The 141,452-nt window shown below is 47.7% G+C and overlaps 1 protein-coding gene across 2 annotated transcripts; it reads left to right on the top strand.

Moving 5' to 3' along the window:
• The first annotated feature begins 37,650 nt into the window (after positions 1 to 37,650).
• LOC119971634 (plakophilin-3-like) lies at positions 37,651 to 119,939 on the top strand. 2 transcript variants are annotated; one of them, XM_038807459.1, is made up of 13 exons: positions 37,651 to 37,719; positions 72,315 to 72,394; positions 74,770 to 75,584; positions 78,984 to 79,107; positions 86,141 to 86,345; positions 96,135 to 96,303; positions 100,517 to 100,634; positions 104,582 to 104,749; positions 105,178 to 105,357; positions 108,895 to 109,048; positions 110,145 to 110,337; positions 111,242 to 111,326; positions 118,255 to 119,939. In XM_038807459.1, exons 1-13 carry the CDS (start codon positions 37,716 to 37,718, stop codon positions 118,288 to 118,290), a joined length of 2,331 nt encoding a protein of 776 aa, XP_038663387.1. In that variant the 5' UTR covers positions 37,651 to 37,715; the 3' UTR covers positions 118,291 to 119,939. The 2 variants fall into 2 exon arrangements, with proteins under 2 accessions (XP_038663387.1, XP_038663386.1); XM_038807458.1 differs by lacking the exon at positions 37,651 to 37,719 and adding an exon at positions 65,421 to 65,871.
• Positions 119,940 to 141,452: the final 21,513 nt, after the last annotated feature.

The following is a 141,452-nucleotide window of genomic DNA, read 5'->3' as shown; positions in this document are numbered from 1 at the left end:
ATGGGGAGTGCCTCGAGAGTGAATCTGTTTTCAGACTGGGGAGTTAATTTGTTTTGACCTTGGGGGGTTAATATAATTGCTTGGTGGAGAAAAGGTTTTGAGAAAGCTTTTTAGTTGATTTTGGATCGGGCTACCTTTCAGACCACAGATAAGGTATTTTGCTCTCACTGTAAGATTGTAAACAAAAAAGTTTAATAGTATTTAAAGCCATGCAGACCTGTTTGAGGTCAAGAAAGAATCTGAACTAAGTCAGTTGAAACAGGTTTTTGAAGAAATCTAACCAGAGTTAGCTGGGGTTCTAACAGGAACTAAATCTGTTTTGGAAAGAAAGTATTACCTTGTGTCATTGGAATGTCGGATGGATTAAGAGCTGTATGATTTTTTTCTTGTTGTTTAATTGCAAATAAAGATAATAATTAAGAGTATTGTATTTACTGTATTGAACAGTATTGTTTGAGGTATAATTGTAAGTTATTTCCGAGTGTGATGGTAACGTGTTTAATATTGTGTTAATAATAAAATTTTGTTTTAAAATACCAAATCCCTATTTCTTCTTGCAATCACTCCTGGAGCGAAGTATTCATTCTGCACAGTCTTACAAATAAACTAAAATATTGGGGTTTTGGTCCAGTATCCTTGTCACTGTTGGGGTCTGGTCTGGGAGCATAATATCTGTGAAGCCTTGAAGCCATCTTTAAATATTGTGGAGACCCATAACAGGAACAAGTTGCTGTGTGTTCCCCCAAACACTTCCAGGACAGAGCCTTGCTGTGCCTTCAATGCTGAAGTTGAATTTTACTCCGTTTGATTGTGAGCAGCCTTTAGCTTCATAGATGTACGCTATTGCAAATGACAAATTAAACTTGTTATTTGTGATTGCACTTCACACTCCTCAACTCTCAAGTGCCTACTCCGAGGTACACATGGTATTCCTTAGAGGATGAATAGTGTATTGCGTCTAAAGGAAACTTTGAAGTCTGAACACTGTGCCTGAACTCTAGGAGTGGCAGCACCATAGAGACAGCTGCCAACAATCTAACACTAAAGAATAAGCATCCAGCACAGGGGATCCTCTCATAGTCAAATGATAACTGTGCAGATCAGGGGAGGGCGCCTGAGCATAGTCTGTCTAATGCTCCTGGCAAAGGTCTGTGGTCTAGGGGCTCCTGATGTGGCTGGGGGTGAATGTGCCAGGCAAGGTTTGCCAGCACAACTGACTCACTGGATGGTAAGAGTGGCGAGGGGGGTGGAGGGGGGGGGAGGGGGTTTTTGTGTGGGATTTGTAGGTCCCAGGATGGAAGGCCCTCTCCAATTCCTTCCAGCTTAAAAATGATGGCTGGTGTGGATCCCGCATAGGTTGCCCTGGTGTTGCTGGTGACAGCTGTGGCAGGCAGACACCAGAGAATACAGCAACAGTGACGATACAAGCCGAAGGTGGCACCCCATGAGCAGGGGGCAGGCACACACCTTGAAGACCCTGCCACCCATCAGGTCGAGGAGGAACCCAGAGAGGAACGCTAGGGACGGCCCAAGGTGTACAGGCATCATTGGTTGTTCGATGAGATGACAGACAGTATGTGCCACAGGAAACTCCATCTCAATAAACAGACAGTAGGGAACATGTGCCACATCATTGCAGACATTGCACCTTGTGGAGGAGAAGGACACCTGCTCCCGGTGGCCGTGAAGTTCACCGCAACATTTATGTAACCAGCTCATTCCAGGGCTCAAGTGGGGACCTGTGCAGCATTTCTCAAGATACACCCCTGGGGAGTCACGGATGCCCTGTATCCTTGGACATCTAACTACATCACCTTTGAGCTGTACCAGGGCCACCAAGATGCCCAGGCTGCAAGATTCTCTGCCATCGCCAGGCTGCCGCAGGTCCAAAGGGTAATGGATGGCACGCATGTCACCTTGCGGGCACCAAGGCATCAAGGAATGTTCTTTATTAACAGGAAGGCATTAGGGCAGCACTGTGGCATGGTGGTTAGCACTGCTGCTTCACAGCGCCACAGCCCAAGGTTCGATCCTGGCCCCGGGTCACTGTCTGTGTGGAGTTTGCACATTCTCCCCATGTCTGCATGAGCCTCACCCCCACAACCCAAAAGATGTGGAGGATAAGTGAATTGGCCACACTAAATTGCCGCTGAATGGGAAACAATAAAGAATTGGGTACCCTAAATTTATTTTTAAAACCAAAAAATAAACCAAAAAAGGGTTGCACTCCCTGAATGTTTAGAATGTGTGTGACCACCGCCTCTACATCATGCACATGTGGGAGCGGGCATGACCGCTACATCCTGGGGCATTCGGAGATTCTCGACATCTTCGAGGACTACACAAGGATAACTGGTTGGCTATTGCGGGATAAGGGATATCTGCTGAAGTCCTGGCTGATGATGCTGGTGTGGAGGCTTGAGACCGAGGCAGAGACCCGATATCATGAGGCCCACGCTACCACCCGTGCTGTCCTTGAGCTGTGCATCGGACGGCTGAAAATGTGATTCCGATGCCTGAACACCATATTTGTGGTGCCCTGCAGTACACCTCCAGAGGGGTTCCCACTTTGTGATGGTCTGCTGTACCCTCCACAACCTGGCACAGCAGTGGGGCAACATGCTGGAGGAGGAGGAGGGACAGGTGGCTTCATCTGACGCAGAGGCGGACCAGGAGGGGCTGGAGGACATGCCCAAGGAGGAGTCGCAGGAGGAGCCGGAGGATGGAGGTGACGGCATGGATCCGACACGCCCTGAGGACTGGGAAGGCCAACATTCTCGCTAGATTCACATAGGGCAAGGCTATGTCTGTCAGCTCAACACCTAGCCCCATTTCTCTCCATCCCCCCAATCTGCCCCTCCCCCTGAATCCCCTCCCCCCCCAATCACCCCATCCCTATCAGACTACCCCCTCCCTATTCCACCCTCCAAAGGTCTGTGATGGGCCTGTGTCAGCCCTGTCAGCAGGTCAATACACAATGCAGGAGAGCTACTTTCCGCGCCCTGTGGCCTTTGCGGCCCTTGGTGAACGTGCTCTGAATTGCCTGGAGTGGGAGGGCCCCAGCTGACATACCTGTGTCACAGGCGTCGCCTTGCCACCCTGTTTGGCCCGCTGTTCTTGAGATGCGGTGGTATCATAGAACATAGAACATACAGTGCAGAAGGAGACCATTTGGCCCATCGAGTCTGCACCAACCCACTTAAACCCACATTTCCACCCTATCCCCGTAACCCAATATTCCCGCCTGAAACTTTTGGACATTAAGGGCAATTTAGCGTGCCACTCCACCTAACCTGCACACCTTAGGACTATGGGAGGAAACCGGAGCACCCGGAGGAAACCCATGCAGACACGGGGAGAACATGCAGACTCCGCACAGACCATGACCCAGCGGGGAATCAAACCTGGGAGCCTGGCGCTGTGGTACCTTGCTGCCCGTCAGGATGGGGGGATTTGGGAAAACTTGAAACTGCCGTTGTCTCCTTAGTGGAAGGCCCCAAGTCGGCCTCCAATACTTCCTCCTACCTGACGGTGCACGTAGGACCCTGGGGGTCTCCATGGGATGGAAGAGCAGCTGGAGTGAGCTCCAGAGGATCTCTGGGTCATCTGGCTTTGCCAGTCCTGGTGGCTCTCCATTGTCTGCACCATGGTATCAACGCCCTCAACGATGCTCCTCAGTGATTGGGTCACTCTCTGGGGTGCCTTAGCAATGTCGACTTGCACCTGGGATACGTCCCTCGGTGACTGGCACATGCTCTACAATCCCTTGGCAATGTCCACCTGCATCTGGGACACGTCCTTCAGTGACTGGGACACGTCCTTCAGTGACTGGGACATGACGTTGAGGCCCTCAGCCACGGTCGTCACAGACTGAGCCATGCCTTGGGCACCATGTAATTGAAAATATGGAAAGATATGTCATTTGAAACATGGAAGTCTGGCAATACATGATCTAAAAGTGCAGGAGAGAATGTAGGGAAAAATCCCACAAAGCGTTAACAGCAGCTGCAGGAGAGGATTGTGAAATACAGATAGCCTTAGTCAAGCAGGCTTAGCAAACAAAACAGGCAGGTCTTTCAAGTCACAATGGAGTGGATTTTAGTATACAGCTAAAAGCAATGTTTCGCTCCTTCTTAAAGTTAGCTATCTAAGTAAGCAGATGGAAAAGAATGGATAAGGTTTTCAGTTGAATTAGGTGACAAATGTTTAAATGTGAGGCAAGTCTTTTAACTCACACCGATTGAATTTTTAGTATAAAATGAAAAGCAATATTTCACACCTTCATTGAGGTTAAGTAAGCAGATGGAAAAGAATGGATGAGGTTTTCAGTTGAATTAGGTGACAAATGTATAGGTGTGAAGTTCTGCTGACATCAGGTAAATTAAAGAAAGCTGGAGACAACCTGTCTACGAGAACACAAATTAGACCCAAATCAAAGTCACAATTATGAGCTGGGGACACAATTTGATAATAAAACTGTAGAAATGACACGAACCAGAAGTCACACCACTTTGAAATTAAAGCACTTTTGAACATCACAAAGGATACAATGTAATCAGAGATCTACGAGCTGAAGTCATGCTCAATATGAACATAGTCATGTTAGAAATAATTCAGATTAAAGGTACCTTTTACAATCAGAAGTAAAATAAAGTTACTTTACAATAAAGTCATAAAAGCTTAATAACTGCTGGAAGGGGATATAAACCCTAAGAAAGGGAACAGCCAGCAGAGTCAGCTCAGAGTCAGCTCAGAGTTAACTCGGTCATGGGAAAGATAGAGCATAGCAACAGAGCAGAACAGTGAATCCATCTGAAAAAGACTAAAGAGGAAGCAGAGTCAGCTCAGAGTCAGTTCAGAGTTAGCTCGGTCATGGGAAAGATAGAGAAGAGCAACCGGGCAGAACAGTGAATCCATCTGAGAAAGATCAAAAGCTAAAGAAGAGAGAGAGCTAGCTCTCATAGCTCGGTACATGGGATGGATAGAGCATAGCAAACAAGCAGAACAGCAAATCCATCTAAGGAAGACCAAAAGCCAAAGAAAAGTGATTGTCAAGGTGGACCTGAAGGTCTCTTCAACCAACCAGGAGAATCCAGAAGCAAGATCTTTTTACTTTTCTGTAAAGACAATGATTGCATTTTTTAAAAGAAAAAATATAAAAAAATAACTTAAAAGTTTTAACCTGAAACGGTGGTTATTACAAAGTCTACTTTACTTAAATAGCAACGCAGGACCCAGGATCGTGCTACTACATAGTAAGTAGATAACATTTGTCTGTGAAGGTATGGGTTATACCGGGGGATAACTTGAAAATATAGTTTGACCTGAATAGCACCCACAGAAGCCTGCATAGGAGTCAGGGAGTGAGAATCCCTGTTCACCATTTAGAATGTCGACCCTTTTTGGTATAGGGGGAATTCTAAGAATAGTGCTGAGTTTTTAACTTCAACCACCACTCAAGATGTGGATGTGATACTCCAGGTTTACCACTGTGCTCACTAATAGCAGTGTTGGCCGGTGCCTTGCATAGTCGGCAACATCTCCTGCGACCAAAGCCTTTGGGACTCCTCCAATTGGCTCTGCAGTCGCTGAAATGTCACTGACATCGCATGCTAAATGTTATGGCTGTGTCCTAGCATGTGCATCAGCTCTTGGAGAACTTTGTCCAGAGGCTCAGCATCAGACTGGGACCCCTTTAAGTCCTGGGACCAGCAGACCTGTGACTGCTGTCTCACCTGGATGTTTCTGCCTCCACCTGATGTACATCAGCAGCTGTGTGGTGCTCACCAGAATGTGTCCCAGAAGCCTGACCACTCCCGCAGGTCCCGAAAGACATGCCGGCAGGTGAATTGGACATTCTGAATTCTCCCTCAGTGTACCCAAACAGACGCCAGAATGTGGTGACTAGGGCTTTTCACAGTGACTTCATTGCATGTTAATGTAAGCCTACTTGTGACAGTAAAGATTATTATTGAAAAGATTATTATTATTGTAACAATAATGAAGGATTAACAATTTGCTGTAACTGCATCCAACCACTAGATGGCGATTAAGTGCATACACGCGGATCACGTGATAGTCTTGATTCGGGGAAAAGGTTGTTTGGCGAGGTAGAGAATAGTTATGTTATCAGGAGCTCTGTAATTAGAATCGTAGAGTCAGTGAATTTGTAACTTTTTATACCTCAGTAAGCAAGTCAAATCTGTTCAGTTGCAGTGTAAATAAATGAGCTTTGTTCAAAACTTAGCGTGATGTTCTTGTGAGACACTACACTTCAAAGCTATCCTCATTCAGAAAGCAAAGGACATCACAGAACTCATTTCACAGGAGACAGGTCACCTGGGTGAACGGGCAGTGCATCATCAATTCTGCAGTGTTGACCCTGTTGCTCAGCCTCCGACCCTCTCGGGGGAACAGGATGTCCTGTCTCACATTGACAACATCGAGAGGCCTAGCCAGGTAGCTATCCCCAAAGAGAGAAGCAGGTCTGTGTGTTGCCATGCTTGTGTGTTGACTGGGAGTGAGCGGTGAGGGAGCGTTTAAATATAAATCGCCCTTGTTAGCAGCGAGACGCTGAGGTGTACGTCCGGCGAATCAGATGCGATACAGCCAGTGATGGCGAGAAGCTCCTGGGGGCTCATTTTCAGCAGAAAGTGTCATTGAATACAGGCTGTGATCTCACCAACGTGGCCATCAAGAAACACCCTGCCAAATGACACTTAGAAATGTTTCTGTTGAATCGCGTCCTGATTTACACATAGTAATGAGGCTCCCACCTGTTTTATGCACTGCCCGGGTGCCCACATGAATGTCCCAGTACATATGGCAGAGGGGATATTGGAGTAGACTTTGCTACTGCCCCAGTTAAATTTGGCCCTTAAATCTCTAGGTTACTGTAAAGATACTGTACTACAGCAAGAGTTGAGAGAGAAAAGAAAATTGTTCCAGATAGAAAAAAGTAAAGTGCTTCAAGTGCTTCTCACTCTTATTTAAAGCTGGTACTGTATCATGTAATCATTGCATCTGTTGCCTATTGTATAATTCTGATGTAAATGAAGTACTGTTGTTCTTGTTGTTCCTCCTATCCGTAATAAAAATAGCATCTTTTAAAGTCCCTTAAATTGAGCTGTGCAATCCTCGAAAATGCCACCTTCCTGCTGTTTACAAAATCACCAGCAGTGGGTGCAAAGTCACCATGATAGCTTCAAATTCAGGAGTTAAACCTAATTGTTCAATTCATCAAGACAATCTCCATTTTTTTTTTTTTTTTAAATTTTTTTATTGGAATTTTTTGCAGAAAATATAACAAAAAGTATAGCAAAAAGCAGTAATATGCAACTAACAGCCCCATAACACCCACAATTCCCCCCATACCGTAACATCACATGTATCACATTCCCCCACCCCCCCCCCCAAACAAGAGAACTTAACCATAAATTAAAATTAGATAAATCAAATTTAAATAAAATAAGCTAACATAATCAACGCCCCCCCCCCCCCCCCCCCCCCCGGGTTGCTGCTGCTACTGTCCCAGTACCCTATCGTTGAGCCAGAAAGTCGAGGAAAGGTTGCCACCGTTTAAAGAACCCTTGCACCGATCCTCTCAGGGCGAATTTAACCTTCTCAAGCTTAATAAAGCCCGCCATGTCATTGATCCAGGTCTCCACGCTTGGGGGCCTCGCGTCCTTCCACTGTAGCAAAATCCTTCGCCGGGCTACTAGGGATGCAAAGGCCAGCACACCGGCCTCTTTCGCCTCCTGCACTCCCGGCTCTACCCCAACCCCAAAGATCGCGAGTCCCCATCCTGGCTTGACCCTGGATCCCACCACCCTTGACACCGTCCTCGCCACCCCCTTCCAGAACTCCTCCAATGCCGGGCATGCCCAGAACATATGGGCATGGTTCGCTGGACTCCCCGAGCACCTGGCACACCTATCTTCACCCCCAAAGAACCTATTCATCCTCGTCCCAGTCATGTGGGCCCTATGCAGCACCTTGAATTGGATGAGGCTAAGCCGCGCACACGAGGAGGAAGAATTTACCCTCTCCAGGGCATCAGCCCATGTCCCGTCTTCGATCTGTTCCCCCAGTTCCCCCTCCCACTTCGTTTTCAGCTTCTCTACTGACGCCTCTTCCTTCTCCTGCATAAGCTTGTAGATATCGGATATCTTCCCCTCCCCGACCCAGACCCCCGAGAGCACCCTGTCACTCACCCCCTTCGCGGGGAGCGCAGGGAATCCCTCCACCTGCCGTCTAGCAAATGCCTTTACCTGCAGATATCTAAACATGTTTCCCGGCGGGAGCCCAAATTTCTCTTCCAACTCCCCCAGGCTCGCAAACCTTCCGTCGATAAACAGGTCCTTCAGCTGTCTAATGCCCGCTCTATACCATCCCCGAAATCCCCCATCCATGTTCCCCGGGACGAACCTATGGTTCCCCCTTAACGGTGCCTCCATCGAGCCCCCCACTTCTCCCCTATGTCGCCTCCACTGCCCCCAAATCTTGAGGGTAGCCGCCACCACCGGACTCGTGGTATACCTCGTGGGAGGGAGCGGCCACGGCGCCGTTACCAGGGCCCCCAGGCTTGTATCCCCACAGGACGCTCTCTCCATCCGTTTCCATGCTGCCCCCTCCCCCTCCATCACCCACTTACGCACCATCGACACGTTGGCCGCCCAGTAATACCCCGAGAGGTTGGGCAACGCCAGCCCCCCCCCCCATCCCTACTCCGCTCCAAGAAGACCCTCTTCACCCTCGGGGTGCCATGCGCCCAAACAAATCCCATGATGCTGCTGGTCACCCTTTTAAAAAAGGCCCTAGGGATAAAGATGGGCAAGCACTGGAAGAGGAACAAGAACCTCGGGAGAACCGTCATTTTGACGGATTGCACTCTGCCCGCCAGCGATAGCGGCACCATGTCCCACCTTTTAAATTCCTCCTCCATCTGTTCCACTAGTCTGGTGAAGTTAAGCTTATGAAGAGCCCCCCAACTCCTGGCCACCTGCACCCCCAGGTACCTGAAACTCTTCACTGCCCTCCTGAAGGGGAGCCTCCCAATTCCCTCCTCCTGATCTCCCGGGTGCACTACAAATACCTCGCTCTTTCCTAAGTTCAGCTTATAGCCCGAGAAGCCCCCAAATTCCGCTAACAGTTCCATCACCCCCGGCATTCCCCCCTCTGGGTCCGCCACATATAACAGCAGGTCGTCTGCATACAGCGATACCCGGTGCTCCTCCCCCCCCCCGCACCAGACCCCTCCACTTCCCTGACTCCCTCAACGCCATGGCCAGCGGTTCAATCGCCAGTGCAAAGAGCAAGGGGGACAGGGGACACCCCTGCCTGGTCCCACGATAAAGCCTAAAATACTCCGATCTCCTTCCATTTGTGACTACACTCGCCATCGGCGCCGCGTAAAGCAGCCTCACCCATTTGATGAATCCCTCCCCAAATCCAAACCTCTCCAGCACCTCCCATAGGTACCCCCACTCAACTCTATCAAACGCCTTCTCTGCATCCAGCGCCACCACTATCTCCGCCTCCCCCTCCACTGCCGGCATCATGATAACATTGAGCAGTCTCCGCACATTCGTGTTGAGCTGCCGCCCCTTGACAAACCCTGTCTGATCTTCATGAATTACCTCTGGCACACAATCCTCTATCCTGGTAGCCAGGATCTTCGCCAGCAACTTAGCGTCTACGTTAAGGAGTGAAATAGGCCTATATGATCCGCACTGCAAGGGGTCCTTATCCCGTTTTAGGATCAAAGAGATCAGTGCCCGCGACATCGTCGGGGGCAAAGCCCCCCTCTCCCACGCCTCATTGAAAGTTCGCACCAGCAGGGGACCCACCAGGTCCGCATATTTTTTGTAAAATTCTGCCGGGAACCCGTCCGGCCCCGGGGCCTTACCTGACTGCATTTGCCCGATCCCCCTGACTAGCTCCTCCAACTCTATCGGCGCCCCCAGCCCCTCAACCAGCCTCCCTTGAACCCTTGGGAAACATAGCCTGTTCATGAAGCTCTCCATCCCCTCTCTCCCCCTCGGAGGTTCCGACCGGTACAATCCCTCGTAAAAGTCCCTAAAGGCCCCGTTTACTTCTGTCCCCTTCTGCACTACATTTCCACCCCCATCCTTCACTCCCCCAATTTCCCTAGCCGCATCTCGCCTACGGAGCTGATGCGCCAACATCCTGCTCGCCTTCTCTCCATACTCATATACCACACCCTGCGCCCTCCTCCACTGTGTCTCCGCCTTTCTGGTGGTCAACAAGTCAAAATTGGCCTGCAACCTGCGCCGTTCTCCCAGCAACCCTTCCTCCGGTGCCTCCGCATATCTCCTGTCCACCTCCAGAAGCTCTCCCACCAGTCTCTCCCTCTCCTTCCTCTCCCTCCTTTCCCTGTGGGCCCGGATGGAGATCAGCTCCCCCCGGATCACTGCTTTCAGAGCCTCCCAGACCATCCCCACCTGGACCTCCCCCGTATCATTGGTAACCAGATACCCCTCAATGCTTCTCCGAACCCTCTTACACACCTCCTCCTCCGCCAGCATCCCCACATCCAGGCGCCAGAGCGGGCGCTGGTCCCGTGCCTCCCCCATCTCCAGATCAATCCAGTGCGGGGCATGGTCCGAAATCGCTATGGCCAAATACTCGGCATCCTGCACCCTCGGGATCAACCCCCTGCTCAGGACAAAAAAGTCAATCCGGGAATAAACCCTATGGACGTGAGAGAAAAAGGAATACTCCCGCGCTCTCGGTCTCCCAAACCTCCAGGGATCCACCCCTCCCATCTGGTCCATGTATCCCCTCAGCACTTTAGCCGCCGCCGGTCTCCTACCCGTCCTTGAACTGGACCGGTCCAGTGTGGGATCCAGCACTGTGTTAAAATCTCCCCCCATGATCAGGCCCCCTGCCTCCAGGTCCGGGACGCGGCCCAACAAGCGCCTCATGAAGCCAGCATCATCCCAATTCGGGGCATATACGTTCACCAGCACCACCTTCTCTCCCTGCAGCCTACCCCTCACCATGATATATCTGCCCTCCTTGTCCGACACCACCTCAGCCGCCTCAAACGCCACCCTCTTCCCCACTAGAATCGCCACCCCCCGGTTCTTTGCGTCCAATCCTGAATGATAAACCTGCCCCACCCACCCCTTCCTCAGACGGACCTGGTCCGCCACCTTCAGGTGGGTCTCCTGGAGCATAGCCACGTCCGCCTTCAACCCCCTTAGATGGGAGACCACCCTGGTTCTCTTAACCGGCCCGTTCAGCCCCCTCACGTTCCAGGTAATCAGCCGGATCAGAGGGCAACCCGCCCCCCCCCCCCTGCCGACTAGCCATAGCTTGGCAGATGTTCGCCCCAGGCCAGCATACCCCGCTCGACCCGTTCCCCATGGCGATAGCGCCTCTCCTCTTCCCCCCCGGCCCTCATCGGCTCCTTCCTAGTCGTTCCAGCAGCAACCCGGTATCCCCCCCCACCCCCCTCCCCCCCCCAGGCTAGGACCCCTCCTAGCCGCGACGCACCCTCCATGGTACTTTCGTGAGTCAGCTGACTTCTGCTGACCCCGGCAGCTCCCGCCAAAACCTATCCCCTCCCGGCTTGGGGTCATCCCCCTCTTGCCACACCTCCTTGGCATTATTGCAGCGCGGGAAAAAAGACCCGTAGAGGCCCTTCCCCCATCGCAAGCTCCACCCCCTGCCCCGCAGCGCGGGAAACCAGAGGAAAGCCCGCGCTTTCACAATGCCACACCCCATCCTTCTGACGCAGTTCCCCAAAATCCAGTTTCCCCTCAATCCCCAGCCCCGTACAGAAGAGAACATATAGAACACAAACCCCCAACACTCCCCACCTACCCCACAACCACACCCAACAGACAAACCCACCCGTAAACAGAGCAAAATGAAAACCAGCATACATAACACACATTTCGAAGTTGAAAAAGTTGAAACAGTTGGAACAAAACAGCCACAGCGGAAACAACGCCGGCCAAAGTATGTTCCCAGGCCCTAGTTCAAGTCCAGCTTCTCCGCCTGTACAAAGGCCCACGCCTCCTCCGGGAACTCGAAGTAATGGTGCCGGTCCTTGTATGTCACCCACAGGCGCGCAGGCTGCAGCATTCCAAACCTGACCTGCTTAGCATGAAGCACCGCCTTCGTCCGGTTGAACCTGGCCCGCCGCTTAGCCACTTCCGCACTCCAGTCCTGGTAGATCCTCACTACCGAATTCTCCCATTTACTGCTCCTCTCTTTCTTGGCCCAGCGCAGCACACACTCCCGGTCACTGAATCGGTGGAACCGCACCAGCACCGCCCTCGGGGGCTCATCTGCCTTGGGCCTCCTGGCCATCACTCTGTGCGCTCCCTCGAGCTCCAGGGCAAATGGAAGGACCCTGCTCCCATCAACGAGCTCAACAACGTGGTCACATACGCCGGGAGATCCGACCCCTCCAGCCCCTCCGCCAGGCCCAGGATCCTCAGATTCTTTCGCCTCGTGCGAACGTCCAGCTCCTCCAAGCGGTCCTGCCACTTTTTATGAAGTGCCTCGTGCAACTCCACTTTCCCAACGAGGACCACGGCCTCCTCCTCTCTTTCAACGGCTTGCCGCTGCAACTCCCGAATAGACTCCTCCTGTGCCGCCTGGGTCCCAAGCAGCTTGGTCGCAGTTGCATTCATGGAGTCCAGCAGCTCAGCCTTCAGCTCAGCAAAACAACGTAGGAGCGAGGCCTGTTGCTCCTGCGCCCACTTCCACCAGTCCTCGGGTGTTGCGCCGGCCGCCATTTTGTTTTTCTTCCCACGTTTTTTTGGGGGCGTTTCTGCAGCCTTTTTCACCATATAGTGTGGGGCAAGTTCTTCCAGGCACCTTCCCCCACCGGGATATGTAGCAACAGCACTGTTTGGGGCCCTCAAAACGGCCCAAAAGCCCTTAAATAGCGGGAGCGCCGGCCGCCATTTTGTTTTTTTTCACCCGTTTTTTGGGGGGCGTTACTGCAGCCTTTTTCACCAGATAATGTGGGGCAAGTTCTTCCAGGCACCTTCCCCCACTAGGATGTGTAGAAACAGCGCCGTGTGGGGCCCTCAAAACGGCCCAAAAGTCCCTAAATAGCAGGAGTGCCGGCCGCCATTTTGTTTTTCTTCCCCCGTTTTTTTGGGGGGAGTTACTGCAGCCTTTTTCTTCTTCCCACTCCAGGTGAGCACCATATAGTGTGGGGCAAGTTCTTCCAGGCACCTTTCCCCCACCGGGATGCGTAGAAACAGCTCCGTTTGGGGCCCTCGAAACGGCCCAAAAGTCCCTAAATAGCAGGAGCTGCCGAATGTGTGGCTTAGCTCCGCATAGCCGCAACTGGAAGTCGACAATCTCCATTTTAAATGACAAATTTGAAGAATGGAAATTGCATGAGACATTGAGATGATGGTACCCATTTTTTGAAATTAAAGCAGTACCTTTACATACATACCATCCTGTCGCCTGGAGATGAGGGCCTTAACACCCCACCCCCACCCACCCCGCCACCCAATACTGACATTTAATTTACTTTCTTCTATTAATGAAGAAGCTGGATATTCTCCTCAGCGTTCAAATACCCAGCTTATTATTAGAAAGTCCTGTGACAAACACCCAGTTGCTAAACAATGTTGTTGTACTTAAATAGACATCATATCTGCCAGCAACTATCATAAACAGTGCAACTTCAAAACTACTGAATAGCTTGGCTAGACTGATAAAAACAAGCCCATGTTCTGCCCTCACCTCCATTTGTTTTGCAACAAAGAATATTCCTGTCATTTTGCATTGTACTCGGCAACAGATTGTTTCATAGGCAGGTCATTGATTGTAATGGTTGGAGCAAGGTTTTCTCGAACTTTTCCAGGCACATAACCCTTTTGACCTTCCAAGAATACTGATAGAACTCCGAAGAAACATTCTTTTTATATTGAACAGTTCAACCACAAAACAATCAATTGCTTTAAAAGGCTTTTCTATTTCTTTTATGTATGCATTTATTATAATTTAAAAGTTTTCTTATTCAACAAATAGTTAAGTCTTACCCTCTTCTTCTCATTTTTAATGAGAGAAGTGGCAGGGTGGCACAATGGTTAGCATTGTTGCCTCACAGCCCCAGGGACCCGGGTTCAATCCGGGTCACTGTCTGTGTGGAGTTTGCTCTTTATCCCCGTGTCTGCGTGTGTTTCCTCCGAGTTCTCCGGTTTCCTCCTCCAGTCCAAAGACGTGCGGGTTAGGTGGATTGGCCATGCTAAATTGCCAATTAGTGTTCCAGAATGTGCAAGTTTGGTTGTGGGGTTACAGGGATGACAGGAGAGAGGACATGGGTAGCGTGTTCATTCGAAGGGTTGGTGTGGACTCGATGGGATGAAAGGCCTGCTTGTGTACTGAAGGGATTCTATGATTCTATGAAGCGATGTTGCTTCTTTTGCCCAACAGTCTGTTCAGTATTAGGAACATTGCTGGAAAGCTAGATTCTGATATCAGATATGCACACCCACAGGAACACATCTGAAAGAAACACACACAAACTCATTCTCTGTCTCACACACATGCACCCCCATTCTCTCACACAGGAACATACTCATACACAAACTACCAGCTCCCTCGCTCTATCACACACCCACCTCTTGCCCTTTCAATCACCTACACTCCCGCCTATATTTCTCTCACCCACCCTCCCATCTCTCACTCTCTCACACCCATTCTACCACCTCGCTTTCTTTTGTTGCCGGCTCCCCGGCATTTTCTCCCTGGCCTCGGACTCCCGGCTCCCATTTTCCCAGGCTCAGACTCCCATTCCCCCGGCCTTGGACTCCCGGCACCCTATCTTGGTCTCCCCTTCGCCCTGCAGATGTGGCATGACTAGCTCCGCTGTCCATTCGCCTTCACTCTTGCTCTGAATTTGCTGCTGTTCCAATCACCGGCTTCACGGTGCATTGGCTGCGAGAGGCTGACTAGTGCACCCATCAGTAGCCAACAAATTGAAAAAAATACCTCCAACAGGTCTCGCACCCCAAATATGGCCACTAGGGGACTGGGCTCCAAATTTATTGGTAATATCTCCAACATGGTGCTGAAGAAGGGGACCTAAAATCTCATCAGCTCAGGACAAGCCCAAAACATATACATGGTTTGCCGGGCCCCTCTCACAGCGCTCACACTTATCATCCAAGCCCTCAAACAACCAACTCAACCTCGCCCTGGTTTTTTACTCTCCTCGTTTTCCACATTTTCATCAAATACACAAGAGAAAAACACCACTAACAAATACAGTACCAATTCGCCAAACAGCATCCCCTTCAATATACAAACCCAACATTACCCATACATTCCAAGTAAAAGAACGAAAGAAAATTAACAATCATCCTGTAAACGATGTGCTCAACACCGCCATACCTCCCCCCCCCCCCCCCCCCCATCCCTAATGTTTGATGGCAATAATTCTTGAAAGTGCAGGATAAACAATGCCAATGAATTATAGAACCCTTCCTTCATCTCCCTCAGCTCAAACGTCACCTTCTCGAGAATCAAAAATTCCAGTAGGTCCTCCGCCAAGCTGAGGCACAGGGTGGAGAAGCCGACCTCCACCCCAACAGGACCCGCCTCCAGGCAATCAGCGAGCCGCAGGCTAAAACATCTGCTCCAGTACCTGCCTGCAGCCCTGGCTGGTCCGACACCTCGAAAATGGCTTCCAGGGGGGCCCTGGCTCCAAGCTCACGTTCACTACCCCTGAGAGTACACTGAAAACATCCCTCCAATACTTCTCCAACTTCGGACAGGACCAAAACATATGGACATGGTTTTCGGGGCCCCTCCCACAGCGCTCTCATGCATCCTCCACCCCTTCAAAGGGTTGGCTCATCCTCACCCTCGTGAGGTGTGCCTATACATGACCTTCAGCTGTATCAACCCATTTACCCTGAGGCGTTTACCCTGCGGAGCACCTCCCACCACAGAGCGATTTCCATAACCTTCCCCAACTCTTCCTCCCACTTTGATTTAATCCTCTCTAAGGTACCATGTCCTCCCCCAAAATCCTCGCGTAGATCACCAACACCACTCCCTTCTCCAGTCCCCCTGCCATCAATACCTCTTCCAAAAACGAGGGGGCAGGCGCTATCGGGAATCTCTGAACCTCCTTCCCAGCAAAGTCCCGGAGCTGCAGGTACCTAAACCCTTCCCCCGCCCCAGTCCATAACTCCTCAAGCCTTGCAAAACGACCTCCCAGGAACAGGTCTTTTAATCCCTGACTCCCCTCTCCTCCCATCTCTGAAACCTCCCGTCCAACTTTCCTGGCTTAAACCTATGGTTCCCCCGAATCGGCATCTCCCTTGACCCTGCCCACAGCTTGAAGTGCTGCCTCAACTGCCTCCAAATCTTCAGCATTGTAACGACCACCAGACTCCTAGAGTATTTACCTGGCGCCATTGAGAGCATCGCTGTTGCCAATGCCCTCAGCCCTGGCTCCCTGCACAGACTCTCCTCCAGTATAACCCACTGGGACTCCTCCACCTCGAATCCAACTCCTCAACTTTTCGGCATTCGCTGCCCAATAATAGTATAATACATTCGGGAGGCACAACCCCTCTGCCTGCCGCCGTCTCTGCAGAACCACCTTCCTAACCCTGGCTACCATCCTCCCCAAAGAAACAACGTGATCAACTTATCCACCTCCTTGAAAAACAACCTAGCCCTAGTTAAGTGTGCCCAGTGTGCAACCTTCAACTGTATCACCTCAGTCTTGCGTACAATGAAATGGCGTTCACCCAACGCAAGGCCTCACATCGTACCTCCACTTCTAATGCCATCTTCAACTCCTCCTCCTTGAGGCAGCACAGTAGCATAGTGGTTAGCACGATGGCTTCACAGCGCCAGGGTCCTAGGTTCGATTCCCAGCTTGGGTCACTATCTGGGCCGAGTCTGCACGTTCTCCCTGCGTCTGCATGGCTTGTCTCCGGGTGCTCAGGTTTCCTCCCACAGTCCAAAGATGTGCAGGGTTAGGTGGATTGGCTATGCTAAATTGCCCTTGGTATCCAAAAAAGTTTAGGTGGGGTTACAGGGATAGGGTGGCGCTGCGGATAGTGGGTGGACGTGTGTGGATAGTATGGAGGTGTGGGCTTGGGAGGGTGCTCTTTCCGGGGGCCGGTGCAGACTCGATGGGCTGAGTGGCCTCCTCCTGCATTGTAAATGCTATGATTCGATGAATCATACCAAACCTACAATATTATCACCTTACCAAACCTACAATACTCCCACTGGGCAGCAATGGCAGAAACAGTGAGGGGATGGGTACAAGAACCCGACACAGATTGGGTATAAATGGAGGAGGCATCCTGTAAAGGAATGACGCTCCGGGCCCTGGCTACAACAGCACTCACATCCTCCTCAATAAGATACACAGTAAGCCCAGTGGTAGCGGCCACGCTGAGAACGTGGACCCAGTTGAGACAGCACTTCGGAATAACTACAATGTCCCCCATGGCCCCCATCTACGGCAATCACAGATTCCCCCCAGCCATGCTAGACTCCACCTTCAAACGATGGAGGCGGGACGGGGGCATACTGATGGTCGGGGACTTTGCATACGTTGCAGACTGGCAACACTGGACGAACTGAAGAGGAAGTGGAAACTAGCAAAAGGACAGGAATTTAGACACCTCCAAATAAAGCACTTCCTCCGCAAAGAGACAGTAGGGTATCCCGGGGCCCCAGAAAGCACGCTACTAGAGGACCTGATAGGCACAAGCAGCAAGAAGGGGGTCTATGTGGGGAAATATACGGACAACTACTGGACAGAGTTCGAACACCACTGGACGGGACCAGACAAAAATGGCAGGACCAACTGGGGACAGAGGTGGGATGGGAACACTGAAACGCAGCACTGAGCAGGGCGAACTCCACCTCCTGCTGCACAAGGCTAAGCCTAATGCAGCTCAAAGTGGTGCACAGAGCGCACCTGACCAGAACCCGAATGAGCAGGTTCTTCCCGGAGGTGGAGGACAAATATGAACGTTGCCAGAGGGACCCGGCCAATCACACCCACATGTTTTGGGCATGCTCAAAATTTGCTGGGTTGTGGACAGCCTTCTCCGAGGCAATGTCCAAGGTTGTGGGGGTGAGGGTGAAGCCATGCCCAATAGTGGCAATCTTTGGGGTATCGGAGCAGCTAGAGTTACACATTGGGAAAGGGGCCAATGCCCTTGCTTTCGCTTCCCTAATCGCACGGCGGAGAATCCTGCTCGGCTGGCGATCGGCAGCACCACCCAGAGCTGCAGACTGGCTCGCTGACGTCTCGGAATTTCTCCACCTGGAGAATATTAAGTACGCCATCCAAGGGTCAAAGGAAGGCTTCCTGGATACTTAGGGTCAGTTTGTCGGCCTGATCCAAAACCTGTTCGAGGCCAGCAACGAGGAGTAAGCTAAGAATATAAAAAGGTAGTTAAATGAAGGACAAAATTAACCTTTCTGTAAAATAAAGTAAATTAGCACGGGCAAGAAAAATTTAATGTATATACACAGTAACTGTTTATATATGTGAGAAAGGCCAATAAAAAGATTTTAAAAAAATATTATCACAAATTGGTGCCCACTTCGACATTCTCCTAATTTAAAATGCTGCTGAAATTGACGCCAGATTTTCAACGTCGTAACCACCAACGGATTATCTGAACACTTCCCTGGAGAGACGACTTTGAGGTCATCGCCAGCGCCCACAGCCCCATCCCTTTACATGATTCCGACTCCATCCTCACTCACACTGCCTCCTGATCCCCACACCAACCCAACACCTTCTCCATGTTCGCCGCCCAATAGCAGTGCTCAGCAACGCCAAACCCCCTGACTGCTGGTCTCTTTACAGGACCATTCGGCGAATCGTAGCAACCTAGGATTATTAGTCCAGTGACAATTTTGTTTTTCAAAAAATATACTTTATTCATAAAATTTATAATAAACATTACAGAATATTTTGAATTGTCTTGACTGTACATTCCCTTGTCTTTCTTCCATTCAATTGGGATGACATTACACACATATCCTTCTTCATGTTACAGTTCTTTCTTAAATATTTACATTGTCTTATTTCTTTTATACATCGGAGTGTTGATGACCTATACCAAGGGGTTTTACACTGTTACCCATCCCTCGGTGTACATTTGCTGGTGAGACCTTACACAGTGGTCCTTCCCCATTGCGCCTTGGCGGCAGCTGCCCCAAGCTTGAGTGCGTCCCTCAGCACATAGAACATAGAACATTACAGCGCAGTTCAGGCCCTTCGGCCCTCGATGTTGAGCCGTCCTGTGAAACGCCTCTAAAGTCCCTCTACACTATTCCCTTATCGTCCATATGCCTATCCACTGACCATTTGAATGCGTTTAGTGTTGGTGAGTCCACTACTGTTGCACGCAGGGCATTCCACGCCCTTACTACTCTCTGGGTAAAGAACCTACCTCTGCCATCTGTCCTATATCTATCTCCCTCAATTTAAAGCTATGTCCCCTCATGCTGGACATCACCATCCGAGGAAAAAGGCTGTCAATGTCCACCCTATCTAATCCTCTGATCATCTTGTATGTCTTCTATCAGCTAGCCTGAGGGGGGGTTTAAACTAATTTGGCAGGGGAATGGGAACCGGATCTGTAGTCCAGCAACTAAGGTAGACGATAGTCAGGACGCCAAAGCACGTAGTGATGCAGTGGGGAAGGTAACAATGACAAAGGAGAGTACTTGCAGGCAAGGAGATGGGTTGAAGTGTGTATACTTTAATGCAAGAAGCATCAGGAATAAGGTGGGTGAACTTAATGCATGGATCGGTACTTGGGACTACGATGTGGTGGCCATCACGGAAACTTGGATAGAAGAGGGGCAGAAATGGTTGTTGGAGGTCCCTGGTTATAGATGTTTCAACAAGATTAGGGAGGATGGTAAAAGAGGTGGGGGGGGTGGCATTGTTAATTAGAGATAGTATAACGGCTGCAGAAAGTCAGTTCGAGGGGGATCTGCCTACTGAGGTAATATGGGTTGAAGTTAGAAATAGGAAAGGAGCAGTCACCTTGTTGGGAGTGTTCTATAGGCCCCCCAATAGCAGCAGAGATGTGGAGGAACAGATTGGGAAACAGATTCTGGAAAGGTGCAGAAGTCACAGGGTAGTAGTCATGGGCGACTTCAACTTCCCAAACATTGAGTGGAACTCTTTAGATCAAATAGTTTGGATGGGGTAGTGTTTGTGCAGTGTGTCCAGGAAGCTTTTCTAACACAGTATGTAGATTGTCCGACCAGAGGGGAGGCCATATTGGATTTAGTACTTGGTAATGAACCAGGGCAGGTGATAGATTTGTTAGTGGGGGAGCATTTTGGAGGTAGTGACCACAATTCTGTGACTTTCACTTTAGTAATGGAGAGGGATAGGTGCGAGCAACAGGGCAAGGTTTATAATTGGGGGAAGGGTAAATACAATGCTGTCAGACAAGAATTGAAGTGCAGAAGTTGGGAACATAGGCTGTCAGGGAAGGACACAAGTGAAATGTGGAACTTGTTCAAGGATCAGGTACTGCGTGTCTTTGATATGTATGTCCCTGTCAGGCAGGGAAGAGATGGTCGAGTGAGGGAACCATGGTTGACAAGAGAGGTTGAATGTCTTGTTAAGAGGAAGAAGGAGGCTTATGTAAGGCTGAAGAAACAAGGTTCAGACAGGGCGCTGGAGGGATACAAGATAGCCAGGAGGGAACTGAAGAAAGGGATTAGGAGAGCTAAGAGAGGGCATGAAAAATCTTTGGCGGGTAGGATCAAGGAAAACCCCAAGGCCTTTTACACATACGTGAGAAATATGAGAATGACTAGAGTGAGAGTAGGTCCGATTAAGGACAGTAGCGGGAGATTGTGTATTGAGTCTGAAGAGATAGGAGAGGTCTTGAACAAGTATTTTTCTTCAGTATTTACAAATGAGAGGGGCCATATTGTTGGAGAGGACAGCGTGAAGCAGACTGATAAGCTTGAGGAGATACTTGTCAGGAAGGAAGATGTGTTGCGCGTTTTGAAAAACTTGAGGATAGACAAGTCCCCCGGGCCTGACGGGATATATCCAAGGATTCTATGGGAAGCAAGAAATGAAATTGCAGAGCCGTTGGCAATGATCTTTTCGTCCTCGCTGTCAACAGGGGTGGTACCAGAGGATTGGAGAGTGGCGAATGTCGTGCCCCTGTTCAAAAAAGGGAATAGGGATAACCCTGGGAATTACAGGCCAGTTAGTCTTACTTCGGTGGTAGGCAAAGTAATGGAAAGGGTACTGAGGGATAGGATTTCTGAGCATCTGGAAAGGCATTGCTTGATTAGGGATAGTCAGCACGGATTTGTGAGGGGTAGGTCTTGCCTTACAAGTCTTATTGAATTCTTTGAGGAGGTGACCAAGCATGTGGATGAAGGTAAAGCAGTGGATGTAGTGTACATGGATTTTAGTAAGGCATTTGATAAGGTTCCCCATGGTAGGCTTATGCAGAAAGTAAGGAGGCATGGGATAGTGGGAAATTTGGCCAGTTGGATAACAAACTGGCTAACCGATAGAAGACAGAGAGTTGTGGTGGATGGCAAATATTCAGCCTGGAGCCCAGTTATCAGTGGCGTACCGCAGGGATCAGTTCTGGGTCCTCTGCTGTTTGTGATTTTCATTAACGACTTGGATGAGGGAGTTGAAGGGTGGGTCAGTAAATTTGCAGATGATACGAAGATTGGTGGAGTTGTGGATAGTGAGGAGGGCTGTTGTCGGCTTCAAAGAGACATAGATAGAATGCAGAGCTGGGCTGAGAAGTGGCAGATGGAGTTTAACCCTGACAAGTGTGAGGTTGTCCATTTTGGAAGGACAAATCTGAATGCGGAATACAGGGTTAATGGTAGGGTTCTTGGCAATGTGGAGGAGCAGAGAGATCTTGGGGTCTATGTTCATTGTTCTTTGAAAGTTGCCACTCAAGTGGATAGAGCTGTGAAGAAGGCCTATGGTGTGCTAGCGTTCATTAGCAGAGGGATTGAATTTAAGAGCCGTGAGGTGATGATGCAGCTGTACAAAACCTTGGTCAGGCCACATTTGGAGTACTGTGTGCAGTTCTGGTCACCTCATTTTAGGAAGGATGTGGAAGCTTTGGAAAAGGTGCAGAGGAGATTTACCAGGATGTTGCCTGGAATGGAGAGTAGGTCATACGAGGAAAGATTGAGGGTGCTGGGCCTTTTCTCATTGGAACGGAGAAGGATGAGGGGCGACTTGATAGAGGTTTATAAGATGATCAGGGGAATAGATAGAGTAGATAGTCAGAGACTTTTTCCCCGGGTGGAACACACCATTACAAGGGGACATAAATTTAAGATAAATGGTGGAAGATATAGAGGGGATGTCAGAGGTAGGTTCTTTACCCAGAGAGTAGTGGGGGCATGGAATGCACTGCCTGTGGTAGTAGTTGAGTCGGAAAATTTATGGACCTTCAAACGGCTATTGGATAGGTACTTGGATTAGGGTAGAATAAGGGAGTGTAGGTTAACTTCTTAAGGGCAGCACGGTAGCATTGTGGATAGCACAATTGCTTCACAGCTCCAGGGTCCCAAGTTCGATTTCGACTTGGGTCACTGTCTGTGTGGAGTCTGCACATCCTCCCCGTGACTGCGTGGGTTTCCTCCGGGTACTCCGGTTTCCTCCCACAGTCCAAAGATATGCAGGTTGGGTGGATTGGCCATGACAAATTGTCCAAAATTCTATGATTAACCTAGGACAAAAGTTCGGCGCAACATCGTGGGCCGAAGGGCCTGTTCTGTGCTGTATTTCTCTATCTCTATCTCTAGCCAATTTCTGATCCAAACTGCTAAATCACCCTGAATACCATGCCTCTGTATTCTCTGCAATAGCCTACTGTGGGGAACCTTATCAAACCCTTTACTGAAATCCATGTACACCACATCAACTGCTTTACCCTCATCCACCTGTTTGGTCACCTTCTCGAAGAACTCAATGAGGTTTACGAGGCACGACCCACCCTTCACAAAACCATGTTGACTATCTCTAATCAAATTATTCCTTTCCAGATGATTATACATCCTATCTCTTATAAACCTTTCCAAGACTTTTCCCACAACAGAAGTAAAGCTCACTGGTCTATAGTTACCGGGGTTATCTCTACTCCCCTTCTTGAACAAGGGGACAACATTTGCTATCCTCTGAACAAGGGGACAACATTTGCTATTCTCATAGTCCTGGACCTTGGAATGTGCCAGTCTGCAACACTCGGTCGAGGACAATTCTTTGCACTGGAAGATCAGCAAGTTTCGGGCAGACCAAAGAGCGTTTTTCACCGAGTTGATGACCTTCCAGCAGCAGTTGATGTTTGTCTCGGTGTGTCCCTGGACAATACCATCCATACCATACATGGTACCTTAGTGCCAGATCACAAATTGCAACCTCACTTAACCAGAGTGCATGTGAAGGATCAATCCTTTAAGTGCTGCTTAAAGAGGATGAAGAGCGTGCCCTGGAAATAAAACGGGGAAGTGTGCTACCATGCATGCCCTGCAGAGGCTGTTAGAACACCTTGCTCGTCATTATTCCAGCAATCACAATGGCCCACATGCTACAATTCACTTAAGTATTGTATTTGTCTGGGAAACTCCATGGCCAGGAAAGTGATGATTTGATACCAAAGGGGTTAAACATTTGCTGGAGTACTGGACGTTTTGAAAAAGCTGGTGCTTAAACTGAGGGCAAACGCTCAGGCAAACATAAACCATGACAGAAACAAATCTTGACAAGATGTGACTGTATTAATCTTGTTGGAATAAGAGCATTGTTCGTGTTTCAATTAAACTGGAAAGTTGTTATTAGACAGGATAATTGATTCAATATAGGCTACTATCTCATTGGAAATGTGCTTATATTTTTATACTAATAGAGTATTTGCTGTTGATTTTTAATATTTGAAATAAGGATGATTATTTTTTGCCTTACATTGCATTTAGCAACACAGAAGCAGACCATTCGGCCCAACACCTCAATGCTATTGTTAATGTTCCAAGAAGCCCCCTCCCACCTTGCTTTATCTCACCCTACCAACATATCCTACTTTCCTTTCTCCTTCATGTACTTATCTAATGTTCCTTTAAATATACCTTATTTGCCTCAACCACTCCGTGTAATAGCGAGTTCTATACACTTGAATAAAGAAGTTTATTCTCAGTTACTTATTGGATTTAGTAGGGACTGTGTTATATTGATGGCCCCCGAGTTTTGGGATTCCCGCAGATGGAAACATCTGCACTACGGCCACCCTCTCAAATGTTTCAATAATTTTGATTTTCTTGACAGTTGTGTGCTCAGTTATGGCATTGTCTATGTCAACATTTTTGTATTTTTTCTGGTTTGAAGTATCCACCATTTTAAAACACATTATGTTAAAATCAGTGGGCAGACTGTTGTAAATGGGACAATTATTAGCACCTCTGGTCTTAATTTCTGCAAGAACAGTATTAAGCTGGTCCACTTGGAGCAATGTATTTCAAATCTTTTTTTCCCGGGATTCACTTTTGCCCATCAGCCAACCTTCACAACACACGCAGCATTTGCTTACCTTTAATGCGAAAGGGGAGTCTGCTTTGTCTCACGATCTTACTCTCGTCAAATTCACAGGAGGAGAGGGCAATGCACATATCAGGTTGAGAATTCAGCCAATTCCTTTGTGCCTTTGTCATCTGTGTGAGAACAGGAAATCTAACATTGCACATGTACGTCGTGAAGGACAATAGCAACAAAATGCTTGTTTTACTCAGCATCTGGGAAATGCTACCCCAGAATGCTATCAGCCTCATAGGACTTTGGTTTGTTTTTAATGTGCTGTCACAGGTCAGATACAGCAGTGCAGTCTTTTAATTTGGAGTCAGCTGTAAGTAATAATTGACTCAGGGGTCCCAACCTCAAAAGTAATTTTTCACCCACTGCTTCTCTTTGAAAATCTGAAACTTCTCTCATTTCCCAGTAGTTCCCTGCATATAACATACATGGACTTTGCATCCTTATTTGCATTGGTACAATTGACAAAATCATACCTCATGAAATCACCTTTGTATTGCTTTGTTCCCGAGTTAAGTTTTTTCTTTGTAGGCTGTTAACCAGAGGCCCTGAAGCTCTCTACAGAGCTAACACAAGCATTGCTCTGTCCTGTCATGGATACTCCTGAGCAGCTCTCTCTGGCAGATTCAGATGTGATATTCTCTGGCCAAGAAGTGCACTGCCTATTTTGTGTCTCTGACCATCTCTTACTTGTAAGAAACTGTTTTCTCTTCACAGTACCCTTGCGTTGCTTGCCTGCAACTAGAAAATGGAAGGGACTCTCCTCAGTGACTTAATGCCAAAGGACGTACATATGGGGTGCTTGACATCAAGTGTATGTGCGGAGCCCATGACCTGCTCACTGCTGTCGCTCATGGTTGAATAACTGCACATAGCCTCAATTCCTTCTCATTTAAAAGGCCACCATTCTCAAAAAGAATGCCGGTAGCGACTGTTGGGCGCTTCTCTTATGATCGGGACCACTGCGGGAACGCCACGCTCCTCCTGACACTCACCTGCGACCCACCCGCAGGTCATGACCCACACTTGGAAAACCCTGACTTCGAGGATGTAACATGAGACATCAAAGGCAGTAGACAGAAGAAAGACTTGCAATTATACAGCACTTTTCATATCGACTGGGTAGCCCAAAGCACTTTACTGCCAATTAAGTATTATTGAAGAGCAGCCATTGTTGTAATGAAATGAACCTCTCAGCCAATTTGCACTCAGTGAGCTCCCACAGACAACTCTGTGATAATGACCAAATACTATGTTTGAGTGACGTTGATTGAGATATAAATATTGACACTGAAAATGAAAAAATGAAAATCGCTTATTGTCACGAGTAGGATACAATGAAGTTTCTGTGAAAAGCCCTTAGTCGCCACATTCCGGCACCTGTTCAGGTAGGCTGGTATGGGAATTGAACCGTGCTGCTGACCTACCTTGGTCTGCTTTAAAAGCCAGCGATTTAGCCCAGTGTGCTAAACCAACCCCTCACTGGGAATAACTCCCCAGCTAATCTTTAAAGAAGTGCCATGGGATGTCTTACATTCACCTGAGTGCACCTCAGGTTCAAAAGATGGTACATCCAATCGTGCAGCACCTCCTCTTTTCTGTCCCTGATATGCACTCACTTTCGATGCACTGTTATAATGTAAAAACGGTGGCCAATATGCATGCAGCAAATTCAAACAAACAGCAATGTGATAATCACCAGATAATCTGTTTTGATTTTAAAAATGTATTTTATTCCAAATATGTGTAGAAAAACAGCAGCATAAACAAAAACACACTCCACAAACTCACAGTCTCCTTCCGACCCCCTACCTTTCCTCCTCCCTCTTCCTACCCGCTGTGACAAACAGTTCCTCAAACCTGTCATGGACAACCCCCACCGTGTCGTGAAGCTCTCCGCTGACCCCCTCAACTCAAATTTAATATTTTCCAACTGGAGAAAGTTGTACAAGTCCCCCAGCCAGGCCACTATTCCTGGTGGCGTATCCGACCTTCAATTTAACAAGATCCTTCACCGGGCAATTAGAGAGGTGAAGGCCACAACATCGGACCCCTTTCCCCTCCAGCAGCTCTGGCATTTCCCATACCCCACAGATCGCCACCATGGGTCCGGCCTGACCTCCACCCCTAGAATCTCAGATAACATCTCAACCACCGCTTCCCAGTAACTCTCCAACTTCTCGCAACCCCAGAACATGTGCGCATGATTCTCCGGCCCTCGCCCACACTTCCTGCACTCATCAACCACCCTTTGGAAGAACCCACCCATCTTCGCACAGAGTGAATTTAGACATATGCAGGTGAGGGACTTTTCAAGGAAAGAGTTGCCGGAGTACACCTTATTGGAGTAACTGCTGCTCCCAGATGAGTTGGGAAAGGGTAGGATTGGAGATATACATGGTTTGTTGGGGGAGCATGGGGAGGGGAGTGCCAACTTGAACTGAATCAAGCTCATCCTCACTCAAGTGTAGGTTGAATTCACCCTATGCATCGCCTTACACTTCAGTCCCCAGCCTATTTCCCACCAAACTCCTCCTCCCATTTGTTTTTGATTCTCACCACTTGCGATCCTCACCCGCCCACACCCCCCCTCATCCGCTAACAGTCCTACATCCAGTCTCCGTTGCGGGTGCTGACCCCCCTCCTTAGTCACCCGTAGATCCATCCAGTGTGGGGCATGATCCGACACAACAATCACCGAATACTCGGTATCCACCACCCCCGCCAGTAAAGCCTTGTTTAAAATGAAAAAATCAATCCGAAAGTCCACTCTGTGCACGTGGGAAAAAAAGAAAACTCCTTCGCTCTTGGTCGTCCAAACCTCCACGGGTCTACCCCCCCCATCTGCTCCATGAACCCCATTAGTACTTTCGCCGTGGCTGGCACCCTCCCTGTCCTTGAACTCGACTGATCCAACCTCGGATCAATGACCGTATTGAAGATCCCCCCTCCCAACCCATGATCAGCTTATGCAAGTCCAGGTCCGGGATCTTCCCTAACACCTGCCTCATAAACTCCGTGTCGTCCCAATTTGATGCGCAAATATTCACTAATACCACCAGCCTCCCCTCCAGCTTCCCGCTCACCATGATATCCCTACCCCCTGAGTCCGCCAATATATTCCTTACCTCAAATGACACCCGCTTATTGATCAGGATCGCAACCCCCTAGTTTTAAAGTCTAGCCTCGAGTGAAATACCTGCCCGGCCCACCCTTTCCTCAGTCGAGTCTCATCCACTACCCTTAGGTATGTGTCTTATAGCATTGCCAGGTTCGCCTTCAACCTCCTTAAGAGCGCGAACACGCGAGCCCTCTTGACTGGCCCATTCAGCCCTCTCACATTCCATGTGATCAGCCTGGTCAGGGGGGCACCCATCCCCTCCTCTCCCCGTCGAACAACCATCACCTTTCTTAGGCCTACCTCCAGCTCACGTCTCTTCAGGCCCACCCTCGGGCGCCCACCGTCCTAGATCTCCAATTTGCCTCCCAACGCCAATCCCTCCTCTGTCAGCAGAACAATTTCCCCTCTCCCACCCCCTCCTCCCCACTAACAAATGAACATACCCAACCCCCCATATCAAAATAGTCACCTGCTCGCCCCCCCATTGTGCTTCCCCCCAGCTAGCCTGGTAGCCCCCACCCATGGCGCCAAGTATCCTACCCCCTATTATTCTCCCTCCCCCCCCCCCCACTCGAACATACATATGCAAAACATCACAATCCCCAACAAACACAAAGACGAAAATACCACCCACCATCCCCCCACAGGAACAAAGTTAACCCGCACACAAAACTGAGCAACTGCCCAAAAAATTGGAACAAAAAACATGTCTGCACAGCTTAAAAAGAAAATAAATTTACCAGCAAAGGCATAGAATTACTTGCCCCTAGGTTCAATGTCCTCAATCAGCTGCCAGTCTCCTGTCCTTGGCAAAGTTCATCCCTTCATCCGGCGATCCAAAATAAGGTTCTTGGCCCTCGTAAGTGACCCACAAACGTGCTGGGTACAACATGCTGAACTTCAACCCCTTCTTGAAGAGAGCTGATTCAACTTTGTTAAAGCTCGCTCTTCTTTTGGCCAGTTCCGCACCCAAGTCCTGGTAAATGCCCAGCTCGGTGTCTTCCCATTTGCAGCTCCTCATCTGACTGGCTCACCTCAAGATCTGTTCCTTATTCAGGAACCGGTGCATTCGCACCACCATGGTCCTCGGCAGCTTATTCACCTGCGGCTTCCTCACAAGTGCTTTATGCGCCCTGTCCACTTCCAAGGGTTGAGCAAATGCACTTTCATCAAGCAGCTTCTCAAACGTACGCGCCACATATGCCCCTGCGTCCGATCCCTCGATGCCCTCCGAGAGGCCAACGATCCCCAAATTATGCCTGCACGACCTGTTCTCCAAATCCTCCACCTTCTCCTGCAGCCTTTTCTGATGGTCCCTCATCAGATCCATCTCCATTGCCATCACGGTTAGCTGGTCCTCGTGCTCAGCCACCTTCTCTTCCATTTCTGGATGTCCAATCCCTGGGCTTCCAACGTTTGCTCCACCCGATCACTCCCCACCTTAATCGGGTCCAGGTATTCCAATCTTTGCTTGGCGAAACTCACCTGGAGGAATTTCACCAAATGCTCCGTTGACTCCTCAATCCCAGCTCCTGAACCTCCTCTGCTGCAGGCTCCACTCTCTTCTTTGCCCAATATTCTCTTCTTTACAGATCACTTCTGGTCCATGACTCCATAAACTGGTGGGGGTTCCTCATCTCTGCCTTACCAGTCTCCAATTTTACTGGTCAAATCCCTCATAAATCGGGGGAAAAGGTCCCAAAAGTCCACCACGAGCGGAGCTACCAAATAAGTGATCTCTCACTCCATGGCTGCCACCGGAAAACCCCAGCACCCCACTCATTGGCATATATTTACCTCCTAGGTTCCACATTTCACTGGCTCCCACAAACCCCATCCTTTTGTTCAACAAAATGGCCACCCCCCACAACTTTGAATCAAAGCCTGAGTGAAATACTTGTCTCACCCATCCTTTCCTCAACCTAACCTGATCCTTCACCTGGAGGTGAGTCTCCGATAAAAAGATCACCTCTGCCTTCAAGCTCCTCAGGTGTGCAAAAACCCAAGACCTCTTAATCAACCCATTTAACCCACGAACATTCCACATTACAATTTACATCTTTTTTCCTCCCTACTGTAATGTTCCTGGCATGATTTATATTACAAGAATACTTGTAGCTAAAGTTATAAACAACTTATTAACATTAACTGGGGTCAAATCTATACAAAACAACAGATAAATAACAGCATGCACATACACAAGCAACCTCTCTCCCCAGCTCCATCGTCAGTCTGAAGTCACCTGACTCTAACATTCACTTAATTTTTAAAATGTGTTTTATTGGGTTTTTTGCACACAGTATATTTACAGGTGTACTCAAAGATGAGAATAAAAAAAGAGAAGATAATAAAAAGAAAAACACTATATAATTAGAAAAATCACGTGATTAAAAAAAAACAAGGGGTGGGTAAGTAAAAACTGGGCAAGTGTATATACGTCGAAACACTGGAGAGACAATTACATTATACATGTATACATGTCTTTGCAGGGGGGGGGGGTTGAAGACACCCCTTCATTTCCTTTGTTTTTTTTAACAAAGACAATACATACAACACCAGTGATACAAAAATAGAGCTGGGTGGGGGAGGTGCCTGTGCAGCGCCCCCGATGTTGCTTGCTTCCCTTGGTCGGTTTTTCGTTATTGTTGTGCGTTTGGCACTGCTTTGGCCATCCGTCGTTCCTTCCTCCTGTACTTTCTTACTCTCTATTGCTCTGCTGTGTTCGCCATGGTCATTGTCATTTTCCGTGCTCTCCTTCCAGTTTGTGTTCCCTCGTCTTTTCCCCCTCTGGCTCCTCTCTATTGTTCTTTGCCCCCTGTCCTTCCTTCTTCTCTCCCCGCCTTCCTTTCCCCCCCCTTCCCCCTCTCCCTCCCTGCAGCTCCCCTTTCTTTTCTGTTGTGTTTGGCTACCCCCTCTTACACTGTGTCTCTAGGGTGGTGCTGCTGACCACCAGCCGAGCAGGGTTCTGTGGCAGGCGATCAGGGAGGCAAGGGCGTCTGCCCTCCTCCCAAGGAATAGATCTGGCTGGTCTGATACCCCGAAGACCGCCACTTTCGGGTACGGCTCCACCCTCGCCCCCACCACTTTGGACATTGCCTTGAAGAAGGCTGTCCAAAGTCTGGGGCAAGACCAGAACATGTGGTCGTGGTTGGCTGGGCCTCCTTGGTGCTGTTAACATCTGTCCTCCACCTCCGGGAAGAACCCACTCATTCGGGTTCTTGTTAAGTGGGCTCTATGTACCAACTTTAGTTGTGTTAGGTTCAGTCTTGCGCACGTTGGATGTGGAATTGACCCTATGGAGAGCTTCACTCCAGAGTCCACACCCTATTTCGAGTCCCAGGTCTTATTCCCATTTCTTCCTCGTCGTGTCCAGTACAGTGTCGGTCCTCTCTACCAGTTGTTCGTACATGTTGCTACAGTTTCCTTTATCTAGAATATTTGCGTCCAGTAACCCCTCTAGCAATGTCTGTCGTGGTGGTCGTGGGTACGTCCTTCTCTCCTTCCGCAGGAAGTTTTTATGCTGCAGGTACTGGTGTTTGTTGGCTTTAGCTAGCTGAAATCTCTCCGTCAGTTCATCCAGTGTTGTGACCCTGCCGTCAGTGTGTAGGTCCCTGACTGCCAGTGTCCCCCCCTCCCTTGTTTCCACCTTTTAAAGGTGGTGTCGGTGAGCTCTGGTACAAACCTATAGTTGTTGCAGATGGGGGCTTTGTCGAACATTTTGGTCAGGCCAAATTGTTGCCGTAATTGGTTCCAGGTCTGGGGGGTGGCAACCAACACTGGGCTGCTGGAGTATTTTTTGGTGGGGATGGGAGTACCGCCATGGTGAGAGCCTGGAGCGAGGCCCCCCTGCAGGAGGCCTCCTCCGCAAGCACCCACTCGGCTTCTGGCTCCTTAATCCATCCCATTACTTGTTCTACTGTCACCACCCAGTGGTAGTATTGTAGGTTTGGGAGGAATAGCCCTCCATTGGACTTTGTTTGTTTGTAGGACATTCTTTGGGATCCTAGCATTCTTCCCCCCACCCCCATCCAAACCCATGATTAGTTTGTCCAGTGAGTTGAAAAAGGCCTTGAGGACATAGATCGGGATGGATCTAAGTAGGAAGTCGTAAATCTCGCCGCAAGGGAGAGTGGGAGTGTGTTCCATCTATGCAGGTCCTTTTTTACTTCCTCTGTCTGACTGGTGAGGTTCCACTTGTGAACCCCCGGCCAGTCATGAGCGATTTGGATCCCCAGAAAGTGGAATTTCTGTCGGGATTGTTTAAACTGCATTCCCCTCAACACTGCCCCTCTCCCTTGCGGGTTAACCGGGAAGATCTCGCTTTTGCTTACATTGAGTTTGCAGCTCAAGAAGGAGCATTCACTGATATACTAATGAGACTCCTAGTGGTCAGTCAGTGAATTACAACACAACCATGATATCACTACACATTCCATCCACCATCATCCCTCTCATGCCACCCTAAACCGGGCCCATCCAAGATGACCCCTCCTCTCTGCCCATGACAACGCTCAGTCTCCAACTCTGCCACTTCATGATGCCCCCTCCCTCCTCCCTTCCTCCCTCCTCCCTCCACCTGGCAACCTCTCACAGCCTCTTCCCCCACCTGACCTCCATTCACCAGCATTACCAGCCAGCGTGGCAGCTCCCGCCCGAAGGCCCCCCCACGCATACCTCTCGCCTCCCCCCGTCCAGTTCCTCCTTAGCCTGCGCAAACAGCTCCCTTCCCATCTGAGTGCCCCTCCGCTGGCAACCCCACCCAACGGGCCCCATCATACACACCCTTACCCGTAAAGAAAGAACACCCAAAAACGTAAATTGCCCCCTCTGAAAAATAAAATACCACAAACAGCAGGAGGGGGGATTATCCCCTTATGAACTTATAACTCCCCAAAGATAAGAAAAACCATCTTCCAGCCACACACAATAGCCATAACATCCAACCTTTCAGATATAGCTCCTCCATCTCACACCAACTCTCAGTTCACCCCCAATTTATGGTCTCTAAAAAGGTCATTAGCCTCTTCTGGCGTTTCAAACTAATATTCCTGGCCTTCAAATGTGACCCAAGTGTTGCTGGGTACAGCACCCCAAACTGAATCTTCCTTCGGTACAACACTGTCTTGGCCCTGTTGAACCTAAGAACCAAGATGGCGGCGGAGCGTGGCAACTTTCTGCGAGCTCTCTCACACAGATCCTCTTTTTACATCTCCTATTGGGTGGCACAGTAGCACAGTGGTTAGCAATGTTGCTTCACAGCGCCAGGGTCCCAGGTTCAATTCCCGGCTTGGATCACTGTCTGTGCGGAGTCTGCACGTTCTCCCTGTGACTGCGTGGGTTTCCTCCCGGTGCTCCGGTTTCTTCCCACAAGTCCCGAAAGACGTGCTGTTAGGTGAATTGGACATTCTGAATTCTCCCTCTCTCTGTGGGCGCGATTCTCCCATATGGGGAGAAATCGTAAGGCTGGCGTCAAATCCGGGCGGGTTTGACACCAGCCCCCCCTTCCCGACCGGGAACCGATTCTGGTCCCCGGTCGGGGCTAGCATCCCGACGCCGTAAACTCCGGCATCGCGGGCTTAACAAATTTCGTTAAGCCCGTTTGCCAGAGTTAGCGCCGGCTGACGCGTCATATGACGTCAGCCGCACATGCGCGGATTGGAAGACTCCAACCCGCGCATGCGCGGTTGACGTCATCGCGCATGCGCGGGCCGGGATGCCCCTCAGCCGCCCTGCGAATGGATACTGTGGGGCGGCGGAAGGACAAAGAGTGCGCGGGCATCGGGCCCGCTGCCCGCGATCGGTGCCCACCGATAGCGGGCCCATGGCACCCTTGGCACGGCCGTGGTACTGCCGTGCCAATCGGTGCCATGGTTTTAAAAATCGACAGTTTACGGCCGTTTTTACGAACGGCCAGACCAGGTGTGTTTGCCGTTCGTAAAAACAGCCGTAAAGGGCTGGGAACTCGGCACCATCCGTCAGCTGAGAATCGCTGCCGGCCGTAAAAAAACGGCGGCAGCGATTCGTATCGGGAGTCGGGCGTGGGGGGGGGGGGGGGGGGGGGGAGAATAGCGGGAGGGCGTCAGAACAGCGTGGCCGTAAAATTTTACGAGCCACGCTATTCTCCGCACCGTCGGGAGTGCGGAGAATCGCGCCCTGTGTACCCGAACAGGCACTGGAATGTAGCGACTAGGGGATTTTCACAGTAACTTCATTGCAGTGTTAATGTAAGCCTACATGTGACAATAAAGATTATTATTATTATTATTAACTGACTAATCGCTTAAAACTTAATTCTAACACTAACACTTTCACTAATCGTTCACTTTTATCTTCTCTTGCTGGTTTGAAGATCGCTGGGTGGGTCTCCGGGTCGGGTGGTTGGGCGGGTGCTCCGGCGGCTGGATCGGGCGCTCCGAGGTACAGGTCGGGTTGAAATCAAGGACGGGGCTGCACTTCCAGTTCAGACCTCTTGAACTTCAGGGTCGGATCGTTCGAGGAGTTCTGCTGGGTCGGGTCGAGTAATGTCATCAGATCCACTCCACGGGCCTTGGAGGAAGATCCCCAAGTGCGTACTGAAATTTCTTGGAATGGGGGATGATAATCATGCTGATGCCTGCCCAGAGACAAGCCCATGTCATTTTGTTGCCACGAGGACAAAGAACCAATAAAACCCATCGGAAACTCAAGTGCTAGATTTCACACCTTGATACAAAAGAGGAGCTTGTTGGTTTTGTTGAAGTTAAGCTTGCAGTCTCAGTCAGACAAAGATACCTGGAGGGATGATCGAAAGCAGCAGCTGCTATGTCAAACAGAGGGAGAGGCTTTCTTTGTGTTCATCACCAAGCACAATGCTAGTGAGAACAGCTTCCCTGTTGGAAGATATGAGACTTATGGAAATTTAAATACCCACGAGTCACCAGAAGACGTCCTGTTGTGGAACTCAATTTGATCATACCGAGGTAGATTGAGTGAAAGGATAATTAGAAGAATCATAGAATAGAATCATAGAATCACAACAGTGCAGAAATAAGCCATTCGTCTGATGGAGTCTGCACCGACCCTCTGAAAGAGCATCCTACCTAGGCTTCTGCCCTATCCCCATATCCCAGTATCTCCACATAACCTTTCAGCAATAAGGTGCAATTTAGCATGGCCAATGCATCTAAACTGCACATCTTTGGACTGTGGAAGGAAACCGGAGCACCCGGAGGAAACCCACGCATACACAGGGAGAACATACAAACTCCACACAGACAGTGACTCATGGCTGGAATTGAACCCGGGTCCCTTGCACTGTGAGGCAACAGTGCTAACCACAGTGCCACCATACCGGCGGGCATTAGAAGATTCTTCCTGATGGGGCAGGGGTAATTGAGTCTGTTGAATAACCTGGAAGCATTTGGGACTTTCTCAGAAGGCAACATACCTGTTGAGAATGTGACATAAAAGGTGGGATTCTCCGACCCCCCCCCCCCCCCCCCCCCCACCACCCCGGGTCGGAGAATCCCCGGGGGGGGTGGCGCGAATCCTGCCCTGCTGCTCCGATGCCGGCTGCCGTATTCTCCAGGGCCGGTTTTCGGGCGGGGGCGGGGATCACGCTGGTCAGCGGCCGTTGACAATGGCCACTCCGGCAATTCTCCGGGCCGCGATGGGTCGAGCGGCCATCGGTTTCTGGCCAGTCTCACCGGTGTGGATTGGACATGGTCCCACATGGCGGGACCTGGCTGGTAGGTTGGCTGGTGCGGTCCTTAGGGGGCACGGGGGATCCAACCCAGGGGGGTCCCCCATGGTGGCCTGGCCCACGATCGGGGCCCACCGATATGCGGATAGGCCTGTGCCGTGGGGGCACTCCTTCCTTCTGTGCCGGTCCCTGTAGGGCTCCGCCGTGCTGGTGCAGAGAAGACAGCCCTATGCACATGCACCAGAATACGCTGCCTGGTCTGCGCATGCGCTGAACCATGCCAGCGGTTCTGCACATGCGCTAGCTCACGCAGTCCCTTCGGCAGCGGTTGGCGCGGCGCCAGAGGGGATCCCCGGAAGTGCGAAGAATTCCGGTTGGCCCAACGCCATTCTTGGCGCCGTTCTTGGCGCCGGCGTTGGGCCAATTGGCCGATTGTGGTGAATCCCGCCCAAAGTGATAAGCACAAATATGGTATGGGGTTTTTAGTTGTGCGAATTAATGAGGAAAATACCTTTACTGTAGTTTAGTGTATTGGTTACTGACTAAGTAATGTTTAGTCCATGTTTATTTGAGTTTTAAAAATTGGGAATTGTGTCTAATTCTGGGTATCACATCTTAGGAATTATATGAATGCATTGGAGAGAGTGCAGAAAAGATTTATGAAATTAGTTTCAGAGATGAGAAACATCGGTCACGTAGATAGATTGGAGAGGTTGGGACTGTTTCTCTTGGGGAAGGTCGAAGGTAGATTTGAAAGAGGTATTCAAAATCACAAGGGTCCTGGACAGAAATAAACTGCTACCATTGGCAGAATGATTGAGAACACAATGGTACAGGTTTAAGGTAATTGGCAAAAGAAGCAATGGAGACATGAGGATAAACATTTTTTTCCTTTTTTATAAATTTAAAGTACCCAATTCATTTTTTCCAATTAAGGGGCAAGTTAGCATGGCCAATCCATCTAGCCTGCACACCATTAGGTTGTGGGCGTGAAACCCACACAAACACGGTGGAGAATGTGCATACTCCACACAGACAATGACCAGGGCCAGGATTGAACCTGGGTCCGCAGCAGCGTGAGGCAGCAGAGCTAACCACTGCGCCACCGTGCTGTCCCCAAATTCAGCATTATTCTGACAGGGTTTCAGGCCTCTTTCTTTCAAGCAGTCTCAAAAGATTAGAACCCAAGATAGTTTTGTTCTTTGAATGGAAATAAAAATTGCTGTTAGGGTTGTTGTGTCATTGTATTGATTAGCATTGTTTAAGGGGTAATTGTTGTTTATTTTCTTGTGCAAAGTTAAAGATATTTTCATGCTATTTTCATTAGTAATACCGTTTGTTTTAAAATACAATATCCCTATTTCTTTGTTAAATCACTCCCTTTCCTCACAGTTTTACAAAGTAAAATAAAATATTGGGGTTTCTTTTTTTAAATTTAAAGTACCTAATTCTTTTTTATCCAATTAAGCGGCAAATTGGCATGGCCAATCTATCTACCCTGCACATCTTTGGGTCATGGGGGTGAGACCCATGCAGACATGGGAAGAATGTGAAAACTTCACACAGACAGTGACCCGGGATAGAACCCGGTTCCTCAGCGCCGCGAGGTAGCAGTGCTAACCACTGCATCACCGTGCTGCCTTGAAACCATTGGGGTTTCTGTCCAGCATCCTAGCCCTGTTGTGATCTGGTCCAGGATCGTAATAGTACTGCTGCCTAACTTACTCCCCTCTCATGGTGAAGCCACTCAACAGAACACTGAGCACTGGCGGCACATTACAGTCATTGAAATTAGCAGATCGAATAAAGTTGGCACTGCCTGCATCAGGAATGACCACCTTAACCCCTTCTACCCTGCACCATTGTTTGTGGGGGTTATCGAGATTTGTTGAGATGCCTCAGTGCATCTCCCTTCTGTGCCTCAAGACATGAAGGGATCAATCACTCAACTTTTTGATGAGCTTTTCATTGAGTTTCGTCAATGCACACGTCAGAACATAAACTGCTCCCACTCCCTGCCACTCCAGTGTCCCACCCTCTGCCTTTGGATTTGGTACACTATGGATTGGCATCATTCCAATCTGTTACAATGGCCAGGTCTCGATACACTACACAAATATATTTCACCGATGCTGTGTTCTCTCCCCTGTTATTATACATTATGACAGGTTTGTTAAATTAAACACACACCCATGATATCACCGAAAAACTCCACACCTATAAAAGCTATAAAATGCATTGACTCAATCAATGCAGTGTGCTGTTCTTTAAAAGCATAAAGAGTAGCAAGAAAAAGCAGAAAGATCTTCAACGGCGACATGAGTAAGTAAAGCAGATGTATTTTTTAGATGACAGTATTATGAGATTTGTCTGTTAAAACCTTGCCTCAGAAAAAGGTAGAACGGAACTTCAGAAGTCATTTGTAGTGTGAACTGCTTTCAGGTGGGAAGGTGCTAAGTAATTACACGATAACTACGCAACATTTTTTGACCATAAGAAATCTTTGTTGACATGTATGACCCTGTGGCAGCCATATGTTTAAATGCAAATAAATACAGGTATTTTGCTGTTGTGGGTGGGCGAGTGTGGGTGAGATTTGGGTAAGGGTATTTTATTGGGGACAGGATGTGTTCAATACCAACATGTCTGCAACAGAGAAGAGTTTCATCCCTGGTAACAACATCCCTTACCTCGGTGAGCACAAAACCTCCAAGCACCAAATGCTGTACTGTATCTTGAAAGCAGGTTTTATGTGTCACACCTAATATGTGCAGTCATACAGATTCAGTGCAGTTCAATTGATGTGTTTTGCTTTGCGTTACCGACCGGCAGTCCAGCACATGTTTGGGCGTCACGTTAGTACAGTGGACGGCATCACGGCAGCCAAATGGATAGCGCAGTTGCTTCACAGCTCCAGGGTCCCAGGTTCGATTCCCGGCTTGGGTCACTGTCTGTGCGGAGTCTGCACATTCTCCCTGTGTCTGTGTGGGTTTCCTCCGGGTGCTCCAGTTTCCTCCCACAGTCCAGAGATGTGCAGGTTAGGCGAATTGGCCATGCTAAATTGCCCTTAGTGTCCAAAAATGTTAGATGGGGTTACTGGGTTACGGGGATAGGGTGGAGGCGTGGGCTTAGGGAGGATGATCTTTCCATGGGCCGCTGCAGACTCAATGGGCCGAATGGCCTCTTTCGGCACTGTAAATTCTATGTCTATGTCAACTTAGCTGTTCTCTCTAAGGGCATCTGTTTTGAGTTTTGCAATGAGTCAGGTTGTGGAAAACATCAACGTGCCCTATGACCCTCCAATAGATAATGTGTGATTTGATGTCAGATGAGACAGGGATGGGAATATTGGAGGAAAGCTCACACTTGCAAAATTGTACTCCAGCAAGAAAGGAAGAAAATTGCAAGGCGGGGAAGGGGAAAGAGGAAGAAATGGAAATGGGCAGAACAAAACCAAAGCACAATAAAGATGGTTATAATTCTTTAGTTATTGTTTTGATTATTGATAGTGAGCCTCCCTCGAGGGGCTGGTTTAGCTCACTGAGCTAAATCGCTGGCTTTTAAAGCAGACCAAGCAGGCCAGCAGCACGGTTCGATTCCCGTACCAGCCTCCCCGAACAGGTTTGGCAATCCCAATGACAACTCTGCTGGCAGATACATCAAAAACAGGCGCCGGAATGTGGCGACTAGGGGCTTTTCACAGTAACTTCACTGAAGCCTACTCGTGACAATAAGCGATTTTCATTTTTTCATTTAATCAAAAGCAATACATTTAAAGTTTTAAAACATGATACCTTGCCTTCTCATCATAAAGTGGAAAAGGGTGAAGTTTGTAACAACAGGGTGTGTCCGACTCATCATGTTGGAGCAAAGGCACCTCCTGCAAATGACACTCATCTATCGAGAGCCCATCCCTCCCATCTCTGTCACACGCAAGGGGTGGATTCACCCTCATAATAAGGAGATATGAGCTCAGCCTCGAGTAAGACTGATACCTTCCCCTGATAGAAAATTGCCATCAGTAGATTGCCCTGTTGTGAAAGCTCTGGGAGTGACCTCCAACCTGCAATGAGGGAGGCACCCGGAGGAAACCCACACAGACACAGGGAGAATGTGCAGACTCCGCACAGACTCAAGACTGAAATTATCACCAAAGTGGGCTGAGTTTTCCTGAATTTCCTCACTGGACTACTGTTGACCGCTCATGCAGGCCAAGTGCTGCTTTAGGTTTGCGGATACAAAAATTGCCACCAGAGGTACAACCAACAGACTCGTGGCCCCCAATCCTGTTGTTACTGGTCCCAGTGAGTTAGTGCGGTTGCACGCAACACCAAAGGAGGGGGTTCCCTTTGATGTATCTGCCAGCAGAGTTGTCATTGGGATTGCCAACCCTCATGAATTGTCCTTGAGTCTCCAGAAATCTCCTGCACACTGCTGCATCCAAAAATCAACGGGCAATAAGTTGTGTATTTTAATTTACTTTGGATATATTCATAAGTGGGGAAAAGTTGTTTGATTGACTGCTAAGGATCATATAATCAACCAATGAACATTCATTTTGCTTTCAAAAACCATGTGCAGTGAGGACTGATGTGTTCAGCAAGTAATGGTATAAGCATGAGGGTGGGGTAGTGGAATTCATGTTTGGGCACTGTTGGACAGAGTAACTTAACCTGCTGAAACAGGCCCGGGAAGCAGTTTTAAACTCACTGCTCCACAGGTTTGTTCCTGCTATTCAAACTGTCACTTGAAACATTTGCGAAAATGTATATTCATTGTTTTATATTAGAATCAGCTTACTGGATAAACCGCTGCCACAATATAAATAGGAAGGCTCCTCATTAATCGTAGTTGGACTCACAGACTCCACTTCTGAAAGGGTTCTGCAGCATGATAAAGAGGATAAAAGGGTCTTTTTCAGGATGGCAGCCGGTGACTAGTGGTGTGCCTCAGGGGTCGGTGCTGGGACCATAAGTTTTTGCAATATACGTTAATGATCTGGAAGAAGGAACTGAAAGCACTGTTGCTAAGTTTGCAGATGATACAAAGATCTTTAGAGGAACAGGTAGTATTGAGGAAACAGGCGGGCTGCAGAAGGACTTGGACAGGCTAGGAGAGTGGGCAAAGAAGTGGCAGATGGAATACAATGTGGAAAAGTGTGAGATTATGCACTTTAGAAGGAGAAATGGAGGCATAGACTGTTTTCTAAATGGGGAGCTGCTTAGGACATCAGAAGCACAAAGGGACTTGGTCTATGTTCACGATTCTCTTCAGCTTAACGTGCAGGTTCAGTCAAGAGTTAGGAAGGCAAATGCAATGTTAGCATTCATGTTGAGAGGGCTAGAATACAAGGCCAGGGATGTAATTTTGAGGCTATATCAGGCTCTGGTCAGACCTCATTTAGAGTATTGTGAGCAATTTTGGGCCCCGTATCTAAGGAAGGATGTGCTTGGAAAGGGTCCAGAGGAGGTTCACAAGAATGACCACTGGAATGATGAGCTTGTCGTATGAGGAACAGTTGAGGACTCTGGGTCTGTACTCATTGGAGTTTAGAAGGATGAGGGGGATCTTATTGAAATTTACAGGATACTGCGAGGCCTGGATAGAGTGGATGTGGAGAGAATGTATCCACTTGTAGGAAAAATTAGAGGCAGAGGACACAATCTCAGACTAAAGGACGATCATTTAAAACAAGGTGAGGTAGAATTTCTTCAGCCAGAGGGTGGTGAATCTGTGGAACTCTTTGTTGCAGAAGGCTGTGGAGGCCAAATCACTGAGTGTCTTTAAAACAGAGATCGATAGGTTCGTGATCAATAAGGGGATCAGGAGTTATGGGGAGAAGGCAGGAGAATGGGGATGAGAAAAGTATCAGCCACGATTGAATGGTGGAACAGACCCAATGGGCCGAGTGGCCTAATTCTGCTCCTATGTCTTGTGGTCTTATGGTCTTATGATCATATGGACTTGATGGGAAAGTAATTATTTTGCAAAAATATACTTTATTCATAAAATATTTGAAAGAAACATTGCAAAACATTTCAAATTGTCATAACAGGAAAGTGCAAATATTTTCACATTCTCTACAGAGATGGAGAAGTGTTCTGAGGTGCTTCAATACAGTAATGGGAACATTACAAACATTTCAATATTTTTGTTACAGAGGGAACAATGCTGTTCAAAGTATATACATCGGCCATGCTGCACTCTGAGGTGCTTCAAAACAGTCACATATTATTTACTGATGCCTCATTCTTTAAACTCCTTCAAAAGAAACTGTTCATAAAGAACTACAATCATATCTCCGAATGCCCTGAACTTTAGGAACTTTGCAGATTTTGTGCTATCTGAACTAGTCTGAAATTTGATTTATTGCATTTTTTCATTCATTCACAGGATGTAGATGTCCTTGGCAAGGCCAGCATTTATTTCCCTTCCATAATTCTCCTTGAGAAATGAGTGGACCTTCTCTTGAACTGCTGCATCCGTGAGGTGTAGATATACCCACAGTACTGTCAGGGAGGGAGTACTTTAGGGTGGCACGGGGGCACAGTGGTTAGCACTGCTGGCTCACAGCGCCAAGGACCTAGGTTCTATCCTGGCCCCAGGTCATTGTCCGTGTGGAGCTTGCACATTCTCCCCGTGTCTGCATGTGTCTCGCCTCCACAACAAAGATGTGCAGAGTTGGTGGATTGGCCGTGATAAATTGCTCCTGAATAAAAAAATGAGGAAGTACTCCAAAGCAACAGAGAAGAAACAGCAATATATTTCCAAGTCAGTGACTTGGGAGGATAACTTGTCGATGATGGTCTCTGCATGTGTTTGTTGCCATTGTTTTTCTCGACAGTATAGATTACAGGTTTGGAAGATACTGTAAAAGTAGCCTTGGCAAGATGCTACAAAGCATCTTGTAGGTGGTACACAACCCTGCCACGGTTGTTGTGTTTGCTCTTCTAAACCTTACGAAGGAATCCACCGAACACCTCGACTTGTCCAAACCAGAATCTTTTATTGAGTCTCATGTGGTAAGATAGCAATCTATTACAGAACACTTTATCATGGCGTCTCCTTATTACTCCTCTGGAATCTGCACCTAGCACTGATCATTCACTTGTATGTCTTATTACTCTCTCAATCTTCTTCTGAAGATGGGGCCTCACGGTAGCATGGTGGTTAGCATCAATGCTTCACAGCTCCAGGGTCCCAGGTTCGATTCCCGGCTGGGTCACTGTCTGTGTGGAGTCTGCACGTCCTCCCCGTGTGTGCGTGGGTTTCCTCCGGGTGCTCCGGTTTCCTCCCACAGTCCAAAGATGTGCGGGTTAGGTGGATTGGCCATGCTAAAAAATTGCCCGTAGTGTAAGGTTAATGGGGGGATTGTTGGGTTACGGGTATACGGGTTACGTGGGTTTAAGTGGGGTGATCATTGCTCGGCACAACATCGAGGGCCAAAGGGCCTGTTCTGTGCTGTACTGTTCTATGTTCTATGTTCTATGGCCAGATGTGTCTTCCCTATATGTGAGTCACTGATCACATGACCTTGGTCTTAAGACTGCATGGTGTGTCTTCACCACCACCTGCTGGTTGGAGGTCACACACCATCCATCTATGATATAGCCCATAGGCATATCACCACACCAGTATGCCAGTAATGGAGGGAGCGAATGTTTAAGTTGGTGTTTAATCAACTGTGCTGCTTTGTCCCTGATGTGGCAAGTTTCTTGAGAATTGTTGGGGTTGCACTCACCCAGGCAAATCAAAATCACTGTTGCCGACAATTGAACGATTAGCAACATTTTATGAGTAGCAGATTAATCTCTCAATTCACAAATAATGCAATAACAAAAAAATATTCAAACAGCCCTTGGAGAAAATTACTGAACATCAATTTCTTTGTTATTAACAAGATATTTTTGATTGAATAAAAATCAAATTACAACTCAGCATATGGACAGCATGGGTGCACAGTAGTTAGCATTGCTGCTGCACAGTGCCAGGGACCCAGGTTCAATTCCAGCCTTGGGTGACTGTGTGGAGTTTGCACCTTCTCACTGTGTCTACGTGGTTTCCTCCGGGTGCTCTGGTTTCCTCCCACAGTACAAAAATGTGCAGGTTGGGTTGATTGGCCATGATAAATTGCCCCTTAATGTCCAAAGATGTGCAGGTTAGGTGGGGTTATGGTGACAGAGTAGGAGAGTCGGCCTGGATAGGGTTCTCTTTCAGAGGGTCAGTGCAGACCAGATGGGTCAAATGGCCTCCTTCTGCACTGTAGGGATTCTATGATTTTAGGTAGGAGTGAAACAAGAGGAGGAAAATCCACAGAGCTGCACACCAGCAAAGCAATGGAGGAAGATGGGATGATCAACAATATCAAACACTGGAGAGATTGAGGAGGGCGAGGATAGATCATGCATGGATGGCCGCTGTGCTGTGAACAAGGGAAAAGTTAAGCTTTCAGAGTTGCCAGTGCCTGAACTGCATCCTGTTGACTTCCATGATGCGCCTTTCTACATTATGGTGAGATGGTAACCAAACTGGCCATGAAAGTACTCAATAGAGTCATGCAAAACCTGACACTGAATGACTCAGCTACTCAACACCCCTAATTTCTTTTTGTCACACCCTTAACATAGAAAATGTCCCAAGGCGCTTCACAGAGGTGTACAGGAAATTATGCAGGAACTGGCAACCATCCAGTTTCTTATACAGTAGCCATTCATTATGCGTGATCCTGAGCTGGAAACCTGAACAGGTGTAACTGAGCAAGCATTTATGGATTGTAAGTGTCTGAAATGCATCACATGCCCATGATACTAAGACTTCCAAGTGACCTAGTTGTGCGGTTTTCTGACTACTTTTGAATAACTGTTTAGGTTCATACATGCCCAGGGTTAGAGGTTAAAATGGCTGCTGCTTAAAGAGCCATTTCCCTTGTAAAAACATACTTGGTAGACTCTGTTTTTCAATTTTGGGTGTGAGTAGGGTTGCATTATATTTTTATATTGGATTAGATAGGAGATGTGGCACTGAAACACGCCATCAGGCCCAACCAGTCCATGCTAGTGTTTGTGCTCCACTCAAACATCGTCCCATTGTTCTTCATCTGGAATTGTCCATTCACTTCTCTCTTTTATGCTTGTCTAACTTCCTTTTAAATGCATCTATGCTATTTGCTCCCACTATTCCCTCTGGTAGCAAGTTCCGCGATCTCACCTGTACACACTTAGGGGTGAGTAGTTGATTTGTTTCCTCACCAGACATAGATGTAGTCTGACTCTTCTCATAATCTCTGCGCCTATGTCGAAGCCTCAAAAGAAATTCAAAGATTTTTAGAAGTTAAGCTATAACTGTGGTGCCCCAGCGGATGTGAAGCATGAATACAAATTTTTAATCTGTACTGGATTCTGCAATACCTGTCAGAGAGATAGTTCCCATTATCTTACAGGAGACTTGCATACGTCAACTAGGATATTAAACTTTGTTAAAACATTTGAAGTAATCACTGAGGATTGTAAGGATGAATGTTACATCAGGGAGACTCTTTAAACAGTGCAGCTTAAAAGATATTGCAAAATCCCAAAGTACGTTCACTCTAAATCAGCTGGGAGGACAGTCTTCCTAACATTAGCGCCTGAAAAGGAGTCAATAGCACGAGTATCGAGGCCATGATCATCCAAAACCAACTCTGTTGCGCTACCCATATGCTTAGGATGCCAGAGTCCCGACAGCCAAAGCAAATCATCTTCACCCAGCTCAAGGAAGGATCCTGAACAAGAGGAGGACAAAGAAAGCTCTTCAAAGGCACCTTGAAGGATTACCTCAAAAAATGGAACATAGACGTCAATGCCTGGAAGACCCTTGCTCAGAAGAGACCTATTTGGAGGAACCTCCTGATTGAAGGGACACAATTCTTTGAGAACACCCGAGGATAAGAGCAGGCCCAGAAAAGAAGCATGAGAAAGGAACACCTGCAACCCAGAGTCCAAGGACCAATCCCATGTTTTGGAAACTACTGTCAAACTCCTGCCTTTTGGTAGATCATTACCACATAGGTATGCTGTACATATCTATACACAAAATATACACACACACATGTATCTATATACACAGCACATATCTATATACACACAATATACATATTCTGTACATATCTATTGCCACAAAATATTACACACTGCATATATTTATATACACAAAATATACACACACTGTCCATATCTGTATGCACAAAATATACACACACAGCACATATCTAGACACACAAAATATACACACACAGCACATATCTATATACACAAAATATACACACCAGCACATATCTACATACACAAAATACACACACATTTATAAGATAAATACACTGGGTTTATTGATATGCACATTATATGTCTACAAAATACAAGACCAGCATACTGTAGATAGTTAATTTTGATCTCGAGTGATCACTAAAAGTCTCAATACCTGAAAGCTTTTGGGCTGGATTTTGAGGTCAGTTGAGCAATGGTGATTGCCACTTCAATGGTAGTCCTTGAAGCTACCTACAAAATACTGTGCTCTATGACGTGGAATTCCCCTCCCTCTATGTCAGTTTGAATCTGTTAAGTCATCCAGCAGCAGTGATGTCATCAAGCGACTAATCACAGCCAAGTATTCTCACTGACAGCAAACTAGGAAGTAGAAATCACCGAATCCCTTTGTTTTTATGTTAAAAACATATAGATAATAAAATCAATGATTGGGACATTCCCATGGGATTAAAATAGAAGCTAAAATATCATAAACAAACTTTAAAAATCAATTTTTGAGTGGCATGGTAGCACAGTGGCTACTGACTGGCTATTGACTCCCTGGTTGCTTCACAGTACCAGGGATCCGGATTCGATTCCCAGCTTGGGTCACTTATCTGTGCAAAGTCCTCACATTCTCCCCGTGTTTGTGTGGATTTCCTCCAGGCACTCTGGTTTCCTCCCACAAGTCCCGAAAGATGTGCTTGTTAGGTGAATTGGACATTCTGAATTCTCCCTCAAGTGTACCCGAACATGCGCTGGAGTGTGCAAAAAGGGGATTTTCACAATAGCTTGATTGCAGTGTTAATGTAGGCCTATTTGTTACACTAATAAAGATTATTATTATAATTTATTCAATTATTTCATAAGAAGAAAAACCTGACTATCAACAAATATAAGATTACTCTTTCACAGCCAGTTACAGCTCATTCAACAAGGTGTAACTTTTCAGGGTTTTTTTACAGGGAGATTCTAAAGTATAAGAGAAGTTCTCGCCTGGTCAATGATCTTGCATTGACTGTGCTCATTGGGGAACCTTTACAGCACATCCTCTGGAAAAGCATAGAATTAGTGAAAGTAACCTCTGGATCTTTGTGCCTAACTGTGCATTTGTGGATACCAGAAGTTGCTATCAATTTCAGAGGAGGAATGACAGCGAGTGTCAAATTTTCCTGCCAGAACTACTGCAAATCAGTGGGCCAGTATCTTGAGTTCCTTTGAATGTGATGAATGTACATTGCAGTATATGTATTTGGTGCAGTAATGGCTAAAAGCCTGGGTTAGTGTGTGTATGCCTGCTGTAGTAATGCATTTATAAAATCCTGGTTTACAAGACAAGCAGACTACAAGCGACAATTGAAGCATCGTAAAAGTTGGGCAAATGGAATTTGGTTCATATGAAGAAGGTGTCCTGGGGAGTAGAGATTTGGAGATTTGTTTAGCTTTAGTAAGATGATGTAGTATTCTTTTAGAAAATACTTTATTCAAGCGTTTATAATTTTAACCATTAGGTATCAACAAAAACAAAACAAGAACCCCAGCCAACATGGCTTACACAAACAGGACACCCTTCCCCAGCCTCCATTTCCACTGATTTTCCGGACCTTACTCGACCCCCCATGCCTCCCCCTCCCATTCCCCCCCCCCTGCTGCTGACAGCTTAATTTTTCTCGAGGAAGTCGATGAACAGCTGCCACCTCCGGGCAAACCCCTGCAGTGATCCATTCAAGGCGAATTTGATTTTCTTGAGTCTGAGAAACCCCGCCATGTCGTTAACCCATGCTCCCGACTTCGGGGGTTCTGAGTCCCTCCATCCTAGTAAGATCTGTCTCCGGGCCACCAGGGAGTCAATAGCCAGGACATCGGCCTTTCTCACCCCCTGGGCTCCCGGGTCTTCTGCTACACTCTGGACTCAGAAACACTCTCACTTTTAATATTTTTGACATGGCATCGGCAAACCCCTGCCAGAAATCCCTCAGCCTCGGACATGCCCAAAACATCTGGACATGGTTCGCAGGACCCATCCCCCCCCCCCCCGCACAGCGCCCACACCTCCCCTCCGCACCCTCAAAGAACCTACACATCCGGGCTACCGTCATGTGTGCCCTGTGGACCACCTTGAATTGTATCAGACTGAGCCTGACACACAATGAGGATGCATTGACACCCCTCAGGGCCTCCTCCCATAATCTGGCCTCCAACTCCCCATCCAGCTCGTCTTCCCACTTTCCCTTCACCTCCCCGATCGGGGCTCCCTCCCACTCCATTAGTTCCTTGTAGATCTCTGAAAGCTTCTCCTCCCCTACTCCTACTCTTGACCCACCTTATCCTGTAGCCCCTGCGGCGGCAGGTGCAGGAAGGTCGAAACCTGCCTCTGCACAAATCCCTTTTTTGCAGATAACGGAACCCATTCCTACCTGGCAACTCAAACTCCTCCTCCAAATCTTCCAAGCTCAGGAAGCCCTCATCAATAAAGAGATCTCCAAATCTCTCAATCCCTGCCGCTGCCACCTCCGGAATCCCCCATCTAGCCCACCCCAGAGCGAACCGGTGGTTACCACATGTCGGTGCCCATACCAATAGCCCTTCCAGTCTCATGTGCTGCCACCACTGTCCCCACACCCTCAGGGCTGCCACTACTACCGGGCTTGTGCAGTATCTGGCCGACGAGAACGGCAGAGGTGCGGTTAACTGTGCCCACAAACACATGTCTTTACATGAGGCTGCCTCCACCCACTCCCAAACCAACCTTCCACCACTACCCACTTCCTGGCCATTGCTATATTTGCCATTAAATAATAATTTATAAAATATGCATGGGTGGAATTCTCCCTCCCAAGACGACTGGGATGTTTCCCCGTTGGGATGGAGAATTGGACGTCGGGGAAAAATTGGGATTGGTGCCCAGCGCCAAACTGAACACGATGCTTTGACTCCCCATTGACAGCGTGAACAAGGACCATGATGAGTGCTGGCGGGGGATATAAATCAGGTCACCCCAGTCCTTGGGGGGAGGCGGGCTGCTGTGCAGAGGGTAGGAGGGCGTAGCCGATTTGCGGTGCGGGGTGGGGTGGCTGGCCGTGGGTCCTTGCTGTCAGGCCACCTGCTCAAGATGGCGGCCCAATAGCGGGAATCCCTCGTATTCCATTTAAAAATTTTTTTTAGAATACCCAATACATTTGTTTCCAATTAAGGGGCAATTTAGTGTGGCCAATTCACCTACCCTGCACATCTTTGGGTTGTGGGGGCGAAACCCACACAACACGGGGAGAATGTGCAAACTCCACATGAACAGTGACCCACAGCCGGGATCGAATCTGGGACCTCGGCACCGTGAGGCTGCAGGGCTAACCCACTGTGCCACCGTGCTGCCCCTATCCCTCGTATTCCATGCCATGCATAAATGTACGTGGCATGGAACACTGAATTGCATCCCAAGGGGATCATAAAATTGGTACAATTCAGCTCCAGTGTGAGAACATGTCTCCCAAATGGAGAATTCCGTCCCATATTCTTAGCTGTGCATGGAATCATTCCTGGAGTGAAGTATCCTGTCTCACAGTCTTATAAGTTTCTGTCCGGTTTCCTAGCAACTGTTGGGGTCTGGTCTGGGATCATAATAGGAGTGAGCTACAACTGCATTTACAGGAGGAAAGGCTGATGCTCGAACATGATGTTCTTTCCCAAGGTGACACTTCAGACTCATGTTAACCCCCTTCAGTGGGGTTGTACACAACAGTGTTCCTACTTTATTTCCCATCACCCCAATCACTTTCTTCATTTATCACGTCAACACTGCTTTCCCTTAACATCGATTTCTCAAGGAGTAGTCAACAGCATCCTACTTACCAGGTACAAATTGCAAAATCAGGGGGTGAGATCAGCTATGACAGAATACTGATGAGATTCCTGCGCTACAATTCAGAGGCATGCCAGGAATGAAAACACACTGCTTTCCATGCAGGCGTTGTTTGTGAGAATGCCACTGGTCAGTAGAGGGAGTTTGTAGGCAATTTATTTACTGGAGTAAAAGGGGTATTTTTAATTACAGACTCCCTTCCACCTGATGAATTTACAACACAGGTAGGTTTAGTGTATCGATGTATTTTGTAAAGTGCTATTTGATTTCTGATCATTTAACTGTTTCTCAGCTCTGGCACTCTTCATAAAGATGCCTTGTTTCCTTGTGGCACTGCTTCTTTAACATAATGGAGACAGAGGTGCAATGCCATAAGAATTCAATAAGATTTATTTCCATGACGTAGTTGAATGAATTTCCATTGAGATGAAGCTTCAGCACAGCTTGGGCTGCAAGGATATGATTTTATTTTTGTGTGTAAAGCAGAAAGATGCAAAGCAGGTATTGAACAGCAAAAATGTGGGATTAGATGATCTTTTGGTGTTTAAATATTAGAATCAGAGGCTATGGGCTCAATGTTACAAAGTGTTGTGGTCCCCACTCATATGATTAAAAGGTCTCCCACCCATGCCCGACAGCTCCCCCATAGAGACTTAATTGTGGCCACTGCTGGCTCTTTAGACAATCTCACCATGTTAAGGAATCCAGATAGGTCTGGGGTCAGGGGTCTTGCAGAGATCTGTCAACCTGTTCTGGTGAGAGGGTTGTGGGGCCAGGTTCAAGAGGCCGGGGGAAGGAGGGGTAAAGTAGGTGGGACTTTATTGGGACAGCAGTGGTGGTGGAGAGTGCCTCTGGGCAGGGTCCATGCAGCTGAAACTGCTGGGTTCCCTGCATGGCAAGGGTGTGGTGAATGAGATTCACACGGTATTATAAGTTACCAATGTCACTCTGTTCCCATTATATATATGTGCCGATATTGTAAGTGCAGTTGCACTACCTGACCACCAGGGGGAGTAGCTCTGGGAGCACTCGAGAGTTTGTACTGGGCTTCCCCCTTGGCTCCAACCAGAACTCCTCCCCCTGGAGCTGCTGTATAAAGATTCGTGCCACAGGGCCAGCCAGCCAGTTCATCGAAAGTTCAACGGCTAACAGGCTGGCTCTGTTGTAAGTATATTAAAACCGCTATTCTAATCCTACAAGCACGTGTCCATAGAATTGATGGTTCCATCAAAGGGCCACCCCATTCCACTGGTAAAACACCAGCATGGGTCAACATCATGCCATTTTTGTCTGACACATATTCCTTCTGTATCTCTGCAAGTGTGCATAATGCAGCTGGAAAATGTGCCAGCACCTTGCCCCTTTTTTTGTTGATGTTCCAAAAATAGTCTCACCCTTCCACTCTGTCCCCGCAGCCCTGCAATTTCCTTTATTTTTGGGTACTTATCAAATTCCCTTCCGAAGGCCATGATTGAATTTGGGCTCCAACATATACGCAGGCAGTGTGTACCTGTTGCTGCTTATAAAGGTTTCCCTCATGTTGCCATTGGTTCTTTTGCTAATCACCTTAACTCAGAATATGTTCATTTGGACCCTCCGACCAATGGGAACAATATCTCCCTATCTATTCTGGTCTAGACCCTTCAAGATTTTGACACCTTGATCAAATCTCTCCTCAACTGTCTTCTCAAAGGAGAACAACACAGCTTCTCCAATGTAACTGAAGTCCCCCATCCATAAATTATTCTTGTAATCTTTTCTGCATCCGCTCTGAAGCCTTCACTTCCTTCCTAAAACGAGTGTTGTCCAGAATTGGATGCAACACCTTAGTTGATGCTGAACCAAATGTTTTGTAAAATAGAATCATAACTTCTTCGCTTTTGCACTCTGTGGTTGTAATCTTAGCATGTTTGAAATTTTTCCACCATCGGGATCGAAAGTCGGTCAGTTGACCACACAGCATCACAATCGTTGGTGAGGTTGTCAGTTCAGAGGTCATCTCCATGTTCTTCAGCCAATTGTGGATTGCAGACAGTTTCCCAAGGCAGAGGCCCAATCAGAGGGCCTAAAACTCTGAATGGCCAGTAATCCCACAGGGTTGAAGTGGGAACTGCTGAAGAAAGTAGGAGTTGCTTTAGGAAGCCTTTAGCAAAGCATTGCTGTCAGACATCGTTGTGGAGGGTTTCTCCCTGCACAGGGTTGCTTGTGCCATTATGGCCTTATATCTCATGAACTCTTTGATTGGACAATTATGAGGATGATCTGATGGGCCTCGAGCCTGCAGCAAGGCAGCCACCTGCAGATACTTGCCGTGCTCTGGCCTCAGAGGGAGGGGCAAGTCCAATGTGGGGAAGATCCTGACAGCATTCAGAACTTGTTCCCAATGGTCTCTGAATTAGTTTAATTAGCCTCTCACTGCTGCTAATAGCATTCCACTCTGGATTTTCCACTTATGTTTTCAGGGGACAGGGTTGGTGGTGGGAGCAGCAAATCCTGCCTGAGTCCCAAAACACTCTTTATGGCGGCGGGATTTCTCATTCAATCCCGCCAGTGACATAACGGGTTCCCTGATGTTCAATGTCAGGAGCTCTAATTGAATGCATTTAAATATAATTATCAGGCCTTTACGCCTGATAGTTCCCCACTCCCGTTTCATTGTCCATTCATGTTGGTGTGAGGGCACATCAACGTGGATCACAACAGGTCCCCCAGTTTGTGCACCTGGCAAGCAGAATACAGGCAGAGGGGTGCAGGTGAGTGCATCCCCCAGGGAGGAAAGGATCATGTCGGGCAGTACCCAGAAAATACCAGGCGTCTTCAATGAGGTGTCTTCCACAGAGAAGATCTCCTGCAATGGGGGTGGGGGGTGGGTGAGGTGGGGGTGAGGTGGAGGGTGAGTGCTTCTGTGGGGTGGGGCAGGTGGGCTTGCGTGGGGGGAATGGTGTTTCATGGGTGGGGTTGTATGGGATGCGGTTTCTGTGGGCTGTGGTTTCTGTGGGGCGGGGTGTTCTATCAGGGTGGCAGCTCTGGAACGGGGGTGTTGTCCTATTTTTATTTCTTTGTCTTGGGGCATCCAACTAAATTGCAATTCAGCCCGTACCACCAGCGTGACGTTGTGAGACTTGCCCCCTAACTTCACCTTTGGAGTTAGCGGCTTCCCCACTGTTTATCCCACCAGCTGCCCCACTCTGTCAAAAATTGAGAAAATTCTGCCCTATGTCTCTATTTATAAAGTCCATAATCCTGAGCAATTGGAACCATTTTCTCAACGTGCCCTGCCACCTTCAATAGTTGGTGTACATATCCCCCCAGTTCTCTCTGCTCCTGAACACTCTTTAGAATTATGCAATACCTTTTATAATGTCTCTCCCCATTCTTATGTCCAAAATGTATTGCTTTCCACTTTGCTGCATTTAACTTAATCTGCCATGTGTTGTCTTGTTCCTCCAGCTTGCTTATGTCTTCTTGCAGTCTATCACTAGCCTCCACACAGCGCACAATACTTCCAAGCTTGGTGTCATCTGAAAATTTTGAAATTATGCTCTGCACACCCAGTCCAGATCCAGAGCCATGCCTTCTTGTTCTCAGTGGCAGGATTCTTGCTCCTTGGGCAAGGGGCAGGGATCTCTCTGCAGGCCCTTACAGACCACAGCATCAAATGTAGAGAGATAACACAAGTCCTGTCACACAGGGACTCCAAAATGCCAGTTGCTTACTCTATTCCACCATGTCCACAATCCATTAACTGTGTCTTTTGCAGTGCCTCTTTAAACAGTTCAGCTGAAGGCAACTCATGCAGGTCATCATCTCGCTGCACATTTTTTTTCAATGTTTCCAATTAAAGGGCAAATTGGCATGGCCAATCCACCTACTCTACACATCTTTGGCTTTTGGGGATGAGACACACGCAGACACAGGGAGAATGTGCAGATGCCACACAGACAGTGACCCAGGGCAGGGATCAAACCCGGATATTTGGTGCCTTGAGGCAGCAGTGCTAACCACTACGCCACCGTGCCGCCCTCTTTTTCTGCCCGACTACTTGCTTGGCCCCATTCTTCAATGGCTGGCTGCCTGCCTGCCTCCAGGGCACCACAGACTTTGTCCCTCAGCCACAATCTCCAGGTCTGTCCCAGCCACTATATGGTGTTGTGCTTTCTTTTACTTTGTCTTTTCTGTGGCTCTGTTCCAATTATGGCAATCAGTGAATTTGCCCTCTTTCTGTGTTATCTATGTCCGAATGCTTCGAGTCGCCAGGTATCAAATGATACCACCACAAGTTTCAACCGGCTACCAATCAAAGAGCCAAACACCAGTTAGTTAGTTCAAGGTCAAGGGTATTTTATTTACACACAATTAGTCATGCAACATAAACACTACCAGTTAACTAAACCTATCGAGGGCAGCGCGGTGGCGCAGTGGGTTAGCCCTGCAGCCTCACGGCGCCGAGTCCCAGGCTCGATCCCGGCTCTGGGTCATTGTCCGTGTGGAGTTTGCACATTCTCCCCGTGTCTGCGTGGGTTTCGCCCCCACAACCCAAAGGTGTGCAGGCTAGGTGGATTGGCCACTCTAAATTGCCCCTTAATTGGAAAACATTAATTGGGTACTCTAAATTTATAAAAAAAACACTACACCTATCGACTAAGACAACCTGTACTTAACTTCGGGCACCCAGCATAGATCAGCAAACAGTGGCCGCTGTTCAATTCTGGATCTATCGAGTTTGAAGGAGTAGCTGGGCTCATCCGTCTGGTAGTGAGCGTTGAACTTGGACTCGCTTCTGGTGTTGCTGCACTTGGAGATGGCCGTGACCGGGGAACCAGGACCAAGAGAGAGCGAACATATGGCGAACTCTTCCTTTATACTCAGGGGGGTTTTTGCGTTCTTTTGGGCGGTCCTTCGATTTGGGCCTTGCTAATTGGATGATCCCTGATCACTCTGTTTGATTCCTTAGCCAACAAGTGGGTGGGTATCTGGATGGCTGGGCGTGTCCCAAGCGGTCATTGACCTTGTTGTTTGCGTTTCCCTTGAACAGGGATTGGCGCCAAAATGTCTGGGACTGTCCCGGTTGCTTGAGTACCAGTTCTTTGTTTTGGTGAAGATGGGCCATCAAATTCTAATCGGCCTGATTAACATGCTAATGGGACAGAGTTTCAATACCGTCTGGACTTCTTGCTGACAAATATGCATTTCAGGCACTGAGCCTGCCTGAGTCTTGGCTTGTCCATTTTACCTGCTAGGCCTTGCGAGTTTCTCTGTACCTAGTTGGAAGTGGCCATCCCAATTAGCAACACTGGCTCTGCCACCTGTATTCTGTCCCACACCAAGCTCTATTCACCCACCTAAAGAAACTAGATAATTACTGTACTTTAAATCGTATAGTACCGTAAAATAATGGGCCAATGCTTGCTTGAGAAATAACAGCATGTTAACAACTCATGGTGTTAGTCAATTGCAAATTGTCCAGGGATTCCAGAGGATTAAGAGATATGCCATAAATTGCAAATTTCCAGATTTTACTGGTTGATTTCATCCCAAAGGGATCTCACCTTTAACCTGCATGCTACTTTAAAAAAGAATGATGGTAAGTAAGTAAAGTCGCCATAGTCCCAGATGACCATCAACTGCTTTCCCCTTTAAGGGGGAGAGCTGACTGGTGGGATCTAATCTGAAGGTCACCACACCTCAGGAGAGAGGCAATTTTGAGAATAACCTCAGCTAGTATAGGAATTGAACCCATGCTGTCGGCCTTGTTCTGCATCACAAACCAGCTGTCCAGCCAACTGAGCTAAACCAACAGGTTTGCACATTAAGTGCTCATTAAACCTGCTGCAGAAGGCTAAGAATTAAGAGCATAAATATCCTTTTATTGTTTTGATAATTGTTAATGCAATATTAATCAGCCTCTCTGGCCCAGAAAGAGACTAGTTCAAATTGTGGGATCTCATTCCTCCATAAAGTAGTCTTACAAAGAGAGTTTGAAAATGTTTCTTTTTTTTTCTTACTTTTCCTCTGTCTCTTTCTCACTCTCTTACTTAAATCTCTCTTTCTCTTTTGGTATTTCTATTTCTGTACCTGATTTATCTAATTAATACATTCACCCACTCTGATTAACCCTCATAGGGGCTGTTTAGCACACTGGGTTTAAATTGCTGGCTTTGAAAGCAGACCAAGGCAGGCCAGCAGCGCAGTTCGATTCCCGTAACAGCCTCCCCAAACAGGCGCCAGAATGTGGCGACTAGGGGTTTTTCACAGTAATTTCATTGAAGCCTACTTGTGACAATAAGCCATTTTCTGTGATTGCAGCTTTGAGATTGCAGCTTTGACAAAGCATCACCCAGACTCGAAACATTAGCTCCCTTCTCTCTCCACAGATACTGTCAGACCTGCTGCGATTGTCCAGTATTTTCTGTTTTTGTCTCTTTCTCTGTTGTTTCTGTTTCTTTCTCAATCCCAAAGTCTCACTGCTTAAGGAGACAGACTGATGACCATTATCAGCTCACACTTCCAGAAAGTTACAGTGAACTGAAATGTGTGCAAAAAATGTGTGTGCTGAACAGTGCCAAAATGTCTAACTTTGGCACATGCCACAACATGTTCAGCTGCAGCAAGATTTGGCCCAATGAAGCTGTTGTGTTGCAAACAATTTGTTGTGGAATCGATCCACAGCGATTCTGCAGTGAGTTGTGTTATACAATGATTTAAATACAACTAACCGTTGTTACTTTGAGACACAAATTGTAGAATAACAGCATTCGAGACTCAGTCAGGATGGGATAATCTTGAAGTTGTGGGAACCCCATTATCAAAAATGTTGAAGAAGAAGTGACAGAAAAGGATGAAAGTTACTTCTCCTGATGAAAACAGGTTATTTCAGTAAGGGACACTCCAATTTCGTTTACAAGTTTTCTCCTGGATAATTAGTTGGACTTTGCTTTGTGAACAATATTAAATGTGCTACTGAGATATGTCTTTTGTAGACCACAAATGAGTCCAAACTGAGTTTGTAAAAAGAAGACATGATTTATTGCATAGTAATTACATTTACAATATACATCAGATCCCAGCCGGGTCTGCTCCGTTGGTTCCATACCAGGCCGACTTTATAGAAATCTTAACCAGGAACGATCTAGGGCTCCCTCCCCCTTAGTGGGAAGCTCGTATTTGGCGAGACTCACGGGGAGACTGATTGCTCCAGCCCTGTAGGTCTTGTACGGGCTTTAACTATGTCCTTTGAAGTAGCTATCATGCTTCCCAAGATGAAAAGGAGTCACTGAAATTAATCTGCTCTATTTTTTAAGCATGAGCGCAACAATATTATTGGGGGATGTAATGTCCAAATGGTAGCATCCATTTTACAAAGAAATTTAGACTTGCATGTGTAAAAATCTACTGCATGAACAATCGTTATTATTTTTTTAAACAATTCTAATTAAACGATTAGAGGATTTATAATTGCACAATTTGTTACCCAGAGTAAATGCAGTCCAGGAGGCAGGAGGTAAGCATAATTGTAAATCTCCCTAAAAAAGACCACGAGATCAAATACCACCATGTACCCAATACTGCTGAAAAGGATGGGTGTTGATAGCGCCTGAATTGTCCAAGAGCTGAGATCCTAGGCGGGATTATCTTAGCTCACGCCAGGTCTGAAAATCGCCGGGCTGGGCGCGAATCACGCAATGCCGCCCCAACGGCAGTCCGTCAATTCTCCAGTGAGCGGAGAATCGGCGCCATTGGCGCCGGGGCGGTTGGCCCTCTACGTGGTCCCCCCCAGCGATTCTCCACCCGGGATGGGCCCGGTGACCACAAATAAAATCCGAGTCCCGCCAGCGCCGTCCACATGCGATCTTACCTGGCTGGACCTCGGCGTGCATCCTTTCGGGGGCAGCCTGGTGGAGGGTCCGATCCCAGGGGGGGCCTCCGCTGTGGCCTGGCATGCGATTGGGGCCTACCGATCGGCGGGCTGGCCTCTCGGGCTAGGGGCATCTTTTGCTCTGTGCCGGCCTCTGTAGCCTTAAGCCATGTTGCGTCGGAGCCGGCGCGGAGAAGGAAGCCACCAAGCATGCGCGCAATCGCGCCAGTCGCAGTGCACGACCCACGGCGCCCATTTGAGGCCGGTATCAGCAGTTGGAGCGGTTGGCCTCCACAGGCTCAGAATTACTGCTCCTGGGGGCCTGTTAACGCTGTCGTAAAACGCGACGGTGTTTACAACAGCGTCAACACTTAGCCTCAGCATTAGAGAATCCCGCCCCTGGATTCCGAATTACCCCAATAGCTGACAGATAATTGTATCATGAGTCTTCCTAAAGAGGATCATGAAATAAAGATAACTGTGCACTCATAACATAAAAGACAGAAGGAAGATGGAATGGAGAGGAGTGTAAAAAAAATGTTCTCTGTCAGGACAAAGAATGGAAATGATGGTATTCCAAATTGTTCCCAAAGCAATAAGAAAACAAAAATGATGTAAGATAAAAACCTATGACAATATCCGACCAAGGTTATTACAGTGATCATTTCAGTGTGAAAAATCAAAGTACAAAAGGAAAGTAGCAGAGAGACATCATTCTCTGTAAGGATCGTGGAATTGAATCAATGACATTCCCAAAGCAAGAAGAAAATGGAGATTATAAAGGACAAAAAACAGAGACCAAACTATTTCAGGAGAAAGAAGACTAACGAGAGGTGATCTTATTTTTTTAGCGTATCTTCACACTCAAACGGGATTTACCGGCCAACCCACTGTTCCTTGACTTCTCTCCACCCCTGACTCATCCCCAACACCCCCAACAAGCCTCCTGAAACTTCATGGGACCCCCTGACTACCCACCCCAATTAACCTACCTACCCCCTGACAACCTTCCTGACCTCCCAACTATCCCTTCAACCACCTGACTAACCCCTCAACCTTCTGACAAGCCTCCTGAACCACTCCATGGAAATTCTCAGCCATTAAATCACTTGATCAAAAGCTTACAGAGATACATACAGAGAAGATAGGAGCAGGAGAAGGTCTTTTGGCCCTTCGAGCCTGCTCCACCATCACGACCATGGCTGATCATTCAACTCATCCTGCTTTCTTCCCATAGCCTTTGATCACATTCTCCCCAAGTGCTATATCCAGCCACCTCTTGAATATATTCAAAATTTTAGCATCAATTACTTCCTGTGACAATGAATTCCACAGGCTCACCACTCATTGTGTGAAGAAATGTCTCCTTATATCTGTCCAAAATGGTTTACCCTGAATCCTCAGACTGTGACCCCTGGTTCTGGACTCACCCATCATTGATAACATCTGCCCTGCATTTACACTGTCTAGTCCTGTTATAATTTTACAAGACTCCATGTGATCCCCCCTCATTCTTCTGAACTCCAGCGAGAACAATCCCAACCTAGTCAATCTCTCCTCATATGAATTGGGGGCAGCACGGTAGCATGGTGGTTAGCATAAATGCTTCACAGCTCCAGGGTCCCAGGTTCGATTCCCGGCTGGGTCACTGTCTGTGCGGAGTCTGCACGTCCTCCCCGTGTGTGCGTGGGTTTCCTCCGGGTGCTCCGGTTTCCTCCCACAGTCCAAAGATGTGCGGGTTAGGTGGATTGGCCATGCTAAATTGCCCGTAGTGTCCTAAAAAGTAAGGTTAAAGGGGGGGTTGTTGGGTTACGGGTATAGGGTGGATACGTGGGTTTGAGTAGGGTGATCATTGCTCGGCACAACATCGAGGGCCGAAGGGCCTGTTCTGTGCTGTACTGTTCTATGTTCTATATATTGTGAATAGCTGGGGTCCCAGCACCGATCCTTGTAGCACCCCACTAGTTACTGCCTGCCAATTTGAAAAGGAGCCATTAATCCCGACTCTTTGTTTCCTCTCTGCCAACCAGTTTTCTATCCACCTCAATACATTTCCCCCAATCCCATGTGCTTTCATTTTGCACAATAATGTCTTGTGCGGGACTTTGTCAAACACCTTCTGAAAGTCCAAATATACCATATCGACTGGCTCCCCTTTGTCAACTATACTGGTTACATCTTCAAAGAATTCCAACATATTTGTCAAGCATGATTTTCCCTTCATAAATTCATGCTGACTGCTTGATCCTGCCACTGCTTTCTAAGTGTTCCGCTATAAAGTCCTTGATAATGGATTCAAGCATTTTCCCCACTACCGATGTTAGGCTTACTGGTCTATAATTCCCTGCTTTCTCTCTACCTCCCTTCTTGAATATCGGAGTGACGTGAGCTACCCTCCAATCTGCAGGGACAGTTCCAGAGTCTATAGAATTCCGGAAGAAGACCACCAATGCATCCACTATTTCCAGAGCCATCTCCTTAAGCAGATTCTCAGGCCCTGGGGATTTATCCGCCTTCAATCCTAATATCCTTTCTCACTACTGTGTTAATTTCCTCTTTAACCAGCAGTGCCACACCACCACCTTTTCTTTCATGCCTGTCCTTCCTAAATATTGAAAACCCTGGGACATTCAGTTCCTATCCCTGTTCACCCTGCAGCCATGCCTCTGTAATCCCAATTATATTATACCCTTCAAGGCACAGAGCCTTTAAGTTTGTCTTTTTCACAATGTTTGTCTTGCTCCCAATATTTTTCTCATTGCCCTGTTTGAATTTTGCCCTTGGTTTCTCCATCTATCACTTTTCTTCTTCACTTTTCTACCTTTTGCTTTTGTCCTTGCTCCCTCTTTCTCTGACTCCTTGCATAGGTTCCCATCCCCCTGGCATATTAGTTTAAACCCTCCCCAACCGCTCTAGCAAATAGGACATCAGTCCCAGGTGTAACCCGCCCAGTTTGTACAGGACCCATCTCCCCCAGAACTGGTCCCAGTGCCCCAGGAGTCTGAAACCCTGCCCCTGACACCATCTCTTCAGCCACATATTCATTCATCCTGTCATTTATACTCTGATTAGCACGTGGCACCTGTAGTAATCCTGAGATCACTACCTTGAGGTTGGATTTCTTAACCTTCTTCCTAATTCCTAGTATTCTGCTTTAAGGACCTCATCCCTTTTTTTTAACCAATGTCATTTGTACAGATGTGTCCCACGGCCACTGGCTGTTTACCCTTCCCCTCCAAAACGTCCTGTACCCGCTCCAAGACATCCTTGACCCTAGCAAAAGAGGGGCAACATACGATCCTGGAGTCTCGTTTGCGGCCACAGCTTGATGAAAGAAATCCGTTTTAAGGCATTTCTCAAAGGAAGAAAGCAAGGTGGAGAGTATTGAAGAGGGCATTCCTAGGCAAGTGAAGACTTGACCACCAATGATTGGGAGATTATAATTAGGGATGTTCAGGTCACCGGAATTAGAAAACCACAGGTGGGTTTGGGGCTGGAGGAGATTACAGAGATGGGGATGAGCAAAGCAATGAAGGGATTTGAAAGTTAGGAGAAGAAATTTAAAGTCAAGATGTTGCTTGATTAAGAGTCAAATAATAGAGGGGCGATAGGTGAATTAACTTGTTGCAAGTTAAGACACAGGCAGAGGAGTTTTGGGTGATCTCAAGTATAGTAGAATGTTGGCGACCCACCAGGAGTGTTTTGGACTAGCCAAGTCTGGAGGTAACTACAGCGTGATTGAGGGCTCTGTGGCAGATGAGCTGAGGTTGGAGAAGTCGGGTGATGTTACAGAGATGGAAGTAGTTTGTCTTTGTAACATGTAAAGATGATGAGCTCACCTCAAGTTCAAATGTGACACAAGGTTGCAAACAGTTTGACTTAATTTCGGACTGTTGGCAAGGAGAGGGATGGAGTCAGTAGCTTAGGAAAGGAGCTTGGAGCAGAGCCTGCTTCAATGATTGCTTCAGTCTGCCCAATGATTAACTGGGACAAATTTCTGCCCATCCAATATTGGATGTTGGACTTGCAGCCTGATAATTTAGCAATAGTAGGGGAGCTGAGAGAGTTGTTGGTGAGACACTGTTGGGTGTCATCAGTGCACATGTGAAAACTTTCAGATGATGTCACCGTGGAGCAACATCTAGATGCAACTCAAGACAGGGCCACAGCTAGATCCTTGAGGGAGTGGGGAAAATAAACCATTGCAATGGTTCTCTGACTATGATTTGATGGATAAGAATGGAAGCCAGTGAGGGAAGCCTAACTCAGCTGAGTGACATTTAGAGGCATTGGAAGAGAATGGTGTGGTCAGCAATGGCAAAGGCTGCAGATAGGTCAAGAAGGATGAAGATGGAAAGTTTACCTTTGTCACGTCCACATAGGATGATATTTGAAACTTTGATAAGCGCTGTTTTGATACTGTGATCGGCGGACACCTGAGTTTTGGGATCAAACATGGAGCTGCAAAAAGGATGGGATCAGATTTGTGAGGTGACAGCATATTGAAGATCTTTGAAGAGAAAAGAGAGTTTAGAGATGAAATGGTTGTTTGTAAGGACAGTGGGGCCAAGGGTTAGTTTTTTGAGGATTGAGGTGATGATGGTGCTGTAAAAATGCAAATTCTTTCACTTTTTTCCAATTAAGGGGCAATTTAGGGTAGCCAATCCACCTATCCTGCACATCGTTTGGGTTTTGGGGGTGAGACCCACGCAGACATGGGGAGAATGTGCAAACTCTGCACGGACAATGACCCGGGGCCGGGATCGAACCCGAGTCCTCGGCACCTTGAGGCAGCAGTGCTGACCACTGCACCACCGTGCCACACTTGCAGAGCAGTAGTTAACAAAACAAACAGAAAACTGAATATATTGCTCAATTTTTAACAAGTTGTAATGTCAAAGCCCTAAATTGTATGCTTGTTTAGGGTATGGAGGTAGGAAGGAAAGTGGTATTGAGGCCACAATGAGGTCAGCCATGACCTTATCGAATGGCGAAGCAAGCTGTTGAGGCTGATTGGCTTACTCCTGCTCTGAAATTGTATGTTTATAGTTTTATGTTCAGGTCACATATTGCTCAGAGGATTTACTCTGGGATGGCATGGTGGTGCAGTGGTTAGCAATTCTACCTATGGTGCTGAGGACCTGGGTTCGATCCCAACCCCGGTCAATGTCAGTGTGGAGTTTGCACATTCTCCCCATGTCTCCGTGGGTCTCACCCTCACAACCCAAAGATGTGCAGGTTGATGGAATGGCCACGCTAAATAGTCCCTTAATTGGAAAAAAATAATTATGTACTCTAAATTGATTTTTTTTTAAAAGAGGATTTACTCTGGTTGTCGAGACACAAGGAAATTAGTTAGGCTTCTATCACAAAGTACAGAAGGAAAATGGAACAGAGAGGAGTGTAAAAAAACATTGTTCTCTGTAAGGACAATAGAATGAAAATGATGGTATTACAAATTGTTCCCAAAGCAAGAAGAAAATAGAAATGGTGAAAGTCAAAAGACAGAGATGATGTTATCCCAAGACTTGCAAACAGAACAATGAAACTGTGATTAATCAAATACTCTGCGGGTTCTCTCAGAACACGCAATGATAATTAGTGTTGAACTGAAAGATCAGAATGCATTTGCTCATCTAACTCACTCTTCCATAGAAACAAATCTACAATCTCCATCTTCCACCACAGAGTCTGACTGCCTTTTGAGTCTTGAGTTTTCCTCCGTACTACTATATCCTAGGTTATTCCAGTGATTATTCCAGTATGGAGAATTGCTCCCCAGATTACTCCTGAACTTGTCATTTATCAATTTGATTTAATATTTCCTTATCCTGCAGTTACATTTTAATTTGTAAAAATGTTCTGGATTAATGGCTTCTATTATGCTTAGTATCCTAAAATGCCCTAATATCCCCTGTTGGGAGGTCTTGTGACGCAGTGCACCCATCTCTAGGCCAGAAGCTCCGGGTTTGAATCCAACACCAGGACTTGTTAACCATGGAAAGAGTGTTCATAACATGGTTCAATAGGCTGATAATCTTGCCACATTATTCCCCAAAGGGAAAACACTGTGGGCGGGATTTACCGGCAGTTCACGCCAGTGGGACATTCCGGTCCCACACCAGCGCATGGATTTCTTGGTGACGAGGGGTGCAGCCAATGGGAAATTCCATTGACAACAGCAGAGCAGGTAGATCCTGCTGGCAGGCAGCTTCCATCGCTGAAAAAAATAGGGGATACATGAACATGTTAAGAAACAAGGACATTGCACTGTATGTTCTGTTGCTTTAATTCTTTCCCAAGTCCTGATCTATACATTTAGATGTTTCAGCAGCAACCATTCATTATTTCCATCAGAAATCTTGCTGGTTTCTATATACTGGCCAGGACAGCCTTACTTTTCCCCTAAGTTCCATACTGAGCTCTTCCTAGTTCTCATCTCCTGCATCCATACCACATTACATACAGGTCTTCTCAAGATGTGACCCCAACATATCGCTTGCTATTCATCTGGCAACTGTTGTACTTTATTCATTCATTTCATTGTATTCACCTGGAATCTTCCCTCTCTCCTCATGGTTCCAATACTAATTTAGTATCTTTTCAGACCTTTCTTGTATCAGTTCTCACCTGACTTATGGTCAGGTACACTGCGTCACCCCCACCCCCACCCCCAAATCCTTGATGCATTACCTGACCTGCCTGCCGGTTTGGGTAAACAAGCAAAGGCTTTTTTCATCACTGCACTCCCACCTCTCCAACTCACTGTGTCCTTTTGTCCTTTTTTCTGCTCTCATTTTGTAAAATATTAGCTCTTTTTTACACCTCTTCACAGGGAGTGGGATCACAAAGAAAAATAAAGGCTTGTATTTGTAGAGGCTTTCACAATCTCAGAATATCCCAAAGCCCTTTACAGTCAACTGAGTACATTTGCAGTGTGAACACTGTTGTTTTGTCAAATAATCTGTTCTAATATTGGCTGGAAGATAAATATTATCAAGATCAAGTCACTATCAATCCCCTCAAATATGGGAGGACAACAAATGCAGCTCTGATTGTAGCAACAGGTAGATCGTACCTAGCTCAGACTGTAATTAAATGCCAGTGATTTCCAAGTGCCAACCTGTTATTGCTGGAATGCTTGAATTATGGAAATGAAGAACTTATGCTCCCTTCCTCACTCAAAAAGCTCTTCAGAAACACCATTACAAAGGACACAATTATTTTTATTTTTTATTTTTTAAAAAATACTTTAAAAAAAAAATTTAGATTACCCAATTATTTTTTCCAATTAAGGGGCAATTTAGCGTGGCCAATCCACCTACTCTGCACATTTTTTGGGTTGTGGGGGCAAAACCCACGCAGACACGGGGAGAATGTGCAAACTCCACACGGACAGTGACCCAGAGCCGGGATTCGAACCTGGGACCTCAGCGCCGTGAGGCAGCTGTGCTAACCACTAGGCCACCGTGCTGCCCTTAAAGGACACAATTATAAAGGAGCAACGAAAAAGGCTTTAAAAGAAACTAAAAATGTATAAAATTAAGCAATGCTGTAGAAATGAATGGGGCGAGGGTGATTTTAGTCTGCTGTCCCCAACCTCAAAAATAAACCAAGCACTCAAATTATGCCCGAAATTTGACTGACCAAATTTTGTGTCGCTTAATGCAATCGGAGAAGACCAAAACCTGAATGCAAAAGCCAGAATGTAATGCTGGAAAATACACTCTGGGAGGGGGGGGGGGGGGGGGGTCGGTTAGCTCAGTTGGCTGGTTTGTCATGGAAAGCAGTGCCACAGGTTCAATGCCCGTACACCAGTTCAGGTTATCTATGAAGGCCCCTGTCTCCTCAACCTTACCCCCTCACCTTAGATGTGGTGACCCTCAGGTTAAATCACCACCAGTCAATTCTCTCTCAAAAGAGGAGAGCAGCGACATTTACTCCCCACTCGCACTGGCGAATGATGTGTCTCCACCAGGAGGCAGGAGGCTGACTCACCTGAGGGAAGGTGGGGTTGGAAGGCAGGGCAGGGCGGGGCGACTCTCCAGCCTCTTTCCTGGTGTCACCTCCACCTCCGCCTCGCCAACGACGAGCTTTAAGGTGACGGGCAGCCGAGGAGTTCAGAGCACTGAGGTGGTCGGGTGGATCCTGAGGTGGGGCGACTTCAGAATCCCCCTCACACATGGACTGATCACACAAATAGAGAGAGCGAGATAGATTTATCCGGTAATTGTAAAGGTAAATTGTAAAGATGAACGTGACGCACGAGAATTATTTCCTCAAGTCCGCCTTGCCCTCGGACGCCCCGGTCTCCACCCTGGCCATGCCCTCGGACACGGAGTTGGACCACAGGAACGGCTACCAGCAGCGGACTCAGCAGCAGAACATGAGGGTCCAGGAGCAGGTCCGCACTATGCTCAAGAGCAGCGGCGGCAGCAGCAGCCGGGCCAGCTCGGTGTACGGAGGCTCCCTCGCTGGAGGTAAAAATTATCTTAAATCAAAACCCTGCGACGCAAATTATCTGTGTGCCCCCCCCCCCCCCCAACTTGTGTCGGGAACTTTCTCCGCCCTCACCCCGAGTGCTGATGTTTTAAGAAGTATTCGTTTCTCTGTTCTACCTTTCCACCTTTAAATCAGCTCCGGTCCAAAGGAGCGTTCTTCCTTTCTATTTAATGCTCCCGATGTGTGTTTGCGGTGTAGATCTGTCCCTACTAATGGCTCTCAGCAGGAATCCCCTTCTAACTCTGAGGGCAAAGTGGGTTAAATCTCCTACTTCTGATGAAACCGAGCGCGAAAACCTGACCGAACTATTCCACCCCCGCAACTGTGGATAATATGTATAGCATAAGAAGGCAACTTTTGGGTGTGGTCCTGCTGTGTAAAGTTCAGGATTATGGGCAGATTCCATCTTGCGTGCCAGGGTGTCAATTGCCGGTTGCGCCGCGAGTTCTGAATCCTTCCTGGGCAGCCTTACTCATATTAGCACGTTGCAGATTCTGTGATGTACATTTTGGATTTCCTATGGCAATGACATTCCATTTTCTTTTTAACATCGCCTGAACTATGTGTTATGATTTGCCAATAGTGACCGTTATTTAAAAATCTAAGTCACAGAACAATATAAATGAAGGAAATTCAAGACACCAAAGCCTGTCCACGTTTGTGTAGATCAATACCACTTTCTATATTTTTACCCTCAGTTCTTTCTCTCGGAAATGTTTTTACTTGCCCCCTTAAAGCCATTTATATGTGTCACATGTGCCTGGTCCATCTTTGTCAAACCCCTTCATAATGGTGGAAATAACAGGTCACCCTGAAGTTATCTCATCCAGAGAAAGCCTTTGTTCACAATTTTAAAATTTGGTCAGCACGGTAGCATAGTGGTTAGCAATGTGACTTCAGAGCACCAGGGTCCCAGGTTCGATTCCCTGCTGGATCACTGTCTGTGCGGGCGGTGTCTGCATGTTCTCCCCGTGTCTGCGTGGGTTTCCTCCAGGTGCTCTGGTTTCCTCCCACAGGCCAGAGATGTGCAGGTTAGGTGTATTGGGCATACTAAATTGCCCTTCGTGTCCAAAACAAAAAGATTAGGAGGGGTTATTGGGTTAGGGGGATAGGGTGGAAGTGAGGGCTTAAGTGGGTTGATGCAGACTTGATGGGCCGAATGGCCTCCTTCTGCACTGTATGTTCTATGTTCTAAAACCCAATTTCAGTACTGACTGGAAATGAAATGAAATGAAAATCGCTTATTGTCACAAGTAGGCTTCAAATGAAGTTACTATGAAAAGCCCCGGTGGCTGTTCGGGGAGGCTGGTACAGGAATTGAACCATGCTGCTGGCCTGCCTGGGTCTGCTTTAAAAGCCAGCTATTTAGCCCTGAAGTTGTGCTTAAATGGTGTGAGGCATGTTCGGATGTATATATGAAAACAAAGGACTGGAAGAGAATCTCTAGTCCACGAAGACAGTTATTTTAGTCAGGGTGCAACTTATGCATGGAATAGATCAACATCTCACATCAATAGTTAAGGTAATTAAAGTTGTGGTAATCAAACTGTTATGTTTATGCAGCTGACTGAAATTCTCTTCTTTTTTGCTACTTTTTTAGCACTAATGGCCCTGTACAGGCCTCAACCTGTTTTTGAAAAAAATTAAACCATCTTTCGATAAACATTGGGATCTTTGAAAATTACATTTTGTATCAACGACATCATAGAGTTACGATATTTTTTACTCTTGAATTTTGCTGTTTTTTAATGTTATCATCTGAAACTCATTATGGATTTTAAGCCATTTAGATATAATGCGGAAAAAAGTTTTTCTGAATTAATATGGAAATCAACAAGTACGTCAGCCTTTTGATGCATTCACTGTGTAACGTAATTCAGTAGTTTACATAAAAGCCACTAAGAAGTATAAATGAACGGAGTTCAAGGCACATTTGTGTAGGTCAATCACATTGTCTACATTAAATTAAAAGTCTTGTCTTTTTTTTATTTAAAAAAAAAAGTATTTTTATTCTCCTTTTTTCACGTTTTCGTTAAATATACACCCACCAACAATAACCAATACAATGGCAATTCCCTGACCAACAACCCCTTTATCCTACTCTTCCCCCAAACAACCCCCAGCATCTGTAAATACAGAACAAGAAAGGAAAAAGAGGAAAACAATCTTGTCTTTAAAAGCCTTGTAATTTTCATTATGCAGTTTTCTGGTAAATACTGGCAAACAATTCTCATTATACAACTTGCATATCTCCATTTGTTTTATATTGGATGTACAGAGTAGGATCTACTTTCTTCACATTAAAATAAACTACGAATTTTCATTTTGACACAAAAGATAAATTCTCGACCAGCAGCAGAACAATGTTTGCCTTGGCCTAGTATTTTGACTCATGATTAGTGACCGATTAACTTTTGAAGCAAGGTCCATGGTCACAAGTGTTTTTCACATTGAGTTCAGGATTGTCTAATGCCATACATTTTGTGATTTTGAAACTCTGCACTGTTATTCAGTTTCATTCAGTTAGTCGAGGTGTGAAGATTAGTTATTTTGAGATAACAGTGGAAACCGCTCTGAGTTACCAACTTCAATACCTCTTTAATCTCTAATTTGTCCCAACTATCAATAATGTTCCTTTATCTGGGGAAATATTTATAATCTCACCAGTATTAAAGAAATCTTGTCAACTAATGTTTGATCCATCCATCCATCCAATTTGGCTTCCATTCCCTCTTTGATGTCCATACAATATGGAGATGTTTCTATAACTGCTGGAATCTGAAACCAAAACAGGAAATGCTGGGCAATCTGTGGAGGGAGAACTGAGCTAAGGTTTGGAGTCTGAGAGTGACTCTGTCAAAGATGATTCTCCCTGGCCCCTATTTTCCACCTTTGGGTGCAGTATACTAGGTTATATACCCTTTTTCTCCTCAAATCCTTGCTATGTTTAACTCGATCCTCTCCTCTTCCAATTCTAGCACATTTTGGGGTACATATAAACTGTTGTTACTTGCCCTTCTCCAGAAACCTGCTTGCTTTGAAAAGCTAAGCGTGACATTATCTATAATGTCTTTTTATTTATCTAGCTTAATCTTTTGGGATTGCATGGTCACACCTTAATATAACTTATGTTTAAAATTTCTAATGCTGAACTCCATTTAGAGGGGTCAAATTCACAAAGCAACATGTCTTGCGTGAGTAGATGAGGTCAACTTGTGGAAAATCAGCAATAATTTTACGCTTGTTACTCCTACAACAATTATTTTCATTTGAACTCAACAGGGGTCATTACCAAGCATAATCATGCAATTAAATAACCCATTGCCATAAAATAAATACCGGTTCCCCTATTGAGTATTCTTTCAGGCTATATAAATCTCCTTGTATTCCCCTTCCTCAGTACAACTTGTTTCCTTACTCTTTTGGTTTTGCTTCAGATAGTTCTTGGAATCATACTTGGCACTTTGTGGGTGGCACGGTGGCACAGTGGTTAGCACAGCTGCCTCACTGTACCAAGGAGTCTGGTTCGCTCCCAGCTCCGGGTCACTGTCCACATGGAGTTTACACATTGTCCCCCTGTCCGTGTGGGTCTCACCGACAGTCCAAAGTGCAGGGTAGGTGTCTTGGCCAGGCTAAAATTGCCCCTTTAATTGGAAAAAAAAACGTGGCACTTCACTAGACTTGCTTTTTAAAAAATAATCTTTATTGTCACAAGTAGACTTACATTTAACAGTGCAATGAAGTTACTGTGAAACGCCCCTAGTCGCCACATTCCAGCACCTGCTCGGGTACACAAGAGGGAGAATTAAGAATATCCAAATTACCTAACAGCACGTCTTTCGGGACTTGTGGAAGGAAACCGTAGCACCCGGAGGAAATCCACGCAGACACAGGGAGAATGTGCAGACTCTGTACCGATAGTGACCCAAGCAGGAATCTAACCTGGGACCCTGGCGCTGTGAAGCAACATTGCTAACCACTGTGCTACCAGATAGTTCTTGGAATCATAATTGGCACTTCGTAAGACTTGCTGTTTAGGCAAGTAGCATACTAGTTTTATTTGTTCAAATGTTACTGATCTTAACTAGCAAATTATTTTTAAAGCATAATAGCCTAGAAGCCAAATGGATTTTTGATAAAATTGACTTACCAACATCATGTGACTGGGTGTTGTGTTTGTGTTAATTGTTATGAATATTCAACATAATTAGAAATAAAATACTTCAGAATGATACTACATTGTGAGCAGTCAGCTATAATGCTTTGGGCAGAATCTTCTGGTCCACCAGCAAAAGGAAGCTAAGCTCGTGGAGGAACTTCATTTGTTATGAGGCCAGAAATCAGTTTCCAGACGATGGGGTAAATGTGAGCAATTATGCTCCCGGGACTTTAAAGTAGGCTCAAACTTATAAACAAACAATGCATGCTCATTCAAAGCCCAGCTCACCAGAATTAAGTTGTTCCCCGTCAGCGAGGAAATTCCAACGCTCACATTCATGGCTGCCTATAAGTGTCGTGCACTTGGCAATGTAGACATTTTGCGTGATTAACTGGTGCGTTGCCACTGCTTTGCCCTCTTTGGGGTGCATCTGTAAATTCCAGCCTAAGCTTCAGACTGAGTGGTGACAGTGCAAGTTGCAAGAAAGGGTTAATGGGGAAGAGTGAATAGTGGCTGGACAAAAGTAGAAGGGACAGCGTGGGCTGTCCGGGGAGGGGCAGTGTAAGCTGTCCGAGTGCCCTTTAAATATAGTGCCAAGACTTTTGACCCCATTAAATAATGCCCTGTGAAAGTCATTCCCAGTTCTGCTCCTGCCACGAAACCTAGACTCTAGAATGGAAGATTCTAGCCAAATCTTTTTTTAGGTATTTCTTCGGCCTTTGTCCACCTGCCAGTACAATGATTTATGTTGTCCTTTAAATCATTTATAATATTTCTCCATCTTTTTGTAATTACGGAACCATAACTAGATGCCCATACTTAATGAAGACTGCCGATCGCTTCCTTGGACTTAATTTTTCTATATGTGCTAGTTTGACATTGAATGCTATGGAATTCTTTAAATGGTTAATAATTAATTGTAAGTTTTGTTTTGCGCTTTGGTGGCAATGAGGAATAGTTGACTAAGCAGCAAATGTTTTTGAAACCTCACGAGGTGGTGCTTGAGGGACCCCCCAGTGTAACACTGAGACATACATAGAACATAGAACATAGAACAGTACAGCACAGAACAGGCCCTTCGGCCCTCAATGTTGTGCCGAGCCATGATCACCCTACTCAAACCCACGTATCCACCCTATACCCGTAACCCAACAACCCCCCCCCCCTTAACCTTACTTTTATTAGGACACTACGGGCAATTTAGCATGGCCAATCCACCTAACCCGCACATCTTTGGACTGTGGGAGGAAACCGGAGCACCCGGAGGAAACCCACGCACACAGGGGGAGGACGTGCAGACTCCACACAGACAGTGACCCAGCTGGGAATCGAACCTGGGACCCTGGAGCTGTGAAGCATTTATGCTAACCACCATGCTACCCTGCTGCCCCAACAGACAAGCGAATCCCTGATTTGGGACTCGGCTCTGTGCTGGAATAGCTAATATTAGTCAGGTGCACCACCCTGGGCTGATGAGAAAATCAGTGTGCGTTCCTGCTTCTAATTGCCGGTCTGAGATTCCTGTTGCAAGGCATGTTGACGGGTGTGAACACCATCAGACTCTTACTGTCAAGAAGCAGGTGTATCCATGGAGGCCTGTCTGGCGAGGTCTGTCTGGCAAGCTGTGTCGAAGTCTATGATGCTCATTATAGAATGGCCCATTGATGTTCAAACATTGAAGTTCCACAAGGCTTTCCTGCTCCCCCATCATACATTTACAGATATACAAACAGAATGCGCTGGAAAATTTAGCAGTTCTGACAGCATCTCTGGAGAGGGAAGATGGAGTTGGATGGGATATTCTAGCCAGCCTGCCGCAGGGATTGCCTGGTATCGCCAAAATTCAATCCTGCTGTCACAACCAGGCTAACATTTTGAGTCCAATATGACTGCTTTGGAGCTGAGTTTTTCCAGCATTTTCTGTTTTTATCACTGATCTCCAGCACCTGCAGTAGTTCGCTTTTATTGTCATGAATTTGCGGATGATCTGCGGCAACCCCGGAGTGAACAGCTGTTTAGATAATTTCTGCCAGAAGGTATGATGTGAGAGTGGGACCGTCACTAAGATTATTGGCAGCAATGTCTAGTCTCTTTGCTGAAGGATAGTTACTTCAGCAAGGTGTCAAAGGCCTTCCCAGGTAATTATAATAACACGTGGCAGAGTAAGCACACTCGGGCAAGGGGTAAGAAATTGGCAAGGAATTTTTTTTAACGTGATTCAAATGAATTTTTTGCCTTTTTATATTGCAACCCAATCTTTAGGAATGATGAGATATCCAACATCTACCATGCCAAACTTCAGCTCCAAGTCTCAAGCTTTTATAACAGATAAAAAGTACTTGGTGAGTATATATGATCTTCTGTGTTGTAATAACTTGAGATGTTTACTTTCTGCCAACCATGCCCGTGCTTTCGTGAGCAGCCTGGCAGCTCAAACTCAACCAGGATTGCAATGGAGTCACGAGTTGGTCTCCACATTCCTTAGTGGGGAGGGGAGCGGGGAGGGTGGAGAGAGAGCGAGAGGGGAGAGCAGGAGCTATAGTTTTCTCAGGGTGGAATTTAACTTCGTGCAGCTGAAAATATTATGTTGTCTGTAAAAACAAGAGCCATGGAGTGATAGGTTCTAAACACTGTCTGGAGTGACAGGTTCTAAACACTGCCTATCAAACATTTAGAAACTGCTGTCCCTTCAGGGATTACAGCATGTACGCACAATGCAAATTGTCTGCATACAGCACATTTACACATAATTTGAAATTCTTGTGCATGAATGATGTTGAACTATTCAGTTATTTGAATTGTGCAGCTTTGGGCTGAGAAAAGGCATTCTTCATGCATTGGGCTTGCCTCATTCACATTTTAGGGTGGATCCCAAAACACCAGAGCCACCAGGGACGAGATCTGTACACATGCCGGTTTTCAAAAGTTGTTAATGTGACTGTGCAGTTGACCTAGTTGTCTTGATGACTTTCCTAATCAGGCCATGAATGTTTGACAATGAAGTGGCCATTTTAATGTGTAGGCACTGCTGCTGAAGATCCCTTGATTTGGTCCATGTTGAGTAAGCTGATTCCAGCCAACAGAGCAACTGGGTCATTGTAGTTGGCCTCAGCACCCATGAGGAAGAAAAGGCCAAAGCTCCCACTGCTTCAGATGGTAGGCTCCAGTTGGAATACTTATTTCCCTGAATAGACTGGACTTTTCAATGCAGATCAATCATGATCTAATTAAAAGGTGGAATGGGCTCGAGGAACTGAATGGGCTCAAGGAACTGAATGACTTAGTCCTGTTCCTTAATTGGTAACTTGTAGCAAGGAGCAATCTTCATGGATTGGGAAATCATGGGCTTGGGTAACAAACCTCCTACAAAGGTTGCTAGTCAAGTCTCCCTGTAAACGCTGCTTTTTGACAGAAGATACAGTTCTGGGGATCAGTACTATGGTATGTGGTCTTTTCCATCTAACATAGGAAGGATACAAAAGCAATGGGGGAAGTGTAGTGCAAATTCACGATTTTGTTTTTAAACCAGGGATGGAAGTTCACAATTCTGAAGAGACATTGGAAAGAACTCTTCTTCACTAAATCTGGGAAAGTTAAAGTTTAATCTGGTAGATTAATGAGAAATTGATCTCGCTGGTTGGCAAATGTGATCAATTTGCGACAAATCATTTCTCATGCATTTCGGACAGGAGATTTGAAAAATTTCTAACATTCAAATATCTTGCGACGAGCTATTGTTTTTAATAAAAGTAAATTAAATCAATTTTTGGAAGAGAGAATTATTAAAGGAGGTGGAGGATTAGCAGATGAGTGGGATTACACTCAATGGTCTGTACAAAATTAATTGGTGTAGATTTGATGGGCAGAGGTGCCTGGCCAGAATTTTATGCTCTCATTTGCAGTGGGCATGAATGGCATCCTGGGCACAGGGCCCAAATCGTCAGTCCCAGTTTTACATTGGTGGGATTTCTCATTGAATTCTTTTTTTTCCCCAACCAGTGAGATAATGGAAATCCCGATGTTCAACGTCAGGAAGCTCATTACAATAAATTTTACATCAAATTGTCAGACACCTATGCCTGATAATCCCCCCCCCCCACCCGTTACATAATCCATTGATGTCAGCGCGAATTATGACAGACCTCCCCATAGTGTGCGCCTGGTGAGCATAACACACCACAGGAGTTCAGCTGATTGCGTTGCTGAAGGGAAAAAGGGTCATGCCTGGGCATTGCCCACTGGCACTGGCTGGGCAGCATCGGGGGAGGGGTCTGTTGTGTCGTGTGTGTGGGGGGGGGGTGGTTTCTATTGTTCGATTGATACCCTTATCTTTTTAAAACTAAGATGCTGGTTGAGGCTGCCCCATCAGCGTTACGTCATAGGACCCACCCTTTCAATTTTTTGGCTATTAGTTGAATATGGCAATTGGTTGAGAACAGGGCAAAGCTGCACCACAAAGTCCACCACAGTCAAACAGCCTGCCAACCTTCATGGTCTGTGCTTACCCATGAGGAATCGCCTCCTGGACAAGATACTGCAGAGCTGCCAACAACTGTAAAATCAAAGCCCAACACAAAGTTAGTACCTTAGAGGGGTGTGGAGTGGGGAAGTGACTTAATCATCAAACAATTATGCACTTGATAATTGAATTTTATTCCTCTGATTTTGTTGTGCTTTGCTTAATAAGAGGTGTTTCAGAGTATTGTTTTTCCCTCAGACTATCCAGCCACCTGGGTACAAACAGGCGAGCAGTCAAAACTGGTCATCTCGCTCGGCTGTGGGAGATTTTGCCTTTAAAGGCACAACTGCAGCAAATCAATACAGCAAATCAAGAGAGGAGAGTAACACTCACTACAGGCCTGCTTTCATTCACCAGACTGCCTCCAGACCAAGGTCTTATCATCAGTCTACAAGTTACAGATATGTCAACCAAGCACAGCTGGATCCGCTTGACATTGATAACCTGTCCATAAGCTCAATGCAATTGCCTGGGAAACATACTCAGAACTTGAGGAAAAAGTCTTGGTCTGGAAGACAAACGAATGGACAAGCCATGTACCAAAGAGCAGATGATGGTGAGATGAGTTTAACTTTGGATCAGGTTGATAATGGCTATTTATCTTCTGGGGGTAATGACTATAGCAGCAACTACACGACGAGCTACGTGATGAGTCAACCTCCAAGCAAGCGATTGAGTAACATGAACATTGGTGGCTCTGTGAAAAGCCTACCACGGTCAGTAAGTGGCTCAATGAGCATGACTGGTTTTGAAGCGGAAGGGATGGAAGAGACGCCTGTCCGTCGAACAATCAGACCCCCAGCCCAGCGCACACTGCAGAGAGTCCTGCAAACCAGTAAAGCAGCTCGAGAAAGAATGTCTTCAGGTTCCCGCTCAGCATCTGACATGGTGACAATGCAACGCACTGCATCCCTTCGCAGCTTGGGCAAAGTAGATGCTGGCGTCCAAGAATTGGAAAACCTGCAAGCGCAAAATTTGCAAACAATGCCGCTTGACATGTTCGCAATGGCACAGTAAGTCTGAAATTGATCTTGTGAGTGGGCGTGTACAGGTACAGTGTCACAAAACCAGCAAGCATAGGACCAAGTCCCTGGCAGACTTCGGATCTTGCAAGCTTTCAATAGAAAAAAAAATCAGAACCTTAATTCAATCAGTTGGAGACATGTGAAATCCAGTGAATAAGTTTGGGGGGAAAAAATGTAAAACTGTGAAGAAATAATGTTTGCAAAAATGTTAAATGAGGCTGACTCTTGGGCTGTGCTGGATTCAAAGTGCAGCCATGCGCGTGAAGCCAGGTTGGGTGAGGTATGGGGCTCCTCAGGCCACTCTAAGCATGGGAAGCAACCAGTGTGATAAGCTGATAAGAGGGGCAGCACACTATCGCATAATTACATCACCTAGGTGAAATGTTCCAGTAAATTATTTTACTTACTTCATAACAATTGAAGCTGATGCATAGCAGCTTGTTTAAAAAAAATATGTCCAGTTTTCAGATAGCTGGATTTGAGACACTGCACCTGTATTACTAAGCTGGTCGATTTACTGTTGGTGGTGAAAGACATGAATGGGGCATTTTTAAATCTTTCTTTCCTATTGGCTTGCAGTTGAAATAAATACAAAATGCTGGCAATACTCAGCACGTCAATAGTTTAATGTTTCGAGCCCATGATATTTCATATGACCCAATTTCTGGTTGGTTCAGTAGGTATGTCATTTGCAAGTTCAGGACTGTGGAATGGGGAATCTATTACTGTGAATTCTCCCAGATATTCTAAAGCTACTTTTCATTTATTATGAAGCGTGCATTTTGCGTGGCATTTTGGTGAAATTTAGTTCTTTAAAGAGAAGTCAGTCTTTAAAAAGAACTTCCTTGTTTAACATTTAATGCTGCCCCCACCTAAAATGTACCATTAGCCCCTGTAAAACTATCATTCTGTGATTTCATTTATTACTGATTGTTTTCAAAATGAGAACTGAAACAAAGTATATTTCCCATTTTGAATATAGCTCAGAATAAGGCAGTGTACCCGTGCTTGCGGGTATCCCATTGGCAGCTGTTGAGAACAGACAATCCCAATGCTGGCAAGGGTGTGCCGCCAAACAACAAGCAGTTGGAGGACCGGATCCCACCCTTTTTTTTTTTGCATAATCCTTCGTAGATCCTTTTCAAGATGCTGGGTAATAAACTGAGCAGTTTTGCTTTCTACATTATTTGCCGTCTCTCAAGAACTGGAACAAATCCATGGTTCTTTACAACCAAAATATCCAAGTTGTTGCAAAGAGCCTGGCTCAACAACCGACCAGAGGAAGCAGGGTGAAGGGAAAGGGAGGAAGGCATGGGATGTAACATCATGCTATGTCATTCAATCTATTCAGTATTCTTGAGGAATTTATTTGCCAGGTAAAGAGAGATGCCCTCTTTTCCCCTTTGTTTCCAAAATCTGCCATGTTGTGATGCTATCCATTTGCTAACCCAATCTCTGTTACAGTAATGCCATTTTTAGCACGATGTAGAGAAGCCATTTTACTCTCTCGAACTGAATGTTAGTGAGATAACTTACTTCATTGCACTGATGTACAGAATCCTGTCCTGGCTTCAGATGATGGTCTATGATCAGTTAAATGTTCTGTTTAGGGAGATCTTGGATACCTGCAATCAGCCACGGTGCCTCTAGTCTATGAAAGGACAGTGTCTGCTCCTGTTCCTTGATAGCAAGCACACTTTTATGTGACTATGCAGAGAGGAATTAATTAATCTAGCTCCAGGTGTGGCGCTCGCCGAGAGCCCATTTTGGGACTATGGACAATCGATGCATCTTGCAGAATTTTCCCGTCCATTAACTTTTCTAATGAGCCAAAATCCTATCAAGAAGCAAAGATGCCCAAGCAAAGATGTTCACACTCTGCATTCTTTGAGCACAGCTTCACCAAATCTAGCCTTTGAGCACAGCTTCACCAAATCTAGCCTATGGGGTGGGATTCTCCATTTCAGAGACTAAGTGCTGACACCAGGATAGAATTGGTAGACCTCTACAATAGCAAAATTGGCTCCACTCCCAGAGCAATTCGACAACCGTTAATGGGCTAACATCAGCGCCACGTGGAACATGAGCAATTCCAATGAAAAATGGTGTTGGATTCACTAGGGTCAGGATTGACACTCGAGAGGTAGACAAGCTTCAGCCGCATATTAGCACTTGGCTCCTCACACACGCTCATCACAGCCAACTAGATGATGGCATGATCAGTGGCACCCCGGTTTGTGGATGTTGAGCTAGAGACCCTGCTAGATGCCATGGAAGAGCGGCAAGTTACCCTGTACCCTGAGATGGGAAGGAGGTTGCCAGCCACAGCTATACACCACGGGTAGCAGAGGTTATTAGCACCGTGGGCCCCACCGCCAGGACAGGACAGCAGTGCCACAAGAAACTGCACAACTGTCTCAGGTTGGCCAGGGTGAGCAGGCAGCACCGTGCACCTGTCGCTAACCCCTATCCCACACATCGGTATCCCCTAACTAGAGGTAGATCGGAGCCATGGCTGAGGGCATCATTGGCATTTCACAGGTGCTGGTCGTGCTGAGCCAGTCACAGAGGGAGGTGACCAAGTCACTGGGTGATGAGGCACAGTCCCCGAGATAGGTTGTCCACTCCTTGTGCTCCATGGACGTGAGCAATGACACCCTGGTCGAGATAGGAGCGGGCCTGAGGAACTGGCAGCTCCAGGTGGTGGGGGAGCCTCAGGGGTTAGCTCTGCTCGCCCTCTTATCCCAAGGAGTAGCTTAGGTGTCATCGGGCACCCTGAGGGAGGAGGTGGTGATGGGGCCTATGCCGGTGACTCCTGCAGCAGCTGAGCCCATCCAGCCCTGGCTGCCCCAGGAACCAGAAGGACCCCATGGCGTAAAGGTTCAGGGCAATCATCACCTTGACAGCTACCAGGAGAGGGTGTCCTCTCCCATACCCCCATGGTGCCAGATGCACCATGATCTGACAGAAATATTGCACTGTCTACCTGCTCATTAGGAATCTTCGGCATGCCTGGTCCGGAAGGTCCTCTACTGACGGGCGCTGCCGGTACACACAAGGCCTCGTGTGGCACCTCCTTCCCATTACCCTCCCCCAGCCTGTTGGGCGGCTGGCTTTCCATCCCCACTGATTGCTTCCTGCCTCCTGTTCCTCTGAGGCAGGCTCTGCTGCTGGGTCCTCCTCAAACAGCTCTAGCTCGAGTAGCTTAAGTGCATCCCGCAGGGCTGCGGTGGCCAGGATGAAGACCAGCATTCCTGGTTGGAAAATGCAGAGGTGGGTGGTGGGGGTATGGACATGGGGGGGGGGGGGGGGGGGGGAAGAGGGGTGAAGTGGTGGATGAACACATGATATTTCATGAACCTAAACTCTTGATACTGCTTTCTCCAGGAATGAAGAGTTGGACCTGCCGACAGCCGTCAATCTCCTGAGCAGCTTTGATGCTAATAATCAAGTGGTTGGAGCTGGATACATTCAACATAAATGCTACCATGATGCAGATGCTAAAAAGCATGTAAGAGAATTGGGAAAATGGAAGGGTGGGTGGGAGAGGCAGAATAGATAGAAATCATTCCAGAATTTTCCTTGACTTAATTTCACTAATTATCCTGATATACTATGCATTTGTATTAAATTCCAAGTTCTGCTGGATATTCTCTTGCATGTAACAGTGTACCACTATAAGTAGTCAGGGGCTTTGTGTTTAGAGGTTTGCCTACACTATTCAATATTCACTGATAAGATAGTATGACCCAGATGTTACTTCTACAACTAAATTTTGGGAAGACCAAAGGCCCTGGGTGGGATTCTCCGACCCTCCATGCCGGAAATCGGACATGACAGCACTTCCGCGGTCAGCGCGACGGCACTTCTGTGATTCTCCGCTGACCCGCCAGTCGCGTGCGTGGGGTCGATGCGGCACTGGTCGGGGGCCACTGAAAGAGGCTCCCGCGGCGATTCTCCGGGGTCGACCGGCCGAACTCCCGCTGGCGTGGTTTACATCTGGTGGGAACTGGGACCCGTGGCCATAGTGGCAGTCCTGGTGGGGGGCAAGGGGAATCTGACCCTGTGGGGGGGGGGGCCTTAGCGGTGGCCAGGCCTTAGCGGTGGCCAGGCGATCTGGGGGTACCTACCTTACTCCGCCATATCGGCGGCACCTGCGCCGAGGTTGGCCGCCACGCGCATGTGCCGACTCGCTTGCAGCAGCCCTGCACATGCCCGGCTGCCCTGCACATGCGCAGACGCGCAGTCTGGACAGCAGAGCCCCACCAGCAGCCAGAGCTGTGGGACACACGCCGGGGTTCTGCTAGCCCCCTGGAAAATGGAGAATCATTCCAGACTTTTCCTTCGAAAGTCTGTTTTCTGGCAGGCGTGGGGGACTTGCTCCCCAAAACGGAGAATCCCGGCCCCTGTCTTTGGACCCCGCCACAAACTCCATTCCTTTTTTAAAATAAATTTAGAGTACCCAATTAATTTTTTCCAATTAAGGAGCAGTTTAGCATGGCTAATCCACCTACCCTGAACATCTTTGGGTTGTGGGGGGCGAAAGCCACGCAGACACGGGGAGAATGTGCAAACTACACACGGACAGTGACCCAGTGCCGGGAGCGAACCTGGTAGCTCAGTGCCATGATGCAGTATTGCTAACCCCTGCGCCACCGTGCTGCCCAAATTCCAATCCCCTGATCATAACTCTTTCCCTCTTCCCGGCAACTGTTATGTTTGAGCTTGGAATGAATTTCAGATTAAGCATCCACACCGTCACTGCAGCCATTTCCACCTCTATGATACATCCTGGCTCTGCTCCTGTCTCAGCTCATCCTCTGCTGAATCCCTCACTCCTGCTTTTGTTACCCCCTCGGCTTGAATATTCCAATACACTCCATGCCAGCCCCCCCCCCCCCCCCCCCCATGCATTTGCTTTTACCCACAATACACTTGAAACCATCCAAACTCATGTCTATGTCTTAACTTGCAATCCAGTTCTGTTTAACCACACCCCAATACTTGCTGGCCTGCATTGGATCCCCGATCAGCGAAAGCCTGGGCAGGATTCTCCATTTATGAGACTAAGTGTTGTTGCCGACGCAGAATCCGTGGACTTCCACGACAGTAAAACTGGACTGATTCCTCTACTGTTAAGGGGCTAGCACCGGCACCACGCGGAACATAATCGATTCCAATGAGAAACAATATGGGATTCGCCGGTTTCACGGCTGATAAGTTTCAGCCGTGTATATACACACTTCGCTCCCCACACACACTATCCCAGCCAACAAGATGGCAGCCAGACGAGCGGCCCCAAGACTCACTGGCATTTGAGTTGGCAACCCTCCTGGACGTGGTGGAGGAGAGGAGGATTACCCTGAATCCTCGGGAAGGAGGCAACCAGCTGCCGCCGCTCACCTGGGTGCAGGTGGCAAAGGCAGTCAGTGCCACCAGCAACATCGTCCGGACTGACCAGAGTGCCGGATGAAACTGCAGGACCTCCTCGGGGCAGCCAGGGTGTGTAGGCAGCATTGCGCCCTGGGCACCAATCCCCTTCCCACACACTCCTGATCTGACCCCTTCCCCCAAACCAGAGGGCGGCCTCACCCTACCCCACATGCCTGCACCCATGCTGGGCACCATGGCCGGGTGCCTTGGCCACTGAGGCCACCAGCTACCCACCTCCTGGGCTGCATAAGTCAGACTGCCTAACACTGCTGTTTTCTGTTCCCCGCCCCAGGAGAAGGCCGTGCACAACCACGGGGAGCAGGAGAAGAGAGGTGGGGTATCCCAGGATCTGTGGTCCCTCACCGTGGGCGAACAGAGGGTCCTGGAGGGTTGGCAGCCCAGAGAATGGGAGGTCGCTGAGGTGGAGCTCTGGCGAGGAAATTAGACCCCCGCTTAGTTGCGGTTCCCATGATACGTGTGCCAACACTCGCCTTCAACCCCAACCCGGGGTCTAAACATGCATCTTGTCTTGTGTCTACTGGGGATGGTGTGGGTCCATCAGGTGTCCCCTGCCCCTAGCCTGTGCCACAGCTGGAACTCCCACATAAGTCGGGCCCAACGCTGAAAGCAGCTCAGGCACCAGCCCTCTGCCTGACACTCGGGTCGGATGATGACAGTGATTGTCCATCACAGCTGTGTCCAATACCCTCCACTATCCCAGAGACACCCACCTTGGTTGGGCATGTTTGTGAAGAGGCTCCTGGGACGCTATCACAGTGGACTCACCACACAGCTGATCCGGTACAGCAGGTGGAAGTAGGAAAATCCGAGGGGGCGGACGGTCGGAGGGCAGACCAACCCGAGGAACTAGCTGCCATCCAGACAGGTCTCGAGCTTCTGGAACAAACCGCCCCATCAATCATGGAGAAGCGGTCACAGAGCCAGGGTCTACATGAAGGGTTGTCGATGAGCATCCAGCACCTGCAGGTGTAGTTGGGAGGAATGAGTCCAACCACGTGCAGGAGCAGGAGGTGGTGCTGGCAATGCATGCCACCCAGGCCAACACCACACATGTGGTGTCCACGGTGGTGGAGGCATCGGGGGTGGGGGGGGGGCTGCTTCAGCCATGGATCAGCATTTCCAAGGCCCGGGGCATTCTGTGCAGGTGCTGGCTGAGGCCCAGGACAAGGTTGTCACCTCACAGACATGTCCAGAGCCAGCTGGAAATTACAGCTGTGCTCTGTGTGTGGGCCAGTCACAGCGGGCCATGGGTTGGAACTGGCCGACATGGCGCAGACACAGTAAGTGGCCCAGTCCCAGAGGCAGATGATCCACTCTCTGTGCTCTATAGCCATCAGTGCGCAGACCTTGATTGAGACCAGAGTGGGCCTCCAGTTCTGGCAATGCCAGTTGGCATGGGAGCCTCAAGGGATTGCCTTGAACACAAATCTGTAAATATTCATTCACATTGAACACGTTGACACCTGTGGGTGGTCCGTGCTCCCTCCACCTGACCTTCCGCATCACCGCCATGGCAGGGTTCGATGGAACCCTAATCTAAGATCAACCTAACCTGCACCCCTTCAATTTACTGCTGTCCACGTGCCTGTCTAAGAGTCGTTTAAATATTCCTAATGACTCTGACTCCACCACCTCTGCTGGCAGTGCATTCCACGCACCCACCACTCTGTGTAAAGAACCTACCCTGACATCTCCCCTATACCTTCCTCCAATCACCTTAAAATTATGTCCCCTCGTGACAGACATTTCCACCATGCGGAAAAGTCTCCGGCTATCCACTCTATCCATACCTCTCATCACCTTGTACGCCTCTATCAAGTCACCTCTCTTCCTTCTTCGCTCCAGTGAGAAAAGCCCTAGCTCCCTCACCCTTTTTTCATAAGACATGCCCTCCAGTCCAGGCAGCATCCTGATAAATCTCCTCTGTACCCTCTCCAAAGCATCCACATCCTTCCTATAATGAGGTGACCGGAACTGGACACGTGGGGCGGGATTCTCCCAATGGGAGTCTTAAGTGCCGACACCGGAGTAAAAACCGGAGTGTTTTACTCCGTCAGCGTCTATTCCCAGATCCCTATTCTCCCCCTCCATGGGGCTAGCAGGGGCGTTGTGCGATTTACGGGGGCGGGGCCTCAGCTGAAGCTGATGCCAACTAGCGCATGCGCGGTGGCCGTCCTCCCCCAGGCCGCCCCGCACAAACATGGCGGATGGATCCAGGCTCTCCAGCAGAAGAAAGGAGGCCCGCCGACTGAGTGGCCGGCCCGCCGATCAGTTGGTCCCGATCGTGTACCAGGCCACTCCGGAGCCCCCCGCCCCCCATGAACGTAGACCCCCCACTCCCACAGGCCGCACCCAAAGCCTTCACGACGAGTACCTGCCGGCTGCGACCAGGTGTGGACTAGGCCGTTTACGTGCGTCCGCTCTGCCCATCTGGGCTGGAGAATCGCTGCTCGCTGTTTGTGGCGATTCTCTGACCGGCCTGGCATGATTCACGTGCCGCTGGTTTCGGGGGAGGCGGGAGAATCGCATGCGTGATAGGTAATGCCGGTACACAAGGCCTCATGCGGCATCTCCTCCTCCTCAGCCTGTTGGGTGGCTTGCTCCCTATCCTGGCGGCTGCCACCTGTCCCTCCTGCGGCACACTCCAGTGCTGCAGCTTCTTCCTTCTCCACGAGCAGCCCCCGCTCGTACAACTGCAGGGCATCCCACAGGATTGCAGCATCTAGCAGGGAGGCCACAATCGCTGGTTGTATTCCAATGTATTGACTGCAGGGGGTGAAAGGCCGATTTGTTATCATGGTGCATACCTGTGCCCAACCAATGGCTACCTGGTGTTCCCGGTTGGCATTGCGGGCTCTGCCCCCGCATGTCTCTCCCCCTGCCCTCTGGCCCCGACGGTGGCCAGCACCATGGGGGCCTTGGCCCTGGCGTCCATCCCTGATGCCAGAGATACTATCGGCTGGCACTGCCCTTGCCTGGCCCCCGTGACTAAGATGGGCGTTGACAGGATGGGCTGCCGGTGGGTGGCAGCCGGGTGGGTGGGGTGACTGGAGAGTAGGCTACAGGGGTAAGGGCCCCCATATGTTAGTGTCGCTGCAGAACCAGGGGCCAAGTTGAGCAGCAAGATGGCTGTGGTAATGACGGTCCGTGCCTGGGCACTGCCCCAGTCCCATTGGCAGTCACCCCTGCCACACGGATTGTTCCCCCGTCACACCCCACCCCACAACTCCAGCCAGTGTCCAGGCCGGCAGCCCACAGTCGGCCTCTCTGTGTCCTACTTCCTTCTCTCTCTCTCTCTCTCTCTCTCTCTCTTTCTCTTTCCTTCATCGGTCATTATTTTGGTTTCACGATTTTTAAAAGCACAAGTGAACCGCGTCTGGAGCTCAGCCCAACGGAGGAGGAGAATCGCGGGGGTCCTGGAGAATAATGATCAGGCCCACTAATATGCTGACGGCGTTCACTGTACCTGCATTCTGGATCGCATTGATGCTGCTATGGATGTGATGGAGAATTGTGATTTGGCGTCAAATCGGTGCCTGCCGCGATTTTGGTGTCTGTACCTATTCTCTGCCCAATTGCGTTTTGCGATTCTGGCATCTGCAAACGGAGGATCCCGTCCCCTAACCTTTACACTCGCATCCTTGTTTTCAAATCACTCCAGTGGTCTCATTCATTCGTACTTCTGCAGGTCCTCCAAAATATCCGTGCTCCTCCAGTTCTGGAACATTGCTGATTTTGATTGCTTCATAATAAGCCATGCCATCAGCTGCCAAGACCTTAAGCTCCTGGCATTCTCTGCTTTATCCCCCCCAAAGCCTGCCCGCGCCCCCCCCCCCCCCCTTCCCAAACCGCACACCTCTCTTCCCTCCTTAAAGCCACTCCCTCAGCCTCTTTGAACAAGTTTTTGGGATCTCTCTGAATGCCTTCCATGTGACTCCGTGTCTGAATTTATTTTTTGATAACGCTCCTGGAGATAATTTGCATTATTCAAAGCACTAATTGTTGTTGGGTGTAGCAGTCGTATCCTCTCGTGATTTGAACTGGATTTTGTTTTTGACTTCCACACAATATCCCTCCAAAGGTGTGTTGAGAGATGTCCAGAAGCAAATGTGGCACTGCTTTATTTCATAACTTAATTAACTAAGGGAACAACGGTTGTTATTAAACTCAGTTAATTACAATAGTGTAGCTGTATAGTCATTTAAAAAGGAGTAATGACCACATTATAACCCAAAACAAGTAAGTTGTCATGCTTGGAAGGGGCAAAAATAACTTCTGTATGCTAAATTCCTGAGCCCAGCCAAAGTTTAGCCTCATAGCCAACATTTTAAAAAGAAACCTGGTCCTGAGTGAGTCTTTGGTTTTAATCTTTCTATGCTCCGAGAACCAGGGCGGGAAGTCCTATCACTCCCACTTGAGAATCCAGGACCAAAGAATTTCCTACACCAGTGTGATGTGCTTGATTGCAGGGATGGGTTAGCAAACTGTTTATTGTTGATAATTGACACTGCCGAAGCTTAGCTTGTCAGCATTTTAACCATTTTTAAAAAAGTGTGAATGTCCTTTGCTTGAAGAGTTAGGTCTGCTGTATACTTTTCCCTTGTGCAAAAATGAAGGAGGTAGTCTCGCACAATACTTGAGCATAAAATATTACAGGTCTTGGAAATTTGTACTAAAAACAGAAAATGACAGAAATACTCAGCAGATCAGGTAGCACCTGTGGAAAGAGAAACAGTCAATGTAAGTTGATGACCTGTCACCAGACCAGAAAGATGGTCTCCCTGTGTTTTGGCTACATACTGGCTGGAATTCTGCTGTTGAAGTGTTAGTCCAATTCACTGAGCAAAGCTCCCCATTTGTAAAATGGGGCTAAGTTCCAACAGGCTGAGAGCACTAGGTACTTCAGTACTGTATCATAAAACTTGGCACGTTTCCATTTGATTTAATCTGATATGATTGAAACTGGGCAGTGGTGATGTACAGTACATAATTCTTGTGTATTAATAGCCCTGAATTTGACAAAGTTAGAGGGTTCTAATTACTGAGCTCAGTATTGCAGTTACCAAATTTGGAAATTTCCTTCCCAATAGGCCAAAAGCTTGAAGGCCATCAGTAAGCTTGTGAACCTCTTCAACCACGATTCTGTGGAAGTGCAGCGGAGTGCCACAGCAGCGATGCGAAACCTGATCTACAACAACACCTTAAATAAACTGGAGCTGGTACAGCAGAATGGGGTCCCCAGCATGATGCAGGCAATCAAAAGCATTGATGAAGAACTGAAGGGAAACATCACTGGTACGTCCAATCCTTTGTAAGATTGTTAGCTCCTCAAGCTTCTCGCAGACTAAATAAGTGGTAATCTGTCAAGGGCATTACAACATTGACCAAAGTACAAATACCTCTTGGAACTAAACTTGTTGAGGTTCTGTACGAGCCTCACTGGAATAACACCAGAGATTTGTAATTACTAATGCCAACTCAAGGATTGAAAAGGGTTAAAACCTGAGGATTTCATGTGTTGTATTTCATGTGCAATTAATGTCCTTGGGTGGGTGTCAGAAACATTTATTTCATTCGCACAAATTAAAAGTAATTAAATTTGTATGTTATCTCTTGGCCCTTCTGTGCCAATTTTCATGCGCATTGACTAGCTTAATTTATTGCTGTGTATGGAGTTGCATTCCATATTTGAAGTGGCTTCAAGAAAAAAAAAGGAATGCTGAAACTGGAACAATAAACCTCTCGGTCTTATTGTTTTGAACCGTAGTTTATAAAGATTGGTTGTGCATTTTTGTTATTCCACACTGCCTTCGCTTTGGTGTGCAAAGTACACCCTTTCCACCACTCTCTAATGTGTAACCATGTGGCCAGCAAGCCCACCTGCAACTGTGTCCCAACCACCTTCCATCCTCTTATAGTCTGTAACTGCATCTTCATCAACCCTTTTCTCCAGATTAGAGCAGTGCTCACCAATGCTTCTCACCTAGCATTAACTACATCACTTATTTTCCTAATTGGTAATTATACCCCCACGAGTTTGTCCATCTCCTCTGCCTGACCCATAACTTCAGATTTCCTGTTCCCTCTTTAGCCTGTATCCTTCCATCCTTCTTCCCTCCACTTGAGTCTATAACTACATCCTGCCAATCCCTCTCCGCTCTAACCTATAATGATCCCTCAACTCTAGCCATGGACTACAACCACAAATTAGTGACTCATCCATTCTAACTACACCACTGCCAAATGCTCTTTTCTCTAGTTTGTAACTATAGCCCACAGTCTCCCCTTCCTTTTGAGCCTATTACATCCTTGCAACCACTCCTCGCCAATATATAGCTATACACCCATTATCTCCTCTTTGAAACAGCTTGGAGCAACACTTCACCTCTCTTTCTTTCCTCTCCCTTTCTCTCTTGATGTAATGTGACCTGAATCATCTTAATTGTTAATTGTAGTGATCGTAACAGCAGTATTGAGTATCATACTGTTAGAAGAGAACCTTTTGCCAGCAATAGATCACATTCCTCCAGAATGACACTCCTCTCTGTGTGCGATTTGTTTAGTAGGAATTGCATCTCGGGCTGGAGTTGTACTGGACAGGGTTGGAGCTTTCACTGCCTTCTGGAAGGGTCTCCCACCTCGGTGCTTTAGTGTTCTTGGTAGTCTCGTGAGTTATACTGCTACTTCTGCATGGAGGCACATCAATGCAAACATTGCACCCTCGTAGACCGTCCCATCATTCTGCTGGGGTTTCATTTGTGAAGATCGAGGAGGCAGGTTCAAAGAAAACTGATGAGAGCAGCCAGGATTCCTGCTGCAAAACATTGCAGTCACAACAGAGCAATGCTTTCTCAAGGTCATGCATTATGTTAGGTAACATATTGAGAGGGCGGGTGGGGTGTATTTAGCTTCAGGCCAATTGATACAGTCATACATTGGACATGTTTGGTTTCTAAAATTCCTGAATGAGTACTTCACTGCAACTTGGAAAAAGTGGAAAGAATCCAGGATTAAATAACTTTGAAAAGAGATATATTAAAAGTCTCAGAAATAATTTAAGGAATCTTCCGTTTGAGTAATGATGTTGAGAGGTTCAATCCCTGGAACAGTCACTGTTTATTCACCCCAGAGTTGTTAGGTGTACCTTGTTTATGAAATTGTCTCAATGTGCTCTAATTTAAAATGTACTGGGTCAGAATGGCTAATTTGAGCCTGGTTTCAACTGGGCAGAAGTTGGTGTGCTGTAGTTAGCCATTGTGTCTCCAATGTGCTTGAGAGCAGTTTTTGGAGACGCTGATTGCAAAAGAGAGTCTGCGTCAGTCGGCAGGGCGCACTGCAAACTAGCAGATGCTGAGCCAATGGGGTCAGCTAAAAAGAGGACCATTCTGGAGCAGTAACAGAAAATGTGTGCGGTCCTATCATGGTTTCCAGAGGCATTGACGTTCCCTTGGGAAAGAGAGTGGGGAATCCATCTCAAACATTGAGCACCATGTCACCTTTGGCCTTTGTGCTGATACGCACCCCCATGGTCACCTCCGAGGAGGCAAACAACTGAGTGCATGTTTGTACTGACCCAGTGACCTGCACAGAATGGAGGAGAGTCTCGTCATGGCTGTTCTGCACCTCATTGAAGTGCAGCAAAATGCCTTTCCAGTTTTTACGGCCAGTCGGCCGTGATTGGGAAAGTGGAGAAAAGGGCACATGAAGGTGGAACCTGCTTCAAGGACCACCCACTCTTCATTCTAGACCCCTTATGACTGAGTCTGCCCCCCTGAGCTGATGTGAACGGGGCAGTGTTTGACAAGGGACCCCTGGGCTTAAAAAAAAATCCCAGAAGATGTTCACCATGGACATCTCCACTGTCTGAGCAGGGGAATGCACAGCTTGTCTCTAGCTGTGCTGAAGTCTGAGGTAGTGCCAAATAGAAAAAAATTAAAGACTTTTTAGTTGAGCCAAGGAATTCACTTGGGTGATTATAAGATTTATAGTCACCTTATCAATGTGTTGGGAAATGTAAGTGAATTATGCACTTAAGTTCACTGATAACCATTGTTGTTTTCCCTCTTCTATAAGGACATGAGAAAAGTGGCATTACCAGAGTGGAAGATGAGTAAAGATTATAGATAGGATTACAGACAGGTTCCCATTTTTTCTTTGGGGGGGGCAGAGTTTCTGTTTAATCCCTCCCACTGTTTAAACTCCAACCTCCCTTCATCCATGCCAGTTAAAATTCTGACGTTTGTGCCCTAAAACATCAAATATGCCACCTTGCCCAGTGATGCGACCATCAATTCACTTGAGACATGAGTAGAAGTAAACCGTGGCTTTAATCAACTTAAAACAGTGTCTGCCTGTGACTGAACCAATGCTGAGAACTGCCTGCAGGTCGACTGCTCTTTAAACCTCCCTTCAAGGGGAAGGAGCCATGGGCGGAGCCCATATGTTCCCCTATGGATAATGCCATACAATGGCCCATAGGAGAAGCCCACAAGGGCAACAGTGTAGCACAGATACAAATATACAAATACTAGTGGGACAGCACAGATACAAATACACTGGTGGATTATTAGCATAATACATTCACCACACCCAGTAGACAATATTAGTCATATCTAATGTCTGGACCAGAGAGGGCACTGATAATATAGAACTGCCTGGAGCAGCTGAGAGAAACCAGTTGAGGGATGAGATTCCGAAGTATGAATTCAACCAGGAATCTATTTGTCAGATTGAAAAGTCTTTTCAGTCATCTTATGTTCTTCAGTATGTCAACTGTTTGTGCCTGTTTGTGGTGGGGGTGGAAAACTTGTTCTGGGCAGCGTCCCAGTAAAATTGCTTAGTGAGGGCAAATCAGTAGACTTTATACACACAGCAGTGGCAGCTTCATTCTGTTCCTTAATCACTGGGTGGGGTGTGCATTGAACAGGAGTAAGGGAAGTTTCTTTCAATCTCTTTTGCTATTAGAGCCAGGTGAGTCAACATAATCATATTTGGCTATACCTGAGAAAGAAGTGCTTGATTTGTGCCTATTGTTCTAACCCCCCCCATTGTGAGACCCGCACAGACTTTGTCTCAACCTCACTGTGCAAATTAATGTTCATGCCCTAATTTTTAAAAATCATTTTTGAAAACTAAATGTGTTGAGCTGTACAGGACTGCTTATTCACCATGAAGGCTCAGAAATTTCAAGAACCCAATCTAATCTTAAGATTTAATTTTTTTAAATTGCTAAAGTTTCTCTCTTCTGGTTTATGTCCCTGCTAACTGAGATTGTTACTGCTTTGTAATCACTTTTCTCTTTTTAAAGAGGTGACCTCTGAAACAGTTGGATCTTTTCACTGTCCTTTACTTCCCTAACCACCCAGGGTGCCCCTGCCACCTCACTAATTTCAAATAGCAGGCCCATTGCTGATAGATGTTAACTGTACACAGACCAGGGATCAAAGTTGGGTCATCTTCAATCTGTTGGATTTGGTGACATCCCTATGATATTGCCTACTGAGAAATGACAGAAACCTATATGTCGATGGTTGCTTTAAATATCAATGAGGTGGAGGGTTGGGTGTATTTATAAGTCTAACATTACAAAGCCAACAAAAATGGCATGGCATTGGGTTTAAGTCTTTAGATTGCCTTCCCCTCTTTCTTTTGTGTTAATCAATCGGTTTTCAGTCAAACACTTTAAGGGCAGGATTTTCACGTCAGAGATGGGAATTGGGAAGCTTGACTAAATCGCAATCCTGACTCTGTTATCAGGCTGTGGGGAAATGAGATTTTCCCAGTAGAAGGCCTCACTTTGTGCCTGAAGTGGGTCTGCTGTCTCAATCATCTAACCCGAGGCGGGAACCAAAGTGGGATTAGGCCTACTGAATATCCCACCTTGGCTGCCTTTTTTTTTGAGTTTCAATGATCTCTTACAAGATGCTTGCCCAAATTTTGACTCTTCTATGGAATTGTCCCTCTGTCTCTATACCCTCCCTTAGCCTCATTGGCCAACTCCAATGTCACCTTAAAGCCCTTAAAAATTCTCTAGCTTGTGTTTCAAAACTTTTCCCCTCATCTCCATCTTAAATGGAAAAACCATTATTTTTAAAACGTGCCCCCAGTTCTATTCTCTTCACATGTGGTAACATATCTTTCAGTATCCATCCTGGCAAGCTTCACAGCGCCAGGGATCCGGGTTCGATTCCCTGCTTGGGTCACCGTCTGTGCGGAGTTTGCACATTCTCTCCGTGTCTGCATGGGCTTCCTCCGGGTGCTCCGGTTTCCTCCCACAAGTCCCGAAAGATGTGCTTGTTAGGTGAATTGGACATTCTGAATTCCCCCTCCGTGAACCTGAACAGGCACTGGAGTGTGGCGACTAGGGGATTTTCACGGTAACTTCATTGCAGTGTTACTGTAAGCCTACTTGTGACACTAATAAAGATCAAGTCCCCTCAAGATCTTGTATGCCTCAATAAGATTACCTCTCAATCATTTAAACTCCAATGGATACAGACCCAGTCTGTATAAAAGCAAATTACTCACTGTTAGCTCTTTTCTCGCCCTACAGATGCTGCCAGACTTGCTGAGGTTTTCCAGCATTTTCTCTTTCGTTTCAGGCCCATTCTGTCTATTCTTGTAAGATAACCCTCTCATCTTGGGTACTCCAGGATGGGGTATTTTCTCCAAGCTAGGGATTGTTGGTAATGAACCCTATGTCATTTTAGGGTGCACATGTATTGTTGTGCCCCGTCAACAATAGCTCCAATGTGATAATGCAAACTAGGTGCTGCTCATGTATTCTAAGGTAGTACCTGCTCGCAAAGGGGCTGGCTTTGCCTTGAACTTTCGAGTAATGTAAATTTCAAGTTGCCTCGGGGTGGCTGTCATCCAGGGTGACATGGTGACGCAGTGATTAGCACTGCTGCCTCACGCCGCTTAGTACCTCGGTTCGATCCTGGCACCGGGTCATTGTCCATGAGGAGTTTGCACATTCTCCCTGTCTCTGCATGGGTCTAACCCCTACAACCCAAAGATGTAGGTGAGTTGGCCACACTAAATTGCCCCTTAATTGGGGAAAAAAATAATTGGATATGCCAAATTTATTTTTAAAAGGATGGCCGCACTAGTTTCTGAAGTGCCATGGCTTGCTTCACATAGACCAGTGAAACAGCTTTGCCCCAAGATGTGCTCCCCATGTGCAACAGCATTAAAAAAAAACATGATTGCAGAGATATGGACCAGTTGGAAAGTCGGATTAAGCTGGATAGTTCTTTTTCAGCTGGCACAGGCCAAATGAACTACTATGCTGTAAATGTTCTGCATTTTCAATGTACAGATGTACACACCACAGTATGAGAGGCTGTTGAAATGTGGTGCACAGAGCGTCAATTTTACATTAATTTTAGTGAAGGCCGGCCATCTAAAGCCTCATAGTTTTTCTGCCAAATTGTGCTTGTGGATTTTCTGTATGTTCTAATATCTGGGATATGAATGCCAACATTAATCATGCACAATTAGGCAACAGATACCCATGTTCGATCTATGTCCAGTTGGACTCTCTTGTTACACTTGCAAATTGTGGTCAGACTAGTTATAATCCGTTTGAGGATAGATGGTACGTGAGGGATCAACTAAAAATCTGTCTGGATCTTTTGATGGATTGAGCAATAAACTAAGTTATCGTGTCCATGTTTGGGTGTCCCTGGAAAGGCAATATGTGATGATACGCTCGAGGCCTTCTGCATCTGGTGGTACTGTAAGTGCATTATCGACTCCAGAAATTACTTTTAATTTATTAAATTTCCTTTAAAGTTTTGGGTTGCTTTTTTAGTTATCCCATTTTGGACAACCAGTTAAACCAAATCAAGGAACAAAATGAAAGAGCTGTGCTTTAAATGGATACTACATCAAACAAAAATAAATTGCAAAGGAAACTTAAAAAGTGATGTCAAGATGGAGTGATGGTGTCTTGTTCAAATGATGCTCTGCTCTTAATTGGTTTCACAATTGGTACGGCAAAAAGAGACGTGATGGCACAGTGGTAGCACTGCTGCCTCATGGCACGATGGATCTGGGATTGCTTCTTGGGTGACTGTGTGAAGTTTGCACGTTCTCCCCGTGTCTGCGGCGGTTTCCTACCATAGTCCAAAGATGTACAGGTTAGGTGGATTGACCATGCTAAACTGCCCCTTAGTGGTCAGGGATGTGGAGAATGGGGTTGTGGGATAGGGTGGGGGAGTGGGCTTAGGCAGTGGGCTCTTTTGGAGGGTCGGTACTCACTCAATGGGTCGGATTCTGCATTGGACTCTATGATTTTTGGTATACCTAGGAACAGGAGCCTGGGTTGCTAAGTATGTGGAGTATTGGACTTTTAATCTGAGGCTCCAGATATAGAGTCTCATTATACGCAGATGATCTGCTCTTATATGTATCGGACCCAATGGTGGGGATGGACGGTATCATGGCAACACTGAGGGAATTTGGCCAGTTCTGCGGATACAAACTTAACATGGCTATGAGCGAGTTGTTTGTAATTCAGGCGAGGGGGCAGGAGAGTAGTCTGAAGGGGTTGCCGTTCAGGCTAGTGGGGGAGAGTTTCCGATATTTGGGGATTCACGGGACTGGGTCAAGTTGCATAAGCTCAACCTGTCCCGACTGGTGGAACGAGTGAGGGAGGAGGTCCGGAGGTGGGATGCGCTCCCGCTGTCATTGGCGGGGAGGGTGCAGACTGTTAAGATGACGATTCTCCTTCGGTTCTTGTTTGTTTTTCAGTGTCGCCCCATCTTTATCCCGCGGTCCTTCTTTAAGAGGCTGAATAAAATTATTCTGGGATTTGTATTGGCCGGGAAGTCCCTGCTGGTGAAGAGGGTGATGCTTGAAAGGAACAGAGGAGAAGGGGGTCTGGCATTGCCGAACTTCAGCAACTATTACTGGGCGGCCAATATAGCGATGATAAGGAAATGGATGGTGGGTGCGGGGTTGGTTTGGGAGCAGATGGAGGCTGCTTCGTGCAGGGGCACTAGCTTGGCAGCCCTTGTCACGGCACCTCTGCCTCTTCCGCCGGCACGGTACTCCACCAGCTCGATAGTGGTGGTGGCTCTTCGGGTCTGGGTCCAGTGGAGGAGGCATATAGGGGAGGCAAGAGCATCGGTGTGCACCCCAATCTGTGGCAACCACCGATTTGCCCCAGGGAACATGTACGGGGGGTATCGACTGTGGAAGTGGGCGGGGATTGTGAGGATGGGGGATCTGTTCCTGGAAGGGAGCTTTCCGAGCATGGGGTATTGGCAGGGATTCGCAGATGTCATGTCCCGGGTATTGAAAACTGGGGGTGGTAATGAGCCCTGAAGTGGCGATCTTTGGGGTTTCGGAGGATCTGGGAGTCCAGGAAGAGAGAGAGGCCGACGTTCTGGCCTTTGCTTCCCCGGTAGCCCAGGCGACGAGTACTGTTAGCACAGAGGGACTCAAAGCCCCCGATGGCTGAGATATGGCTATCAGACATGGCAAACTTTCTTGGCCCAGAGAAAGTCAAGTTTGCCTTGAGACGTTCGCTACTAGGGTTCGCCCGAAGGTGGCAGCCATTTATTGACTTCGCAGAGGAGTAAGCGTCAGCAGTGGGGGGTGGGGGGGGGGGGGGGGGCTTGGCTAGAGTAGAGTAGGGGGATTTTGAGGCAGGTCCGTGCGTGAACAGAGCCATAGTTTACACTGTTTAATTTGACTTGACTTTATTTTGTGCGGTATAATGTCGCTTTTTCTATATGCCTAAAATACCTCACTAAAATTGTTTGTTTAAAAAAAATCTGAGGCTACAGGATTCATGTTCAGGTGCTGCTTATATAATTTGAATTCTCACTTCTCACGAAATTCAAGCAATTACAAGAAACATGAGCAATTTACATCTCTACAAGATACTTTAAATAAAGAGTCATGAACTGAATTGCCAAATGGAAAACAGAAGTTCTACTGGTGTACCACAGGAGAAAGATTTGTATGTTATCTAAATAAGAGAACCATCCCATAAAATTGCAAATGGTTGCTGCACAATCATTTGATTTAGTTGCCTTTAGATGATACTACCACATTTAGTACAAATACCATATTCTTACATTATAAATGCTGTATCACCCATCTCAGTTCACCCATCTCAAAAGAGTCTGAAGCACATACCAATGTTTCCTAAATAAGTCCATGGGTTTGCACCCTTTACCCTGCCCAAAGTTTGTTTTCCCCTTGCATTGCTGCCTCATAGCGCCAGAAATCCGGGTTCAATTCTGGTTTGGGTGACTGTGTGAAGTTTACACTTTCTCCCCGTGTCTGCGTGGGTTTCCTCCGGGTGCTCCGGTTTCCTCCCACAGTTATCAAAGGACAGGTAACATGTGTTGGCCATGATAAAAGTGCGCCTTATTGTCCAGGGATGTACAGGATTGTGCTGTTGCGGGTTATGGGCCAGTGAAGAGGGCCTAGGTTGGGTACTCTTTCAGAGGGCCAGTGCAAATTCGATCGGCCGAATGGCGGCCTCCTGCACTGTAGAGAGATTCTATGATTCTAACTTCTGGATATAATAACTTAATTCTGAGTGTGTGTGCTCTATCAGAAATGGGTATTTCTTTAAATTAAAAAAAAAAGTACTCTATTCTTTTGTTTTAAATTAATGGGCAATTTAGCGTGACCAATCCGCCTACACGGCACATCTTTGGATTGTGGGGGTGAGATCCACGCAGACACGGGAAGAATGTGCAAACTCCACCTGGACAGTGACCTGGGGCCAGTATCGAACCAGTGCTAGCATCTGCGCCACCGTGCCGCCAAGAAATGCGTATCTTTGACTTCCACCCCCAACACAGACAGGCCAAGTTGGAATTTCTGTAGAATGATCTGCAGACAATTGGAAAAGGCTGTCTGACTGGATACAATGTTCATTGGTTTTAATTGAGCAGATAATATGAAACTTTGCAGTACAGTAGATCATGGTGCGGATCATTGTACACTTCAGGATGGTCAAATAGGCAGAATATGGCAGATGGACCTCGGTGTAGGCAAGTGCGAAATGAGACACTTGGGAGGACTAATATGTTGAACTTAATATTTCTCTCTGTTTAGGAATCCTGTGGAATCTGTCTTCCAGTGAGAATCTGAAGAAAACTCTAGCTCAAGATACATTAGAGGAAATTACAGAACAAATCCTTGCGCCGACCTCGGGCTGGAGTAATAGTGTGAATGTCCTGCAATCTGACGATGATATCTTCTACAATACCACTGGCTACGTTCGGTACTGTTTCATGCCGTGTATTTTTGGAACTTATAACTTGCTGCTTTCACCAATGCCATAAGCACTTTTTATGTAAATCAAGTGCTTAAATTTGTACACTCTCACATCTCTGGAACTGAAGTCAGAAATTCATATAGTTTACAAAATTCTATGCCTCTTTAAATTTCCATCCCATTTCCCCATTTATAAAGGACAGACAACAATCTCTTGGGTTGCTATCCTAGCCACGACAAAATTTATTCCCCACTATCCTTCTTCCTCCTAAGAAAATGCCTTCCGACTGTTAAGGAGGTTATCAGGTTTTTGACACCTTGAGCTGGAGCCAAAGGTGGACATAAATCTGGAGGATATCAATCTATGACATAGGTCTTGACCACCAACCCTCTGCAAAATCATCAAAATTATTTTTTCAAAAAAATATATTTACAGTTTTCCTAGTTGTCCATGAGATTTCAGAGCAAAGCATAAAAAATAGGAGCAGGAATAGGCCAATCAGCCCTTCAAGCCCACTCCGCCATTCATTATGATCACGGCTGATTATCGAACTGAGAAGCCTGCTTTTCCCCTTTAACCCCCCCTCCCCCCCCCATATCCTTTGATCTCTTTTCCCCTGAATTATTTCTAACTCCTCCTTGAAAACATGTTTTGGTCTCGACTGGTTTCTATTGTAGCAAATTCCACAGGTTGACCACTTCTGAGTGAAGAAATTCCTCCTCCTCTCAGTCCTAAATGATTTGCCCCCTTAAACTGTGACCCCTTAAACTGTGACCCCTTAAACTGTGACCCCTTAAACTGTGACCCCTTAAACTGTGACCCCTTAAACTGTGACCCCTTAAACTGTGACCCCTTAAACTGTGACCCCTTAAACTGTGACCCCTTAAACTGTGACCCTTGGTTCTGGGCTCTTCTGTCATCGGGAACATCCTTTCAGCATCTACCTTGTCTAGTCCTGTTAGAATGTTATAGGTTTCTATTTGGATCCTTCCTCATCTTTCCCCCCCCCCCCCCCCCAACACATTCTTCTAAACTCCAGTAAATATAATTCTAACCAACTCAATCTCCTCCTACATCAGTCCTGCCACCCCAATGATCAGTCTGGTAAACATTTGCTGCACACTCTACAGTAAGAACATCCTTCCTCAGATAAAGAGGCCAAAAGCGCACAATATTCCAGGTGTGATCTCACCAAGGTCCTGTATAATTGCAACAAGACATCCCTGCTCCTGTACTCGAGTCCTCTCGCTATGAAGGCCATCATACCATTTGTCTTCTTTGCCTGCTGCACCTGCATGCTTACCTTCAGCGACTGGTGTACGGTGACACCCAGGTCCCATTGCATATTGCCCCCTCTCAATCTGTCGCCATTCGGGTAATAATCTGTCTTTCTGATTTTGCCATCAAAGTGAATAACTTTGCAATTATCAACATTATACTGCATCTACCATGCATTTGCCCATTCACTCAACTTGTCAAATCACACTGAAGGATCTCTACATCCTCCTAACCGTTCACCTACCTCCCAGCTTTGTGTCCATATGTAAATTTGGAGATATTACATTTAGTTCCCTCATCTAAATTATTAATATATATTGTGAATAGCTGGGGTCCTAGCATTGATCCTTGCAGTACACCACTAGTCACAGTTTGCCATTTGACAAAAGGCTAATTTATTATAACCGTTTTTGTTTCCTGTCTGCCAACCAGTTTTCTATCTGTCTCAATACAAGACCCCATTCCAATGTGCTTTAATTTTACATGGTAATATCTTATGTGGGACTTTTTGTGAAAACCTTTTGTAAGTCCACTTCTACTAACTCCTCCTCATCTAATTTACTAGTTACCTCCTAAAGAGTTTCAGTAGATTTATCAGATGGGATTTCCCTTTAGTAAATTCATGACTTGTCTGATCCTTCCGTTGTTTCCAAGTGCTCTGTTATTAAATCTTTTATGATGAACTCTAGCACTTTCTCCACTACCGATGTCAGGCTGATTAGTCTATGATTCCTTGCTTTCTCTCCATCTTCCTTTTTAATTAGTAGGGTTACATTAGCTACCTTCAAATCTGTAGGAACTCTTCCAGAGTATAGAATCTTGGGAAGATGACCACCAATGCACCCACTGTTTCTAGGGCCACATCCTTAAAGAGATTCAGGCGCTGGGTTTTATTGACCTTCAATCCCATTAATTTTCCCAACACAATTGATTTCCTTCAGTTCCTCCCTCTCCCTAAACCCTGTGGTCCCCAACATTTTTGGTACATTATTTGATCCTTTGTGACGAAAACCAAAGTATGTATTTAGTTGACCAGCCAGTTCTTTGTTCCCAATTCTAAATTTCCCTGCTTCTGACTGTAAGGGACCTACATTTGTATTCACCAATCTTTTTCTTTTTGCATACCTATAGAAACTCTTACAGTCAGTTATTAGTTCCCCGCAGGCTTATACTCGTACTCTATTTACCCATTCTTAATCCATAGAATCCCTATGGTTGCAGACGGAGGCCATTTGGTCCATTTGAGTCTGCACCGGCCCTCTGAAAGAGCCACTCCTCCATCCCATTCCTGTAATCCCATGCATTGATCAAGGCCTGTCCACCTAATCGGCACATCTTTGGACTGTGGGAGAAAACCGGAGCAGCCAGAGGAATCCCATGCAGACAGCAGGAGAACATACAAACTCCACATACAGACACACTCTGGGAGAACAGGCGAGCTCCACACAGACAGTCATCCAAGACTGGAATCAAACCTGCATCCCTGGTGCTGTAAGGCAGCAATGATACCTGCCATACCACCCTAATTAATAAACCATTTGTCCTCCTTTGCTGAATTCCAAACTGTTCCCAATCCTCGGGTCTACTGTTTCTTCTGGCCAATGTGTATGCCTCTTCCTTGGATCTAATATCATCTCCATAATTTCCCTTGTAAGCCATGATTTGGCCACTTTTCCCTTTACACTTTTGCACAGTCAGGAATGAACAATTGTTGCTTTTTCACCCATGTGCTCCTTGAATGTTCGCTATTGCCTGCCCACCATCATCCCTTTAAGTAATTATTCCCCAATCCATCATAGTCAACTCGCACCTCATACCATCATAAGTTTCTTTTATTTTGATTCAAGAGCCACATCTCAGAATCAACTACATCACTCTCCATCTTGGTATGAATTCTATCATATTATAGTCGCTCATCCCCAAGGAACCTCAGGCAACTAGAAAGTCAATTATTCCTTTCTCGTTACACAATACCCAGTCTCGGATGGCATGTTCTGTCGTTGGTTCCTCAAATGTATTGGTGCAGAAAACCATCCCACATACACTCCAGAAATTCTTCCTCCTCCAACATTATTACTAATTTGATTAGCCCAATTTATATGCAGATTAAAGTCACCATTATTACAGATGGTCCTTTTATCACATGCATCTCATTTCCTGTTTTAATGCTATTCCCAACATCACCACAAACATTTTTTGTCCTTTGGTGTTTTTCAATTCTGCCCATACAGATTCTACATTGTCGCAGCAAATATCCGTACTCGCTATTACGTTAAGTTCCTCTTTCACCAGCAATGCAACAATTTGCAGCCCGTGGTGACAGAGGGGGCACTTGATAGCTTGTGCTGGAATGGTGAAATTAATCAGTGGATGAGTGTGGCGCTAACAATTGCACTCAAAGACGAGAGACAAGTTCAATCGAGGCTTTATTGCTGTGTGATGCTATTCCTCCGGCTGCAACTGTAGACTAGGGTCTGAGTGACTCGCACGCATATTTATACACAAGCTCCCTGTGGGCGGAGCTAGCCGGCAGGGGCTTACCGGAGGAACCTGTATTACAGGTACAGCCATACATCCCCCGACTGCAAGTATGCATATCTACAGTGGTTATCACCACAATGAGCTGCTACAAACTTGGGGAGCTTTACATGAACAGGCCGGTCCTACAGAATGTGTGGTTTGTGAACTAATGCTGGGAATACCATTGGTAGTTGGCTATAGAGAAATGGAAGTTCTAACTTGTCTGCCCCAATTACACTGATTATAGTAAGGAAAGATGAGTTATTGAGCGATGTTTTATCATGTGGTACCTGGAAATACTGTGACAGTAATGTCACTGGGCAGTGTTTAATCAATGGTCCCCTTTCAATAAATCTTTTGTTTCTCAATATTTGCTTTGGTATGAACAATAATCCTAATGTTAATTCCATATTTTGTACAGAAACCTGAGCTCTGCAAAAGAGGAAACCCGTCAGAAAATGCGGGAATGTAAAGGTTTAGTGGACTCGCTGGTCTACTTCATCCAGCGCTCTCTGGATGACAACAATGGAGCTAGCAAGGTAGGGAGTCTCAGTATATTGCATTGGCAATAAAATACTTTAACTGGGAGTACACTCCACCTTTGGATTGCGTTTAATAAACTTCAAGGCACCCCTTGTTTGGACTGTAACCCCAGTCCATTGTTGTGTACTTGAAGCATTTCTATATTTGTCATGCCTCGGTTTTTGTTTTAAAAAGTATACACATTTTTGAAGTTTTGTCAGTTTAAACAAAAAAAAATTTTTGTGCATGAAACCACTTTGTCATTTAATGCCACTGTGCGTCAGACCCTTTATTACAGCTGATTGCAATAAATGCATGGATGTCCTTTGCATCTAATGTTGTTAAGACACAAGTAACAGCTAATTCAGTTTGTGATTCTTTTCCTCATTTGACTGGGAGCATAGTGCATCAGAACTTTTGCAGGATGCAAAAAGGGATGGCTGTAATACACATCCGACAGAAACTAGGTTGTATTTTGGTTCCATTTTGTTGTTTGTATTCTTCGTCAGTTCCTCAGTGGTGCGGATGACTTTGTTATTTCTTGGTACTGGGGAGGAGGGATTGGATTGGATTTGTTTATTGTCACGTGTACCGAGGTACAATGAAAAGTATTTTTCTGCAAGCTGCTCAACAGATCATTCAGTATTTGGGAAGAAAAGGGAATTAAACAAAATTCAAGAAAATACAAAATAGGGCAACACAAGATATACAATGTAACTACATAAGCATTGGCATCGGATGAAGCATACAGGGTGTAGTGTTAATGAGGTCAGTCAATAAGAGGGTCATTTAGGAGTCTGGTGACAATGGGGAAGAAGCTGTTTTGGAGTCTGTTCGTGCGTGTTCTCAGACTTCTGTATCTCCTGCCCAATGGAAGAAGTTGGAAGAGTGAGTAAGCCGGGTGGGAGGGATCTTTGATTGTGCTGCCCGCTTTCCCCAGGCAGCGGGAGATGTAGATAGAGTCCATGTATGGGAGGCAGGTTTGTGTGATGGAGTGGGCGGTATTCACGACTCTTTGAAGTTTCTTGCAGTCCTGAGCCGAGCAGTTGCCATACCAGGCTGTGATACAGCCCGATAGGATGCTTTCTATAGTGCATCTGTAAAAGTTGGTAAGGGTTAATGTGGACATGCCGAATTTCCTTAGTTTCCTGAGGAAGTATAAGTGCTGTTGTGCTTTCTTGGTGACAGCGTCGCCGTGAGTGGACCAGGACCGATTTTTGGAGATGTGCACCCCTAGGGATTTGAAACTGCTAACCATCTCCACCTCGGCCCCATTGATGCTGACAGGGGTGTGTACAGTACTTTGCGTCCTGAAGTCAATGACCAGCTCTTTAGTTTTGCCGTTATTGAGGGAGAGATTGTTGTCGTTACACCACTCCACTACGTTCTCTATCTCCCTCTTTATTCTGACTCGTCGTTATTCGAGATTCAGCCCATAATGGCCGTATTGTCAGCAAACTTGTAGATGGAGTTGGAACCAAGTTTTGCCACGCAGTCGTGTGTGTACAGGGAGTAGAGTAGGGGGCTAAGTACGCAGCCTTGCGGGGCCCTGGTATTGAGGACTATTGTGGAGGAGGTGTCGGTGTTCATTCTTACTGATTGTGGTCTGTTCGTCAGAAAATCGAGGATCCAGTTGCAGAGTGGAGAGCCAAGTCCTAGGTTTTGGAGGTTTGATATGAGCTTCGCTGGGATTATGGTGTTGAAGGCGGAGCTGTAGTCAATAAATAGGAGTCTGATGTAGGAGTCCTTGTTTTCGAGATGCTCTAGAGATGAGTGTAGGGCCTGGGAAATTGCGTCTGATGTGGACCAGTTGCGACGGTATGCGAATTGCAGTGGACAAAGGCGTTCCGGGAGTATGGAGGTGATGCACTTCATGATCAGCCTCTCGAAGCACTTCATTACGACTGAAGTCAGGGCCACCGGGCGGTAGTCATTGAGGCATGTTGCCTGGTACTTCTTTGGTACCGGTATGATGGTGGTCCTCTTGAAGCAGGTGGGGACATTGGAATGGAGTAGGGACAGGTTAAAGATGTCTGTGAATACCTCTGCCAGCTGGTCCGCACAGGCTCTGAATGCACGGCCAGGGATCCCGTCCGGGCCCGTCGCCGTCCGCGTGTTCACTTTCAGGAAGGCCGATCTGACTTCGGAAGCTGTGATGGTGGGTATGGGTGAACTATGGGCTGCTGGGGCACTCTACAACGGATTCTTGGTTACCTGCTCGAACGAGCATAGAATGCATTGAGTTAATCGGGAATGGTGCGCTGCTACCAGAGATACTGCTCGGCTTCGTTTTGCAGCCCATTATGTTGTTTAGTCTTTGCCACAACCGCTGAGAGTCTGTCTGTGACTCTAGCTTGGTTTGATATTCTCTCTTGGCATCTCGGATGGCTTTGCGGAGGTCGTACGTGGATTTCTTGTATAGGTCAGGGTCGTCTGCCTTGAACCTTGCTGGAGGACCTTGTTGTTTGTTAGTACTGGGATGGGGGGAGACTAAATACTATGTCTGTCAACATCACGTAATGAGAAATCATAAGTTCAATATAAATTCCAAAAGTGTTAACAGTACCTCCCCATTGACGAGCTGTATTACTTTTTTCACTCTTGTAATATAATGTTTAAAAACTGCAGTTGCATGATTTTCTCTTTCAACTCTGTTCTGTCTCTATTCTGTCTTTCCTTGTGTCTGGTGGGCTCGCTGTGTATTAAATTTGAAGAATATACATCTGCTTTTAACTGGAGTAGTTTGTGGTATCTTTCTTTCGGTATGACCATCTAGAGTTCTAATGAGCACTATGATTGGCAGCTTTTAAGGGTGTACATACTTTGGATAATTGGCTGGGTACAGATGATCCTTGGCCCAGTCTCCAGTATTATCATCAATCAGTAACTACTGCATAGTTGCTGAGTAACTAGGTAATTTAAAGGATGTGTTTTAAAAAATACACATGCCTACAAGTCTGTCCTTCTGAGCTTGTGTTTTTTTTTATTCATAACCTTTGGTGCAAAGCTGTGGTGGATTTTCGGGGCCTATTAGTAGTGAAGAACTTAAAAGAAAAATAATAATCCCAAATCAATTGGCTCAGACAGGCAAGGGTTAAAATGCTAGTTGTCAGTTCCAAATTATTTAAAAAGTTAAACAACTATGTCCTTTGATCTTGAATGGTGGATGCTGAATTGTTCACTTCAAAACTACAAGGATTTCTTTCATTAGAAAGCTTGGCTTCTCCTCGATCTGGTAGTGATGCGCTGTATACAGAATGTTGAGAAATCTTGGGGTTGTCTTGAATTTTTTTTAATTTTTAAAAATTCAAATGGGTTTCATTCTTCCATTTTGTAACTAAAACAATAGTTGGCAATGTTAGCATAGCATTCAAGGCTATGGGGCCAAATGCTGGCAAAAGGGATTAGGCCGGCAGGTCAGGTGTTTTTCATGCATTGGCACAGACTGAATGGGCCAAAGGGCCTCTTCTGTACTGCATTATTCTGTGTGTACTTAACATTGTATCCATGTTATGAGTGATGCCATTTATCTTTTTTAAAAATTCAGCCAAGGGAGAGAGAGGGGGGGGGAACGCAGCCAGCGGGGAAAAAATAATCCCTGGTTGACGTTTCAGGCCTGATCGTACACCATTTCACTGAAGACTATGAACAGGGCCTTTCCACTCTGTGGGCAAGGCAGCTAATGGAATTGCTGACCTAAAATGTTTTGGTTATCTCTGGAAGGCAGTGATTGTCTTCAGACAGGGAGCTAACAATATTATGGAAGACCTTTCCCTCCATTTGTAAACACAGATAACCAGCTGAGGTATTGAGAAAGAACAGATGTTAACCACACAACAGGCAGCACTGTTTCCATCCCATCGGAATAAATTGCATTTGCCAGGCAGAAGATTTCTTAAAGGTGTATCACTATAGACGTAAACTCAGCTCGTTATATTTTGTGTTGCTTCTCCATCTCAAATAGAGTGTAGAGAACTCCGCCTGTATCCTGCGCAACTTGTCCTATCGTCTTTACGAAGAAATACCATCATATTATCAGAATCGATTGGAGGGCCCTGGCAGGAATGATAGAAGTATAAAGAAAGATGATGTTGTGGGATGTTTCACTCCTCAGGGCAGGAAGGTTAAAGAGGTAAGGTATTTCCTATATTCTGGAGGTCAACAGAAGCCATTCCTGTGTAATATAATTCAATACTCTTTTCACAGAAATGTAACTACTTCTGACAGGATGTAATGACTGGGAAGAATGGCAGGCACGATTTTTTTTTTTCAGCTGTTGTCTGGTGTACTAAAATGTTAACCAGTTATCAAAAAGGTTTTATTACACGTAGAAGGGAGAAAGAACCTTCACCAATGAGGTTTAAAAGAGCAGGGTGCTGTTATCGTTTGAAGTCTCTCATGGGTTTTAATTCTATAACATAACAGAAGTAGATTTCTTTTCAATGCAACTGGTGCTAAGTTTTACTGCGATGGTAAATTTTTTAATTAATATCCTTCTGCCCAAGTATTAGATTAAACATGCACATGTTACACATTTACTATATAATCTTGTTCTCTTAGGTCAATACAGACTCGGCTATATTTTCAGAAGTGTCAAAAGACCCGAAAGGAATTGAGTGGCTGTGGAACCCAGCTATAGTGAAGTTGTATAGCAGGCTCTTGGATAAGAGTGAGGCCAACCAGCAGACCACTGAAGCTGCCTTGGGGGCACTACAAAATATTACAGCAGGAGACTTCCGGGTAAGGTAGCGCCCAGAGCGTTCTCGATTATTCCATTTAACAGCTAACCTGTGTCTCATTTTGTGGGCTATGAGTATTACTGGCATGGCCAACATTGATTGCCTATCCCTTACTGTGCTACCTTCTTGAACTGCTTTAGTTTTTGTGTCGTTGGCGCACCCATAATGCTGGTAAGGGACTTCCAGGTTTTTGACCCAGTGACAGTGAAGGAACAGTGATTATAGTTCTAAGTCAAAATGGGACTTGGAGGCGAACGTGCAGGGAGTGTGCGCCCATGCATTTTTCTGCCCTTGTTCATTGAGGTGGTAGGGACCATGGGTTTGAAAGGTCCTGCCCAAGGAGCCTGAGCAAGTTGCTTCATACCTTCAAGCCTTCATACAGCACCCGTCGCCCTACCTTGAAGGAGCTGTGGGCATTTACACAGAGATCCCTCTGTTCCTCTGCACTACTTTTATTGTGTATTTTCTTGTCTTGTTGCTCCTCCCAAAATGCAGTAGCTCGTTTTCTTCCAGATTGAATTACATTTTCCACCTTTCTACTCAACTGACTCGGCCATCTATACCTTCCTGCAGTTTAGAGCATGTTTCCTCACTGTCTAATCATATGAACAACTTTTGTACCATCTGCCAGCTTCTTTATCATGTCCCCTTTGTATCTAAATTATTAATATAAACTACAAAGAACAAGGGGCCCTACCGAACCCCATTAGCAGCAGCCGTCCAATCTCAAAACAATCTTCAACCATTATCCTTTGTTTCCTTCCACCAAGTCCGTTTTAGATCTGATTTGCCACTTTCCCATGCACCCCAAGGGCTTTAACGTTTTTGACCAGCCTGGCAAGTGGAACTTTGTCAAAAACCTTGCTAAAATCTATGTAGATCACATCCACTTCCCCTATCAGCCCTACTTGTCACCTTTTCTAAAAAGATACAATCATGTTAGTCTGACACAATCTGCTGTTAAGAAATCAATGCCTTTTTTAATGAAGGGTTATACTGTCCCTTAGCATTGATTCAATAATGTCCTCATTGCTAGGGTCGAGCTAACTGGCCTGGAATTAGTCAGATTATCTTTTCCTTCCGTAAAGAACAGTATAACGTTGTCAGTCTTCCAATAATCTGGCACCACTCCAGTGACTTGGGAGGTTTTGAAATATAATGCAGGAGTATCATTTTTTGGTATGCCTATTGCGGCTCTTGTAAAAACATCTTGGTCTTTGTTCCAGAGCCTCGGATATCTAACAATTTTATGTTTGTGCGGTGTGATGGTTGATCATTTTCCCTCTGTAACTACTAACCTGTTAATTGGCTACTGTGTCTATTGGAGTCGAGTGGGAATATACCATTCCACATGAATGATTACAACAACCTGCTGAGCCCCCTCAGTGAAAAGTGGACCAGAATTTTGTGGTCCCGTCACAGGTGGCATTTTAAGCTGGGGGGATGGGAAAGGGTGAAATTGAACCCAAATTCCTTCTGGGGTCCCACCCGCCCTGACCACACAGCAAATTTCTGTTGGGTTGGGAAAGCTCTCTGATAGGAAGACTGCCCAAGTTGAGGCCCTCGGTGACCAATCAATGACTGTTTAGAGCCGTTTCCCGCCCAGCCTCCATTTTTAGACTGGTACGAAGATTGAACTTCCGTGGGGAAGTCCAAAATACGGCTAAGTTATAACTGCGGTGGGAAGGGGGCCACTGAATTGGGGGGGTGGGGGGTGGGGAGCAGCTGGAGTAGGAGGATTCTGAGGCGGGGGCACTTGCCAGCGACTAGTTTGGGGCTGCAGCATCTTTAGGGCGCTCCGATATCAAGAGATGCGGGACCTGTCCGAGAGATTAGGTCCCGTCTTTCCCCATCCCCACCAGATGCAGCACGGACCCAGGTTTGCCATGGCATGGCATGGAAAAGCAGTTTCAGCTAAAGCCTGTTTCCAAGTGCCAGAGCATGGCATGTCGGGGTCACACCAAGCACCAGCAAGAATCACTTTGTTTATCCTGCTGGTGGTAGCACTTGGTCTGCAAATATTAGATTCGGGTAGTCCTTACAAATGCACACTGCCTGACAAAGGAACACATTAAGCTCCTATCTATCACATGTTTTTTTTTGATGCATGGCTATTTTTGTTATCTTTTTTTTGCAGGAAATAAACAAGCTTACAGGTTTCCTACAAGATTTAGTTTAGAGAGATTGTTTCCTCTGTGCTTCAGCTCTAAAATGACTCATTTTGTCCAACTAATTTGAGTATCCATGTACACCCACGTATGGGTTTTACATAGCCTATGAAGGCTAATTCTTTCTTTTTCTACTTTATTTGCTCAAAATGCAAAGCTCTATTTTCTTTCCTTATCTTGTCTGCCAATTCCCCAACCCTGAAGCCTTCACCTCAACTCCTGCAGTCAAGGCGACACTTATGGGCTGGGTTCTTCAGGCCTGCCCACCACAAGAGCACCATGGGCGAGATACCAAGAGTAGAAAAATCCATTGACCTCTGGCAGGATTCTCCAGTCGCCGGGTGAATGCGGCCGGAAAATCCCTCCCCATATCACTGAAGATGCATTTACTGCTGGGATTCTGAAAGTCTCCTGTTACAACCCTTCGCATTATAGCTCTCTTTGTTTTCTCCTCATAGTTAAACCGTTAGCTTACTTTTACTGTAACTGTGTATAACAAGCTCAAAAAAAAGCTGCAAGATTCTATTCTGAGTTTGCAGATTAATTTGTGCTTGATTCAAATGGACCTTAGGGACGGGTTTCCCTTCCCCCCCACCACCACCAAACCGGGTCAGAGAATCACTGGGGGAAGGCGTGAATCCCGCCCCTGCCGGCTGCCACATTCTTTAGCGGGGGCGGAATCGTGCTGCGCTGGTCGGGGGCCGTTGGCAGCCCCCCCCCTCCCCCCCCGGCCATTCTCCAGCCTGCGATGGGCCGAGTGGTCGCCCGTTTTCGGCTGGTCCCACTGGCGTATGTTACGACAGGTATTTACCGGCAGGACCTGGCTCCGCGGGCGGCCTTGGTTGGGGGGGGGGTGTGCGGGACAATCTGGCCCCGGGGGTTTGCGCGCACGGGGCGATCTGGCCCCGGAGGGGGGGGGGGGGGGGGGAAAGGAGAGGGCGAGGGCAGTCTGGCTCCGGGAGGTGCCTCACAGTGGCCTGGGCCGCGATTGTGTCCCACTGATCCACGGGCACTCTGTGCCGGCCGTTGTAATGGTCCATGTCGGTCGGGAGAAGAACCCTCCTGCTCATGCGCTGCGATGATGCCAGGACACGCTGGCACTCCCGAGCATGGGCAAACTCGCGCCGGCGGGCAGAGGCCCTTCGGCGCACGGCAAGCCTCTTCCGCGCCGGCTGGCACAGCCCAAACCACTCCGGCGGCAGCCTAGCCCCTGAAGGTGCAGAGAATTCCACACCTTCGGGGCAGCCCAATGCTGGGGTGGTTCACACCACTTCTCCGCGCCAGAGTTGCCCGCCCCGCCGGTTTCCAAAGAATCCCGCCCTAGATTTCTGGTCTTGAACTCTGGTTATGTCTGTACCTCTGTTTTCCAGTGGGCCTCTGTGATGAGTCGATTGACAATGGATCAGGATAGAACTTGGTACATCCTCATGGGCTATCTAAAAAGCAGTAATGATAATGTATTAAAGTCTTTGACGGGCCTACTTCGAAATCTTACACTTCATGCAAGGAACAAGGAAGATGTTTGTAAGTAACCAGATCACCTGAAATAGAAATCATTGTTTGCATAAATAAGAGGATTTGATGATTTATCCAATACCTCCAGTCTCGCAAGGCTTTGGCCTGCATTCCCAATTTTGATTCTTGAACATGAGCAGAATGGGGAACATTTTTTGAGACTAGATTGGAGGTGGCAAGAGAAGAGGGAGAAAATGTCACTGCTTCTGCAGATACATAGAAGCCAGTTTGAGAGAAATCTGATGGATTTGTCAGCCAACTGAACCTTTTCCTGATTGAAGATACCATATGGTGGATTCCCCGAGGACAATCCTATGCTAAGGAAACTTTCAAGAATGTTGTTTAAAAATCCTTTCCCAACCCTATTTTGTTAATTTGTAATGCTGTGTCTCTCAATCAGAATGGCAGATGTTAGGCTAGATTCTCCTGCCCCGCCCACCCCAAGAATGCCACGGGCGAGCTGCATACAGTGGAGAACTCCATTGACCTCTGGCAGGATTCTCCTGTTGCCGGGCGGATGTCGCCGGATAATCCTGCCTGTTGTTTCCTGTGACTTAGTATTGCACTTGGAATTTTCGAACTACTAGATAACTAGTGTGACATCCCCTATGAGTAAATAGTCCGTCAACGCTCTTCAGACACATGGGCAAATTACCAAAGCATCCCTGTTACTTATGGAAACAGAATAAGCAAATGCCTTAATGAAAAAGAGATGAATGGGAGAGAAAGAAGAAGGATAGAGCATGGAAGTATGTTTGGGTACAGAATACAAGCAATGAACTCTTACTCTGCTAGCTGCTGGAAACAGTTATAAGGTGGCTACCTGTGTAATCACTTAGTCATAATAACATGGTTCAGAGGAACTATTATCAGAAATCATTGAAAAATTGCTGACCTAGCTTTAACCATTCTTTCTGCACTCCTCTCAAAAAAAGAGCCATAAATGAGACATGCTGGCTCTCTGCCCACATAAGTTTGTGTTTTAAATGTGATGCATGCTTCCACTAAAAGTACTGTCTTGCACTATATAAATGTGGAACATCATTACAATTATAAATTTGTTTTAAAAATAACTTTTAACAAATACCTTTTCCCCACTTCTTAGCAATCAAAGCCATTGGTCCCCTCTTGCAAATCTTACCTGTGGACAGCAACTCCTCTTCACCATCAAGTGAGGTGGCCGCCAACATTTGCTCAATACTTAACAATCTGGTAGTGGAGACCAGTGAAGCTCCCAGACAAATTGTAAACCATAATGGATTAACAAAACTCATGAGCGTTAAAAACAGGAGGGATAGGTAAGTGGGTCAAGTATATTTGCAGTAATAGTGCGGTGAGAAATTAGTGCTGAAGAAATTCTTAAGCCATTTGGCAGGATAGATGCTGTGAAAATATTTTCCCTTGTTGAGAAATCTTCTTGGGGCATGCTTTTAGAATAAGGGGTCGGCCATTTAGGACCAAGATGAGGAGAAATGTCTTCACTGTGAATCTTTGGAATTCTCTACCCCAGAAAGCTGTGAATGCTCATTTCATTGAGTTTATTCAAGACAGAGGTATTTGATTTTTGAATACTGAGGGGTACAGTATGGGGCAATGCGGGAAGGTGGCATTGTGATAGAAGATCAGCCATGATGTTGTTGAATGACAAAATAGACTCAAAGGACCCTAAATGGTCTCCTCTAGCTCCAATTTCTTGGTTCTTGTCTATGTTGAGAATACCGACTGGAGTACAACATTTACATTTTTCTCTTTGGTGAATCAACATTGAATCAGAACATCAAGATCTGTTGCAGCTCAAGAAATATGCAGCTTTAAGCTTCTGAATCTCACTTTAAAAGGAGACCAGTTACCTTCCAATGAATTTCTGGGTGTGGAATTTCATGTTATTTGCACTTGAGTGATCCACTAAGATAAAAAGCTTGGCCACTCCTTTTAGCTTAACATGAAAGGAGGTTGTCTGCAATACAACTACTGGCTTGTTGACTTCCTTCATCACTTCCCTGATTGACAAGCGTAAACTGGAGTTTTGTTGACCCTATATTCTGACTCCAGTTGATTTGGGAGGATGACCCTTGGTCTGTATTTAATTGATTGGGCGCTTGGCCAAAATAAACTTCCATGATGATAAGAGTGATGTTTTTTTCCTAACAACTCCCAGGAATAAATAAACATGGGCTCATACCTGCTTACTTTTGTTTTCAGTGAAGCTGAGAAAGCTGTGAAAGCTGCCTCCAGTCTTTTGGGAAATATGTGGTATTACAAGTCCATGCATCGTGAATACAGATCGGTAAGTATCGGCGCAATTAAAGTAATGGATACACCCAGACCAGTTTTACTAGTTCTGTCACTTCAGCCCGTTGGCCAACGTATTTAGTGACAGCAACAAAGCAGCAAATTAACAGCAGCTCTTTTGTTTTCTGCAAAAGTGTCATATATTTTTGCACATTGCTGGAGCATTTTAATTTTCCATGACTCTTAAAGGGTATTGACGTTATACAGTTTTCCACAGATCCCTCTCATGTTTTCATGTCCCTCTCATAGTTTCTGACACCATTGCCTGAATCTGGACCCTCCTCCAGCCCTACAACCCTCCAAAACCTCTTTGTTCCATTAATTCTGACCTTCTGTGCATCCTTGACTCCTTTACTCCCCCATTGGTCTTGTAGTCATCTATGGCCTTAGCTTAAATTACCTGCTTAAACCTCTCTGCCTCTCTTCCCTTTTTTGTTTAAGAAGTTCCTTTAAAATCTATTTATTTGCCCTAGCTTATAGCCTTTTCTCCAAATATTCCCTCCCTTGCCTTGTTATCGATTTTTGTCTAGTCCCTGTGAAATACTTTGGAGTATTTTACTGTGTTAAAGCTGCCATATGAATGCAAGTTGTTGCCCAGATTTTAAATATATATATTTTATTCCTTCCTCGAGAGTTACAAAGCCAATGTGCAGAGTGAACGGGGCAAGCCATAATCCATCTCTTTGCGTGCTTCAAAACCAACTCCGATTGAATCCAATTCATGGTCCCCACAAGAGAGACACACAAGATCCTAGCTGACAAGAACCGTCATTGCACCTAATCCCGCATGTGATCCTACCCTTGATCTAAGTCAAAACATCGAAGTGATGTTTAAATGGTCACACTCTCTTTAAAGCTGTGCTGATTGCATGAGAGCTGTTTTGCTCTCCAGGGCGAGTCTTCAATTGCACCTTTGTGGCTTTACTGAAAGTGTTCAATGTTCTGATTGCACAAAGGGAAGGCTTTGTTGTGACCAGAAGTACAACGTTTAATTAAATTTTTTTTATCTATAAAATTTTAAACTTTTTCCAATTAAGGGGCAATTTAGAGTGGTCAATTCAGCTGCCCTGCACCTCTTTTGGTTGTAGGGGTGAGACCCATGCAGATACTGGGAGAATGTGCAAACTCCACATGTAGTGACCTGGGGTCGGGATCGAACTCTGGTCCTCAGCGGCGTGAGGCAGCAATGATACCCACTGCGCTACCTTGCCACCCTTGAGTACAAATGTACGAACCTTATCATGTCATTGCTTCCAACGAACCTGTTAATGGTCTAGCACCAATGGTCCACTGAGAAAAGTAAAATAAATGTATGTATTCATTTGAAGTGTCCAGCAGTCATTTTGTAGCTCTCTGCCTTTTGGGGAAAGGATAGCTGCATTGCCATGTGACCTCTCTAGTCATTGGGATGCATCTTCAAAGATTTGTTCAGATTTTTTGCCTGCTCCTCTGTCCTGATTACACTGTATACTTATTGGATCAGGAAGGTGCTATTTCAAGTGCAGGAGCAACGTTAATCCATAGGTTAACCCCTTCCTCTGGGTTTTCACCTGGTTCAGTGAGGAAATGATGTAGTGCTCAGGCATACACACTACCCAGGCTTCGGGATTTTATCACAGATTCTGCTGTGTCCATTGAGATTAATTAGAATAGCTGAAGGGAAGCTAGGGATTGCCTTAACAACAAAGCAGGACGTAGAATAAAATTAGCCAGAAAACTTGGATCTAGCTCAGAAGTCGTTGGAAGCTTGTATGTTCAGGTGTCGGGCGTGGCAGGATGAGGCTTGAATTCTTGGGTCCTGATTCTCAAATAGCCTAATAAGCCTCTATATTCAGCTACAAGCATAGAGATGAGTGAAGCCTCAGGGTGGCAATACATACTCCAGCACAACTCGGGAGAGGAATTAAAGGAGAGGAAATTTCAGTTCACAGTACTGTTTATTTTCGGCAATAAATAAGAAGAATGGTGGCAATATTTATTTGAATAATTCAAAAGGCATTATTGGACTATAAATTCACAAGTTATCAAAGATAACAGTCACCGAGTGAGTTGTAAAGCTCTCGGCATTTGTGAAATGCAACAAGAAGTGCACTGGAATGATCATCAATCTAATCTCGCCCACTGAATGGGTACCGGACGGCACCACAAAAGGCAGAGGAAGAAAATTAGGAAGATAAGCTCGCAAGCCATGTTGCCACGTCTCATGGTGGTGAGTTAGAGGTTGCCAGCCAGCCCCAATAACTTGAGATGGCTTAATGCGCAGTGACTTGAGTGTTTGAGAGGGGCATTTAAATATTTCTGAATGCAAAAACTGTGTGGCAACGTTTTGATTTTGTTTCAAAGCCAAAACCTGCTTTTATGTAATTACGACTAAATATTAATTATCTGCAGATTTTTAGTTCAATTTTAAAAGAGTGAACTTTGGAATTTTAGCCATGCACCCAAATCTGACTATGTCCCTAGACTGCCTCCTGGAGGCTTTTAGGCTTAGCGTAATGTAGTAACCCCACACTCAGTGAGGTGGGAAAGCTCATTTTAAAGGCTTAGCAAGTATAAGCTTTTCTACAAGGTCCAGCGATTGAGGGCTGTCTGTCACATTAATTGATTCCACAGGCTGACAAATAATGTGCACGTATCCAAATTTATACAGCGAGCAGCTACAAAAATATTTTTTTTTCTTACTATTTTCGGCTTTTGCACTGAAACAAAGTGGGGAAAAATCTGGGTCACCTCGCTTCTTCGACCTCCTCCTTCCCCTGCCCTGTACCAGATGTTTGGTTTTATTTGATGGATAAACAATCTCTTGCTTTTGCCCAGAGGCATTTTTACTGCTGTTATATTGGAGTGTCAGGGGTGCAGTTCTGTTTATTAAAGCTTTTCGTCAACCAGTTAAGCAAGTGCAGGTCTGCTTATCAATGTAAGTACAAACCTACAAACAAGGAGCAGGAGTAGGTCATACGGCCCCGCAACCCTGCTGCACCATTCAATGAGATCACAGCTGATCGGATTGTGGCATTAATTCCTCATTCTGCCACCCCTCAATAACACTTGTTAATCAAGAATCTATCTACCTCTGCAAAAATAATTGTTGCAGTGCTGAAGACCTACAGCACTGCAGGGGTTCTGAACCAGGGATCCATGGTCCACTAGAGATTCACAAGACGGTTTTGAGGGGTTTGCTCTTCCTATTGCTTTATATTCTATCGCCAGTGGCATGACTGTCAATGGCACAGTTGCCTCGTATCAGTTGGCTTTCTGTAGGTAGATGTGGCGTTTAAAAGATTGAAAACCCTATCGAGGAAGAATGTCTCAAAACAGATTTTAGTATGTGCATGGAGAAGAGATGAAGAAGTTAATTTGTGCAAAGGCAGTTTGCTGGCTGGGTGGTTGAGTGACGAGATGCTGGTGGTCCAGCAGTGCCTTTGTCTTTCAGCATCCCAGGTAGCTGTAAGAGAAACTTCAGGCTGCTAATTATGTTTTTCTCGTAACTGGCTTATTAAATAAAATATTTCATTCCTAAAAGTGTCGGAGCGAAGCTGTGGAATCATCAAGAACCTTGCTCTGGCACCTGCCCTAATGATTTTGAATTCTGTGCACAAGTTTATTACAAAATGATTTGCCAGTCAGCCAAGAATGTGGCATTGTGGCAAACACAGGGCTGCCTGTGTATAAATAGGAGCAATGCCAAGAGAAATAAGAGGACAACTTGACTGACATTGGAGTGTGACTTGCTTGAATGTAAAAATATGTTTCCTCTGAAAATATGGCATTACTTTTCTTGGCATAATAAGCTGCAGGCTCAAGGTTTTAAACTATAGCATTCTACTTCAAAGCCTCAAACCATCTCCTCAAATAGTTCATCCTACTTTTGCCCTGTCCTGTTTAGTTCTCAAATATTAATATTGAATGTTAACTGTTCAGCTGGTTTGAAAAGAGGGGTCCTAATTTACAATTGAGACTATTGCAAAGCATAGAGATTTAAATACTTAATTAAATGAATATTTGATGGGCATAGAGTATCATAGAATCACTACATTGCAGAAGAAGGTTATTTGGCCCATCTAGTGTGCGCCATTGCTCTTACCGAGCCCCCAACCTATCCCCATAATCCAGAACCCCACCTAACCTTTTGGACACTAGGGGAAATTTTAGTATGGCCAATTCATCTAACCTGCGCATCTTTGGACTGTGGGAGGAAACCGGAGCACCTGGAGAAAACCCACAAAGACACTGCGAGAACATACAAACTCCACATAGACAGTGACCCAAGGCTGGAATTGAACCCAGGTCCTTGCTGCTGTGAGGTAGCAGTGCTAACCTGGTGTGATCCATATTGCCCATTTTAAAGTTGCAGATTATAACTATACAATGTACTTGATTTACGTTCATAACACTGCAATTAAATTTACAAAGGTGAAATAATTGATCAAAGTTTTTGTTGATTGCTAATTAGCTGCTTCAATAAACAACACGGCGAATTTTGTCAAATCATTTTAAAGTAACCTTTTGCATCTAGCAAAGATATGCAAGTAAAATTTGTGCATTTTGGGAATTTGAAACCAATGTGCTGCAGATTAATTATTCCTCCTCAATGTGCATATTGTTCTAATATTCGTTCCTCATATGTGCGCATCGCTGCTCAGGCCAGCCTTCATTGTGCATCCATAATTCCTTGAAGGTGGTGGTGTCTTCTGCACATGCAGTCCATGTGGTGTAGGTACGCCCACAGTGCTGTTCGGAGTGAGCTTTTTGATCCAGTGACGGTGAAGGAACAGTGATTAAGTTAGGATAATGTGTGACATGGAGGGAACTTGGAGGTGGTGGTGTTCCCATGCTTCTGCTGCCCTTGTTTTCCCAGGTGGTAGAGGTTGGGGGTTTGTAATGTGTTGTTGAAGGAACCCTGGTGAGTTGCTGCAGTGCTCTTGTAGTTAGTACACACTGCCGTCGCAGTGCTCTGTTGGTGAAGGAAACAAATGATTTAAGGTGGCAGATAGGGTGCAAAGTACCTGAGTTAGTTTGGATGGTGTTGAGCTTCTTTTGAGTGTTTTTATCCCTTCAGAGCCTGGACATATGGCTTGTAGATGTGGCAAGTTAGTGAGTTACATGTGGCAGAATTCCCAGCTTCTGTTCAATATACAGATGATTGATTTTCTGCAACAGTCGTAAAACATTTCATCCTTGCACTCACTCCAGTTTAATTCATTTGTACGCAATTATGTCATCCTATCCCAAACTAGTCCTCTTCTGCTTTTAAAAATTTGGATTGTGTGCAATGCACAATGCACAGTCAACTGTGCCCACCCCCGGAATCATTCGTCTCCCTCTTTAGCAACTTGGGGATATTTGACATTTTCGAGTTTTGTATTTGTGTGTACATGAGTGCGTAGAACGAGTCTAAACATCTATCAGATTCTTTACTGACAACAAAATAAGCTTTGCTATAGAGCAAATATTCATGACTTATTTGTTTGATTTGGTGGTTTTGGTCTAAATACCTTCCTCTCAGTAATGAGATGATTTCAGCAAGGGAAGGGAATAGAATGGGGTGGGATTCTCTGACCCCCCTCGCCGGGCCGGAGAAACACGGGGTGGGGGGGGCAGTGTGAATCGCGGGAGGGGGGGGGATCTGGCCCCGGTTTTGGTGGGGGGAAGGGGGGGGGCCTCCACGGTGGCCTGCCTGCAATTGGGGCCCACCGATCCGCGGGTGGGCCTCTGCCATGGGGGTACTCTTTCCCTCTGCGCCAGCCGGTATATCGGTCCGCCATGGCATGCGTGGAGAAGAGCCCCCCTGCGCATGCGCTGGGATGACGCCAGCACACGCTGGCGTTCCCGCATATGCGTCAACTCGCGCCGGCCGGTGGAGGAACTTCGGCGCCGGTTGGCATGGCGCCAACCCTGCCGTCGTTGGCCTAGCCCCTGAAGGTGCGGAGGATTCTACACCTTCAGGGTGGCCCAACGTCGGAGTGGTTCACGCCATCCTCGGCGCTGGTACAGCCTGCCCCACCGAGTAGGGGAGAATCCCGCCCATGATCTTTTTAAAAAAAAAATAAAAAAATCTGTTGCAATCCTGCATGTGAAAACCTGCCACCAGAAATTTGGAAACGGTTAAACATTCTTGACATTTGCAGTTGGGCAGCATTACACAATTTTTTTAAAAATGTATTTTATTACAAACATGTATGAAAACAAGTTACAGCAAATAAAAACCCTGGGAAGCATATTTCCCAGCAATCAACTATAAATCTGTGCAGATACCCCCCCCCCCCCCCCCCCCCCCCCCCCACGCACAACGCCGAACAGCTCCTCAAACATGGTCACAAACATCCCCCACCTTTTCTCAAATTCTCAAATCCCCCTGCAGAGCCCCTTAACTCATACTTTATTTTCTCCAACCGCAGGAGGTTGTACAGGTCACCCAACCAAGCCGCTACCCCCGGTGGCAATGCTGACTGCCACTCCAGTAAAATTAACTTTCACTTCATCCAAAATTATGCTGTCATGTACTATGTCTCTCTCAACCACCATCCCTTTCTTTCTGGTGGTCCCAGTGCCTTAGATTTTAAATTGTCAACCTCGCATTGAAATCCCTTCATGTCTCTCCCTCTTCCTCCCCCACCATGCCCAGTAATTTCCATTTCTCCCATTCTGCCGCCTTGTGCATCCACCCCACCATTATTAGCCAAACCTTTAATTAACTACACCCCACATTCATAATTACTAAAGCCCCCTCCCTCCCCTGCTTCTCCTTTTATGGCCCTCCTTTAAAATATGTCCTTTTTAACCTGTGTACATTTTAGCCTGATTAACCCACTGCTAAGTGGGATTTTTTTAAGACACCTTATTAATGCAAGCTGTTTTCATTGCTAATTTCTTTTCAAAAAATCACAATGCGAATTGTGTGATTTTCTCCTTTTCTTCTACAGAAAGGTTACCAGAAATTTGATTTTTTGTCCAACTGAGGTCTATCCTGGTACCACATGCTTCAATCAAAGCTGCAAAGAAGTAAATTCTACTAGCTGCACCTCTCCAAAAGGAGAATAATGTAAAACTTGATCATATTCCCTTTTCCTTTATAATTGTAAACTGCTCTTGCGTTAACGGAAACCTCTCTGCTTGTGTCTGAATATACCAATTGGAACTGAACATCATCGCAAGAATCATCGAGGTTCAGTGACTGTGTGAAACTTGTATATATTTATCAAAATTTTTATATATGTATGACGAGCCTATTCCTTTTATCTGAAGAAGATTTGACTACACTGTCCTTCAAAATGTGTCAGTCGGTTTTAACTTTGTTCATATTCGAAGTAGCATTGCACCAAGAATGATTTTAATACTTTTATAAGTGAAACCTCAAAGTCTGGTCTCGACTCCGAGCAGTCACATACTCCAAGCTGAGTTGGGTTAACAGGCTCCAAATCATTTTAACTGATGGGTCAATTTGTTTAGCAAACTAACAAGTGCCATTTTCTGTACCTTGGAGGTATAAAATCTTTGTAACTTCCAAGGTACCCCAACCTCTGTAAATTACACTGTTGGTTATACAGGATTCACTTAGCTAGTTTGTTGACAATGCAAAGTTCAAATTTTTAAAATGATTTGCTTTGTTCTCTTCCTCGCATCTATTAGATTTCTCATTTATCTGTTATCTATGTGGGTAATTAGGTGATGTAGATTGGCCCCAAATGGAGACAGTAAACTAGGATCAAGATGAAGCAGTATTACAGCGTCTAAAAAAACATTAAGGATAAGGCTCATATGCTAATGTCCTAAAGGGTAATGACAAATTCTTGGGGCAGTATATATAAATTTACTTTCACTTTATTCATTTGGAAGTTGTCATAGAGTTCAATGTCATCAATTCCAACACTGGCCTTCAGCTAGGTAGTTACAAAAGAGCATAGAAAGCTCTTACAAGCCATGGGTGGGATTTCCTGCCCCCACTCCATCACAGCATGTGCTGCAGGGGTGGAGATGGCCTGCTTTTTGGCTGCATGATCATCCTGCTGCTGTCAACGGGGTTTCACATTCTTGCCCTGCTCCGCCAGGGGATCCGCGGCAGGGGAGCTGCCATCGATGGGAACGGCTAGAAAATCCCACCCCATAGAATTTCTACAGTGCAGAAGGAGGCCATTTGGTCCGTCGAGTCTGCACCGACCCTCTGAAAGAGCACCCTACCTAGATCCACTCTCCCACCCTATCCCCGTAGCCCCACCTAACCTGCACATCTTTGTACACTAAGGGGAAATTTAGTATGGCCAATCCACCAGACACACGCTTCTTTGGACTGTGGGAGGAAACCCAGAGAAAATCCATACAAACGCGGGGAGAAAGTGCAAACTTTACACAAACCCCATGTGTATTCATTCCACAGTGAGTGAGAGCCATGGTTTTTTGGGCTGAAGTGGCACAATCACATACGACACAGATAAAGATGTATGTTCAGGAAGTCAAAGGAGGCTTTGACCTTTGGTGATGGTTGTCAGATCCGAATTTGTACAGATAATGTTTAGATGAAATATATTCCGGGAAATGGGATTTTAAATGTAATTGGATTTGTTACCCTTTTAAAATAAAATAAATCATTGAAATAATTTTCTTTTTTAAGAAAGAGCGTTAAGAATCAATTTATTTTAGAGTGAATGCTGTATGTTGAATGTATATCTGTCTAATGTCTCTTTCCCATCACCTCCCAAACAAGTTTCTCTCCTTTTTTTTGTTTGTATTTGGAGAACTGTGGGAATTTAAAATGCATGATCCCAGATGGTGGGGGTGGGGGCTGCTTTGCCATTGGCAGATGTTCTGCATCTTCTGTCAGGGAGAACAGGAGACGTAATGCCGAGACTGGGAGGCAGATGCTAAGGACAAAACAAAAATGCAAAAGTGGGTGAGTGCCTGAGTCAGAACCAAGTAAGAAATGGGTATGAGGGGAGTATGAATCTTTATAAATATTTTTTTATTGACATTTTTTCATTGCAACTTGAATTAACTTTTATATTATTTAGTTGACAATGAAAAAAAAAGAAAACAATCAAGAGACCAAACTAACTTGACCTCTTCCCATACCCCAATGTTATGCTAAACCCCTTAACAACTTAAGGATGAGTAACTCTTTGAAAAAGGAAATAAATAGCTGCTAATGGAGTACTTTCACTGTAACTTCATTTGAAGCCTACTCGTGACAATAAGCGATTTTCATTTCATTTTTCATTTCACTTGACCATCTCCAAATGTAAGAACAACATGAGCTCACCCAACCAAGCCAAGACACTGGGCAGAGTAGGAGGCCTCCATCCAAGCAGAATCATAGAAACTCTACAGTGCAGAAGGGTGTCATTTGGCCCAATGAGTCTAGCATCCTAACTAGGCCACCCTACCCCTGTAACCCCACCTAACCTTTGGACCCTAAGGGCAATTTAGCATGGCCAATCCACCTAACCTGCACATTGTTGGACTGTGGGAGGAAACCAAAGCACCCCGAGGAAACCCACACAGACACAGGAAGAAAATGCAAACTCTGCAAACACCTGAGGCTGGAAAGGCCCCTGGTCCCTGGCACTGAGACAGCAGTGCTAACCATTGTGCTGCCAAAAACTCACCTCCAGGCTATTAATGAGATAAAAGCTGAGGACATCCGCCATTATCCCCGTCTGCAGCACTGGCGAGTTGATCCCCATAAAGGGCCATCAACGAACATGGCTTCAGATCGACATTCAGTATTTTTGACATGGTGCTAAAGAAGCAGACTGAGAAGTTCACCACCTTGGGACAAGACCAGAGTATATGAGTGTGGTTAGCCAGTCCCCAAGAACATCGGTGCTTCATGGCAAAATGATTAGCACTACTGTCTCTCAGCACCAGGGACCCAAGTTCAATTGCAGCCTTGGGTGACTGTTTGTGTGGAGTTTGCACAAACATTCTCCCTGTGTCCACATGGGTTTCCTCCTGGTTCTCTGGTTTCCTTCCACAGTCTAAAGATGTGCAGGTTAGGTGGATTGGCCATGATCAATTGTCCCTTAGTCTCCAATGGGTAGGTGGTGTTACAGGGATAGGCCAGGGGAGTGGGCCTAGGTAATGCGTTCTGGGTCAGTGTAGACTCGAGGGGCCAAATGGCCTCCTTCTGCACTGTCGGGATTCTATGAACAACACTCACCCCTGTCCTCCACCCCAGAGAAAAAAAGGGTCATGCTCACCGTTGTCAAGTAAGCTGTGTGCACCACCTTGAACTGGATCAGACTGAGCCAAGCAGAAGAGGACGTGAACTTGACCCTGCAAAGTGTCTCGCTCCACACCACCTCATCCAGATAGGACACAATTCACCGTCCCATTTTACCTTTACCTCATCCAACAGAGCCGACTCTACTGATAGGATCTGGCCCTGAAATCACAATCAGCAAGTAACCCCCCACTCTCCACTGAAGGGAGGAGATATTATCTACCAGAAAAATCAATGCGTGAGTATACCTGGTGGACATGGGAGAAAAAAGAAAAATCTTTATCCTCCAGGTCCCCTCCAACAAAAAAATGACACGGATCTGCGCTTCTCCCCCCCCCCCCCCCCCATATCTTCTCCATGAAAACCAGGTGACCTTTTTTTAAAAAAAAATTATTGAAGCATTTGTGATTTTCACAATTTAACATATTGACATTTCTAAAACAACCGCGTGGGTCGACATACAAAATACCCCCTTAAAATAACAACAAACAATAGACCACGTACCCCACTTCTCCTGCCCTAGCCTCACTTACCTGTACACTGAATACCCTTTCCTTATTTAATATTACCATGCCTCCTATTTTCAACACCCCCCCCCCCCTTTTTCCCTTTTCCCCTTTTCCCCCCCTTACTGCTGACATCCCTGTATTGATCCTCTGAAAGCAAACTTGATTTTCTCCTGACTGAGAAACTCTACCATATCGCTGACCCACACTCCTGATTTTGGGGGCTCCGAGACCCTCCATCTCAGCAAGATCTGTCTCTGGGCCACCAGGGAGGAGATGGCCAGAATATCAGCCTCCTCCCCCCCCCTCCCCCCCCCTTGCCCTTCTGACACCCCAAATATTGCTAATTCTGGACTCCCGGAGTTACCCTACCTTCCAGGACTTCTGACAAAACATCTACAAATCTCTGCCAGAATTCCCTCAGTTTTGGACATGCCCAAAATATATGAACATGGTTGGCCGGGCTACCCCCACCACACCGCCCACATCTGTCCTCCACCTTCTCGAAGAACCTACTCATCCGGGCTACCTTTATGTGGGCCCTGTGGACTACCTTGAACTGAATCAAGCTGTGCCTAGCACAGAACGAGGATAAATTGACCCTTTTCAAGGCTTTTTCCCACAGTTCAGTTTCCAGCTCCCCTCCCAACTCCACTTCCCACGTCCTCTTCACCTTTCTGATAGGGGCCCCTTCCCACCCAATTCCCTTCCCACCCAATTCCCTGTTTATGTCCGAAACCTTCCCACCTCCAACCCCTGTTTTTCACAGTACTTTATCCTGTAGTCCCCTCGGAGAGGAGAGGAAAGCTTGGGACCTGTCTCCGTACAAAGTCTCGCATTTGAAGATACCGAAACCCGTTCCCTTTCGGCAAGCAAATCTCCTCTAATATCTCCAAGGTTGGGAAGCCCTCCTGGATGAATAGGTCCCCAAACCTCTCAATCGCTGCCTGCTGCCATACCTTAAAGCCCCCATCCAGCCCCCCCGGGAAAAAAAATGGGTGATTGTTACAGATCATTGACCACACTGACACCCCCTCCAGTCTCATATGCTGTATCCATTGCCCCCATACCCTCAGGGCTGCCACCACCACAGGACTTGTGGAGTGCCGAGCCGGCGGGAATGGCAGTGGCACCGTCAGTAAAGCTTGCAGACTCATAACTTTGCAGGATGCGGAGTCCGGTTGCGGCTATGACCAGCTAAGTCGTACGTTTGGCTGCTCCTGCGAGGAAGGTGTTTTCGGGCCGATTGGAGGGCCCCTAACGGCGCTGGAACGACGATTCCCGGTGGGGGAAGGTTCCCAGAGGAGAACCCTGCAAAACTTATGGTCGTCACCCGAAGTGGGGCAGAAAGAAAAGCGGCAGCAGCTCCCCGAAAAAAGCGGGGGAAGAAACCCAAAATGGCGGCCGGCGGCGCACCCGAGGACTGGAGGAAATGGGCGGAGGAGCAGCAGGCCGTTCTCCTGCGCTTCTTCACGGAGCTGAAAGTGGAGCTGCTGGAGTCGATGAACGCGACGACCACCAGGCTGATGGGAGCCCAGGCGACCCAAGAGGCGTCAATTCGGGAGCTGCAGCAGGAGATGGCTGTGAGGGAGGAGGAGGCCACGGTCCTCGTGGGAAAGGTGGAGGTGCACGAGGCACTCCACCTGAAATGGCAAAACCGACTGGAGGAGATGGATACCCGCATGAGGCGGAAAAACCTGAGGATCCTGGGCCTGGCAGAAGGGCTGGAGGGGTCGGACCTCCCGAGGTATGTGGCAGAAATGCTGGGCTCACTGATGGGGGCAGGGGCCATCCCTTCGCCCCTGGAACTGGAGGAGGCCTACAGAGTAATGGCCAGGAAGCCAAGAGCAAACGAACCCCCGAGGGCGGTGCTGGTTCGGTTCCAGCGACTCAGTGACCGGGAGAGGGCGCTGAGGTGGGCCAAGAGAGAGAGGAGCAGCAAATGGGAGAACTCGACGGTGAGGATCTACCAGGACTGGGGTGCGGAGGTGGCAAAGCGGCGGGCCCGGTTCAACCGGACGAAGGCGGTGCTGCATGCCAAGAGAATCAGATTCGGGATGCTGCAGCCAGCGCGCTTGTGGGTGACCTATAAGGACCAGCACCACTATTTCGAGTCCCCGGAGGAGGCGTGGGCCTTTGTCCAGGAAGAAAAGCTGGACTCGAACTAGAACCAGGGGAAACTTGGCGGTCGTTGCCGCTCTGGTACTTTAAGCTGGACACGTGGCTTTCTTTTGGTTGGATTTTCACTTGGCTGTATTTTTGGACCCCTTTTTTTCTCTCTACCAGTTTTTTTCTTTTTTCTGTTATTTATAATGTTATGTTGGGGGGGGCGGGGTGGGGGGGGGGGGGGGGGAGTGCCGGGGGTATGTGTTTCTTGTGGGGGTTTTTTTTATCGGTGTGGGATCGGGGACGGGGGTGGAACTGAAGATGGAGGGGTGGGGAGTGGCAGGGCGACAGCGCGGGCTTTCCTCTGGTTTCCCACGCGCGGGGCAGAGGAGGGAGGAGGGTGGGAGGAAGGGGCGTGGTCAGCAATGGCTCCCTTTCCCGCGCTGGAGCGGGGTCAAGGAGGGGTGGTAAGGGGGGGGATGTCCCCCATGCCGGGAGGAGTCGGATTGTGGCAGGGGCAGCCGGGTCAGCGTAAACCAGCTGACTTACGGAAGTACTATGGAGGGTGCATCGCGGCTAGGAAGGGTCCTAGCCTGGGGGGGGGGGAGGGGGGTGGGGGGGGGGGGGGGAGGGGGAGGGGGGAAGGGGGGGGCTACCGGGTTGCTGCTGAAAAGGCCAGGGAGGAGAAGTTGAGGACCGGAGGGGTGGGGGGAGGGCGCCATCGCCATGGGGAGCGGGTCAGAAGGGGAGGGCTGACTCGGGGCGAGCAGGTGACAGGATATGGCTAGTCGGCAGGGGAGAGGGGCGGGCTGCCCTTCGACCCGGCTGATCACTTGGAATGTGAGGGGGCTGAATGGGCCGGTCAAGAGAACGAGAGTAATCTCGCATTTGAAGGGACTGAAGGCGGATGTAGCAATGCTACAAGAGACCCATTTGAAGGTGGCGGACCAGGTCCGCCTGAGAAGGGGGTGGGTGGGACAGGTGTTCCACTCAGGACTGGACGCAAAGAACCGGGGGGTGGCGATCCTGGTAGGGAAGAGGGTGTTGTTCGTGGCGGCGGAGGTGGTGGCGGATAAAGAGGGTAGATATGTCATGGTGAAGGGTAGGCTACAGGGGGAGAAAGTGGTGATGGTTAATGTGTATGCCCCGAATTGGGACGACGCTGGCTTCATGAGGCGCCTACTGGGCCTCATTCCGGACCTGGAGGCAGGGGGCCTGATCATGGGGGGGGACTTCAACACAGTGCTGGACCCCGTGCTGGACAGATCGAGTTCAAGGACGAGTAGGAGGCCGGCAGCGGCAGAAGTGTTAAAGGGGTTTATGGAGCAGATGGGAGGGGTAGATCCCTGGAGGTTTGGGAGGCCGAGGGCGAGGGAGTATTCCTTTTTCTCCCATGTCCACAGAGTCTATTCTAGAATTGACTTTTTTGTATTGAGCAGGGGACTGATCCCGAAAGTACGGGAAGTGGAGTACTCGGCCATAGCGGTCTCAGACCATGCGCCACACTGGGTAGATTTGGAAATGGGGGAGGCGCGAGACCAGCGTCCGCTGTGGCGCCTGGATGTGGGGTTGCTGGCGGATGAGGAGGTGTGTAAGAGGGTCCGGAAGAGCATTGAAAGATATCTGGACACTAATGACACGGGGGAGGTGCAGGTGGGGATGGTCTGGGAGGCCCTGAAGGCGGTGATCCGGGGGGAGCTGATCTCCATACGGGCACATAGGGAAAGGAGGGAGAGACAGGAGAGGGAGAGGCTGGTGGGGGAGCTTTTGGACGTGGATAGGAGATATGCGGAGGCACCAGAGGAGGGGCTGTTGTGGGAACGGCGCAGTTTGCAGGCTACGTTCGACCTGTTGACCACCAGAAAGGCAGAGACACAGTGGAGAAGGGCGCAGGGCGCGATTTATGAATATGGGGAGAAGGCGAGTAGGATGTTGGCGCATCAGCTCCGCAAGCGGGATGCGGCTAGAGAAATTGGGGGAGTGAGGGAGAGGGGTGGGAACGTAGTGCAGAAGGGGCCAGAATTAAATGGGGTCTTCAGAGACTTCTATAAGGAGCTGTATCGGTCAGAGCCGCCGACGAGGGGAGGGGGGATGGAGGGCTTCTTGAACAAATTGAGGTTCCCCAAGGTCCAAGAGGAGCTGGTAGAGGGGCTGGGGGCGCCGATAGGGTTAGAGGAGCTAGTCAAGGGGATTGGGCATATGCAGACGGGGAAGGCGCCGGGGCCAGACGGGTTCCCGGTGGAATTTTACAAAAAATATGCGGATTTGGTGGGCCCTGTGCTGGTACGAGCCTTCAACGAGGCATGGGAGGGGGGGGGCTCTGCCCCCGACAATGTCGCAGGCACTGATCTCTCTGATCTTGAAGCGGGACAAGGACCCCGTGCAGTGTGGGTCATATAGGCCTATCTCGCTCCTGAATGTGGACGCCAAGTTGCTGGCAAAGATCCTGGCTACCAGGATAGAGGATTGTGTGCCAGGGGTGATACACTAGGACCAGACGGGTTTTGTGAAAGGGCGGCAGCTTAATACGAACGTGCGGAGACTGCTAAACGTCATCATGATGCCGGCAGTGGAGGGTGAGGCGGAGATAGTGGTGGCATTGGACGCGGAGAAAGCATTTGATAGGGTGGAGTGGAAGTACCTGTGGGAGACGCTGGAACGGTTTGGATTTGGGGAGGGATTTATTAAATGGGTGAAGCTGCTCTATTCGGCCCCGACGGCAAGTGTAGTGACGAATGGTAGGAGATCGGAGTATTTTGGGCTCCACCGGGGGACCAGACAGGGGTGCCCCTTGTCCCCCCTGCTCTTTGCACTGGCAATTGAACCGTTGGCGATGGCACTGAGGGGCTCAGGGGGGTGGAGAGGGCTGACAAGGGGCGGGGAGGAGCACCGGGTATCGCTATACGCGGACGACCTGCTGCTATACGTGGCAGACCCAGAAGGGGGAATGCCGGAGGTGATGGAACTGCTAGCAGAATTTGGGGACTTTTCGGGGTACAAGCTAAACTTGGGCAAGAGTGAGGTATTTGTGATACACCCAGGGGACCAGGAAGAGGGAATCGGGAGACTCCCGTTTAAGAGAGCAGGAAAGAGTTTTAGATATTTAGGGGTGCAGGTGGCAAGGAACTGGGGGACTCTCCACAAGCTGAACTTCTCCAGGCTGGTGGAATGGATGGAGGAGGAATTTAAAAGGTGGGACATGGTGCCGCTGTCGCTGGCGGGCAGAGTGCAGTCCGTTAAAATGACGGTCCTCCCGAGGTTTTTGTTTTTATTTCAGTGCTTGCCCATCTTCCTCCTTAGGGCCTTCTTCAAAAAGGTGACGAGTAGCATCATGAGCTACGTGTGGACGCACGGCACCCCAAGGGTGAGGAGGGTCTTCTTGGAGCGGAGTAGGGATAGTGGAGGGCTGGCATTACCCAATCTTTCGGGGTATTACTGGGCGGCAAATGTATCGATGGTGCGCAAGTGGATGATGGAAGGGGAGGGGGCAGCTTGGAAACGAATGGAGAGGGCGTCCTGTGGCAACATAAGCCTGGGGGCCCTAGTAACGGCGCCATGGCCGCTCCCTCCCACGAGGTACACCACGAGCCCGGTGGTGGCGGCCACCCTCAAGATCTGGGGGCAGTGGAGGCGACACAGGGGGGAAGTGGGAGGTCTGATGGAGGCACCGTTAAGAGGGAACCATAGATTCATCCCGGGGAACATGGACGGGGGATTTCAGAGCTGGCACAGGGTGGGCATCAGGCAGCTGAAGGATCTGTTTGTAGATGGGAGGTTTGCGAGCCTGAGAGAGCTGGAGGAGAAATTCGGGCTCCCCCCGGGAAACATGTTTAGACATTTGCAGGTGAAGACATTTGCTAGACGCCAGGTGGAAGGGTTTCCCTTGCTCCCCAGTAGGGGGGCGAGTGATAGGGTGCTCTCGGGGGTCTGGGTCGGAGGGGGGAGGATATCGGACATCTACAAAGTAATGCAGGAGGCGGAGGAGGCATCAGTAGAGGAGCTGAAAGCCAAGTGGGAGGGGGAGCTGGGAGAACAGATAGAGGATGGGACATGGGCTGATGCCCTGGAGAGGGTTAATTCTTCCTCCTCGTGTGCGAGGCTTAGCCTCATTCAATTTAAGGTGCTACATAGAGCCCATATGACGGGGACAAGGATGAGTCGGTTCTTTGGGGGTGAGGACAGATGTGTCAGGTGTTCGGGAAGTCCAGCGAACCATGTCCATATGTTTTGGGCATGTCCGGCACTGGAGGAGTTCTGGAAGGGGGTGGCAAGGACTGTGTCGAGGGTGGTGGGATCCAGGGTCAAACCAGGATGGGGACTTGCGATCTTTGGGGTTGGGGTGGAGCCGGGGGTACAGGAGGCGAGAGAGGCCGGAGTACTGGCCTTTGCGTCCCTAGTTGCTCGAAGAAGGATACTAATACAGTGGAAGGACGTGAGGCCTCCAAGCGTGGAAACTTGGATTAATGACATGGCAAGCTTTATTCAGTTGGAAAGGGTCAAATTCGCCCTGAGAGGGTCGGTACAAGGGTTCTTCAGGCGGTGGCAGCCTTTCCTCGACTTTTGGCTCAGAGATAGGGTACAGAGGTCGCAGCAGCAGCAAACCCGGGGGGGGAGGGGGAGGGGGGGGGTGGCAACAACGGTTGTGGTGGGTTATTTACGGTTGAAATGCGGGCAAATTTGCTCGCAGTTCATGTTTGATGTTGATTGTTGCTTTGTTTGTTTTTGGGGGAGGGGGAGGGGGGGAGGGACAACGCGCGCGCGAGTTCGGGCGGGGGGGGGATATTTGTTAAGAGGGAATATTTTATAATATTTTATAGTTAGTTGGGGTAAATATCTCCATGTAAAAAATTCTTTCAATAAAAATTATTTAAAAAAAAATAAATTAAAAAAAACTTTGCAGGATGCTGCCTCCATCCGCTCCCAGACTGACCCCTCCCCCACTACCCACTTCCTGACCATCGATATGTTGGCAGCCCAGTAATAATTAATAATGCTCGGGAGAGCCAATCCCCCTTCCAGGAGTGCCCTCTTTATTCTCGGGGTTTACCTGCCCATATAAACCTCTATCGCCACATTAATACTTCTGAAAAAAGCCTTTGGAACAAAAATCGGGAGACACTGAAAAAAGAAAACCAGTCTCGGAAGGCCCGTCATCTTCACCGCCTGACACCCCCCCCCCCCCCCCCCCCCCCTCCGGGCCAGGGACAGCGGGAGCTTGGCCCATCTACAAAAATCCCTTCTCATTTGATCCACTGTTTTTCCCAAATTTAACTTGTGAAGCTGCCCCCAATCCTTGGCCACTTGAATCCCGAGATACCTAAAACTCTTCCCAACCACTTTAAAAGGTAGCTCCTTCAGCCTCCTTTCCTGCCCTGTGCCTGAATCACGAACATCTCGCTTTTTCCCATGTTTAACTTATAGCCTGAAAATCGCCCAAATTCTCCTAATACCTCCATGATTTTGGTCATCTCCCCCCCCCCCCCCCCCCCCCCCCCCCACAAAACCGGGTCTGGCAGCATAAAGAGAGACCCTGTGCTCCACCCCCCCCCCCCCCCCCCACCCCCCCACCCCCTCACTATTGCCCTCCAGGTATTCGCTGCTCTCTGAGCCATTGCTAAGGGTTCTATGGCCATGCCAAACAGTAATGGGGAGAGCGGGCATCCCTGCCTTGTCCCCTGACAAAGACTAAAGTACTCTGACTGAACTCGGTTAGTTCTTACATTTGCCACCGGGGCCTGGTATAGTAGCCGGACCCACTCCACAAATCCCTGCTCAAACCCAAACCTGTCTAAAATATCCAACAGATACTTCCACTCCACTCGGTTGAAAGCCTTCTCCGCGTCCATGGCAACTACCACCTCAGCCTCTCGCCCTTCCCCTGGCATCATAATTACATTAAGAAGCCATCTAATGTTGGATGTCGGGTGCCTGCCCTTTACAAATCCAGTCTGATCCTCCCCAATTATCTTCGGGGCACAATCCTCTATTCGAGTGGCCAGGGTCTTTGCCAATAATTTGGCATCTACATTCAAGAGGGAGAATGTACAGAAACCTGATCCACCCAAGATGACCTCCAAACCCACAAGCAAGTCTAAACAATGCACACACTGCAGTCACCGTCAGCAAACTATCCCCCCCCCCCCCCACCCACTTCTCTCCACCCTCAAACTGTACTACACCAAGATATACATACTCATAGTACGGCGAGCAACCATTAAAACCTACTTCTAATAAATCTAATCTCAAACAAAACAAAAAAAAAAAAGTTTTGTTTATGAGCTGCCCAGCTCCCATGAGCTAACTTTTCGGTTAGCGAGGCAGCTTAAAGCCTCAAAAACCTCAATCAACCCGCACCCAGCCCACGCTTTTTACAAAAGAATCCATCTCCTCTCAGCCGTGCCAATCCACCCTAAATTGGACTCCATTTTTATGCAGGGTGGCTCTGGCCTTGTTAAACACATCCTGCTTCTTTCCCAGCTCTGCTCCCAAATCCTGTTAAAGCCTGATGGTGTGGCCTTCCAATTTGAAGTCACAATGCTCCTTTGCCCATCTCAGGACCCGCTCTTTCTCTTGGAAGCTGTGAAATTTCATGATTACTGCCAGAGTGTCTGGTGGGCTCGATCCAGCTCGGGAGGGGACATGACTCCACCGTCCCCCACCATCTTCTCCATCAGCTTTGTAAAATATCTGTGGGAGTTGGGCCTTGAAATGAAATGAAATGAAAATCGCTTATTGTCACGAGTAGGCTTCAATGAAGTTACTGTGAAAAGCCCCTAGTCGCCACATTCCGGCGCCTGTCCGGGGAGGCTGGTACGGGAATCGAACCGTGCTGCTGGCCTGCTTGGTCTGCTTTATAAGCCAGCGATTTAGCCTTGTGAGCTAAACCAGCCTTCCAACGCTGCAACATTTTGCCTCCCTGACCAATTCTCCAAATCATTCACTTTGGCCTTCAGCGCTTTATTCACTTCAGTCATCAGATACATCTCCGCTTCCAGAGAGGCAATCTGGTCACTGCGCCTCGAAAGAGACACCTCCGTGCCTTGGATCACAGCATCATGCGTATTTACCATTTTGTTGGTCTTCTCCGATGCCAACCGAATGAGCCAGGGCCTTTTCCATCGACTTGCAGAGGTCCCCTGACACTACGGCCATTGTTTCTCGAATTCCACACCAAGATACTGGTATGCATCCCCGCCGTTAGTAGAGTGGCCAGAGTCACAGAAGCTGTTCCCGACCGGCAAAACATGGTTAGAACCACGCCGTCGGGAACTCGGATCTCTCGAGAGGTCTTTATAAATGGTGGCTAGGTCAAGATTCCTGACCCTGTTCCAAGGCTGTCTGATTTTCTGGAGTGCCTTTAAGAGGATGCTGGCGGCTTCATGTCAAAAGCTTGCACCCGGTATTCCCAACCTCCATTGTGGAGATTGGCATATCCTACTCCTTGGCAATTTTAGTGCAGCCGGGCCAAGAGTCCCCTCAAAGGAGGCATGAACCCTCGTCTGCAGGAGGTGACCTTTTATTTATTGAGTTTCAAGGTTCTCCTCATGCCACTCCATCCACCACACCCAACCCTTCATGTTCCTCTGGATCAACAAAAGTAATGGATGTCAGGCCTTCGTCAAGCCTCATTTTATGTGCTTGACTGAAAGCATCTGTTGGACTTGTTGAAATTGGTGTGCCCCAGAGAAAACATTATTTGATTGACAGCTTTTATAAACTTCATTTACAGGATTTGGGCATCACTGCCTTGGCTAACATCCATTCCCATCCCTGGTTTCCCTCGAGAAGGTGAGCTGCCTTCTTGAATCATTGTTGTCCCGCAAGTGTAAGTTCAGTCACTGTGCTGTTAGGACGGATTTCCAGGATTTTGTCCCAGCAACAGTGAAGAAATGGTGATATATTTCCAAGTCAGGATGGTGATTGACTTGGAAGGGAGCCTCCAGATGGCAGTGTTCCCAGGTATCTGCTGCCCTAGAGTAACTGGGTTTGTAAGATGCTGCCTAAGTACCTTGGTGAGTTCCTGCAGTGCACCTTGTACATTATTTACACTGCTGTCTGTTCATCTGGCTCTCTAATCTTTGCTGTCAGCGTCATAATGTTTATTTACACAATGATCAGTGGTTTCAAAGGTTTGTGGTATCTAATATTGATGCTTAAAAGGGTATGAAAGGCACTTGTAACAAAGTGACTTTTAATCAATGGATAATAAGTAATGAATTAATGACTTTAAAAATATATATTTTATATATATATCTTGGCATAGGGGGATTGGCAACCATGGATTGTAGGGAGGCATAGCCTGGCACAGGCGCATTCTGAGGCATTGATGGGGGTTGGGGAGTGTGAGGGGTAATGGCAGCAAGACATTGTTTTTATTTTAACTGACCAAGTCTCATTGTGTTGATGCTGGCTAAACTAGTTAGATTCTCTCTTGTTGGAGATGAGCCTGGCACTTGACCTGGTTGCTTAGATGATCGGCCTCCAATAAATACAACAGACATGTAAAGGGTTAATGATTACATCTTAGTGTAACACAACCACTAGGCAACACTAGACTCATATATAAATATGAGAACTCAAAGGATCTTGGGTCTCTTCGAACCAGGAGTGACGAGACAGCAGAGTGTTAGAGAGATGGATCATAGCATATGTAGTTTAAATTAGTAAATACTTTATTCTAGAACACTTGATTACTAGTTATAGTTCTGTAGAGTGTGCAAACTCAATATTAATCAATTTGTTATTAAATCTGTTTTGCTTTAAGTTGACGATTGGTGGTTTCTTGAGAATCACACCATCAGACCATTCTGGGTATATAAAGCATAGAGTAACGATATATTACCAAAGCGTAATATAACATGGTACCAGGATATTGGTTCAGAAACTAGCTAGCATAATCTAGTAAACTCAGAAAGAAAGAAAAAACTTAGCAGCTATTCGACTTGAGAAGCATCATCAGGAAAGACATACCTTTGAAGACAAAAGGCTCGATGGATAAAGCTCAAGCTCTTCGACACCTAAGGATAACCGGTAATTTGAATGTAAACTGGTGTCTGTTCAAACAGCAATTTCAAATTTCTCTGGAAGCATCTGATTTAACTAATGCAACTGATGCTCGTAAAATTGCTCTGCTATTAACTATGGCTGGTGAACATGCAATAGAGATCTGCAATTCTTTTCCGTACACTGCGGGTCCTTATCCATCAGAGAAGAGGGAGGCAGCCGAGGAAATGTAGAGAACTTCTTCCGAACAAAAATCCGTACCTGCTATCTGACATGCTGTGTTTTAAGCATTTTGTGTTTTTATTTTGGATTCCCAGCATCTGCAGCATTTTGCATTTGTATTCACACCCGTCACTTCCCATTTTAGAGGAAGCAACTCGATCTGAAAGCCATTTTTCTTAGTGTTTTATTTTTAGTGATGTAATTAGTTAGTGTTGCCTCCTTTTTTTCTCTTGCTCTTCAAGAAATATTATAATTAAGAATCTTTATTTTCCAATACTGCTTGTCCTGAAGGCAATTTTTCGACAACTCTAACACATCAGACCTTTCTGTTGAGTTTAATATTTGCATGTCCACAAATTTGTTTTCAATGTTTACATATTTGTTTTTCAACGCAAGATTCTTTGGTATCTTTCTATCTTCCATTTTCTTTTTTTATCATTTGCTGCACAGTGGTTATTCTTACCCCTCCTTGGGTAACACAGCAGCACAGTGGTTAGCACAGTTGCTTCACAGCTCCAGTGTCCGAGGTTTGATTCCCGGCTTGGGTCACTATCTGTGCGGTGTCTACACGTTCACCCCGTGTCTGCCTGGGTTTCCTCCGGGTGCTCCGGTTTCCTCCCACAGTCCAAAGATGTGCAGGTTAGGTGGATTGGCCATGCTAAATTGCCATTAGTGTCCAAAATGGTTAGGTGGGGTTACTGGGTTACGGGGATAGGGTGGAGGTGTGGGCTTGGGTAGGTTGCTCTTTCCAAGGGCCGGTGCAGACTCGATGGGCCAAATGGCCTCCTTCTGCACTGTAAATTCTATGGTTCTACCTCCCGTGTTTCAATTCACATCCACAGCTTTGTATAATCTTGATGCCAGAATATTAGTTCTGGTTCAATTTGGGTGGAGCCGATTCCTCTTATTCAGACTTGTCTTCTTCCAGGACTGCTGCCAATAACTTATGGACTCGAAACTGCATATTCAGTAACTCATTTCAGGTGCTTAATCCTAGCATTTTTACCTAGTTTATCACTTGAAGCAGTTAATAGTCCAGAAACGTCTGGCTTTTTTAGCTTCTTTCTTTAGGAATCCTTCCCATGTCCTGCCAACATTGCTTGTTGTGACATGAATAATAACCACTGTGTATTCACCCAGCCCATAAAATGACTGTTTGCACAGGTTAGACTCCCAAGTCACTATCATGAACAGACCTGTCTAATCCTTGATTATTTTGTCTCCCGTGACCATCACCTACTTCTTTCCAAGCTCCTGTGTTCTTTTATTCATATATACACATAGATATATAAACCATAGAATTTCTGCAGTCCATCAAGTCTGCACCGACCCTCCGAAAGAGCACCCGACTGAGCCCCATTCCCACATCACGGGCGGGATTCTCCTATAATGCGGCAGAGTGCCCGCGCCATCGTGAATGCCGTCGCGTTTCATGACGGCGCAAAACGGCCTCGGGCACGAGCGATTCAGGGTTTGAAAATGGGCTAGCAGCGGGGCTTCGCGAAACTGGGGGGCGCGGCACAAAAGCAGCGTCGTCATTGCGCGACGCCCGACTGACGCCGCGCACCGTCATTTAAAGTGCGCGATCCGCGCACAGGACCCAAGACAACGCGATGGCTGAGCCCCGACGAGCCACTCCCAGGTTCCGCGACACAGACCTGGACACCCTGCTGGATAAGGTGGAAGAACGCAGGGCTCTGCCAAAGACATGGGCATCGCCAACCGTCAGGCAGTGTGAGGCATGGCTGGCGTGAGGTTGGCACCGCGATCAGTGCTGTGGGGCACACTCTCCGCTCTGGGGACCAGTGCAGCAAGAAGCTCCACAACCTCACGAGGGCTGCCATGGTAACTGCCGCAAGTGCCCCCGGGTCACCCCCCCCACCCCAACCACGTCTCGCAGCAAACCCCCCCCCCCCCCCCCAACCCCCCCCCCCACCCCCGGACATGCGGGGGGGGGGGGGGTCTCTGGGGGCACAACGTTGTACCTGACCCACATGAGCAACACGCCCCCCCATGAGAGATGCCATAGTGTGGCTCCAACTGTCCCCTCACCCAGCAATAATGTAGCCTATATCTGCACATCCTGATGATTACCGCCTAATTGTGATGCTTCATCCAATCTCCCTCCCCCCCACAGCATAGGACTAGTCACAACCACCGTGAGCGTAGGAGAACCGGTGGGGGATCACCTGTGCTGCACCCCCTAACCGTACATGAGCAGAAGGCACTGGACTCGCTGGGGGATCCGCCACCCGGGAGGTAGCACCATGCCAGGTCGGAGGCGCAGTAGCAAGTGAGACACCCCTGCATGACTACCCCCCCTAAGCCCGCCATTCCCCCCCACACGGCCCCCTCCACACCCTAACCCCTCCCCCTCATACTCTGACCCTTCCACCCCTAACCCCTCCCCCTCACACTCTAACCCCTCCCCCTCACACTCTGCCCCCTCCACCCCAAACCCCTCACCCCTCACAGTGCCCCCTTCACCCCAACCCGTCTCACACTCTGCCCCCTCCACCCCCTGACTCCTCCCCCTCATACTCTGCCCCCTCCACTCTCTAACCCCTCCCCCTCACACTCTGCCCCCTCCAACCCCGAACCCCTCCCCCCTCACACTCTTCCCCCTCCACACCCTCCCCCCTCCCCCCTCACAGTGCCCTTTCCACCACCGTACACCCGGCTCAGCGTGTCTAACGAACCCCGCATCATTGTGTTCCACAGGGCCAGGGGCCGATCGTCCAGGGTCGTCTCGGACAAGACCCAGCCATCCAGCCGCAAGCTCAGCCGCACCCAGGGATACACGGCAGAGGGTGGAAGGAAGACGTACAGGAGAGCCATCTTCTCAGTCCGGGACACTGGAGGGGGACGCACAGAGGACGGAGAGAGACAACACCGAGGGACACAGGACGGACAGTCAGGACAGTGATGGCCATGAGTCGCATGAAGAGAGGGCCTTGAGCCAGGACAGTGATGGAGAGAGGACGGGGACTGTGGACAGTGACGCACAGAGAACGGCCAGACAGTCGAAGGACACACCAGACACGGAACATGACATGGGCCGCGGGCGCCTTGCTTCGGTCCAAGAGACGGCCCAGGACACACCAGACCTGTGGCCAGATGAGGACCTTGGGTTTGCGGCACTGCTGTCACCCACAACATCCACCATCCCAGATACACTCACCTCGGTTGAGCACATAAGTGATGATGCTCCCGGGTCACGGACTGGTGAGCACCACACAGCCGAGCCGGTACAGCAGGTGGAGGTTGGAGCAGCTGAGGGGCTGGACAATCAGAGGGCAGCCCAGGCCCAGCACCCAGCTGCCACCCAGACGGTTCCTGGGTTCATGGAATTATTGGATCCACCCAGAGACCCGATGCATATGGAGACCCAGGGACTGAACAACGGGAAGATGGCTGTCTTCTAGCACCTACAGACGCAGTTGGAGGAGTCCATCCGCATCCAGGAGCAGGTATTGGTGCCGCTCATCGCAGCCACCCAGGCCGACACTGCACGGGCGGCTCCGCGGTGGAGGCAATGGGGGAAACGGTTTCGGCCATCGGTCAGGTTCTGCAAGGCATTGGGCTTCATGTGCACGCATCATCCGTAGCCCAGGAAAGGGCTGCCCTCTCACAGGCAGCCATCTCCCAGAGCCAACAGGATATTGCCGCCGCGCTCCGGGGTCTGGCCCAGTCTCAGCATGCCATGGCACAGTCCCAGCAGGCCATGGCACAGTCCCAGCAGGCCATGGCACAGTCCCAGCAGGCCATGGCTGAGAGCACCGGCCGCCTGACGCATGTGCTGGATGGTGTAGCGCACTTACAGGTAGAGGTTGCACAGTCCCTGACAGGGATGTCGCACTCCCTGGGCTCCGTCGCTGCGAACACTCGGACCCTGGTCGATACCGCTGCAGGCCTCCAGGACTGGCAGCACCAGGTGTCGGTGGTGCGACGGCGCATGTCTCCGATCGCACCTCCATCCCACAGTGAAGCCCGGGGGCCACCGGGATCCCCGAGGGAGGAGGAGGTTCTGGGGCCCGTCCCGGTGACTCCAGCAAGGGGGGTCCCTGAAGACTCGGCCTCCCCCCGTTCCGTCCCTGGTGCATCTGGTGGGCAGCGGGCAGGACAGGGAGGCCCCACACCATCCAGCACACCCACCGAGCACCATGGCCCATCGAAGCCGGGCCGCCCCAGGAAACGCGTGCCGATGGGGAGCCACGTCGCAGGGCAGGAGTCTCAGCAGTCCGCCTCCACTCCTGCTGTACCGTCTGGGGAAACACCAAGGCATAGTGGTAGGGCCCATAAGGCAAAGAAGCTAGGTGGATTGGCCATGATAAATTGCCCTCAGTGTCCAAAATTGTCCTTAGTGTTGGGTGGGGTTACTGGGTTATGGGGATAGGGTGGAGGTGTTGACCTTGGGTAGGGTGCTCTTTCCAAGAGCCAGTGCAGACTCGATGGGCCGAATGGCCTCCTTCTGCACTGTAAAAATTCTGTGATAAGTTAGACACGTAGTTAGTTGGCACGGGTGCAGGGCACAGCTTAGTTGCAGGGGCTGGAGCATCTGTCTGTGAGTGTCATGATTAAAGTCAATGTTGCACAGTATTTTGAAGACTCTGTGCTATGTCCGGTGCCAGGGGGCTTGTGAGGGTGACCGAGTGGTGCTGGGGTTTACGTTCGGTGCAACGGTGATGCCGGGTGTGTGTTCCCTCCCCTCCCACAACCGAACACCGTTGTCCTCAGCACACCGACGCCAGCTACCCCACATGGGCATGTGATGGAGTGTCCGTGACGAATACAGTGACCACCGAGGTGGAGGGTTCAGCTATTGCCATGAGTCAGAGTTTGTCTAACAAATCTGAGCTCACAGCTCATCGCAGAGCAGGCTGTCATCATTCAACATGGCACTGATCACACCCACTTACGCAATCATCAATGTAGTGCAATCCCGTAGTGCCGCAGCGGTAAGGCGATGTGAAATTGGTGCTGTGTGCGCGGTGCGGAAGTGCGGTGGTGTGGGGTGGTGGTGGTGCTGGGTGGTGCCCGTGTGCGCGAATGGCGGTGCAAGTGCCAGTGTTCAGCGAATTCCTCCCCTGCACTGTGTGAACCGTGCGGCCACCAACGCATCACGTGCCCGCTGTCCCCGACGGTGCTGTCGTGCAGCCTCCCAGCCATAACCAGCACCCGGGTCGTGTCTGTGCCTGGTGACCCCCCCCCCCCCCCACCCTGGTGCTTGTCATTCTCCTCCTCGTCTGCGGATTCTCCACTGCCATCAGGTTCCCCCTCTGTCTCCTCCTCCTCCTCCTCGCATCTTCAGCAGTCTGAAGCACCGCTCCACCATACTCCTGGTTGCTGAATGGGCCTCGTTGTATAGGGTCTCCGCGTTGGTCTGGGGCCTCCGTATTGGCATCATCAGCCACGACCTCAACAGATAACCCCTGTCGCCCAGCAACCAGCCCCTCAGCCGGGGGCGGGGGGGGGCGTCCCTCGAACATTGCTGGGATGAACGACTGTGCCAGAATGTAGGCATCATGCACACTCCTGGGGTATTGTGCTCACACGTGGATGATTCTCATGTGGGGGTCGCAGACCACCTGAATGTTCATCGAGTATATGCCCTTCCTGTTCATGAACACTTCCCTGTTTTCTGCAGGCGGGCGCATGGCGACGTGCACTCCAGCGATGACACCCTGGTCCATCGGTATCCCGGCTACGTTGGCAAATCCACATGCCTGTGCTTCCTGCTGTGCGCGGTCCTCGGGAAATTGAATGTACCTGTCATCGATGGCGTACAAGGCATCGGTCACAGTCCGGATGCACCTGTGAACCGATGCCTGTGAGATCCCGGATAGGTCCCCACTCGGTGCCTGGAAAGATCCGGTTGCATAAAGGTTTAGGGGTACCGTCACCTTGACGGACACTGGTATAGCATGTCCTCCTCCCATTCCACGTGGTGCGAGGTGTGCCATGAGGTGGCATATATGTGCGACTGACTCCCTGCTGAACCGTAGTCTCCTTCTGCATGCCCTGTCCGGTAGGTCCTCGAAGGACATTCGATCATGGTAAACCTGAGGCCTCGCTGTGCACCTGTGGCGCCCTGGCACCACCAGCACTGGCTCCCCCCCCCCCCCCCCCCCCCCCCGAGCCCGCATCCTGTGCATTCCCGACGATCTGGTGGTGAATGCTCCCCTCAGCATCCTCCTGGACATTCCGACCGTGAGCGCCTGCAGCCTGCGCGGCGATGACAGGGCCCTCGGCGGCCACCCCCTCAGCAGCAGCAGCCGCTGCAGCTGCAGCCACTCTGAGCCGTCGCAGTCTACGCTGCCGGATGGCCACCTGCAGTGCAGCCTCTCCAACCACTGCGGTGAACAGGTGACCTTGGGGGGGGTTAGAGAAACAACATGTTATACGGAGGTTCTTGGCACCTCGACAGCCAGGTGGCATGGGATAGCTGAGTGCCCCGGTGGCCTGGTCTCGCTGCAGACATGCAGCCAGCCTAACCCCTGGTCACTGTCTGCATCCACAGGCCAGTTCACACCATCCCTCCTCACTGGTGTGCCAGTCGCCTCTGTCCATCAGCGAGACTACACCTTGCAAACGTGTCCTCGTCACGGCAGGACGGCTGTCATGTGGCACCCGCGGATAGGCGGCCTCCTCCTCTTCCCACCCCCCACCTCCCCTGGGCATGTCTGCAGCCTTCCATGAAGGCATCCTCCTCATCCCCCCCCCCCCCCCCCCGGTTGGCGGCAGTGTTCTCGGAGAAGCCTTCCCCAGCCTCCAGCACAGGCCGTGTCTGCAGAAACTCCGGGACAAGGGCCGCTCACCTCCTCACTCCTCATCGTCAGCCAGAATTTTAGTTACCAGGTGTGAATGGCGACGGCGTGACCCCGGCCCACCCGGGCCGCTGAATAGCGGGGGTACCGGAGAATCCCCGTTCTGAGTGTCTCGGGCGATTCTCCGGCTGGCGCGGCGCCGACCTCGACGGAGCCGTTCTCGCCGGTTGGGAGAATGGCGGGACGGCGTCGGACCAGCATCGCGCGATATAATGGCGCGGCCAGCGATTCTCCCAACTGGCACGGCTTCAGGGAATCCCGCCTCAGATCACTGTAACACCACCAAACCTGCACCCCTTTGGACACTAGGAGGTAATGTAGCCTGGCCAATCCACCTAAACTGCACATTGTTGGACTGTGGGAGGAAACCGGAGCCCCTGAGGAAACTCATGCAGACACTGGGAAAAAACAAAAAAACACTCCACACAGACAGTGACGCAAGGCTGGAATTGAACCCAGTGGGTTGGGGGGGGGGGGGTTAGAAGAACATGACAGTGTTAAACAGTCTGACTCCTGTAGCCCAGCGGGTGGGTAGCTGGTGGCCTCAGTGGCCAGTACACCGGGCCATGGCAGCCAGTATGCATACCGGCATGTGGGGCAAGGTGGGGGGGGGGTTCTGCAGCCCTCCAGGTTGCGGGGGCGGTTGCGGGTTTGTGGAACTGAGGTTGGTGCCAGGGCCACAGTGTTGCCTACTCACCCTGGCCGCCCTGAGGAGGTCTTCCTGTTTCTTCCGTCATTGCTGGCCGGTCCGGACTATGTTGCCCACGGCGCTGAGCGTTTCTGCCACCTGCGCCCAGGCGCGATGAACAGCGGCAGCTGGCAGCCTCCTCTCCTCCACGATGTCCAAGAGGGTCTCCAGCTCGGCGTCGGTGAAATGGGGTGATGCTGTCCTTGCTGCCATCTTGATGGCTGGGATGGCATGTTTGGGGAGTGCAGTTTGTATGCGGCTGTAGATTGTCAGCTTCCTGAGTGTCAATTGCAAAACTGGCGAATCCGGTACCATTTCTCATTGGAATTGATTTTGTTCCACATGGCACCGGTGCTAGCCCCTTAACAATAGTTGAATCCGTCCAGGTGCAGCGCCAGTCTTTCCGTCGTGAAAGTCAACAGATTCTGTATTGGCATCAAACCCTAGTTTCAGAAACGGAGAATCCCGTTGTTTGTATTTAAAATTTTCTTATATATTTTATTCTATGTACAATAATCTGGGCAGAGGAAATAAAGCAGCAATGAATTCCTAG

The sequence above is a fragment of the Scyliorhinus canicula genome, chromosome 9 (genome assembly GCF_902713615.1).
Source record: "Scyliorhinus canicula chromosome 9, sScyCan1.1, whole genome shotgun sequence".
NCBI classification, from domain to species: Eukaryota; Metazoa; Chordata; class Chondrichthyes; order Carcharhiniformes; family Scyliorhinidae; genus Scyliorhinus; species Scyliorhinus canicula.
Note: the sequence above shows the minus strand (reverse complement) of the source record. Positions and strands in the feature narration are given on the sequence as shown.

Coding starts and splice junctions, on each gene's coding strand:
- LOC119971634 (XM_038807458.1), top strand. CDS start 65,643: ATGAACGTGACGCACGAGAATTATTTCCTCAAGTCCGCCTTGCCCTCG. Junction 75,585..78,983: donor GACATGTTCGCAATGGCACA/GTAAGTCTGAAA, acceptor TGCTTTCTCCAG/GAATGAAGAGTTGGACCTGC. Junction 109,049..110,144: donor AAGGAACAAGGAAGATGTTT/GTAAGTAACCAG, acceptor CCCACTTCTTAG/CAATCAAAGCCATTGGTCCC.